The sequence below is a fragment of the Lissotriton vulgaris genome, chromosome 3_1 (assembly GCF_964263255.1).
Source record: "Lissotriton vulgaris chromosome 3_1, aLisVul1.2, whole genome shotgun sequence".
NCBI lineage: Eukaryota > Metazoa > Chordata > Amphibia > Caudata > Salamandridae > Lissotriton > Lissotriton vulgaris.
In genome coordinates, this window is record NC_141689.1 from 1,507,754,111 (window position 1) to 1,507,898,289 (window position 144,179).

Genomic DNA, 144,179 nt, shown 5'->3' on the forward strand with positions numbered 1-144,179 from the left:
CGTAATGCCTGCACCTATCTGGTTGATGTTAGTCATAGCCAATCTAGTTTGGGTGTTGCTCTCAGACTCAGAGATAAATGGTTGGGAATCAGTGGCTTGGCAGAGGTCATTAAGATCTAAATATGTAGGTACATCAGCAGCTCTTACCTCCAACACCCCATCCGGGGTGTTAATGTCAGTTGAGACCGGGATTGCAGTACTTGACTTCAAGGTTTGTGTGGCAAAATGTTTGCGCAATTTCATTTTACGTATGAAGCGATAAACATCAATACGTGTCGCTGCATAGTCAAACGGCTGGGCCGGGCAGAAGTTGAGTCCTAGAGATAAAAGTTGTTCTTCCGCTTTCTCCAGAACCACATTGGATAGATTAATAACTGCATTACTACTCCTCACTTCTTTCGTTGCCATGGCCCCTTGGTTTTCTTTTTTTGTTGTTGTCCTTTGTTTTCTTGCTTGTTTCCTTCGTTCTCGTCTTTTTTTGTTTTTTGTTTTATAACTTGCCCTTGACTGTCCAAGCGAGGGCGCAATGTTCTCAGTCTTTCTGCCACTAAAAAATCAAGTTCCTCACCCAAATCTAGAATAGGCGCTTGTTGCTGTTCCCTACTTAAATCCTCGCTGGAAACACTTGATGAAATATTGCTGCCAGTATCATCATTAAGCAGCACCTCACCCCGTTCAGGATGGTTACATGCAGCAGTGGGAGCAGGTTGTTGTTTAGCATTGCCACTGTATTGTTGGCGTTTTGCGGCGCTGTACTTCCGAGCAAAAGTAAAAATTTGTCCATGCGCATAGTCTGCTTGATCACGGGCAAACTTGCTGACCTTTCTAGCTTTGATCTTGTCTTCGTGTTTTTTAAGCCGGTCATTCATGGTTGTTTCCAAACTTTTTACAACTTCCACGCACTCCTTACATTTGCTGATCTCCTCATTAATTTTTTCGATATTCAACAGTATATATATTCACTGAAAAAACCATAGGTTTCACACCAGTTATAGTTAGGAATTAGCATTTAAAAAACCTATGAAATTCACTGAAAAAACCATAGGTTCCACACCAGTTATAGTTAGGAGTTAGCATTTAAAAAACCTATGAAATTCACAGAAAAAACAATAGGTTTCACACCAGTTATAGTTAGGAATTAGCATTTAAAAAACCTATTAAATTCACTGAAAAAACCATAGGTTTCTCACCAGTTATAGTTACCTGGAAATTTTACTGACATAAAACCATTGAAATTGCCACGTTATATTTAGTTGGACTCACTATAACTTGCGCGCCTGCAATGCACTGCTGATGATGTCACATATTACATCACTCATGACATGGTCAGTGACATCACTCATGACATCACTGATGACACCATCCTTGTGACAGAGTGACAGACCTCCTTTCAGTGTAATGTAACCCTTGAAACACATATTCAAAAATAGAAACTAACATTTTCAAAAACATGGAGATACCCATACCAGTTACAACAATCAATTCAGTAATTCCGCCATCTATATACACATCCACTCATTCACCAACAGTTCTATATAGTCACTCATACATATACTCACTCATCATATGTAGTGATACACCTATACATCCTGTTACACACCGACAGTCATCCAAAAGTTACTCACACACATACTCACACATGCAAATAAACTATTGAACATCCATTTATTTGCATATACAGCTATACACACACTACCACCTTACTTCTAAGGAAACTTACACATACTTACTCTCTTAAACAATCACTTATAGAAACACATACTTATTTAAACAGGAACTCTTACAATCTCTCACTCTCACATTTACTCACTTAAATACATCAATACTCCATATACTAGATTAAAACATATGTAGTTACTGATAAAGACACTAGTGAGACAGCCATTCACTCACTAACACACACATATACACACTCATCCACCCATACAGTCCTGCACATAAGCTGTCTTCAAAACACATACAAACAGTGAGTCAGTCATTGATGCATCTATGTGCTAAGTAATATCCCCACCAAACCATACAGACACTCTTACTGATACTAAAAAAAACATCTAATAACCCATATACACACACATGTAGCTACTCACCAACCCATGCAGCCACTTATACACAAAGTGAAACACTGATACAAACATTTAAATATTTAAACATTACTCGCTAATATATGTATTCACTAAGATACACTTAATAAGCCAGTTAATCAATCATTTTTTTTTTAAAACATCCATTTAGACACTTATTCTTCCATCCACCTTTACAAATACATATATAAAACATATTTATTTTTCAGAAAGACACACATTCACTGGATGGTGTCATCAGTGATGTCATGAGTGATGTCACTGACCATGTCATGAGTGATGTAATATGTGACATCATCAGCAGTGCATTGCAGGCGCGCAAGTTATAGTGAGTTCAACTAACTATAACATGGGAATTTCAATGGTTTTATGTCAGTAAAATTTCCAGGTAACTATAACTGGTGTGAAACCTATGGTTTTTTCAGTGAATATATATATATTAAAGAATCACAGGAAGGAAACATAGAGATGATGCACGGGCTAATTCTCAGTTCCCTGTTTTCCTCTATATATATATTTCATCAAGGTAGATAGATGGGGAGTGATATATAGTAAAACGTTGCTTACCTATAGAAACTCACCTTCACGTATTTAGTCCTCAATACTCTTGACACAATATTTTGTTCACACAACACTTTTTCTCCTAGATTTTGTCCGCACACCCAAATTGCTATTGCTAAAATCCAGAACTGTCAGAAAGTATCACACAAACATTTTCATCCATCATACTTGTGCTGTCTAAGTTAGTAATTCAAAGGCCGTGAGTATGCCCAGACATGAACATGCCTCGAGCTCTACTTTACTGGTGAAACCCAACAAGGCCAAACATGTCTTTCATTACTTATGTTCACGTGCAAAAAGGACACTGACTACAAGTTCTGCCCAGTTTCTTATTTTAGGGGTAAAATCAAGTCCCATTTTCAAACGTTTGACATCTTTGTGACATGGCAGAGATGAGCTAAAAATGATGGAAGTTAACAAGAGTAATTACCAGTAGTTCAGAATGATTCAAGCATTTACAATGCACGATTTCATTGTTGACATATTGCATGGGGTCACTTGGGAGCTATACTTCAACACTAACAGGACTATTTTGAGACCATTTCTGCTCGTTATCTTAACTTGCTCCGTTCAACACTCATATTGGTGTAAAGTTGTGTTCTCTTGTCTTCTCTTCCTGTCCCAGGCTTGCCTTTATCAACATTTTCTCTTTGTGCATCATGATTTCTCCCAGTCCACTCTTTACCAAGCGAATCCACTGTGTAAAGGAAGCCTTGATAAGCATCCCCAACATAGAAAAAACCAAGTCAAATGTGACAATCTTTGGGCTATCCTGCAGTGTCAAGTTGTTCATCTATGTACTCTGCTGTTTCAGAACTCCTCCCCCTTAAAAGAGATGTCACACGATTCCCCAACATTTGGTGCCCATTTCTACACACTGGTGGCATCAAAATATATTTGGACCGTCGAACACAAAGAATAACCTGTTGAAGGTACAATATACCGCCTCCTTGACCAACTGCCTTACCATAACATGCTGCTTGATGCCCAGACCCTTTTTAAGACTTTATCCATCTAAAACTGAGATACTGTTCACCCCAATCACCCCAACACCTCTCCTTCCATCCACAACACAGAGGGGCCTAAGGTTATACAATCTCTTCCTTCTTGCATCATAAATGTATGCTACTTAGATATCACTCTGGGATCAGATCTTAGATTTGAAGCATAGGTGATAAAAGTTTCTGGTATCTGGTACAGACAACTTAAGATTTTAAAGATACTTCTTCCATACATTGATAAGAACTGGCATGTGGCAAATGATCTGATACAATCTAGGCTGAATTATGCCAATGCCATCTATCTGGCTTCACTGGCAACAATTGGTACAAAACCCGGCTTCTCACAGACATCTCAAGAAGGGATAACATCAAACGGGTATTAAATTCCTTACCCTGGTTCCCCATTACCTCGATAATTGCAGATAAAGTCTTCACAAAACAGTGTATCACCACAGTCCCCAATTTCTGACATCCAAGATTCAGCTTTACAATCCCAAGACAGCCTTATACTCAGTTTCTGCTCGTGGGTTCCCTACAAGAACAGTCACCTGTGGAGACACATACTTTTTATCTGCACTTGGTAAACTGTGGAATTCTCTCCCTATTTGTATTTGTTTTGAACCTTCTCTTACTAAGTCCAGGAGAGCCATTAATGCTTGGCTCTTCTAATCTGTCCATCTTTTCCCCTTAGTTGTTATGGTCTGAGATTGCACACATTGCTGGACCTGAAATGTCACCCTACAAAACCACTAAAGGCTAAATGATGGAAATTCCTAATCCCATCCACTACTCTACATGATCATCATCTTGGGCCTCCTGGCTCCTCACTCCTCTCTGACAAAATCTCTGGGACTTTCTACCCCCTTTGTACCTACCAGTAAAAACTATAAAACCTAAAAGTCCCCCTTTACTTCCAGACAAACTGACCCCCCTTCATCAACCTAGCCCGATTTAACTTACTTTTCTTTTTCGTGAGTTACTGGTCCTCGATAGCCTGCTGGCTAAGATGCTTCTGCACTTAGTGAGTCTTTGTGCTCTGAAAGCAAGGCTCCACCATCCTGGACATGTTGGTCGATGTTTACTCTTTCTCGACCTACCAGTCCACAGAACCCTACCAGCCAGGCCCTATAGTCCATCGAATAGTACAAATGCACTGTATCAGATCAGTTTTGCTATCCCTCACAATCTAAAGCAACCGAAACTAACAACACTCACCTATAGCAACCACATAACCAACCTTTATTTGCTGGATAATTAGAAAGTGAACCACTAAATACTTAACAGAGGAAATGTCCAATACCCTCTATAATCCATAAAGAAAAATCATTAGAAGCTTGCCTCGGGCATCCATCTGAGTCATTCATCATAATTCCAACTAGGAGACCATTCTGCAGTTCGGTTCTCCCCCTTCTGATGACCCATAGAGATAGCACCTTTTCCGAGCAGCTGAAAATAGAGAGTGAACTCTGATTCTGGAAATGGAACTAGCACTGACAAATGCAGACCCGTATCTAGAGCAAATAAAAACTAATAACCTAAACAGTGTGAAAGACTTAGCTGTAGCTTACAAGTATTTGGCATGCAGCTAATATCAGGGTTTGTTTTGTCTCCCTTAAATAGTTCTATAAAACTAACCTTGGGCTGTACAACCTCTACTGTACTGCCACAAATGTGGGCAAATGGTTTAAATGACTGTCAAGTCCACCACCAGGGCAGGAGAAATAATTATTTGCAGTAGCCATCAAGCTCACACTGTTTCCAGAACCGTTCAGCTTCTCATCACTACATGTGAGAAAGTCAGCCCACTGCAACCTTAAGTTCCCACGACTCCTTCAAGAGGCTAGCAGATGCAACCCTGGTCCTTAGTCCATCAGAACAGCTCTTGCAGTTCTCTGCCATTAAAATGAGGAGTCCTCTTCTCTCTTCCCAAAGTTTAAACCAGGATGCCATTATAAAGGGTAAGCCTAGGAACCTACTGGAGGGTACCCCTTAAGTGGTGACCCAGTCTCTATCTGACTCCTATATGGCCCACATTCACTTACACTACAATGTGATGTAGTCTAGAGCCTGTGACACATGGTTTCTGGTGAAGAAATGCTCATAAGCCCTTTCCTGTCCCATCTAACATGCCAAAGGTCACTCATGAACAGCAACGCTGATCTCTGGGACAGCATCTTCATCCCTGTTCTTCAAAAACACTACAACCCTCCCAGGAGAACAGCAGGCAGTCCTTCAAACCCTTCCCCAGAGCTAGTGGAGCCAAAGAGTCCAGTACGAACTACAGTGGCCAAGGGCAGAGGCATTTGTGGACACTTCACACCTACCTGCAACCTGACACAACCCCATCTTTGCGGGGATTGGAGGTAGGAATGTCAAAAAAAACTCCTTCATCTTCACGCTGCAAAAGTGCTAGAATTGGCATCTGTCATAAGGCAGCACTTTGAGAAAGTATTTACTTAAAACATGTAGCTTTCTTTTTGCAGTCTACATGTTTTCCGTCCTTGTTTTTGCAGTTCATATTGTCGCATGTGCTACAGTTGAAAGGGTCCCATTTGAGATGCACCACAACTGGACACTTCTATTTGAATGCACTCATAGGTTTCGTTTCCTGGCACTTTGTTTTTGATGCACATAATTTGTCTTAGAAATTTGATGGTTTTCAACATGAATGTCAGGCGAGGCTAAACGTCCAATCTGTCACAAGTAGGTGCTGTTGGTTAACTGGGGAAGGTTATGTCAGATTCCTTAGGTGTGTTCTCTTTATAATGGAAAGTTATGACATAGCAATAAGGTATTTCTTACTTATTGTGAAAAACATGTGTTAAAGACAGTAGGCTTTTAAGGCTGGATTGTTATTGCGCTATTTTGTTAGAAAGTTTGCAATATCTTGTTCCAACCATCTGTGCCTATTTCAGTGTCCTGAGTCACATGAATGTGAAGGGCTCTGTTGTTAGGGTTTGTGTAATCCTTTCAGACAGTGACACAAAGGGGGCGTACGTGTGGACAGGATGTGGCATTCTGAAAGGATGACTGGGGAGGGGCTCTACCAAGCCCCACTTACACTCCAAAGTGATTTTCCTTCTTCACACACAAAGGATCCTCACACCAGGCCTGCCTTGACTTTTGTCACCACAGACAGTTTGGAGCCTTAACAAGGGAAGAACTTTCCAGAACCAGATAGTAGGACAGGGAGTGCTCCCACACAAAGGCTGGCACCAAGTACATATTGGACCTCTGGAGCCACTATTCAGAACACTCCTGAACGTGTGGAAGTTACAGAAGAAGGACTGCCATGAAGCCAGAGTATTTCCCTGTTGCTTGAAGGACTGTCTTGCTGTCTGAGAGGGCAGACTGGGTCTGCTTGACTTCATCCCAAAATACCCAGAGTGACTCCTAGGGTCTGGTGGGTGACCTTGTGTACGCTACAGGGATAGACCAAGCTTCCAGAGGCCTCTCTCCAACTGCTCAGGTGGGGAAACGGCCACTACAACGCGGCCGTTTCCACGAAAACCTTTACCACGCATGCATTACAACGCATGCGTGGTAACGAGAGGCTTTACCACGCTTACCTTTACTACGAAATACGTAGTAAAGGTATGTGTGGTAAATGGAAAAAAAAGGCGGGGGTTTGGGGGTATCCCCCCTAAAAATTAAAAAAAGTGGAATTAATAAAGGGGGTTGGGGGGGGCTCCCCCCCCAAAAAAAAGAACTAACCTGAAGTGCCGAAGATCAAGCAATCAGCATCGTTAAAGTGGAAACAGAATTAAACTTCTGCTTCCTCTTTACGACGTACGACCGACGTAACCAAGAAGATGGAGAGGAGACGAGTGAAAAAGGTAAGGGGAAATGTAATTTTAAAAAAAATTAAGGGTTAAGGGCAGGGGTAATTATAAGGAGTGGAGGCTGGGGACGTGTAAGGGGAGAGGTGTAACTTTTAACAAGAATATACCATCACCATGCATAAATTAACAACGAAAAACGTTGTTAATCTATGCGTGGTAAAGGAATATTAGTGGTAAAGGTTATGCATAGAAAACGAATTCCGTTGTAACGCATGCGTGGTAAAGGCATGCGTTGCAACGGAATTCGTGGTAACGACATATAACCGCTCAGGTGACCTGCTGCAACTGGACCAGCCTGGACCTGCAAGTGGACTTGCCTGACCCGAGCTGCTGGCCTCAGCTTAAGTCCGTCCTGATCCACAAAAGATGCCCCCCCCCCCATGTCCTGGACCCTTGGCGGTCATCAGAGAGAACTCCTCCTTGCCTAACTATAGGCTGCATCAAATCCAGTGCGAAGCGACGCGAAGCACCACTGTGCCTCACCACCCAGCTGAAAGCTTCGTCAGAACCAATGCAGAACGACATCTTGCAAAGCAATGCCACCCAGACCTCGCATCAAGGACATAAGGTACAACTCTCAGTGGGCTGAACTTGGTCATGTGCCCGGTCTTCGCTCCATCGCAATCGGCCTGAACATGCAAATTTGTCCCGATCAAGCATTACTAAATACCCACAGTTGGCTCTTTCTGCTTCATTTTTCCTAAAAACGTCTTATCCCCGGTACTACTGTTTGGATTTTTGTCATTCTATTATCATTTTATTTATAAAAATGTACTCTATTTTCTTATTTTGGTTTGGGATCTTTTTGTGTTGTTTTTTCACATTGTTGCTATTTGTGCGCTGCATAAATACTTTACACATTGCCTTTAAGTTATGCCTGACTGCTTTTGTGTCAAGCTACCACAGGGTTAAGCACAGGTTAATTTAGTGACTTGTGGTTCACCCTGACAAGGATTGTGGCTGTTGCCTGAGAGGGGTTTCCACCCCCCTCAAACAATAAATCGAATTCGTAACATTTTGAGAATGCTGTTGTCCATATAGTATCATTCTCTTACCATTCGAAGATGCCAACATGTTGTTTCTAAATGTGGTGGCCATCCTAGAACTTTAAAACCACGATAGGCAATTTACAATACTTTGGCAAAGGACGTCCGCTTCTATGTTTAGTTTTGTTATTGCAAGGACATACCCACCGGGTTTGGATAGTAGCATGTTTTCTTTTTTTCTACTTGTATTCTTTTCATTTATTTTGCATAACTTGTTGAGCTTGAACGTGTTTTATTGCACTGTGTCAGTGGGTAAATACAAGAATGAGTATGTGGATGGATGTAGGGGTGCATGAGCGCAAAAGTGAATGACAGAGTGTGTGTATGATTTATTTATCAGTGTCTAAGCACATCAATGACACAAAAGGCACTTTCATTCATGAACCAGAGCAATTAGCACTGCCAATGCTTGTTATTTTATCACTTCTATCTGTAACCATTAAGATGAATGAAATATTACCCGTAACACCACCTACCTTGCATCAAAAACCTATACTCGATTAACCCTGAAGAATGCTCACTCAGGGTCACGCACGTGACCGGCAGAGATCGCTGAGGTGATATGCAGAACCGATTCTAGATCTTTCCACATTTCGTTTGATCTATGAATTGAAATTCGACCATGCGTCTCAAATAATGGCGGCCTTCTTACCTGGAAACATCATGCTGCTGCTCGCGCCAGTCAGTCTGCTGACAAAAATGCCAATAACCTCAGGGCCGCTCTTGCCACTGGCCTGCTGCCAGGTTTTGTAATATTACATCAGATACAGTTTCTAAAGTGGTGTGATGCTTGGGTTGCAATGTTAGCTCTTGTGACACTGCGCGCATACTTTCTAAGAAAACCTGTAGCAGCTGTTCATTTAACATCTGGTAAAATACAAGTTTTACAAGTTATTTATTAGTTTCCTTTTATGAATAACAGCGTTCTTATACACTAAGGGGCTTATTTACTAGGATCTTTCGCCACTTTTGTGTCATTTTATACATGGGAGAAGTGACACAAGAGTGGTGCAAGGGGCTTGGAAATCTGCCCCTAAATATCCGCAAAAAACTTGCTAGAACCAAATAAGCAAAGACAGCTAACTTATATTTGCAAAACCATTTTTATTTTTGGGTGGGGACGGTGAAACAAAATGAAAGAACTGTGGGTCATATTATCAAGCAGGGCGTTAAAAATTATCGCCATTTTAGCAGCAGAAAACTCCCACTAAAGCGGCGATAATGGGCTTGATAATATGGCCTTTTGAATTCCAATAAAAAACCCATGTTCTGGTGTGAACATGGGCTTCTATTGACACTCTCCAGGGCATATTATCAAGCCCGTTTTCGCCGCTTTGGCCATAATTTTAACGCCCTGCTTGATACTATGCCACTGTGTTTTCAAAGTAGGCCCAGATTTCTCTCTACTCATTGCAGGTTTAATTTTTTTTGCTAGCTTATGTTTTTTTACTTATGGTGAAGTCTTCATGATAGAAGTTGACAGAACCCCTTTCATGAGGCAGGGGTTACTGGGCCCAACAGTGGGGGTTGAGGCCTTTTACCACATATGCTCTGGCGCGACCTAGCATGGATTCTAAGCAACTGAGCCAAGTACCCCTCCCAGGGCCGAACTGGCCATAGCGGGCACCGGGCAATCCCCCGGTGCACCGCACGGGTGGGGGCCGGTTTTGGGCCCCTGGGGGCCATTTTTGTTACAGGGCCGTTTTTGCAGCATAGCTGCAAAATGAGGCCTGTACCAAAACCGCCCGAAAACCGGCCCGGGGAAAGAGCTCGGCGGCACCTCCAACCTCCCCCGGGTGGGCCGGCCGAGCACTTTGCCATGGCCGGTTGTGGTTCCCAATCCGGCCCGACCCCTCCTGCACTCGAGTCTAAGGAGTAAGGTGGCCAAGCAGTCCAAGGCTCCCTTGGGAGTTGGAAGGTGTGGATGCAGGACAGTGAAAAGGGGCTCACAACTCAAAATGTGTGCAGCAGCAATCGATCATAGTCCAGTCAAATACTTACTTTAATGAAAAAAGAGAAGTATTTTATTTCTACCGCCTACCAGCACAAAGGAAATATGCGACATTCACAAACAATTACAACATTCCCATGAAGTCTGGGCTCTAGTATATCTTTGGTGATTCCCTGTCTCACTCCCTCCTCATGTTAGTGATAATGGTTATTCCCCATTTACTATTGGTCCCATCCAGGGTATGCCCCACTAGCAGCCCGAGTCTCAAGAGGCCACTATGACATAAAGCCAATAGTGTTCCAGCGCTACAGTGCTAATTAAGCAACAAATTCCCATGGGGCTGGCAGGCCTGAATCCTTTCTTACCTGCACTGGCAGGCTTGAAGCGCCTGAAGTTCCTGAGTGCACCCAGTATTCAGGGGCTCGCTGCAGCTAGATTCAGGTAAGTTGGCCGCATGTGGCCCAGGCAGTTACACTCAGCGGGTCTCCCACTCGCTGTCGCACTCCTGAAGCGACCGCAGGCTCTCTGCAGCTCCTCTTGCAGGGTACATTTCTAATTCCTTTCCCAGTGAGGGGTTGGTTGCAACGATCCTGTCTTGGGTCCAGTGGTGCTGGAAGAAAGATTAGAGTAGGGTTGCTGTCATCAAAGTTACATCACTAATGTCATAGGAATTCTGAAAAATCCAAGCGTTTCACAAAGAACAAATATGGCAAATAAGCCAAGCCCATTGAGCAGGAGAGTGGCAAAGGTGTACTATGTAGCCAGTGGTGCATTTTAAAATACACTGTTGCATATGACTAAAACATGGTGTAGTAGCACAGTGCCCTTTACAAAAACACATTAATGAAATGGCCACAAAATTCAGATTGACACATGGTTTTACTAATAAAACTATATAGCGCACACAATAATGTGTGGATTTCGGGTTCCAGCAAATATTTATCATTTGCACATCATGTAAAGTATCTAAATTTGCTTTGATCCTATTAAAATATGTGTTTCCATCACACTTTAGAATGTCAATGTGCTTCATTTATGCTTTCAAAACTGCTGCTGTACTGTTAAATATTTATGCAGTTCCTTTATAGGTATTTAAAATGTTGCAAGGGGTTTGGAAAGCAACTGACATCCTACAGCTTTTCCTTTCACTCCAGTAGTCCAGCAGGATTGTTAGAAAATTCACGTTACAAAACCCTTTCATTTTGTAATTGAGAAAGAGAAGTAAACAGCAATTTCCACATTAAAAGAAAAAGCAGCCATTTGTCAAAAGACATAGCCTGATATTTTACCTCTGCTTTGAACGCACCGCAAATGTGACAAAATTAAAAACAAAATTTAAAGGAATCTATATTACTCATGCATGTTCTGAAATCCAGGATAGTAATCTAGGGGGTGCTCCAGTTACCCCAGAACCCTATTTCCAGCGCCTGTGCTTGGGTCCCTCGCCTGGTTGATGGTGCACAAGTGCTTCAATGGCGTCTTCACTTCTCTGGTGGGAGTTGACAGATAAGGTTGCGGTTCTTGATGCTCCCAGTGACCTACTCTGGCATTGGGGATAATCATATCTCACAGCACACGGACTCCTGCCCGATTGGCACAATTAAATCCTTCACAGAGTCCTCTCCTGTCATACAGTGTCACTGACATGGTACAGGCTTCAGCCCAATCGGCGCAGTACGGCACACAGCGACCCTCTCCTGGCATACAGGGTTTAAGACTCGGTCCTGCACACGGTCAATGATCCATGCAGTGCAGCAGCCATCACCTCAAACCTCGCACAGAGAGTCCACTCAACAGGGGTCTCCACTGGACTTTGCTCTTTCCAACGCTCTCCTCTTCCTCACAGAGCACACTGACCTTGGCAACCAGCCGGGTGCTGGTGCTCCGGGGCAGGCGTTCTTGGATTCCCTGAGTGATGCTCCCTCACCAAGCAGGGAGACTAGTAGGCCTTGGCCTCAGTCCTGGCCACATGCATAAGTCTGGCAAAGCTTCCCCTCCTCCCGCAGTCTATTTGGCTGCTCGGCAGAGGACAGTTTTTGGGGTCTCAAACTCTGCTTCTTATAGTCCATTTTCTGACACCAGGTGTGATTTAGGGCCTGCATCTTTGAAGTTTTAAGTTGAGGTTCTGCTTCTTTTGAAGTGTCATCGCTCTGCTCTATCTTTCTCCTGAAAAGCAGTCTGACGCAGACAGAGTATATCCAAAGTTGTCCCGCAACAGAGGCCATGGGAGTGACGAGATTTCACACCTGGATGTCACCCACAGTGATGTGTGCATCAAAAGGTTAGCCTAGGGCCCCCAGCTCTACTCTTTATGATTTTCAGATCAGCCCTATCTACTTCCTGAAATGTGCCCAGACATCTTAGATGTGACCTCTCACTGATTCAAAGAGCCCTCTTTAAATTGTACAAGGGAAACCTGCCTATTCCCTCTCCAGTATGTTTCCCACCCAGCTTACAGGAATGCAGCATTACACAAAGCTGTCAGGGGAGATTTCACTTCCTCCTCTCCATATTTCACAAGGCAGGCCTGGGTCTCCCAAAATGGGATCCAGGGCCTTCCATGTATTATACCATCCATAGACACACATATACCCAGTGCATGTATATAGTATACACGCACAGCACAGTACTGTATCCTCCATGTACTGTATCACTCATAGTCATACATACATTCAGCATGTGCATTTATCCTGCGCACACTGCACAGCACTACATCATTCAGGTACTATACCCCTAACAGGCATATCAACTTCCAGCGGATGCATTTAAAATGCATGCACTCTACAGTACTGCATTTTCCCTGTATTGTACTGTACTCAGGCAAGGCATACATCCAATGCAGATGCACTACTTCTGCGCTGCACAGCAGTTCACATCAAACCGATGTAGGCCAAGTGTGAGTTAGGCACACAGCAACAGAACTTTAAAATGAGTGAGCCTGTAGGCCTCACTCCAGCGATACAGGTTAAAAACGACCTGTCCGCTACTATTGATAACTACACGATATGCTGCCACCACTGTGCTCGTACAGCTTAACTCCGAGTGAAAGAAGTAGCCTTCCACCACTATTAAGGTAGCACTTTGGGTCCCCTCTCAGTATAACAAGACTGCAATCCATATACAAGCCTATGTCATAGTGCACACACATGATACTTGTTTCCCTATGACAACAGAAATCAGCATTAGGGATCCAGATATCAGTATATTTGGATAGTCAGGGCAGGGGTGTACATCCATTACCATGCAGAGGACTTTTCCGCCCCATCAGCAGTGTGGCAACAATTTTTGATGCAGAGGACCAACTAAAACTTGTTCTGGTTGAGGTGCCACTGACATTCTGGTACCTGCTGTGCAGAGGGGTACAAGCGATTTGGATTGGTGCTCATTGTTGGGATGAGGACATATTTTTCATCATTACGCTTTGACTCACAACAAGAGCGAGAGAGAGAGAGAGACAGGCAGAAAGAAGGAGGAAGAGAAAGAAAAACCATGACAAAACTAAGGAGAAATCATGAACGAAAAAAGAACCTTAGAGAGTGAGATTGAGTCATGAAGTGTAGGGGGAAGAATAGAAAGGCATGAGGTGTGTTAGATCTGGGGGTCTCTAGTTGGCAGAGGTAGGTACCAATGCCCAAATAGGGACCCTTGCTTCTAGTCAGGGTAAGGGGGATACACTCTTTTGATAACCCCTGCTCACCCCCTTGGTAGCTTGGGACGAGCAAACAAGCTTATCAAAGGCAATGTGTAAAGTATTTGTACCAACACTCACAGTAACACAGTGAAAACACCACAAATGGACTCCACACCAGTTTAGAAAAATAAAGTATTTTTATCTATACTACACAAGACCAAATCGACAAAAATCCAATGTACACTGTTCCAAAATAAGACTTTAAAAGAGTTCAAGGGTTTGCACCAAAATAATCCACAGTTTCGCCACTTTTAGCCTAAAGTATCTGTAGATGTGACAAAAGTTCCAAGCGGCAGCTGCAGTGTCAGAAAACAAGCGATGCGTCACTCCTGAGACCCTGGGGAGGCGATGCGACAACCCCGCTGCATGCAGCGGGTGGGTTGCGTTAAATCCGGTCTGTATGGGGGGCTATGCAATACCGTGTATGGATTCCAGTTTGCAGGTTCTCTGGTGGAAGCGTCTCGCACAGGGACGATGCGACGATCTACGGGGAGTTGGTGCTGGGCTCTGCGATGATGTTCGCAGCGACAGGAATCTTCCCGCACCGGGGCGATGCGTTCTGCAAGCGAGCGACGCGTCGGGTCTTGCAGCGGCAACAGGCTCTGCGAGGATATTCACAGCAACAGGAATCTTTCCGCACCAGGGCGATGCACTCCGCAAGCGAACAACGCATTGGGTCTTGCAGCGGCAACAGGCTCTGCGAAGATATTCGAAGCAACAGGAATATTTCTGCCCCAGGGCGATGCGCTCCGCAAGCAAGCGACGCATCAGGTCTTGCAGCAGCAACAGGTGCTGCGGCAATGGGAATTTTCTCGCACTGTCGACAATGCGCTCCGCAAACCACTGATGCGCGCAAAATTGTAGATCTTCTTCTCTTCTTCCTTTCTAGCTCACTAAACAGCAAGAAACAACCTCCAGAGGCCCCACAACTGGATCAAGCACTCTAGGCCCTCAAAGCTCACACAGCAGAGTTCAAGGGGGAAGCTGGGGGTGAAGGCCTTTTGGTCCTGGGACTTCTTATCAGGAGGCCATCTCTCCTCAGGCCCTTGGATATCTCTTCAAGAAGGGGACACAGCAACAGCAAAGTCCTTCCCCTCTCCTTGGCAGAATAGTAACTGCAGGTCAGCCTATAAACACACAGCAGGACAGCCCTTCTTCTTCAGTCTTCCAGCTTTTCTCCTTGGCAGAGGTTCCCTCTTGATTCCAGGATGACCTAAATTCAGGGGATTGGGGTTCTGTAGTTATACCCCAAAAAGACTTTGATCCCTTGTGCAGGAGGGCTCTGATCCCGGTCAAAACCAGTTCTGGGTGCTTCCTGCCAGTGGACACCTTCTTCCTTTGAGAGGGAGGGACAGGGTCGTCAGCCGCCCAGCAGGAGGTGGAGCCAGCATTGTGGAAGGCAGGCACAGAGCTATTCAGGCCCAAGTGCTATACCCTCCCACCACACACATGCAGATGGAGCTTTTTAGCCTAGTGCTGACTCACCCAGCCTTCTGGAGCCACCCTAGCCCCTGTCACTCACAAACCAAAAAGTCAATTCACAAACAGGCAGAGGCACACAGAAAGGTCAGACAAGAAAACAGACACTTTGTAAAAGTGCTGTTTTCAAACACAGTATTTAGAAACCATCCGTGATAAAAGATGGGATATGAAATTCTGAGTTTAGGGATACCAGACTTCAATTTTCTATCCTGCTCCTATGGGAAGATATGCATGTAAACATTATACACAGCATTCCCCATTCTAGCCTATGGGCAAGATAGCCTTTCAATAGTGAAAAACAAAATTGCAGTATTTCATTATCAGAGCTTGTCACCCACACTAGTACATGCTCTACCTTTCACATACATTGCACCCTGCCCAGGGGGGTACCTTGGTCCTTCCATATGGTTGTCTAATGTGTACAGAAAGGGAAGGGTTAGGCCTGGGCAGTGGGGACACTGGTCGGGTCAGCATGGCAGTTAGCGCCTGCACACAGGCACTGCAGTGGTAGGCCTGAGACACCATTTTAGGGCTACTCATGTGGGTGGCACAATCAGTGCTGCAGGCCCACTAGTAGCATTTGAATCACCAGCCCTGGCACACTCAGTGCACTTTACTAAGGACCTATTTATGAAACAAATCTGCCAATCATGGATAACCAATCACAATAGTAATTTATATAGAGAGCATATGCACTTTTGCACTGATCAGCAGTGGTAAAGTGCCCAGAGTCCTATTGCCAACAACCACAGGGCAGGAAAAACAAGGGAGGAAAAAGCAAAAAGTTTGGGGCTAACCCTGCAAAAAGTGCCATGTCCAACAAGGTGGAATTCAAACTAGTTCACGTTGCTATTCAGTATCCCTAGCATTCAACTTTGCTGGTGGTGCACTCCTAAGAAAACGTTGGGCCATTGCAGTTATTTCTTTATTTTGTTTCATAAAGTTGGCACTGTGTGTCAGAAATGAAGTGGCAGACTTACATGTCTGTTCAGAGCATCAGCCGAACAGGTCAGACATTGTACATAGATGTCTGAGGGTTGAGCACTTCATCAATAGCAGAAGTAGGAACAGTGAGTATTGGCTTTTTTTCAAGATTAAGGTATCCTGTAAAAAATGTAAGTAACAGTTTTTTCTGAAGGAGAGCAAAGACTGGGATGGGCATGAGAGAGTGCAATTATAGCCCCCAGAAGAATTTTTAGGTATTCAGTTTCCCCATATTATCGGATGTCTTTACATTGATTATATCTGAGCAGGATGGGCTAAATACTTATTGATTTTCATGTCTGCACTCTCACATCAGAGGCATTGCCATTCCCATATGCATAACCGGTGACCAACCCGTTCTTCTCAGATTTCCCAGTCAGCAATGGATTGGCCGTACTGCCACTCTGGCATTTTCCCAGTAGGCGGCAGACCAGGGGGTGTTTCTATGGACTGATGGAATGGGTCCATTGAAACATCCTACCTATAACCTCCTGCAAGTGGGACTGGTTGGAAATTTTAGGTCAGGGCTGACTTTGATTTCCTTTCCAGTCCTGGTCCTAGTGTGGGCGCCAAACCCCCAAAAAAGTTAACCCCAATGTCTTCAGACAACTCAAGTTTTACCATGGTAACTCGGCGTCTACACACCATGATCTAACGGCCTAAGACACCACCATCTTTCCTCGATCCCATTAACTTAGCAGAGTCTAAACAATACAATCAAATCGTGACTGGGACCACTTAAAAATTGAGTTCTTGATCAGATATAAATTTAAGACATTTGTTACAGGAAATCACATGAGACATTACAGAAAATACACTGATAAATGTCAAAAAGAGAGATACAAAAATACAAAATCAGCATCGAAAATATTAATCCTAGTAAGCAACTGTTGCCTAAGTTAAAGCTTCATACTCATATACTCATAAAGAGCTCTGACAACATTTTATGAATAGAAAATCTCAATAAAATCAGACAGAGTTTCAGGAGCTTCTTAACCTTAAAAAACAGGGGTTTTATACACATTTTATGCGGAAAACAGTGTTTACAGCGCAGAAATAACTACGCAGAGCCATTGCAATGCAGGCACTACAACGAACACGTTGTTACCCCGCGCTCCATTGCAACACAAGTCCTTACAACAACTTGCTTTAGGTAACTCATTGTTGGATTTTAAATCTAACACCTTCCTTACTGTTGCACAGACTGGAGGTGTAATAGTAAAATATATATTCCAAACTCCAGCGCTTCCCTCAGGTAAGTCAATGTAACGACTTGCAACATAATGGAACGCGTGGTAATGATGCGTACGTTGAACTGCCCACGTTGTAAAGGCATGGGTTGTAAAAGCATGCATGAATACATCATACATACTTTTATGCATAAGCAATTAGCAAAAATGGAGATTCAGAATGGCATGACCATGGTTAGCTCACTTTAGGCAAACCAGAATAAACAGTGTCACAAATATTAATTCTTAGAACTAACCCATTTCTTAAGTAAGGTAAGGTAAATCTTCCCTTGATCCCTCAGCAACATTAACATGTAATGGGGTAACCCTTTAACCCTCAGAACCTGGGTGGGTAATGAAATAAGTAATAATGGTTCTGTCGGACCCAAATACACAGTAGTATAGTATTTCAATTGTGTTATTTACAAACATCCGTCCCTATATAGGGTATACAGACCGTGGTACATATACCAGTATAACCAAACACACTGACCACAAAGAAAATTGAAGTAAAGTTTTACTCGTATACTTTTATATTCTCTGTATTGTATTCAAGTGTTAGTTTTGCTGTCCAAAAACAAACATAAAACATAAAAACACAAATTCTGTGCAAGGCTGATACACATTAAAACAACATATAGAAATGTCAATTCACAATCTTATTGGCAGAGACAACTATATATGCAATCATTCACTAGGTACATCAATTAATTATTGGGTCCTAGGAGATTATGTACAGTTGGTTCATAAAAGAAGGAATTGCGTCGACGTTTCGACCCTGGGGGCGATGCGATGATTTTGCTCATCAAAGGCGGGTCTTCATCAGGACTGTGCAGTTGTAGGACAGCCTATTGGACATAATGAACATGTTTCAGGGGTGGGTCAGTGGTACTATGCATAAAAGGTGAGGACCTTGTCAATGCTCACCTTTGACGAACCTAAGCTCCTCTTGGAAACCAGGTCCTTAATATGTAGTGGCTGGTCAGCCGACTCTGCTACTATGGTGTACTACCTTAGATCTATAATTAAAGTTATGACGAATACTGTTAAACACTGCCTTGTTGTAAATTTGAGAACTCTGTACTAGCACGAGCTTCCCATTGGTAATACATACCTCTGTAAAGATTAGTTTTACAGGCGATGGGATGAAACAGGGCGTTTTTTCCTTGATCTGAAAAGGTGGATTGGAACCTAAGCTCCGCTTGGAAACCAGGTCCTTAATATGTAGTGGCTGGTCAGCCGACTCAGCTACTATGGTGTATTTCCTTAGATCTATAATTAAAGTTATGACGAATACTGTTAAACACTGCCTTGTTGTAAATTTGAAAAATCTGTACTAGCACGAGCTTCCCAATGGTAATACATACATGCGTTTCAGACTATCCGCATGACTAATGAAATTCTCCAATCCACCTTTTCAGATCAAGGAAACAACGCCCTGTTTCATCCCATCACCTGTAAAACTAATCTTTACAGAGGTATGTATTACCATTGGGAAGCTTATGCTAGTACCGATTTTTCAAATTTACAACAAGGCAGTGTTTAACAGTATTCGTCATAACTTTAATTATAGATATAAGGAAATACACCATAGTAGCTGAGTCGGCTGACCAGCCACTACATATTAAGGACCTGGTTTCCAAGAGGAGCTTAGGTTCGTCAAAGGTGAGCATTGACAAGGTCCTCACCTTTTATGCATAGTACCACTACCCACCCCTGAAACATGTTCATTATGTCCAATAGGCTGTCCTACAACTGCACAGTCCTGATGAAGACCCGCCTTTGATGCGCAAAATCATCGCATCGCCCCCAGGGTCGAAACGTCGACGCAATTCCTTCTTTTATGAACCAACTATACAAAATCCCCTAGGACCCAAGAATTAATTGATGTACCTAGTGGATTATTGCATATATAGTTGTCTCCGCCAATAAGTTTGTGAATTGACATTTCTATATGTTGTTTTAATGTGTATCAGCCTTGCACAGAATTTGTGTTTTTATGTTTTATGTTTGTTTTTGGACAGCAAAACTAACAATTGAATACAATACAGAGAATATAAAAGTATACGAGTAAAACTTTACTTGAATTTTCTTTGTGGTCAGTGTGTTTGGTTATACTGGTATATGTACGACGGTCTGTATACCCTATATAGGGACGGATGTTTGTAAATAACACAATTGAAATACTATACTACTGTGTATTTCGGTCCGACAGAACCATTATCCCTCAGCAACATTAGGCTGGAGATGCAGTAATACAATGTGAAACATTTCTAGACAAACGCCCATACAAAGCAATGTCATCGGCAGGCTTACATTGGAACCTCCAGCGAAAGACCTTTAAAATGATACATAGAGAACTCAAACAAAGTCTCATTCACAATACACGCTTTCTAACCAGTGGTACGATTGATGTCATACCTGCCATATCCGAGGAAAACTGTGAGGAGAGAAACACTCTCTGATCGTAAAGGGGAGTGAGCAGAAGCAGGCTAAACGAGAACAGAGAAAACCACATCCATTTCTATTAAAAATGGAGTCTCACTCGAAAATCGAAAAGTGACATGACTAATTCATGTTTAAAAATTCGTCTGAACTGCTTTTGTTTGTTGTTCGAAGCACAATATTCCCATTTCATCAATTACGACTAAATACAGCCTAAAAATTAGAGATTTGCACAGATAATTAGCAACGCAGATTTGCAGATTGAAAACCTTCTCCATTAGCACCCCTCTACCACATGCAATACACACATTTTATTGCATACAATTAAATGAAATCATATCTGAAAAATCAACAATAAAGTAGGCTAGCAGATAAAAAGTTGAACATTAATCACTTTTTATCAGTTTACCTTGTGACTGCCCCTTGCATTGCAGAAAGTTAAACAAACATGGTAGGCAAACTGCACAAGATAATGGAAGAAATGCTGCAATATTGTTCAGCAGCTCAACTCAGTTCTGAAATTATGTTTGTGTTCTCTGCTCCTATTGATAATACCCTTGCATCAGAAAATACGGTTTAAGAGCATTTGTCTTTTGGTTAGCATCCCCCGGCAGCAGCGCAGGAGATGCAAAGGTGGATTTTTCTTTCCATTGGGATTGTCTCCAATTATATGAATCAATCGCCAACTTGCTCCAGCCTGATAGAAATCCAAAGTGGAAACAATAAAAAATGCATGCAAATGATTTTCTACCTGACTAAGTTGTTCAGCATCTTTATTAAGGGCGATATGTATCAAACTCTGATTTAGCGATTCTCAAATTGCGTTTTTTTGTGAATCTCTATTTGAGAATCACAAAACGCTATGTATATAGGATTTGCAAATAATTTTGTGAATCCTACATATTCCTTAATTGCGAATTGCAAATTGAGATTCGCAATTAAGGAATACCTCCCCATTCATTCCTATGGGCCTAGAGGCCCATAGGAATGAATGGGAAGACATTCTCAATTTGCGATTCTCAATTAGAGAATCGCAAATTGAGAATGCAATTTCAAGGGTGCCAGGGTGTCAAAAGGACACCCTGTTGCACCCCTGAAATGTGCATGTGTGCACATGTGGCACACATACATGCCCTAAGGGCATGTATGTGCGCCACATGGCAGTGTGAAAAATGCTAAAAAGTGCATTTTTCAGAGAAATCGCAAATTGCGACCAACTTGAAGTTGGTGGTAATTTGCGATTCCTTAAGGCCAAATTACACTTTTTCTGTGTTTCTTACATTGCATTTAAGGAATAGCAATTTGCGATTCCTTAAATGCAATCGCAAAATAGGTAATCTCAAATTTTGCGAGCAGTTTTTCTTTCATACATAGCACTGAGCCCAATTGCGATTGCAAACCCCGAAATTCTGCAAATCTCGGCATTTGCGATCGCAATTTGGAAGGATACATAGGGCCCTAAAAAATGTTGCATTATTTGACAGCTATGAGAATCAATTAGCAGATCGCCATGCTTCATTCGCTTATATTCAGCCTGAAGCCCGAAAAGATAACAGCAGCTGTGATTTCATAAAGGCTTGAAAAGTTAACTTTTGGGCCTATGTTGGAGCAATGTGAAGAACCTCCATAGCCCAATAAAGATAGCTTGGTCCATGGGTTGCTTTTAGCTTTTTTCAGCCCTACAGGTGCGATTTAGGACTGCTTTCAAATAACCTTGAATGTCGCTTTTGATCTAATGAAAATATTTTCAAGACAGTTACTTTGTAGGCTAGGGCCCTTCTTTGGAGTTTGGCAGGCATTATTTAGAATTTGATGGATGAGAAACTCTATCATAATGTGGCGGATATACCACCGCCATATTACATGAGCTAAAGACTATAATGCACTTGTTATCAATCAATCAATCAGTATTTGTTAAGTGCAACTTCTCACCTACAAAGGTCTCAAGGCGCTGGAGGCTGGGGGAATGACTCTTTTGTTGACTGTGAGCCAGTGGACAAGACACCCGTCTCATTTGTGTCAGAGAAACCTGTCTGACAAACTCAAAATAAGGTCCTAGGAATTGACTACTCTCTGATATTCCAGGTGAATAGGTGACCTAATGGTGCTCTTTTTTGTAACAGAAATATTTTTCTAAGGGCTTGCACAGAAGCAGCTGCTACCGGACCTGGGTGGTGGGGCGGGGACAGGGAGGTCTGAATAAAGATTTTTACAAACAAATCACTTACCTGTGACGGCTGGCTGGCCACCGCCTCGCCTCCGTACACTTCCTTCTGACTCTGATCCCTTAGCAGGATGCAGGAAGCACCCGGCTCCCAACCTCCCGATAGCCAATCACAACGTTGCAATGCAGCATTGTGATTGGTCTGAGCGCCGTAGTCTGGCGTTCAGCCAGGGAATGGTAGCCTGGGCATGTTCTCCACGCAGGCTGTAATGCAGCCTGCATGGAGAAGATGTGATGTGCCGGACAAACAGTAATGTGCTCTTAGGAGTGAGTAAACCACTGCTCCCCTGATCTGTCGTTGGAGCAGCCCCACCCCAAACACAAAGCTTCAGCAGTAGGAAACATAAAATGATAGTAAGGCGAGTTATTATAATTTTATGTTTCTGTTGTGAAGCAGTAGGCCGACGCTCCTTCACCTCAGCGGAGGAGCCGCCACTGGGCTTGCACTGTAATAGATACAGTGGGGTAACCTTTGCAGGGTGAGCCTTGTGGCCTTAGGTCAGGGAGGGGATAGGTTTGAGCTTTATAACCTGTAGTGTGGCTTCCACAGAGGGGTGATATAAATTTGCGTATAACCTACACAAAGCAAACGTTATTGTAGCACCACTATTGTTTAGGTTATATCTTAGGGAACCCGTGCTGGAAATCCAAATGCCTAGATAGTTATAAACAGTAGTGTAGCTCAAGACTGAAGAACTCAAATGCTAAGTTTAGTTTGCTTTTTTTTATTCCTACCAAAAACCATGATCTTTGTTTCAAAATGGGTAACAATCAACTGGTTGGCTAAATTCTATCAGTTAATTAATTTACTGTCTGTTGCTTGCCTACTTTTAGTGGTAGCAACCTTGATTTTTGAAGAGCAGAACAAATATTGGTTTTGTAAAGATTGAACAGAAGGGGGTCCAGGACACATCCTTTCTTATGTCCCCTGTTGGTCTGGATATGTCTTGAGAGACTGGACTATTACCAACCTGTACTGTAACCCAAGTGTATATTCATTATATATAAAGTCAATTTACCCCCTTCCGTGCTCCCACTCCCTTCACAGTGCTGCGAACAGCCAACGGCCTTCGCAGCCCCGCCCACTCAATAGAACGCCCGCACCGGGGTGGAATTGCCGCCGCGGTTCAGGCGTTAAAATACTTAAAAAATAACAAAAACATATAACATATTTTATCTCACACTTTAAATAAAAGATACAAAATAAACAAAATTTAAAAACACACATATCTATCTATCTATATATTATATTTTGAAATTCGAAATTGTTGGAGGTTATATATATATATATATATATATATATATATATATATATATATATATATATATATATATATAGACAAAATCTTCAAACAGCACACTCCCGCTGTGGAAATGAAGACACGGACCCATAGGCTGCAGTGAAGGAGATTTATTTAAACCTCACAGGTTACGCGTTTCGAGCAACTTGTGCTCTTGGTCACATATACATATATGTATACATATATGTATGTATGTGTGTGTATATATATATATATATTTTTTTTTCGCGCTCTCTCCTCCTGCTAGTAGACGGAAGCACTCTCAGACGGGTGCGTGATGCGGTTACAGGACCCGCAATATATCTCGCTCAGGGTTTCCATCTCCACTCCGATAGAAACCACGCACTCTGGGGATAATTCTCCAATTTAAACTTTATTCAGTTCGCAACAGACGCGTTTCGGCGCTCCGCCTTCCTCAATGTTACAAAAAAGGTGAGGGGACGCCATGTTTTATTGCTCACATCCACGTAACTTTCACAGTGAAAACAAACAAGGGACTCAATTCTACCTCCATATTGGTTGTGTGCTCATATCGAGGTTACATTGAAGTCACTCATTCCATTTAAACACCTTAACAATATTTTGTTAAATGCGTTATAATCCGAAATATTGTCCTTCGCTTTAAAATAATTTTAGTTACATTATTTAGAGGTTTACAAAGTGCATAATACTGTTGTGTATCGGCTGTAATTAATGATAAAATGTTGCGAACTGAATAAAGTTTAAATTGGAGAATTATCCCCGGAGTCGGTGGTTTCTATCGGAGTGGAGGTGGAAACCCTGAGCGAGATATATATATATATATATTCACTCAAAACTGTAAACAGGTATATCACACTCTCAGGAGATTCAGCCAAAAACAGTTTATTCTGTAATGCGTTTCGACACACTAACTGTCTTGTTGTGTGCGATTATGGATTCCGCATGCATTTCTCGATCCATGCCCTTATATAGGCATTGAAATCCAGTCCTTATTTAGGCATAGTCCATGCTACCCAAATACAGGCATGGCTACTTCCATCCGTTCATCTACATCACAACGACTTCTTGGAAAACCAGACTCTTAAGCTGTTAGGGACTTCCCCTTGCTTGGATATTGATTTCTCCAATAACTCATTTATTATGCAAGAACATATATTCCTTAGGGGTTCATTCATGACGTTCATATGCCCGACATCAATACTGGCATTCCTAAACACCTTCAAGGTATAAATATACCTTCACTTGCTATGGCAAAGCACAGTGTGATTCGGTGCAGTTAGACTACCTACTTGCACGACGCAGCTCGCTACAGCAAGTGCCGGAGGAAGCCAATTCCCCAGCTGACGCACTGACTAGAAGCTGTCATGCTCCTGCTGAGAATCCAGCTCCAGTGTTTCTGACTCCCCTTGCGGAGTGTTGGGAGATCGAGTCCCGGGAAAGAAATACCATCCTCTCTCATTCTAAGGTATGGAGCTGATTAGAACCTAGAGAAACCTTTGGCAAGTCTTGGCAGAACTAAACTATAACTAAAGACAACACCTACTTCTTCCCTCTTACTAGACCTAGGTTAGGTACACTGGGGTAGGCGTATTTTAGAAGCACCAGTTGAGTATTTTAGCCTGTGTTATTTGTGTATGTATTTCTATATATGTCATAGCAACAGACAATGCTATTACAGTATTATTTTATATCACTCTTTACACTGTATGCATTATACTTCACATTCTGTCTAACGATTGTAGCAATTCACCTCTCTTGCATGAGAAAGAAGAATTTTCACTAAATGCTTTTATTGAAACGCCGTCTCTCTATTTCTGTGCAACTCTGTAGAAACGAAGCATGCACGATTGACTGAGTGAAATAGTTATCTATTGTTTCCACGACTCTGAAGATATTATTCCGGTTCTAGGGGAAACAAAGTTGCCTGTTTATGCGGTTGTCAGAGACTAATCCCTTCTTGTTTATTCGAGAACATTTCTAGTGACCTCTGAGTTAGCTGGCACACAGAATTAAGTTTAATATACTCGATAGAGACATACCGACCTCAGTCCTTTGTCAAATCTATAGTGTATATTATTTCAATGTGCAGAGCCTATTGGAATATAGGAACTACACTACAGTCTTGATCACACAGTGAACAATAAAGTAGGGAAGGCTTACATTGTCGATAATAGACACAAATGATGGACTCCACATCAATGCTGTCGTAGTTTTCAATTAAAAACATGGGGCCATTTTGGCAATGTCAACAAAGTCTCAGAAATCAATAATACTGCATGTTACAGAACTGGTAATGCAAGCAGGTTGAAGCAGTAGTTGTGCTGGCAGGTGAACCAAGAAGGCCACTGTCGCCACTGGCTTGCTTGGTTGATCCTGGTGCACTGCTAATGCTTGTCTTTGTAGGCAGCTAACAAGCAACTCTATGCATTTAGAATTAAAAGGCAAGCAATTTCACTTGCTTGCTTTTCAGTTCTTCACATATACATACACATATTCATACACATGTTATGTTTGCCAGCAAGCATGGTGATCTGTTAGCATGTTTTCCAGAGGCAGGTCCCGTAGAGAGAGCTTTTTGTACTTTATCTGTTCACAGGATATATGGAGAACAAGTAGCAGTGTAATATTTTCCTATATTGCCATCATAGAGTTTTAGTGACATCATAAACCATGAGACCGAAGACGGAGTGGTTTTCAAATGACTCCGGAACAGCAAGACGGCAATAAAGGACCTCATTACACTTGTTACACAATGTGTTTTAAATTACATGTTTATTACGGCAAAGTTGACATTAACCGGATCATTTTTCAAAAATGTGCATTGAACACAGTAGGTAAAATGCTGGCCCACATTGTTACGTTGTCTGTAATAAAAAGAAAAGAACAGCTTTGAATTATGTATTTACGAAGGTAGAACTTAGCTTTAAAAAAACACATTTAGCCTGGTGAAGTCAGAGACGTTTGAAAGCAAGGTTCAGTTAACACTGAGACATGACTGCAATTCGAAGGTTCAGGTTTCGTTTACCTTTCGCGTACAGGATGATAACAAAACCAAGTGCGATGGTGAGTCTCAGCACAGTGAATCATGTCTACTAACTAAACTCATTGCCATGCAGAGAGTAATTAGGTTGATAGATGGAAACCCTGTGGTGATAGAAATAACGAAGTCGGATCCAGTAATCGTTCGTTGTAGGTTTATTAGCTCTACTCTCGACAGCTTCCCAGCATCAACCGCCAACAGAAGAACGTAAAAGAAGTTTTGTGTGACAAGCTGGGAAAGATTGCAGGCTTTAAGCACCGGATTAAAATACAGAGTGGCGCCACGCCTCCAAAGCACAAGATGAGGAATGCTTGGATTACTGGAGGTAATCCCCATTACTCTTAGTCCTACTCGTCCTCGACCCAGTCATAACACATGAGGTATTCCACCCGACAGGAAACAAAACAGGAAACGCTTTTTAGACTCCACCCACCCTCCTGTCAGGTGCTATAACACACCTCACCACCAGAAGCAAATCCTGATGTACCAAGCACCAAAGGCCTGGAAAGGGAGGGCGAGCGGGTTGTATGACTGGGTCGAGGACGAGTAGGACTAAGAGTAATGGGGATTAACTCCAGTAATCCAAGCATTACCTCTACGTCCCTCGTCCTCGACCCAGTCATAACACATGAGGCATACCAAAGCAACCCCAAAAAGGCCTTTGGCACACCAGATACAGAAAACAGAACAGACACCAAGGAGTGCAGCAAGACAGAGTTTATTAATAAACAGAAACAAACAGAATCAAACAGGGGGGGGACCCCCACAGCTTGCGACACACCAGAACCAAAATTTGGGCGGCCAGACAGAGCACAATTCAAGCGATAATGTCGCACAAAAGTGGACTCGGACGCCCACGTCCCCGCCCTAAAAATCTCATCAAGGGGAACTCCACGGAAAGCAGCCCACGAAGCAGACACACCCCTGGTAGATCTCGCCTGAACACCAGACGGGCAAGGCAAACCAGAGCCCTGGTAAGCCAAAGAGATCACAGCCTTGATCCAACGACCCAAAGTAAGGCGAGAGGCAGCTTTACCCCTACCAGCCAAACCAAAGGTAACGAAGAGGGAGTCAGAAGACCGAAACCCAGCAGAACGTGCAACATAAACAGACAAAGCACGCCTCACATCCAAAGAATGGAGCAAGAAGTCAGAAGGCGAGGAAGGAGAAGGACAGAGAGAAGGAAGAATCAATTTCTGGGAGGAATGGAAACGTGAACAAATTTTAGGCAAAAACCCGGGGTCCAAAGAAAGGACCACCGCATCGTCCATAAACGTCAAGAAGGGGGGAGAACAGCGCAACGCCGTGAGCTCGCCCAACCTCCGAGCAGATGTAACAGCGACCAAAAAGGCCACCTTGAAAGATAGGAACTTCAAGGCCACGGACTCCAAAGGCTCAAAGGGAGGGGACTGCAAGGCACCCAAAACCAAAGAAAGATCCCAGGGAGGAACCGGGGAGCGAACCGAAGGAGCAGAAAGAGAGAAACTCTGAAACAGACGGGAAACCAACAACCCGTCCGAAGGCAGAAGAGAAGCCGGATCCCGGAAGGCCCGGATAGCAGCCCACTGACCCTTCAAAGTGGACAAAGCATAGTGTTTTTGAAAGCCATACAAAAAAAACTGAAGAATAGAAGAAACAGCACAGGAGGCAGGGGACAGGCCCAGGGAAGCACACCAAGAAGAAAAGGAAACCCAGTGCTTGGAATAGGAGGAAAGAGTGGACTTCCGACGGGAAGCCTGCATCACAGTGATGAGGTGGTCGGGCAAACCCCGGACACCAAGAGACAGCCGTTCAAACTCCAGACCGCCAAGGTGAGAGGAACCAACAGGGAGGTTGACGGGGAACTCAGAGGAGACGGGTAACGTGGCAGGATCCACGGAGGGCCCACCGCCAGACTCAGCAGCAGAGGAAACCAGGAGAGGCGAGGCCAATAAGGCAGAACAGCCACCACCTGAGCCCCCACCCGCTGAACCTTCAGCAAGAAGGCAGGGATCAGAGGAAAGGGGGGGAATGCATAGAGGAACCAAGGAGGCCAAAGGACAGCCAAGGCATCCACTCCCCAAGCCCCCGACTCCGGAGTCCTGGAGCAGAACAGGGGAAGCAGGGCATCTGTCCGCGAGGCAAACAGATCCAGCATCGGAGTCCCGAACCTCAGGCACAGCAACCGGAAAATCCGAGGGGACAGACATACTGTGAGAGAGGATGGGAACCGCCGACTCAAGGAATCTGCAACCACATTGTCCACACCCCGGATGTGCTGAGCAGAAAGGGCCACCAGATGACACTCGGCCCAACTCGCAATTGCACATGCCACCAAGTTCAGGGAAAGGCAGCGGGTACTGCCCTGGTGGTTGATGTAGGCCACGGTCACAGTGTTGTCCGACCTCACCAACACGTTGCACCCCAGAAGATGATCCTTGAAAAGGCGAAGAGCCCTCTCCACCGCAGACAGCTCCCTCCAATTCGATGAACGGTGTGACTCCGAAGGAAGCCAACGCGCCTGCACCGCCCAAGGGCCCAGAGTCGCACCCCAACCGGAAGCGCTGGCATCCGTCGTCAACACCAAGGGGGGCGGAGGATGGAACCACATGCCCCTTGCCAGATTTGAAGAATCCAGCCACCACTGGAGAGCAGACACCATCTCTGGAGACACAGGAACAGGAATCGAGAAGTCCTGGACAGGAAAGGGCACTCAATGCTGAATATGCCATAACAGAGGTCGAAGATGAACCCTGGCCCAGGGCACAGTGAACACAGTGGCAGACATGTGGCCCTGAACCACCAGCCACTGCAGGAGAGGAGCCGAAACCTTGGAAAGCAACCTCCTCAGCAAAGACTGAAGACGCAGAATCCGGGACTCCGGGAGAAAGACCTTGCCCAGCACAAAGTCGAACACTGCCCCAATGAAGGTCCTCCGAGTAGCAGGGTCCAGGTGACTCTTTGGCAGATTGACAAGGAAGCCATGATCCTCGAGCGTATGCATGGTCAAGGAAAGGTGGTGGGACATGGCCTCCAGAGACGGAGCCTGCAGCAGCCAATCGTCCAGGTACGGAAACACGGACACCCCCAGGAGATGGAGATGATCCACCAAAGGAGCAGCCACTTTGGTGAACACCCTGGGAGCGGACCGGAGACCGAAACGAAGGACGCAGAACTGCCAATGACCACCATCCAGGCAAAAGCGTAGGAACCTCTGATCATCCAACGCCATCGGAATATGCAGGTAGGCATCCTGGAGATCCAGCGACGTGAATACCCAACCTTCCTGGATCAGGGGAATCACCTTCTGCAACGTCTCCATCTTGAATGGGATTTTCTGAACAAATAAATTCAAGGCCCGAAGATTGATGACAACACGGAACCCCCCGTGATCTTCGGAACCACAAAAACAACGGAATAAGTCCCCAGTCCACGCTCCAGGGTGGGAACTGGGGCAATCGCCCGTTTGTCGTACAGCAACTGAACACCCTCCAGCAACGCTAGACGGCGAGCAGGGTCCGCAGGTAAAGAGGTCACCACCACACCTGAGGGAGGAGGATGAGACAGGAACTCCATCCGGTAACCCCGGGAAAGAACATCCAGCACCCACTGGTCCGAGGTCGTCAGCAGCCAAGCACGTAGGAACAGCCGCAGTCTCCCACCAACCGCGGGCTGACCACCAGCGAGAACGGGCACTGGAACGGAGTAGTCAGGAGCGAGGAGCACCAGACCCACCATCCGGCTGGGGCTTCTTCTGGAACCTCCGAGGAAAGGACCTACGAGCACCACGCTGGCCCTTAAACGAGGACTGCTGAAATCTGGAAGGCTGGCGAATGGACCTGGCATTCGAGAAGGAGGACCCCCTTTGAGAGGGAGTGTGACGGAAAGACAAGGAATGCTTCCTCTCCTTGAAGACCTTATGGAGCTTGGCCTCCAGGGCGTCCCCAAAAAGATGAGTACCAGAAAACGGCAACCTCAAGGCCATAGAACGCTGCGCAGCATATGTCTTCCAACCACGCAAAAGTAAGTTCCGACGGGCAGCAACAGAGGAACCACAAGACAGAGCTGAAGCCCTTACTGAGTCAAAGGCGATGTCCGAAAGGAACTCAGATTGACGCTCCATAGATTCCAGCAACTCCGAACAATTGACCCCCTCCTGCATAGCAGAAAACAAAGTCTTGAAGTCAGCTAGCAAAGACTGCGCAACATATGCACCATACACCCCTGACCTAAGCGCCAGGTGAGAGCCAGCATAGGACTTCTTCAGAGCAGAGTCAATCTTTTATCAACGCCATCCTTCAGGATATTATCATCAACCATGGAAGGCCGACCAACCAGAGAAGCAACCACAGAATCCACCTGCACCGAATCAGGCAGGGCAACCTCCATATCCTGTAAAGGATACAGCTTAGACATGAATTTGGGCATAGAAATATGGTCTGGGTCCTTCCACTCCTTAAGGAGGACATCCATGACAAAGGGGTGGATGGGCATAGAAGAGGGCGCAGGCTTCCGAAACTGCGGCAGAACAGCATCCTGGGAGGTACTGGGCACCGACTCCACAGGGAAACCCATATTTTCCCTAACATGGCAGAGCAGATCAGGCATCAGTTCCCTCGAAATGTACTTGCCCTGCAGATGCAGTGCACCCAAAGTAGACTCATCAGAGGAAGCGGAGGATGAAATATCCGAATATAGGGGGGCAGCCGCCTCAGAGCGACCCCCCGCACGCTTCTTGGAAGCCTTGAGACTGGACACTATCTCCAAAAGCAGGCGCTTCAGTCGCTTGGAGCCACCCAGACCAGCACTCCGACCAGCAGGCGCAGAATCATGACTGTCGGAGGAGGAGGAGGAGGAGGAGGAGGAGGAGGACGACCTAACAGGAGAGACATGCTTTCTCTTCCTGTGGTGTTTCCCCATTGTAAATACTACCACGAAACACAGGAAACAGCAAAAATGCACACGGAATGCACAGCAACACTACCAGCATCGCAGGAGAGAAACCGAACTCCCGCCATAAATAGGAGGAAAACACTCACCCCACAGCTGTAGCCCCGTTGATTGAAGAATGAGGGGCAGAAAACCAGCCTCCCAGGAGCGGCCGACGAAAGAAATCCCAGCAAAGTCACTCAGGCCGAAAGGAGACGATGACGTCATCGCCATGAGTCAGCCTGCCAATCAGGGGACGAAGGCAGGGGACCCGGAGCCCACCCGAGCGCCCGCCCAGGCAGAAATGAGGATCCGAAGCCGGGAACGGCTTCCTGCCGACTTCCGACATCTCCAGCCCCGGCAATCCGAAGAACCGGTGCCCGCTATCTAGGGGCAGACCCAGCTGAATGGAGGACGTCCCCGAATCCCCCGAGGCGAGCGCGGCCAGCCAACCAACACCGGCAAAGGCAGGACTCGTGGGGCCGCAGCAGGCCTCCGCGTAGCAGGGTGCCCAGAATCACAGGACGTTGAGCGTCCCCGACCCAGGAGCAGCCAGTCCACCGGAGCAAGCCCCCAAGTTGCAGAGAAACGGGCAGAAAGCTCCGGGGCGCTCCGCAGAAAGCAACCACGTCCAGCGCTCCTCCAGGAATCCAGGCCAAGAAAGAAATCCACGGGGGACCCGAGAAGCCCCGCAACCCAGGGCCCCCGCCAGGAGGAAAGTACAGGAAGCCCAGCAGCCTGACTTTACAAAAGGTCCCACGGAGGTCCACGAGCACCAGCAAGGCCCAGCCAAGGAGGAAACCACAGGACAGTCGTAGCAGGTAAGAGCCCGGCACTCACCCAAGCGTCACCCATCAGTAGTCCAACCGACAGGAAACAAAACAGGATTTGCTTCTGGTGGTGAGGTGTGTTATAGCACCTGACAGGAGGGTGGGTGGAGTCTAAAAAGTGTTTCCTGTTTTGTTTCCTGTCGGGTGGAATACCTCATGTGTTATGACTGGGTCGAGGACGAGGGACGTAGAGGTAATGTCCCTTTCAGCATACGAGAAGAGTTATCACAAATTCTTTAAAAAATGTGTGAAGATGGAGTCGTAGAGCCCATCGAGTCTTCCCTCTGGTTATCCCTTTTAGTTATAGCGAAGGAAAAAAAACGGCCAGCTCACGGTTTTGTGGACCTCAGAAGTTTGAATAAAGTCATTTGGGTGGACTCACATTCCCTACCACGCATTGACGACATTGTATCCACATTTGCAGGTGCCAAGGTTCCCCAACCTGGAATGCATCACATCACAACAAACCCTTTAGTATTTTCCTGTATTGCCATTAAGGGCTTCTGGTGACATTAAAGACAATGAGGCCTATCGGTTGTACATGTCACTCGCATCCCCAAATGGGAATATAAATTAATTTTATACATTATATATTTTTCTTCACTTGCATCAGCCGCTACCCGTGAGCGATCCACGGTCACGTTTTCGTCCCAGGAGGCGGGACAGCTCACCAGCCAGAACAAGGGGTGTATATTGTATGCCTCAGCATCAAGAGGAAATATGTTATCTCATAGGAGAAGAGAATATTCGGTAAATAGAGTAAGCATTTTCTTTGGCGGTGCCCAGTAAGCGTTGACGTGCCATTCACAATTTACGTATGCAAGGAAACAGCATGGGCGTCAATTCAACGAAATGTCAGGGGTAGCAGAAGTGACATCACACGCCCTTTGTCCATCAATTTCACTCACAGACACATACTTACACATATACTCAAATTCACACAAATACACTCTCTCACACATGCGTACACTCTCACTCGCAAGCATGCACACAAAGGGGCGAGAGGCAGAAACATAAAATGGAATTATAAATACCATTTTATTTAAGCAGAAGGCAGGGTTTGGTTAGGGGCGGGTGGGTGGGTGGTCAGTCCTGCTCCAGGCATGGGAGGAGTGGAGGAGTGGCTTGCCCACTGTTGTGGGCGCTGACTGTTTGGTCGGCCCCAGGGCAGACCAAACCAGTCATGCACACTCTCTGTGTTCTCCATGTAGGCTGCATGCAGCCTGCATGTAGAAAACGGCCTCCTCATAGACACCTGTACGGTGGGCCTCCCAGCCAATCACAATGCTGCCATTGCAGCATTGTGATTGGCTTAGGCGAGGAGATGGATTCTGCCTGCTTCCTGCAAGCAGAGAGAAGGACATGCAAAGTGGGACCCGAAGCGAAGGTAAGTTTTACGTTGAAAAAACAATTTCAATTACCCCCCACCCTCTCCACGCGCCCCCCAGCCCCCCACCCGCGAGTCATGTAGACCACTACTGTGCACACAACATATATTTAAGAGCATGTTTTACTTACCTCACCTGCCATGGAAAGGCATATTCCAGTTTATTGCACTATTAGTGAATAATATGGTTTATTTGTAATTGTAATTCTAAGCTTATAAAGCGCATGGTTACACTTACCAGTGTGTCCCCGCGCTAAATAAACCGTGGAGGAACCTGTCCTGGCCTGTTCCTGTGAGGCGACCAACTCCTGGGCACCCACCCGGTGAAGCCAGGCATCCTATTTGTTCCCTATTAGTGTAATAAAATATTGACAGAAAATAAAGAACGTGGAGCCCCAGTTGCCTCTCTGTTCCTGGCACTGAGTTTGCCACCTCTGAGGCCAAGGGGTCGCAAAGACCAGCAGCGGCCGGCACAGGTAAGCGCAGTGAGGCGGGGCAGGCTGCGGCAGGGGGTAATCTGACAGACAATGGAATAGATAATATTTATTTGCTTAATTATACCTATTCCGTTTTCTGTTGACTTCAAAGCCCCGCCCGCAACGCCCCACTGTGTTTACCTGTGCTGGCTACCACTGGGAAAGGCAGTGCTGGGGGTAGCAAAGGGCAAGCCACGGGACGCACCTGTGACTCCTGGCGACCCCTCAAGGACTAAACATAAATAAAACACCTCTTGAAACAGCTGTGTGACTTTGTTAAGAACATTACGGGGACAAGCACAGCATCTAAGGAGGAGATATGCATGCCAATTACATACTCTACTATTAGAAAATATCATTAAATTAGGACTTGACCATCCTACTATCATTCAGAGACTGCCACTCTTTCTTCAGTTTTTCTGTCAAATTCTGAAGTACACAGCCTGTTTGTATCAATATAATGCCATAAAATCTATATTGGAATAAAATTAGTTTGTGCAATAAAAACTTTGATAAGTATCGTACAGATCTAGCTGTTTTAACCTGGTTATAATATTTGAGACAATTACATTTTTTATGATTATTCTGATTGCCTTTTAATTCTTACATATTCATCACCATAAAACAGCTGGTACGGATATGTGCCAACCACCACCTTTACTGAGGGAAGCTGTGGTACCAGTGTTGCAGTGCAAGTAGTCAGTTAAATCGTTTGAGTCTTATTTAATTGCGACTGGGGGAGAAAAGATTACTGCAATTTGGAAACACCATATTTTATTGCATAATTTGGGGAAACAGCATTTACAATGCGTGCCGTTTCCAATCAAGCCGAACAACTCTTACCTTAACCATACATATGCCTTACCCATGCATATGCCAGGTTAAGGCAGTCAGCGCTCTAGATGCTGAGCGAAATGGCGGGCAGAGGAACAGGAAAGATCAAGATGCAGCTTGGTAAGTAGTGCTGGGGCTGGGGGCATAGGGGTAGAAGGGTCAGAGTTGTTTTTAGGTCAAGGAGCTGAGTTTTGGGGATTGGGCAGGGAAAGGGACCCTTTTCAGGGGCCAGTATTATGTTTCAGGGTGGGGAAGCTGGGGTAAGGGTCATTTTATGGTCTGGGTGTTAGGGCTCGGGGGTCAAAGACGTTTTTTCAGGCTGGGGCAGATAGATTGCAGGACTGGGGAACCGGTTTTAAGGCTCAGGGCAGGAGGGGCTGGATGTAATCTTTACCACTTATATACCTTTACCAAGTCATGTGGGGTAAAAATGCAGTCATTAACAACGTGGTTGTTAAAACTACGTTGTTCAGGAATGCGTAGTTTATGGAGTCATTGTTCCGTCATACAACCCATAATTTGGGGATATGTGGCCGTAAAATATATATATAATGATGCCAGAACCCATTGAGTTCTTAGAGGGGGTGTGGGGGAGTGGGTTAGATGTATATAAAGTTATATTCTTAAAACCTGAAGTCCAATTTGGAGATAATGTAAGCATAGTTCTAGAGAAACATAGATTCTTTTGAAGAATACAAGGTAAACAAGAGAGCGTTACAAACTATATCGCTGTTCTTCGTGGGTTGAGTAAAATATGTGATTGTGGGATATTAAATGAATAAACAATTCATGATCTGTTAATTCGTTGCACAAATAATGAAAGAATTCAAGAAAGATTATTAGCAAAAAATCCTGAGTAATGAGTCCATAAAAATTGCAAACTCGAAAGAGCCTTATGCATCAACTAAATTAATTCTCCATCTAAACAAGTGAGCAACGTGAGTGTAGGAAAATACAACAATGAAGTATGGAAGATAAAATCATTCCCAAAGAACCGAATGAACTTGACACCTTAAACAACTAACCCCCAATGTGACCAGCCAACAATATGAAATGTCAGGACAGGAGTGTTACTTGTAAATTGTATAATAAAAGAGGACATTTTGCAAGGGTTTGCTTAGTCAAAAAGAATGATCAAGTCAATTGTTCAGCTGGAGATAGCCTAGATGTTAGAAAAACTGTATTCTAAGTAAAAGGGAATGAGACCACTGACAAATCCATGACATATCCTGAATGTAACATGAGATTTAATGAGGAAACGGTGAAGATGTATGCATATTCCCGCTCAACATTTACCTTAATAAACCATTGTAAATTCATTAGCATCTCAAAAAACATACATGCCATTTTATAAATTCCAGACAATAATCCCAATGGGTATAAAAGGAATTACATTCCTTGGTTAGGATGCTCAAGGCTCACATTCAAATTACAGGCAGGTATAAACTGGGGAAGGTATTTGTGGTAGAGAAAGGGTCCAATCTTCTCGGTTGGCATCATCAAAAGGAATTGGGAATCACGTTATATCATAATAATCTAGAACAAGTTATGGTGGTAACTAAGCCAATAACTGGTGACCAAGCAGGCAATGAGTTCCCTGAGTTATTTAAGGATAGACTAGGCTTTCTGAAAAACTTCTAACATAAAATCAAACTAAAAGCTGAGGCTAGACCCGCCATAGATAAAGCACACAATTGATCCCATTTAATGAAAGAGCCTTTTCACAATCAGTTGAAATAACTCCCAAAACCGGGTATTTATTATCTAACCAATGGACTGCTTAGAGAGGTCCACACCACTTCTTTTGGTCAAGAAGGACCACAGAAATGACCTACGTCTTTGTATAGACTTGCAGAACCTACATAATACCATATTGATTGAAAGAAACCCATTGTCCCTCAGCACTATAAGACATGCAATGTGGTTAGTTTCATCGACATATGCATGGCCTAAAAACTAAACTAGGGAGTTTTTAAAACAGTCACCTTCCTGTCCAAACTCCAGCTGGAGAATCAGTTCTCTCCAGATCAAGCCTTTTGAGCTTTCAGAAAATGCTCCACACACTGCTAAAAAGATACAAATAGAGTATGCGATAGATGATACGCCTACTACCTGTCAACTGTCAGACTTCTCTCTGTTAACCTCTGAGAGAGTAAATGACCTACTGTTATCCAGCAAATCAGGTTTCCCATCAGACCCATGTCCTCCCTCAATACTTCACATGTCTTCAGAAAGGGTTAGTGCCCAATTGGCCCCACTTCTAGACAATAAACTGATATCAGGTTCCTTTCCCATTTCTTGGAAGAAAGCTTGCATAAGGTGTAGTGGGGCTTAGCCTTGCATTCGTACAGTGTTAATTTAGCATGAGCTTATTAGAAGTTTAAACGCCATTTTACCTTTTGCTTTCTTTTGCACACGGCACACACATTAGTTATTGTTTAGAGTTAGGCTGAGTGTTTTGCTTCACATGAGAATAAATTGTTTTTCTACATTGCTAGACTTGCTTTGTAAGCTGAGTCTGAACAGTGAGTGCCGAGGGCTTCAAGGTTATATCAACACTGTTTCTGTTGTTCGAACTGATCAGCGCATGTTCTAGACATAACATATATGCAGCTGTGGACAGCTCAGATACTGGCGCCTTTAATAATACACTGTGTAGGCATGATTGAACACACTTGGAGAACATTCGTATGCTGAGAATTCAATGTGATTCACTCCTGCTAATCCTTGAGGTATGGGGTCGCCTATGCAAGCCTAAGAGACCTTCTTTAGTTATAAAATAACCTACTAGCAAGGGAGGGTAAAATATAGGTATATATTTAACCTGTTTCTATTTAGCATTATAACATGCTTTCTCCCTTTGTATTTTATGGAATAGTAACTATGCTGACAATCTTATTTCTTATCATATGTCTGCTTGTATTAGCTAAGATGCTGCACCTGAGTTCACAGCATTAAAATAAACATTTTAAACTTGCTTGTGTCTCCCTTTACTCCCTGTTCTGGACTGGTATGAGAGTATAATGAAAAAGTGTTCATGTTTCCCACCTTACCTGATGTATCCTAAGTCGCATGTTCTTGGTTTTCTAATCATTGGTTACTTTGTTATAGGACGAAGAGCTATTGAGACACTGATGCTAGTTTGGTAGGGGATTTTGGGTACTAAGGTGAGTTTTTAGTACACCCTAATTCATTGAGGTCCTGAGTCTCTGTGCACAGTTGTCAGAGCCACTTACAGATATTGCGCAGGAACAGAGATGCCTTTTCCCCAAAACTCCCTCTGGGAATCACCAGCGCATCACTATAAAATAAGTGCGCTGAATATCTCCCTAAGGGGCGGTAGGGGGAGTGGATAAAATAACAAAAGAGAGAAGAGACTGCCAATGGTTATCTGCTTCTGCTCCAATCCTCCTTCAGCTGTTCTTGCTTCCATTGGAATGTTCAGGAAGCTAAAAAATAACAGCATTCATTATTTCGGTTTCCCAAATTATCTCTCACTTAGTCATCTCGAGTTATTTAAAACTATGGATACACACCAGTATGACCTTCAGCATGAGCCCCTACTCTATATTATTATCGGTGAATTTCTCCTTTCTGTCACAAATCAATATAACATGTTAGGAGCTGAATTATATTTCCTCAAAACTGATTTGCATATGGCCATGTCTGAACTGGGGTGGCAGAGTGGGCTAAAGAACGGTGATGGATTAAACCCAGATCAGTTGACCGGGGGTGAGTGTTTGTATTGTCAACGCTCCGTCCATCATTTCCTTTGGTTTTTCTTTGTTCGCCATAAGTTGGCAGGGTATGCTCAGACGTGAGTCCCTTGCTCACTTTGCCACTGGATTCAAGCAAGCCCGGCTGAAGACGGCTGTAATGCCAGAAACCGGTCCTGGGAAGCTTGATTCAGGTCCAGGGAAGACATGTCTTGGCAGTTCGGGCTGGACTGTTCCCATGAGGCACAGGGTCAGACTGATTTGCATATGGCCATGTCTGAACTGAGGTGGCGGAGTGAGCTAAAGAACGGTGATGGATTAAACCCAGATCAGTTGACTGGGGGTGAGTGCTTGTTTTGTCAACGCTCCGTCCATCATCCCCTTTGGTTTTTCTTTGTTCGCCCTAAGTTGGCAGGGTATGCTCAGACGTGAGTCCCTTGCTCACTTTGCCACTGGATTCAAGCAAGCCCGGCTGAAGACGGCTGTAATGCCAGAAACCGCTCCTGGGAAGCTCGATTCCGGTCTAGGGAAGACATGGCTTGGCAGTTCGGGCTGGACTGTTCCCATGAGGCACAGGGTCAGACTGATTTGCATATGGCCATGTCTGAACTGGGGTGGCGGAGTGAGCTAAAGAACGGTGATGGATTAAACCCAGATCACTTGACTGGGGGTGAGTGTTTGTATTGTCAACGCTCCATCCATCATCCCCTTTGGTTTTTCTTTGTTCGCCCTAAGTTGGCAGGGTATGCTCAGACGTGAGTCCCTTGCTCACTTTGCCACTGGATTCAAGCAAGCCCGGCTGAAGACGGCTGTAATGCCAGAAACCGGTCCTGGGAAGCTGGATTCCGGTCCAGGGAAGACATGGCTTGGCAGTTCGGGCTGGACTGTTCCCATGAGGCACAGGTTCAGACTGATTTGCATATGGCCATGTCTGAACTGGGGTGGCGGAGTGAGCTAAAGAACGGTGATGGATTAAACCCAGATCAGTTGACTGGGGGTGAGTGTTTGTATTGTCAACGCTCCGTCCATCATCCCCTTTGGTTTTTCTTTAGTCTTGAGAACAGTTCAGTGACTGAGCAGAATCCCTGCAACATGGCGCCCTAATAGTGGTGGTCTTATTTCATGATGCTTGAGTAGTGCTTATATCAGTCCTTAACCCCTTCACTATTGTTTCCGGTTAACAGTGGTGACGGATAAACCTACCTATAGATACATAGATCTTTTCAAGCTTGAATATTGAAAACGGTTTCCTTTTGAATTACTACCCAGTTGTGCTACATTGTTTTGCATTGTACTTATTCTATCTGTTTCGTTATGGGTGACATTGACATACCGCAGCATAGTCGCATTTCGGTCCGCAATCATTTGCAGGCTTATAACGTCACCTTGGAGGGCATGGCGGTTATTTAAGTGGTGAGTGCTGAGGAAGCTTACCCATTTGAGATTCATGGGAGACATTTCCTGCTGTGGATGCAGGGAGACATTCCCTGCTGTGGATGCAGCTACTCAGGTGTTTCACACTTACACTCACACAGCCATGCCCTGGTTTAATGGCGCCCTTCCCCACAGTTTAACGGGGATTAGGTTAGGTTCTTTGTCCATTTCAGGCGCTTCTTGGCCTGTTTTGGCTAGATTTACCCCACATCCTCGTGCGGAGGTAGTCCCCGCTGCTGAGTTGAGGTCCCTATGAACCTCCGCAATTGGAGTTATTAGGGCCTTGGTTCAATATATTGCCCGCAATTTCCAGGGCGGGCCCCGGGTGTTGCGGCGCTCCCAGCTGGACCAAGCAGAATGAAGCTTAGTCCCAACATGGTTAATGCGGTCATTGGCAAGCGTCCCCAGGATAAGGATTATATTCCTTTCTGACTTGCTGAGAAATTTGACCAGCTGGAAGCAGTTTTTCCTAATTTTAGTTCTGTAGAAAAACACAGGATTCTTACAATTAGTTTGCCCACGGACTTGGTGCCGGAAGCCGGTGACTGCGAGTCGTGGGGTAGAATCTTTGCGGCAGTGTACATGAGGTACTTCGGCACTCTGTCAATGGCTGTCCTACCCACAGACATTAAACGTGTTCAAGATGAAAACGGACCTGAGGCTGCGGTTTAATTGGGAATGAGACTCGTTGGCTCATTTGATGTAGTTTCCGATCTTGTCCTTTCTAATATAAAGGGGGATGCGGTAAACTTTCAAGTGTCTAATGCCTTGTGCAACGTCCCCGATGCCGACAAACCCCGCCAGTTACCGAGAATTATTACCGCTGCTTATAAGACCATAGCCCGTAATAGTTTAGGTGTCAAGCCCTTTTCTGCTAAAGATAAAAACAAACTCAGGGGTCGAAGTCTTAGAAAGACGATCAACCCAAATCTACAAAGCAAAATTGGAACAAAACAAAAAACAGGGAAAACAACAACAGAAACAGGAGTCCTGTCCCGCGTCACCTGTGCCTCCGTCTACTAAGCGCTCTTATGACTTGCGCGCCCGTGCTACGATTAAGGCACCTGATAGATTTCAGGTTCCTGATCAACGTTCTCCTCGTTCTTTACAGGACACATCGGCCTCATCGTTCGCTGGTGGAGGCGGCGGCAGAGGGCGGGGTGGCCAGCAGAGTCGCGACCAACCCCGCCCGAAAGACAGAAAAGGCAAGCAGGATGATTCTTCACAGAAAAGACCCCAGTTTCAGAAAAAGAAAGTTGCCACTTTAACATTGAGATATGCCACAGATAGTGAGAACGCAGTTTCGGAATCAGACTTGGGCGCTGATGCTGTTGGACAGCTCAGCAGAGATTACCATAGTGCGAGAGGCCCTGCGTCCCCTACTTAAGGTGACAGCGACTGTCAAGTTTGTTGTTGTTGAGGCGGCTAATACTAGAGTAGCTCCCCCTGATAGGTTATTTGAAATCGACCTTTCAATTGAAGGTGACACACAAGGTACCATAAAAACAGTATTTTGGGAATATCTTACAACCACGTATGACATTTTGTTAGCGGAGGCTGATTGGCCCCCACCTTTTGTTCTCGCAGCTCAGAAAGAGGAGGAGGTAATCCTCCCTAGTTTCGCGCACACAGTGTCGAAAGACCATGCGCTGAATTTTGCAGAAGAGTGGGCTAAGGCCCTTGCGCCTGCTTTGTACCGTACTCACTGTGTTTGAGATAAATTCTCCCCCAGACATGAGAGTCCCTTGCGGTCTATGCCACAGCCTCAACCCCAATATCCCATACGGCGTGAAGCGAAAGCTTCGGTTGCAGAAATTCAATTGGAATATCAAGGTGTGCTTGAAACTTGTGGGTCTCCTCTTTTTACTGTGACCAAGCCTGATGTTTTTTACCGTATTGGACTACCGGCATCTAAACTCGCATTGCCGTACCTGTGCCGTGCACAATACCCACGGCTCTGCCCTGGTGGATGGTCGTGTGCATAAAAGGTTTAAAACCACACTTGACATATCCAATGTTTTTTTTGCCCATAATCTTTCTGAATTAAGTAGTCAATGGACCGCATTCACCAGTGGTGGCACACAGAAAATTCAAACGTTTAGCAATGGGCTACAAGAATAGTCCAGGTGTGTTTGCTGCCCGTATAGTCTCTCTTTTAGAAGGAATCGAACCAGATGCGTGTTCATATGTGGATGACATTTATCTCACAGACGATGAGATATGGGCGCATCTGTGCCGCGTTGCCCGCATAATTTGTAATTTTGCTGACTTCGGTTACAAATTTAACTTTGCAAAGACTCAAATTGCAAAGTACACAGTATTGTTCCAGGGCAGTGAGCTCAACAATGATGGTTGAGGATTGGCCCCTCACTTCTTGGAGAAATGTGCACAACTGCGCGCTCCTACAACACTGAAAAAAATGCAATCCTTGCTGGGATTTTTGAATTTCGGCCGTACTTAAATTTCCGAATAAGCCCAGCATATCAAGCCCTTATATGCTCTGATACAACCACTTTTACCACATCGTGCCTTGGTGCCTGAACATTCAGCCATTTTGCAGTCTTTGCAGGCTGATCTTCTAGAATCTAAATTCTTACTGACTTGTGATAACCACACCAACCTGGTGATAAGAATTGTCCCTGGGGCGGTGGGTTTCACATACCTTACTTTTAAGGAAGGGGACAGAGGGCCTATCGCTTACAAGTCACATTTGTACACTTCGGCTGAAATGCGGTTTTCCACTGTGGAAAAAGTTTTGACAGCAGTGCAAATGGCGATTCTAAAGGAACGCGCACTGTCACAGGGAAAACAGATGTTGGTTGTTACCCCGTATCCTGCCTTGGAGGCAGTGATGAAAGCCAGCGTGCCTAATTCTAAAGCTTTGCACCCACGGTGGATACAATGGGCAACATCATTGACTTCTCCGGATGTCACATTCATTTTTGACGCCTCCTTACAGTCGCAGGAGTTCTTGCAGTATGAATTTGTTCATCCTGCCCCTTTGACTATGCGCCCTTTGGAGGATTTCTATTGTATCATTTACACTGACGGTTCCGCACAAGTCGCGCATGGGTCTAAGCACTCATACATCTCAGCTTGCGCTATTGTGGTTGGTACCATGGTGAATGGAGAATTCAAGTCTGATGTTGTGCATACACAGACATTAGGGGACTGTACCGCCCAGTTAGCGGAGCTCCGTGCTCTGATGCTTGCATTGGAGTACTCAGACCCTGGTATGACTACTCTTATTGTGAGTGACTCTTATTACTGTGTCCAGTCTTACAATGACAATCTGTTCATGTGCACTCAGAACGATTATCGTGACTCCATAGGTAGCACAATAAAAAATAAAATGATCTTGGTTCTTGTGGCTGAACTTAAAGCGCAACTGCCACTGGTGTATGTAATTCATACTCTTGGTCATCAGCATGTGGGAGTTCACACTGTTGGCAATAGTCTGGCGTATGAGGCTGCGAAGACAGCAGTTTCGACATATTTAGTTGCAGCAGTTACACGTTCCAAAAGTAAGATTAATGATGACATCTTGGCAGCAATTGCCACTACTGAGAAGGGAAGTAAATATCCTACTGGATTTCCTTCAAAGTATTCTTATCGCTTAAGTCCTGATAAAGTTCCTTATGTGAAAATTCCAGACGTTGGTGACAGATTCAGCCCACGAGGGTGTTGCATCTGCTCATGTGGGCGTTTCGGCCACTGTATCTTAGTTACAACAACGTTATTGGTGGCGGGGACTGTATAAACAGACTCATGATTATGTCCTTCAATGTGACATTTGTCAGCAGATCAAACCTTCGACTGCTATGCGTCCGTCCCAGACACAGTTGTACATTTCCAATCAACCACTTGGTTGTGTTTATTTGGATCACTGCAGCCCTTTTTCCTCTGATGCTGCGTATAAGTACATCTTAGTTACAGTTGATTCTTGCACACGCTTTGTATGGGTGTGGCCCCACTGAAGTGCTGATTCACAAACTGTTATAAGAGATTTGCGTGTCTTTGTGGAAATTTTTGCGTGTGGCACCTTCCATTCGGACCAGGGTCCATCGTTCGCCTCTAAGGCATACAGGGATGCTATGAGTTCATTGGGGGTCCAAGTCAAATTTTCGTCTCCATACAGACCGATTGGTATTAGTGTTTTGGAGCGGATGAACCGTGACTTAAAGCAATCATTGCCAGCTAGGGTTATAGGTACCGACAGAAACTGGCTGGCCCATCTGAATAGCGTACAGTGTGCACTTAATAATCTTCCTAGAAGGTCTCTGGGTGGGCAGATCCCATACGAGATGCTCTTTGGTATCAAAATGTTTGTCCCGGACCTTGAAGGTCTAGACCAGGTGGCGGCTGCTGCCCCCTTTGACGTAGATGAACATTGTAATGTATTACAGAATCTACAAGAGACGAGAGATAGTCTTGCAAAGGAACATTTGCCCTCCACGTTAGATGCTGCGTTGCAGATTCCAGTAGTTGGCTGGCTACCCCAAGTTGGAGTACTGGTTCGAGAGGAGATCGAGAACAAGAAAGAATTTGGTCCCTCATATCGAGCTCCAGTTCCTGTACTTGGCTTGCAGGGCACAAGAACAGTCATTTTACCTCCACTTCCAGGTCAAAAGGAAAAAAGGTACATCTCCATTGACAATGTCAAATTACACAGAGTGGCCGATTCTTCTTGGTATTACACCTGCGGCCTCTCGTCCATCAATACTGAGAAATTCTGTTTTGGCTCTGGCTCCTAACAACATGCCTGACGTTGCCTTCGAGATGCCTGCAGTTTCAAGTCCTTTATTGAATACCCCACCTGATGCTGAACTTGATGATGCTGAGTATACTTACCCCACAGACTTATCGATGCCCGATTTACAAACCTGTTTGGCAACTGAGTCCAGATTTTCATTTGACACTAACACTACCACATCAAAGTCCCCTTCAAAACTTTCTGTTTTTGAAACATGGCTTAAAAAACATTTTTTGATTCCTCCTTGGACTTACATTTGGTTGGTGCTTTTTTCAATTTTTTAGTTTATGTCAAATGGTTTTGTGGTGTATTTTGTTCCGTCTTGTGAATGGACACTACGTTGAAGAGAGGACTGCTATGCAACTAATTAATGGAACATTGACACCCCATTCATTATCACACAGATTAAAGAGGGACTTGACTTTTGTGAATATTACTGCTTGGCCCGTCTTAGATGGGATTGTATGGGATGCAGTTAAATTTTCGATTCATGGTCCTACAGAGGTTATTAATGTCCCAAACGTACTAAGAGTTTCTATGGTGGATGTGATTAAACAAAATATACGCTCTGATGATTGGGATGTCCAAGCCGTAGAGGCTTTGTTTTCAGATCTGAAATATTATGCTGCTTTTGATGCTGAGGATTTATATTTAGATTCAGCTAATTATGGTGATTTGTTTTGTTATCAACACTATGGCAATCACTACCTGCATAAAGCAAACACAAGGAGGAATATAGGGCCCGATGTAGGTGGCCATTTACCGGCCGGTAACGGCCGTTTTCGGCCGTTACCGACCGGGCAATGGGTTTTTGGGATGTAGGGGGCCAATTTTACTGATTCGGTAAATTTACCGAATCAGTAAATTTACCGAATCGGAAAAATACCGAATCGGTAAAATACCGAATCAGTATTTTTACCGATTCAGTAACTTCCAGATGTAGGTGGGACTCTTCTGAGTCCCAAAGGCCTTTCAGATTCGGTATTTTATTACCCAATCCAATTGGGTGGTAAAATACCGAATCCAGGTGTGCCTGTACATGTGTGCATGCACACCTATGCCATGTTACAGACAGACATGCCCTTAGGGCATGTCTGTGTGCCACATGGCACACATGCCTGTATTTGGGGTGCTAGAGGGTGTCAAAGTGACACCCCCTGCACCCTTGCTGGAATCGGTATTTACCGAATCGGTAAATACAGATTCAGTAATGCCCATTGATTCCTATGGCCTTCAATGCCCATAGGAATCAAGGGGAATTACCGAATCGGTATTTACAGAATCGGTAAATACCGAATCTTGGAGCTTGGTCATTACCATTTACCTATAGGATCCTGACTGAGGGTAAAGAAGTTTATTTGAAAGGTGAAGATTGCACAACAACACCTGATGACTCGTTGGTGTGTAGGAACATTCAGTTGCATGGCTCGTGTAATCAAAATGCACCTAATGTGGCCTGTGTCTTAAAAGGTACACCAACGCCTGCTATCACACCCACATTCCCATTACTAGCAAATGGTAGTTATTTACTTTTAAAGAATGAAAATTGTTGAGGGATGCTGGCAGGAATTCCTTACATCGTTATGGTCTCCCAACATGTAGTTTGTTGTAAAAACGTAATGTTTCCTCCTCCACATGGGAATCTGGATGTTTCCATCTGGCCATCGATTCCGACCTTGAAAGCAGAGTTCAACAAGATGAGTCGAATAAGAGCTCTTTTGTCCCAGAAAGAAGTCGCCCTTACTTCCGCCTGTGAAACATTTGTCCTTCACGTGGCAAACACCCGCACAGAAGTGCATGCCTTATTAAATACGGATCTACAACTGCATTTCTGGGAGTTAATTCACACTATCTTTAATGCCTCCTCAACCACAGCACCGGCTCACTTTTTTAAAGTTGTTAGTAGTGGCCTTGTGACTTCGTTCCAAACTATATTCGGTGTATTCCTGGCATTTTTTCATTCGATTTTCTCCAGCCTCTTTGGTGAATTTCCCTTGATGCCCTCTCTGGTTGCTGGAATGCTTTTACTGCTTTGTTTATTTCAAAATGGATGCACATCCTGTGCCACAAGACGATTTACCCCGGCTGTTGCTGCTCCGCAACCGAATGCTGAGTGCTGCCTCTGGTTACATTGAGTGCAGCTTATGGATTATCGTTTAGATTTTCCTTTTTCACATGCGTCCAGCCTGTCTTTCATTACCTGAGCTGCGATTTCGAATGGGCTCTGGATTTGTGTCTCTGCAGTAGGGAATCTCCCAACACAGATTATGATCAACTGATGAGCCCCTTAGTTGCCCATGAATTGCTTTGTTCTGGGGGCGGGATTATGGCCTTTGCAGCGATGCATCGAGTCCTGGGACGTTGGAATATTTTTCCAGCGGCGCATGATTTCTTGGCATGTGGTTATATTGAAGTAAATCCGAGTTGTCCTCTTATGGATCTAGAGGCTCTGGTTATTGAGGAACTTGTATGTTCATTCCCAAATTGGATGGCTGAAAAGTTTTCAGACGCGAACAATGACTTCCTGTTGGAGGCTGTTGCAAAGTACTTTGCATATACACTGTTGGGGTGCGGTGCATTTCCTTCTCTCTCTGTTTAACGACCGACGTCACATGTTGGACATCGGATTTTTTTCATTTTTTTTTTTTTGGCCTACTGGCTTTACTGTGCCCACAAGTGATTACTAATTTGAAGTATTTTTATAATTCAGAGTTTGCTCCCATTTTTTCATTATGGCAAATTTGAACTTTATTCTATCTGTCGAACTTGAACTCTGCGTTCTCGCTTTGCCCCTATTACTTGTCCCTGCTCCGACGAAGGGAGGGTGTAGTGGGGCTGAATCCTTGCATTCGTACAATGTTAAGTTAGCATGAGCTTATTAGAACTTTAAACGCCATTTTACCTTTTGCTTTCTTTTGTACACAGCATTGTTTAGAGTTAGGCTGAGTGTTTTGCTTCACATGAGAATAACTTGTTTTTCTACATTGCTAGACTTGCTCTGTAAGCTTAGTCTGAACAGTGAGTGCAAGGTTATATCAACACTGTTTCTGTTGTTCGAACTGATCAGCACACGTTCTAGACATAACATAAATGCTGCTGTGGACAGCTCAGATAATGGCGCCTTTATTAATACACTGTGTAGGCATGATTGAACACACTTGGAGAACATTCGTATGCTGAGAGCTTGTGCAGAACTCGAGGTGATTCACTCCTGCTAATCCTTGAGGTTTGGAGTCGCCTATGCAAGCCTAAGAGACCTTCTTAAGTTATAAAACAACCTACTAGCAAGGGAGGGTGAAATGTAGGTATATATTTAACCTGTTTCCATTTAGCATTATGACATGCTTTCTCCCTTTGTATTTTATAGACCAGTAACTATGCTGACAATCTTATTTCTTATCATATGTCTGCTTGTATTAGTTAAGATGCTGCACCTGAGATCACGGCATTAAAATAAACATTTTAAACTTGCTTTTGTCTCTCTTTACTCCCTGTTCTGGACTGGTTTGAGAGTATAACAAAAGAGTGTTCATTTTTCCCACCTTACCTGAGGTATCCTAAGTCGCATGTTCTGGGTTGTCTAATCATTGATTACTTTGCTATAGGACAAAGAGCTAATGAGACACTGATGCTAGTCTGGTAGGGGATTTTGGATACTAAGGTGAATTTTTGGTACACCCTAATTTACTGAGGTCCTGAGTCTCTGTGCACAGTTCTGTGACTGAGCAGTATCCCTGCAACAAAAGCCCAATTAAAAAAAACTTTAATTAGATCCCACAGCTGTCAAAAACTACTGGCCTATATCTTGCCTCCCCCTCGCAGCTAAGATGCATGGGTGAACAAACACTTTAAGTTTTACTTGTGGGGAATGCCATTTATTGTTCGGTCTGACCACAGACCACTGGTTCATGTGTTTTTAACTAGGAAAAATGACGAACTAACTCCTTGCTTTCAAAGGTGGGCTAAGGGATTGAGCAAGTTCAACTTTTAAGTGGAGTATATTTCGGGATAAAAACATTTGGTAGGAGACCATTTGTCTCGCCTTCCAGCTATTGGGGATTTGGACAGTGAATTGTCTGGATGGAAGTGTTAGGTTTTGTGCACAGCAAAGAGCATGTCACCTCTCATTGCACTAGTGGTTTCTGTAATGGCTTTCTTTAAACATACTACTGAAAGCCTTTCTTGTTATCTCAGACCCTCTCTACGACTTCTGTGTATGTTGCTCAATGTATTCACAAGTTTGGACATTGCTGTCTTGTTTGCACATTGGACCTTGCTATTACCAAGGCTTATTTAGAGCACTCCTCCCTAGGCCATGTGTTACTTCAACTCATTACCATAATAACTGGAGCTCTGCACACCTGCTTGTGAGAACCACACCCAGTTCTTCGAACCACACCCAGCTCTTCGAACCACACCCAGCCCTGTCTATAAAAGGTAGCCCCTGAGCCTCACCCAGTGCTTGTGCTCGTCTACCTCCCACTTACCTGAGAACAGATCCTTTGGCGCTGGCACTCCTGCTCTCTCCAGACCTTCATTGACTTCAACGGGCGCAGACATTGCGGCCCCAATAACCACCTTGTTGTGGAAAGGGCAACAATTTCTTTGGTCTGATGCGGCGGCTCACGCCTTTCAACTCCTGAAACAAAAGTTCACTTCAGCCCCAATTCTGAAACATCCTGATCCTGACTTGCCATTTTTTGTTGAAGTGGATGCTTTACAAGTAGCTTTAGGAGGAGTTCTCTCTCAACGAGATGCAGTAGATGGCCAATTACATCCTATAGCCTTCGATTCCAAAAAGTTAATACCAGCTGAACAAAATTACACTGTGGCTGAAAGAGAATTATTAGCGATCGAAGTAGCCTTTTCTGAATGGAGGCACCATTTAATGGGAGCCAAGTACCCTGTTACCATCTTTTCTGACCATAAGAACCTACAGTTCTTTGGATCACTAAAAGCATTAACTCCACGTCAGATGCGCTGGTTAAATTTTTTTAGTACATTTGACTTCGTTATAACCTATAGACCAGGTGCACAACAAATTCAATCTGATGTGTTATCTAGATACGGACATACCTCAGACATGAAACAAGACAATATAGGAGAACCAAAAACTCCTCCCCAAAAACTTTTGGCACCAGTACAACAGAAGGATTTCATCACAAATCTATATAATGCACTACTGCAAATAGCACCTCAAGATTGGTTAAAGGATTCCCACAACTCAATACAACAAGGTTTATTGTATCACGACAACATGCTGTTAGTGCCCACCACAGAATTACAAACACAGGTGATAATTTGGCATCACGCCTCACCGTTGGCAGGTCATCCTGGCTGGGTAAAAACCCTGGAAAATGTGCGAAAACACTTTTGGTGGGACAATATGAGTAAGGACATTCAGCAATTTATCACTACTTGTCCAGTTTGTGCAAGACATAAATCTTCTCATAAGGCCCCTGACGGTTTGTTAATACCAATGCCATCACCCAAACAACCTTGGCACACGGTGAGTGTAGACTTTATTGTAGGTTTACCACCAGTAAAATCCTCCACAACAGTATTAGTGATAGTGGATTTTTTGTCTAAAATGGCACATTTTGTACCATTACGGAAATTGCCAACTGCGGCAGAATTGGCCGATATTTTTATAAGAGAAATTGTGCGTTTACATGGTTTGCCAAGTAAAGTGGTGTCAGACCGAGGTAGCCAGTTCAACTCTAGATTTTTAAAAAAATTATGCGAAAAACTGAAAATAGATGTCACATTATCCACTGCTTTCCATCCAGAAACAGATGGACAAACTGAACGACTGAACCAAACCTTACTTCAAACGATACGTTGTTTATTGGCTGATTATTCTAGTGAAAGGTTGGAAGCTCTCCCTGTAGCGGAGTTTGTTCATAATAACACTGAGCATGCAGCTCTACTTTGCTCACCATTCTATTTCATGCAGGGGTATCATCGGAGAGCTATACCCATTTTATTAGAAGATTCCCTGTTGCCTATAGTAACAGATAGACTAACGAGATTAGGTGGCATACAAGACAAGGCCAGGAAACATTTATTAAAGTACAAAGAAAGCATGAAAATACAAGCAGACAAACACAGATCTGAGGCCCCAATGTATAAAATCGGTGACAAAGTATGGCTCTCCACAAAGAACCTAAATATAGAGGGATCCCGAAAGTTGCAACCACGTTTCATTGGACCCTTTAGTATAACTGCCATAGTAAAGCCGGTAACAGTAAAATTGGACTTACCAAAAGAATACCCAGTACATGCTACATTCAATGTGTCCGTGCTTAAGCCGCACAACCCAAATACCCGACCCGAACCACCACCTCCACCCATACCAATTAAGGGAAATCTAGAATATGAAGTGAAAAGCATAAAAGACGCAAAAAGAATCCATGGACGTCTGTTTTATTTAGTAGAATGGAAAGGATATGACGAAACTGAGAATTCATGGGAACCAGCGTCCTATGTACATGCCCCACGGTTGATTAGACAGTTTTATCTAAAAAATCCAGGGAAACCCTGTCCAGTAGGAGGGCCTTTGAGAGGGGCGACTGTTAGGGTTTGTGCACAGCAAAGAGCATGTCCCCTCTCATTGCACTAGTGGTCTCTGTAATAGCTCTCTTTAAACATACTACTGAAAGCCTTTCTTGTTATCTCAGCCCCTCTCTAAGACTTCTGTGCATGTTGCTCAATGTATTCACAAGTTTGGTCATTGCGGTCTTGTTTGCATATTTGGACCTTGCTTTTACCAAGGCTTATTTAGAGCACTCCTCCCTATGCCATGTGTTACTTCAACTCATTAGCATATTAACTGAAGCTCTGCACACCTGCTTGTGAGAACCACACCCAGTTCTTCGAACCACACCCAGCTCTTCGAACCACACCCAGCACTGTCTATAAAAGGCAGCCCCTGAGCCTCCCCCAGTGCTTGTGCTTGTGTTCGTCTACCTCCCACTTACCTGAGAACAGATCCTTCGGCGCTGGCACTCCTGCTCTCTCCAGACCTTCATTGACTCCAACGGGCGCGGCTTCTGGCTCTTCGTTCTTCTGGTTTCCGGCTACTTCTTGCCTCAGCCCCTCTTCTGTCTACTGCAATCGACCTGCAAAAGAGAAAGAGGTCATGGTTAGACTGATCAGTATCCCTTTTCAGCAACAAGTAAGTGCAAAACCTTTCATTACCTGAAAGAACTTTGTCGGCGATTTCTGGATTCATGTAAAGACAATTTGGAACAAGATATCTCCCATGAACTTTGTGGTTCAAACCCTTTGTTACAAGAATACTTTGTGGAACTTTGTGAAATAAACATTGTTTTACATGGAACTTTTTAAAGAATCGAACAGAGGAAACCATTGACAGCAAGGCAAACAGTAAATCAAGGACTTGCACAAATTACCTGCTGTATTTTGATGTAAAAGTACAGTATTTGTTTTATAAAAAGTCTGGAATTGTGTGAAAAGTGAGTATGCTATAAATAATTTAGGCTTTAGTTATATTAAGGTAAATGTTAGACGTTGGTAATTCTGATAATGATATTCCTTTGATTTTACAGAAGTTTTACAGTAATAGAAAGCACATCCCAGAACAGTAACACATTCCAAACCTGGAAGCTTGAGACCAGGATCCAAGAGGTACTTTTAGAAGAGAGTTCCTAATAAGATTAAGGTTCAGTCAGGAACACATTTAGGGATAGGTTGCACTTATCTGTTCTTTGTTTATGTTTCATTAGGCACCAGTTTCTACAGAAGTCAGAGAGGGCCGCTGATTTTAGCAGCTCTTCTACAGTGGAAACGCAAGAACGGTGTTGTCTCTCTTTTTTTATCCACTTCCCCCCTTCCATTGAGCTTCTGGTTCTTAGTGCACTGTTTTAAAACTAGTGTGCTGGAACAAGCAGTTTCAGGGTGGGGTCGGACTGTCTTCAACCTCCATCAGAACTGAACAGAAACTCAGGTGAGCTGGGCTTTGACAGGGAGGTAGAACAAACTCTTCTGATCAGTTGGATCAATGAAATTGCCCTGCAAGAGAGTGAATGGAAGTCTTCGAGAGAGGATGATAATGTTGCAGGTGAACTTAAGGAGTTTATTGTCAAAGGTTGGCCTGACTATAAGGTTCTTCCAGAGGAGTTGAGAGAGTGTGGGCATGTGAAACATGAACCCAGCTGGACGGGGGTGAGCTGTAGAGGGGCAAGAGAACAGTACTGCCCACAGGTAATAGAGAGAAGATAGTCAACCTGGCACACAGGGTCATTTGGGAAGAACTCTCACCAAGTCCAGGGTGAGGTAGTGGTATTGGTGTCTTGGCTTTGATAGCCAGGTGGAGAGGGTTGTTAAGGAATGTGATTCATGTGCAAGGAGTGATAAGAGCAACGTTGTTTCTAAGGCTCCACTATCTCCAGTGGAGATACCTGTGGAGCTGTAGAAAAAACAAGGATTAGACTTTGCTGGTCCTTTGTCATGTTATACCTCAGAATGAAAGTTATGTGATTCTTAAGGTGGATTATATGTCTAAGTGGGTTGTGGCAAAGTGTGTAAATACAATTGATACCAAAGTGGTAATCAACTGTTTGAAAGAGAATATTTCCTGCGGAGAATTCAACAAGAGATCATAACTGATAATGGTGTTCAGTTGACCTCCCATGAAATGCGTGAGCTTTTGAACAGTTTGTCCGTTACGCACCTCAAGACTGCCCTGTATTTTCCTCAGGTCAATGGTCTTTCAGAACGCATGAACGGGGTGGTCAAGTCTTGTGTGCCGAGCTGCTGAGTCAAGAAGACTGTTGTCTAGTGTGCTGGAACAAGCAGTTTCAGGGTGAGGTCGGACTGTCTTCAACCTCCATCCGAACTGAACAGAAACTCAGGTGAGCTGGGCTTTGACAGAAGCACAAGCCTTTAAAATATTCAGTCCTGTTGAACGATGAATGCTGGGGAAGAAACAGAGGGCATTGACACCACGGATATGGCGCAGGCCCTAAACGAGGACTTGGCCCATAATGAATCAGTGTCTGGCATCTTGCAACATATGCAAGAGGAAATAGAGAATTTAAAGTTGGAAAACACCTTTTTAAAACAGGATTTAAGCAGGTATAAACCTAGGGAATCTCAGTGGAACACAGCTTTTACGCTTTTGTTTAAAACCTCCTCAGAGACAGGGGCGCGAGCAAAACATGCAACTTTCCCTCCCCCAGTTGAGGTTACTGTTAATGTTCCTAATGCTGTGCCTTTAGCCCTAGCAGCACCTGAACGTTTTCATTGAGATAGTAACAAATTCAATGTTTTTATCAATCAATGTCAATTACACTTCGTTTGTAAACCACAACAGTTCCCTACTGATGCTGCGAAAGTGGCATTCGTCCTGTCTTATTTGGGCGGTACAGCAGCCAATTGGTCAATTCCTTTCGTGGATAGAGATGATACCATCCTCCATAATTGGAATCAATTTAAACGTACTATGACCAGCCTTTTTTTAAAACACACTTTTATGCAGGCAAGCGTTAATGAGCTTTTAAATCTTAAACAAGGTAACAAGGATTTATTGACCTATCTCACTAGTTTTAATCTTTTACTCACCGAGACACGTTGGCCAGAAGAAAAGCTTGTCTCCCTTTTTTATAAAGGCTTGAGAGACGAGTAAAAAGACGCGCTGGCTCATATCGTTGATTTGCCAGAAGACTATTCTGACTTTGTAGATTTAGTCGTGAAATTGGAACACAGACTAGGAAAAAGAAAGGGAGATAAATCCAAACTGGAATTGCGGTTAACTTTTATTAGACATGAGAAGAAAGATACAGATAATAAACTCCCTGAACCTGAGCCTATCCAAATAGGGACACTGAGAGGTCCACTCACGTCAGAGGAAATAGAAAGCAGGAGAAAACTTCTATTATGTTTATAATGTGGCAAGGCAGGACATTTTGCCAGAGAATGTCCAGTAAAACTTAAAACTTCATGAAAGGGTACTGTTTCCTCTATCTCCTCAACTGAGTCGGGAAACGATTAAGCTCAACAAGGGGGGAGGTTACTTGTTCTGAGAAAACATTTTAATCAAACCTCTAATTCTGCAGCCTTCATGGTACCACACATACCTAGACATTTCATAATTGAGATCTTTTTAATTGTTACCACCTAAGTTAGACATTCTCTCTCTGTTCTACTGGACTCAGGAGCAACAGGAAATTTTGTGGATAATAAGTTAGCTAACACATTAGGTCTTCCTATTTGCCTAAAGCCTTGTCCAGAAGCAGTATGTGCAATGGATGGGTCAGAATTGACCTCTGGATTAATCACAAAACAAACAAGTCCCCTTGTCATGGTCTGTCAAAACGGGCACACAGAGATGATTAGCTTTGATCTGATAGATACCCCTAATTTTGGCTTGATTCTCGGGGTACCCTGGTTAACAACTCATAACCCAAAAATTGATTGGGTGAACAGAACAGTTACTTTGGATTCCTCATTCTGTAGAACCAATTGCTATCAAGAAGCAGGTACAGAACAGAGCTCAGTAATACACTGCTAGTGTTACACAAGACGAACCAAGTCTCCCTCCTGAATATTCTGACTTTAAAGACGTTTTTGATCCAGAGAAGGCTAGTGTGTTACCCCAACATCGGTCATATGACTGCCGTATAGATCTTATCCCAGGGGCCCCTTTACCTAATAACAGAGTATATGCTTTGACTGACGAAGAGACAAAATATTCAAGACCCTACCTAGAAGACCTACTACAGTCTGGGTTCATCCGACATTCCACATCTCCGGTATCATCTCCACTTTTTTTTATCCCGAAGCCGGATAAATCTCTGCGAGCGTGTATCGACTATTGAGGAGTAAATAAGGCTACAATAAAAAATAAACATCCTCTTCCTCTAATACCTGTGTTGTTGGATCAATTAAGACATTCTACTGTATACACTAAACTAGATCTGCGGGGAGCTTACCACCTGGTCCGAATAAAAGAAGGGGATGAGTGGAAGACAGCTTTCAAGACAAAGTTTGGTCTATTTGAGTACACAGTAATGACCTTTGGGTTGTGTAATGCCCCTGCGGCCTTTCAATTCTTTATAAATTAGGTCCTACACGAATTCCTGGTCGTTTGTGTCATAGTATACATAGATGACATCCTCATTTACTCTAAGAACCCGGAAGAACATACCCAACATGCTCGTGCAGTATTATCAAAGTTAAAAGAAAATCATCTCTTTGCTAAATTAGAAAAATGTACTTTTAATGTCAGCAAAGTGGACTTTTTAGGATACTGCCTGTCACCTCAAGGAATAATTATGGATGAAAAGAAAATTAGTGCTATTACTGATTGGCCAGAACCATCATCTGTGAAGGATGTTCAAAAATTTCTGGGTTTCGCCAATTTTTATAGGAGGTTTATTTCTAATTTTGCAGACATTGCGGCCCCAATAACCACCTTGTTGCGGAAAGGGCAACATTTTTTTGGTCTGATGAGGCGGCTCACGCCTTTCAACTCCTGAAACAAAAGTTCACTTCAGCCCCAATTCTGAAACATCCTGATCCTGACTTGCCATTTTTTGTTGAAGCGGATGCTTTTCAAGGAGCTTTAGGAGGAGTTCTCTCTCAACGAGCTGCAGTAGATGGCCAATTACATCCTATAGCCTTCTATTCCAAAAAGTTATTACCAGCTGAACAAAATTACACTGTGGCTGAAAGAGAATTATTAGCTATCGAAGTAGCCTTTTCTGAATGGAGGCACCATTTAATGGGAGCCAAGTACCCTGTTACCATCTTTGCTGACCATAAGAACCTACAGTTCTTTGGATCACTAAAAGCATTAACTCCACGTCAGATGCGCTGGTTAAATTTTTTTAGTACATTTGACTTCGTTATAACCTATAGACCAGGTGCACAACAAATTCAATCTGATGTGTTATCTAGATACGGACATACCTCAGACGTGAAACAAGACAATATAGGAGAACCCATTATTCCTCCCCAAAAACTTTTGGCACCAGTACAACAGAAGGATTTCATCACAAATCTATATAATGCACACATGCAAATAGCACCTCAAGATTGGTTAAAGGATTCCCATAACTTAATACAACGAGGTTTATTGTATCACAACAACATGCTGTTAGTGCCGACCACAGAATTACAAACACAGGTGATAATTTGGCATCACGCCTCACCGTTAGCAGGTCATCCTGGCTGGGTAAAAACCCTGGAAAATGTGCGAAAACACTTTTGGTGGGACAATATGAGTAAGGACATTAAGCAATTTATAACTACTTATCCAGTTTGTGCAAGACATAAATCTTCTCATAAGGCCCCTGACGGTTTGTTAATACCAATGCCATCACCGGAACAACCTTGGCACACGGTGAGTGTAGACTTTATTGTAGGTTTACCACCAGTAAAATCCTTCACAACAGTATTAGTGATAGTGGATTTTTTGTCTAAAATGGCACATTTTATACCATTATGGAAATTGCCAACTGAGGCAGAATTTGCCGATATTTTTATAAGAGAAATTGTGCGTTTACATGGTTTGCCCAGTAAAGTGGTGTCAGACCGAGGTAGCCAGTTCAACTCTAGATTTTTTTTTAAATTATGCAAAAAACTGAAAATAGATGTGGCATTATCCACTGCTTTCCATCCAGAAACAGATGGACAAACTGAACGACTGAACCAAACCTTACTTCAAACGCTACATTGTTTATTGGCTGATTATTCTATTGAATGGTTGGAAGCTCTCCCTGTAGCGGAGTTTGTTTGCTCACCATTCTATTTCATGCAGGGGTATCATCCGAGAGTTATACCCATTTTATTAGAAGATTCCCTGTTGCCTACAGTAACAGATAGACTAACGAGATTAGGTGACATACAAGACAAGGCCAGGAAACATTTATTAAAGTACAAAGAAAGCATGAAAAGACAAGCAGACAAACACGGATCTGAGGCCCCAATGTATAAAATCGGTGACAAAGTATGGCTCTCCACAAAGAACCTAAATATAGAGGGATCCCGAAAGCTGCTACCACGTTTCATTGAACCCTTTAGTATAACTGCCATAGTAAAGCCGGTAACAGTAAAATTGGACTTACCAAAAGAATACCCAGTACATGCTACATTCAATGTGTCCTTGCTTAAGCCGCACAACCCAAATACCCGACCCGAACCACCACCTCCACCCATACCAGTTAAGGGAAATCTAGAATATGAAGTGAAAAGCATAAAAGACGCAAAAAGAATCCATGGACGTCTGTTTTATTTAGTAGAATGGAAAGAATATGACGAAACTGAGAATTCATAGGAACCAGCGTCCTATGTACATGCCCCATGGTTGTTTAGACAGTTTTATCTAAAAAATCCAGGGAAACCCCGTCCAGTAGGAGGGCCTTTGAGGGGGGCGACAGTTAGGGTTTGTGCACAGCAAAGAGCATGTCCCCTCTCATTGCACTAGTGGTCTCTGTTATAGCTCTCTTTAAACATACTACTGAAAGCCTTTCTTGTTATCACAGCCCCTCTCTAAGACTTCTGTGTATGTTGCTCAATGTATTCACAAGTTTGGACATTGCTGTCTTGTTTGCACATTGGACCTTGCTTTTACCAAGGCTTATTTAGAGCACTCCTCCCTAGGCCATGTGTTACTTCAACTCATTAGCATAATAACTGAAGCTCTGCACACCTGCTTGTGAGAACCACACCCAGTTCTTCGAACCACACCCAGCTCTTCAAACCACACCCAGCCCTGTCTATAAAAGGCAGCCCCTGAGCCTCACCCAGTGCTTGTGCTCGTCTACCTCCCACTTACCTGAGAACAGATCCTTTGGCGCTGGCACTCCGGCTCTCTCCAGACCTTCATTGACTTCAACGGGCGCGGCTTCTGGCTCTTCATTCTTCTGGTTTCTGGCTACTTCTTGCCTCAGCCCCTCTTCTGTCCACTGCGATCAACCTGCAAAAGAGAAAGAGGTCATGGTTAGACTGATCAGTATCCCTTTTGAGCAACAAGTAGGTGCAAAACCTTTTATTGCCTGAAAGAACTTTGTCGGCGATTTCTGGATTCATGTAACGACAATTTGGAACAAGATATCTCCCACGAACTTTGTGGTTCAAACCTTTTGTTACAAGAATACTTTGTGGAACTTTGTGAAATAAACATTGTTTTACATGGAACTTTTTTAAGAATCGAACAGAGGAAACCATTGACAGCAAGGCAAACAGTAAATCAAGGACTTGCGCAAATTACCTGCTGTATTTTGATGTAAAAGTATAGTATTTGTTTTATAAAAAGTCTGGAAATGTGTGAAAAGTGAGTTTGCTATTAAGAATTTAGGCTTTAGTTATGTTAAGGTGAATGTTAGACTTTGGTAATTCTGATAATGATATTCCTTTGATTTTACAGAAGTTTTACAGTAATAGAAAGCACATCCCAGAACAGTAACACATTCCAAACCTGGAAGCTTGAGACCAGGATCCAAGAGGTTCTTTTAGAAGAGAGTTCCTAATAAGATTAAGGTTCAGTCAGGAACACATTTAGGGATAGGTTGCACTTATCTGTTCTTTGTTTATGTTTCATTAGGCACCAGTTTCTACAGAAGTCATAGAGGGCCGCCGATTTTAGCAGCTCTTCTACAGTGGAAATGCAAGAACGGTGTTGTCTCTCTTTTTTTATCCACATCCCTCCTTCCCTTGAGCTTCTGGTTCTTAGTGCACTGTTTTAAAACTAGTGTGCTGGAACAAGCAGTTTCAGGGTGGGGTCGGACTGTCTTCAACCTCCATCAGAACTGAACAGAAACTCAGGTGAGCTGGGCTTTGACAGGAAGGTAGAACAAACTCTTCTGATCAGTTGGATCAATGAAAGTGCCCTGCAAGAGAGTGAATGGAAGTCTACGAGAGAGGATGATAATGTTGCAGGTGAACTTAAGGAGTTTATTGTCAAAGGTTGGCCTGACTATAAGGTTCTTCAAGAGGAGTTGAGAGAGTGTGGGCATGTGAAACATGAACTCAGCTGGACGGGGGTGAGCTGTAGAGGGGCAAGAGAACAGTACTGCCCACAGGTAATAGAGAGAAAATAGTCAACCTGGCACACAGGGTCATTTGGGAAGAACTCTCACCAAGTCCAGGGTGAGGGAGTGGTATTGGTGTCTTGGCTTTGATAGCCAGATGGAGAGGGTTGTCAAGGAATGTGATTCATGTGCAAGGAGTGATAAGAGCAGCGTTGTTTCTAAGGCTCCACTATCTCCAGTGGAGATACCTGTGGAGCTGTAGAAAAAACAAGGATTAGACTTTGCTGGTCCTTTGTCATGTTATACCTCAAAATGAAAGTTATGTGATTCTTAAGGTGGATTATATGTCTAAGTGGGTTGTGGCAAAGTGTGTAAATACAATTGATACCAAAGTGGTAATCAACTGTTTGAAAGAGAATATTTCCGGGGGAGAATTCAACAAGATATCATAACTGATAATGGTGTTCAGTTGACCTCCCATGAAACGCGTGAGCTTTTGAACAGTTTGTCCGTTACGCACCTCAAGACTGCCCTGTATTTTCCTCAGGTCAAATGTCTTTCAGAACCCCTGAACGGGGTGGTCAAGTCTTGTGTGCCGAGCTGCTGAGTCAAGAAGACTGTTGTCTGAGGTATTGAATGAGGTATGGTGTGCTCACAGGAATGCTCCCAGTCCTGTTATGTTCAAATCACTGTTTTTGTGGATGAGGGATCGAGTGAGCAATGACAACTTGAACCTGGCATGATTGTGTGGGAAGGAGTGAACGATGAAGCAGGTGAAAGGTGAGGAGATGAAGAAGAAAAAAAATAAAGGATGGTGGCTCAGAAGGGAGTATCAGGGAATATACAAACATTCTTAATTTTTATGATTTAAGAAATTGTACTAGAGACAAACAGTGGGAGGCTGGAGAGGAGGTCCTGGTTAAGAGGCTGGGTTTTGTGAAGAAAGGAGAATCAAACTACCTGAGTTCTTTCTTACTTGAGAAGGTTTAATAAATGTGGTCAAGTTGAACAATGGAGATATTTGGAGCACATCTTGTTTGTTGAAAAACTATGTTTGTAAATCCACGGTGAAGTCTAAACCAATTGGGGCCAATTCTGGCCGCAGTGGGCAAGATGACGGTGCAGTTGCTGGCTCAACAGCATGATGCACTGGAAGGAGTCATGCTAAACCTAGATGGTGGACTGATTATGTGGTATCAACAACGAGCACAGGATCCTAGATGTCTATGCTCTCCATAGCACAAACGCATACTGCGCACTGTGTGTCATAACAGCCTTGACCTTGGTTAAAGTACTAGCTGAGAATCTCACATCCCATACCCTGCTTGAGAAAAAACACCCCAGGTTTCTTCCTAAGATCACAGTACATACTACCATCCTCCAGAGTTAAGTTACATGTTTGGTGTTTTTTTTGTTTTCTTTATATAAGTTTTAGATTACTGAATATAGAAGGCATACCACAATCCCCCTTTTAGAATTATTATAGGCAACCATCATACTGGCACAACTATATACTGTTCATAAAACACACAGTCCTGTCACATAAAAGGTTGGGAATGAGGGAGAAGCAGTATCGAGTGAAATGAACACTACGATGGTTTTCCTAAGCAAAAATGTGTATTGTAGCTTGTATAATGTTAATAACCTGTTGGCTCGCATGTTAACATGACAAATGCCAATAAAAATATGCTTTAAAAAAAAAACAACGAGCACAGGATAATTTGCATATAATATTTTTCTGTTTCTTCTGTTTTTCCATGTAGAATTTCTGTCATTTTTATACCCTTGATTCTCCTCTGTTAGTGTAAAGTTACAGAATGTACTCCATGTTTCAAGATGACTACTGTACATAGTGTTTCATATGTTGTGTTTTTATTTGCTTGCACAGATTTATGTTTTGAGGAGGGATATGTGTTGGAATGTTAAGGGAGGTGGTTTCAGTCATCCTAGGTCATCTTGGAATGACCAGTAGTAATGGGCCTACAGAGTGTCAGTTGAAGATGGTGAGCTGAAAGTTAAGCTGCTCCCATGTTGGTGCCTAGCTGGAATAAAGATATTTCACAAACCCAGAGCTTTATTAAGATCAAAACTAGCATCTCTGCTCAAGCCTTACCCGTCCCCCCCCCTGCCCAGTGCCCCCTGCCACCTCAATACTCACACCTTAACCCAGACCCCCCCCCATCTCAAAGGTCAATTTTCTCTCACTTTTGCATAAAGTCTCCTCTGGTTCCCCTAGCGACTGTTGCCCCCCCTCGGCCCTTCGGGAAGCTTTCACTTCCTGTCCTGAACCCCCCCTAGCCCTTTTAACCCCTTGCATGCTGATGACAGAGCGGTTCCGTCATCAGCTACGGGTGAGCTGTGCTGATGACGGAACCGTTCCGTCATGACTCCGCCCGCGCAAGGCGGAGTCAGCATGGGCGGGGAATTCCCGCCGCACGCAAGGGGTTAAACAACTCTTTGACTATGGGGGAGGTCCCTGGATCTTTCAAACGGGCCGAGGTGGTTGCCATTCTGAAAAAACCCTCGGCAGACCCGTCCATCATGAGCAACTATCGCCCTATTTCCCTCCTCCCTTTTCTCAGTAAAGTCCTAGAGTCACATGTTACCCAAACCCTCAGCACTTTTGTGGAAGACTCGTGTGTCTTGGACCCCCAGCAGGCTGGGTTTAGACCTGCGCATTCCACAGAAGCAGTCATCCTTTCTGTGATGGACGAACTACGCAGGGGGGCCGACTCCAACACCTGTCAGGCTCTGGTCCTCCTGGACCTGTCGGCCGCCTTTGACACGGTTGACCATGACATTTTGGTCGACCGTGTCAGAGAGGCTGGTATCCAGGGCACCGCCCTGGACTGGGTTCGGTCTTTCCTGACTCAACGCCATCAAGCAGTCAGGCTGTCCCAGTTCTCCGCTACTCAAGTCGAGCTGACTTGCGGTGTCCCACAGGGCTCTTCTTTATCCCCCCTCCTTTTTAATTTATACCTGGCCCCGTTAATCCGTTCCCTCCGCAGATTTAATGTCTCCGCGTTCAATTACGCGGATGACATTCAACTGGTTTTCACCATCGACTCCTCTGATGAATCTATCACCACCTTTCAAAACACCCTTTGTTTCATCAGCAATTGGATGGGCTCAAACCACCTGAAGCTCAACCCCGACAAGACCGAGCTGGTTCTTGTCGGGGGACCCTCCAATCCCTGGCACCCTTCCTTTTGGCCTGCTAGCCTTGGCAGCCCCCCCCTGCCCTGTCAATTCAGCCAAAAATCTGGGAGTAGTCATAAGCAATGACCTCTCTATGATGCCCCAGATAAGCGCCGTAGTTTCCTCTAGCCACTTCCAACTCAGGAAAATACGCAAAATCTCTCGCCTACTTACCACCGATGCCCTTATTCTGGCCCTGCTTGCGTTAGTCATGTCTAGGCTTGACTACGCAAATGCACTATACGTAGGCATTCCTGCTTATCAACTTAGGAGACTCCAGTTGATCCAAAATCAGGCTGCTCGCCTGATTTACCACCAACCCAGAGATCAACATGTTCGCCCCCTTTTAAAAAGTCTCCATTGGCTTCCGGTACCTGCCCGCTGCCAATTCAAGCTTGGCTGCATTATTTCCAAATCTCTTGCAGGTCACAGCCCCCTTTTTATTTCTTCTCTCCTTCACCTGTATGTCCCTCTTCGAACCCTTCGGTCATCTCAGATGGCCCTGTTATCAGTGCCCAGATTCAAGAGGAAGAAACACGGTGGCCTTAGGTTTTCATTTTTAGCCCCGTCGTTTTGGAACTCCTTACCCCTATCTCTTAGGTTGTCCTCTCCTTACTCCAAGTTTAGATCCTCCCTTAAAACGTTCCTCTTCACTGAGTCTTATAATTAGCTGTCTTTTTTTGTCTCTCCTCCCTGCTCCCTCAGCAAAGCGCCAAGGAACCTAACGGTGTTAGTTGCGCTCAAAAAGTTCATTTAACATAACATAACATAACGTAACATTTAACATTTCTCATTGATGATCTGCAGATCTTAACAGATGGCCATCCAAATGTAGTGCTCTAAGAGAGGAATTGAAGGGGTAGTAGGAGGTCAAGGAAGAACTAAACATAATGGATGACTTAGTGTTGTGGAAGTATAAATGAATACCCCCAGTAGCATTACAGAATAAGTTACTGGAATGTGCACATAAAGGACATTTGGATAGAAGCAATTATTGGTTAGCCATAACAGGCACAAAGGTAGAGATGAAACTGAAGGATTTAAGTAGTTGTCCCTACAGTGATAGAACAAAAATAAACCTCTGTACACCACTTTCCCCAGTGTATGATCCTGGAAAAGCATGGAACAAGATACCACTGGATATTATTGGCCCAATAAGAAAAAAGAAGTTCTGAAACGATTCATGTTTATACTAATTGATTATCAATCACATTGGATTATGTTCAAATGTGTAAATGATACCACAACAGATACATTAGTTTAACTCTTTAATGCCTTTTCTTCAGAAGGAATTCCAGTGATATTGGTAATGGACAATGGGGTACAATTTATGTCTCAGGCCATTAAACAATTTTTGTCTAGCTTATCCATAGAGCACAAGAAAATTGCATTGGATTGTCCACGAGTCAATGACCATGTAGAACGAGCTAACAGGTTGATAAATGATTGTATCAAACTGGCTTGCGTGAATCGACAACTGGCTGACAACTAGCCGAAAAGGAGATTTCAGACATCTTGAGGGCACATCACACAACCCCAAACATGGTATCATATATATCGGCTTGTGTTTTGCTTAAGAACAGTCAGTCTTACTCAAAACTGATTCCAAGCTAGCTAGGCAGTGGGAGTCCCGCAAGTTAGATCTTCAGGTTATAAATAAAGAAGACAACATCAACAAAAATATTAGCAAAGGTATGATTTTAAACATGGTGATGACTTGGTGTTGATTCAAAGCCCAATGCAGGTGTGAGTGAGGAAAAACAAATGATCAGCCCAAATTATCAGCCCATGCAGATTGCCTAGATCACAGAATGAGTTCCTTTTGGAAAATGGTCAATGTTCCTATGAAAGCAAACAAGGAGGGACAGAAGCTCTATATGAATCTGATAGAGAACAAAACCCAAATAGGAATAAGAATGTTCCCTACTGGCAAAGGTACTACTTAATGAGATAAATGGACAATTTTGTTCCCTATTTTAAGGTTGGTTCAGTCCATGTCCCTTGCCCCTCCCACCCCCCAGCCACTGAATTCTACCACTGGTGAAACGTCAGACAGTTTAGAATGTTCATGTTGAAGTGCTTTCTCCTCAGTGAGAGAGAGCAAGGAGATAATGCATAAAGTTCAGTTCAACTTACTTGATGTATGGCAGAGTTTCTTCATTTTTTATAACTAGCACAGATGGCTAGGTGTGGCACCCCAGTCCCAGCCAACTATGCATCTCAAAAAGTACCTACATGCTGAACTAACAAGGTACATTTCACAGTCAAGACTGTAGACTATGAGTCTTACAAGCACCAGGATAGGTGTACTAAAGAAGTTACAGGTGCAATATTTTGACTATTTTTCTAGCATATAAAATCAACCCGGGTTAGTAAAAGAAAATTATACCATTAAGCATTTTCCCTTTGACTCCCCAAATTTGTTTCTCAAACTGATCTTGCTTCATTACACGATGGCTATTTCAGAATTGTTGTAAGTTACCAAGAACAACCTTGTATACCTTTTTTGTCTGCTAAATTTCATGTGTAGCATCCTCCCCAGCCCGAGAGCATGCAAATGAACATGCCACACAGGAAGCTCATGAAACGCTTTACGTCTCCATTAGCCTGAGGCCACTGAGGCGTGACACGGCAGAGGTGTATCCCACGCTGACAGAGGAAGATGTTAAATTCCGCCCCATGGAAAGGAGGCCAATTGTCGCTCTGGATCTCCAGGGGAAACCCAAAGGTGGCAAACACTTTTTTTTTTCAAGTCAAGTCAAAATGTATGTTTATTATGACCATAGTCTTTAAACAATGCAATGAACATAACACAAAATGGAGGACTAGGGCCACATGTGCGAAAGCGGTTGACACGACTGGTTCCACTATGGGATACTTAGAGAAGGCATCAATGAAGACGAGCGTGTGTTTCCCTCCGGCGAAACTCCCAAAATCCATGCTTACTTTCAATCACGGCATAGTGCAGGCCTCTTCAGTGATCACGGGGATTGGCCTCTCAGGAGCACTGGTTTTCGGGCATGCTTGGCACTGACGTACCAGATCTTCAACCATTGCCTCGAGCTCTGTAAACCAGACCTTTTCCCTCATCCTCACTTTCATCCTGGTCACGCCTTGATGGCCTCCGTGGGCCAACTGGGTTTCTTGGTGTCTCAGAGTCTTCTGTATCACCAACCTCGATCCTCTCAGGAGTATTCCATCGGCCATGGCACTCAGTTCACTCCTCACTCTCCAGATCTTCGTCAGCTCTTCTCAGTCTTCTGGCACCCATGTGTTAGCCAGTTGGAGGTAGTTCCTCCACGACCCTTCTTGGACTGCTTGAAGAGTCTGTGTATATATTGTGTCTTGTTTGGAGGCTTCTTTAATTTCTTTGAGCGTCCTCGCCTGTGGGCACGCTGCTGCTGAGATCAAGTTGATATGTTGTTCAGACCCTTCTGGGTTGTTTCCTTCTTCCTTTTGTGTTGGGTGTCGAGATAGAAAGTCCGCGGGGTTCTTTGCCCCAGGCCGATGCGCCACGTCCATCTGGTACGGCTGCAGTTGTACCGCCTATCGCTCAATCCTGGAAAGAGGGTGCCGGCAGTCCCCTTGAAAAGGGGGACCAGAGGCCGGTGGTTGGTGACTACGGTGAAAGGCTGGCCTGTCAGGTATAGGTGGAAGTGGTTCAGGCCCATTTTATCGCAAGCACCTCCCGCTCGATCTGGGCATACCTTGCTTCAGTGGGGGTCAGCGACTTGCTGGCAAACGATAGGGCAATCCACCGTCCTGGCTCTTGCTCCTGGACAAGCACCACCCCTGTCCTATGGGATCTGCGTCCGCCAAGAGTTCTATTCACTTGGCAGATCGAAATATGCGAGGGTAGAGTCTCCAAGTAGTGCAGGGGTACTCATAGTACGTCCCGCGGGCCAGTGGCGGCCCTGCAAGCCTTCCCTGGCGGCCCACGGACCTTGTACACATCATGCCAGTGTTTTTTTTTTTGTCTGCAAACTAAGTTACAGCAGCGGGACTCCGAGACTCTTCTGCTCTGTGGGGGCCGGTCGGGCCATTCCTGCCATAGTTAGAGTGGAGCTGCAGGGGCGCTAAGAGGTGAACACAGCCTCATTAACATTCTAATGGTCTTTTAAAGACCTGTTAATGCGCTCGGTGCAGCTATGTGTGTGTGTGTGCTCCGAAGATGTCTCAGCCTGGGCTGACACAGAGGCAGGGTGAGATGGCAGAGGGAGAGGAAAAGAAAGGGAGACAAAGTGAGGAAGGGAAAGGGAGACCGGGTGAGGGAGTAAGAGAAGGAAGGAGGGAAAGTCAGGGACGGAGGAAGGGAATGGGAGGGTGAGGGAGGGAAAGGGAGTAACAGTGAGGGAGTGAGGGACTTTGTGTACAGTTAGAATGCGTGTGTGGGTGGCTCGTGGCTGGCATCAGTACTGGGTGCAGTGACTGACTGGGTGGCATCAATCATGCATGTCATGTCAGGAGGACAAATAAACATAAACTGCAAAGTGCAAACTTAATTGATGATCGATCGAAATGACTTTTAAAATATTTTACGCGCACTGTGTTACTAGGCCTCGGCTCGGAGCCTAGGCGCTGGGCGGCATTGATTTGAAATGCGATGGGGAGGCTCAGGCGAGGCGGCGCGGTGGCAGGACTCCATCTGGTTAAGCGCACATGCCGTCATAAATAACATGTTGGAGGCGAGGCGCACAGTTAGGTGAAATACAAAAATACTTACTGCAGAACAGGTGCCGCCGCCGGCTGCAACATGCATCAAATGTCGATGCCCGTGATATAACCATAGCAATCAAATATGTCAAAGTTACTAAAGAAAAAGGGGCCCTACAGTGACATGATGTATGTTAAAAAGCACACCAACACGTAGCAACAAAGAGATGCAGGCTAGCGGGACCTTAAGTGACCTGTGTGGCGCAGTCAACGCTGTGCGATGAGCCACATGAACAGAGAGTGCAGTAGAACTGGAGTGAGGGCACTACAGGAAGAGATGGCAAACCGAGGGTGCACCGCGTGCAGCTGCATCGAAGGAAGAACATTTTTAGCATTTTTAACATTTAATTGAAACTTGAGCACGTTCAGGTCAGTGATTTAGTTCCTGTTTACATTGTATGTGTTAATATTGCATAGTTGCATTCACTAAAAGTGTTAGCTATTTTAAGGATTCTGTTCATGCATTATTTTTCATGTCTCGCATTACTCCTGTACAGTGCATACCTTGAACTGAGTGGCACCACTTGAGAGCGCTGGAGCTTAGGCTGAGGGCACTGCGAGTTTCTCACAGTGCCTGTCACATAGTGAAAAAGATGTTCAGAAATCTTGATGGACATCAAATCCTGGCCTCTCAGCACAGCGCACAGGGCAGTGGTCATGTGTTCCAGTTGCAATGTGATTGTGTGCATATGGGTTTGATGGAGGTATACTTTTTTCAAAATAGTGATGTAAAAGAACATTTAGTAAATGCTTGCTACTCGTAACAAGTCATCCTTAACTTTTACGCCCTGCCACTTTCAAATGTCACCAGCTGCCACTGTGAGGGAGGGAAAGTGAGATCGGGTGAAGGAGTGAAAGAGAAAAAGGGTAGGAGGGAAAGGGAGGGAGGAAGGGAAAGGGAGGGGGGAGTGAGGGAAAGGGAGTGACAGTGAGGGAGTGAGGGAGGGAAAGGGAGACCGGGTGAGGGAGTGAGAGAGGGAAAGGGAGACAGAGTGAGGGAGTGAGAGAAGGAAAGGGAGGGAGAGAAAGGAAGGGAGGGAAAGGGAGTGACAGAGTGAGGGAGTGAGAGAGGGAAAGGGAGGGAGGGAAAGGAAGGGAGGGAAAAGAAGTGACAGAGTGAGGGAGTAAGGGAGGGAAAGGGAGACAGAGTGAGGGAGGGAAAGGGAGACAGAGTGAGGGAGTGCAAGGGAAATGGATTCAGGGAAAGGGAGGGAGGGTAAGGGATGGAGGGAAAGGGAGGGAGAGAAAGGGAGTGACAGAGTGAGGGAGGGAAAGGGAGACAGAGTGAGGAGTGAGAGAGGGAAAGGGAGACAGAGTGAGGGAGTGAGAGAGGGAAAGGGAGACAGAGTAAGGAAGGGAGGGAAAGGGAGTGACAGAGTGAGGGAGTGAGAGTGGGAAAGGGAGACAGAGGGAGGGAGACAGAGGGAGGGGGACAGACTAAGGGAGAGTGAGAGAGGGAGGGAGAGTGAGGGAGGGAGACAGAGAGAGAAATAGAGCGAGAGAGAGATGTGTGTATGCCGGGTCTGGTGGCTCAATGGACGAAGGTGTCAGCTGCAGGGACCAGTGATCAACCTCATGGTCAGTTTTTTTTGTTGCTCTGGTCCCGCCCCCTCCCCCACTGACCCCACCCCCACTGGTGCGGCCCTCGGACACAAACCACAGTGTAAATTTGGCCCCCGAGAGAAAGTTTGTGAGTACCCATGCAGTAGTGCATTCTTGACGCTCTGAAAAGAATCTTCTTCCTTCGGTCCCCACTGCCATTTGACATCTGTTTTTTGTGAGTGCCCTCACAGCTCGGCGTTGGTGGCAAGGTCAGGGATAAACCCCTTTCAGTAAGTGGCCATGCCAAAGAAGCTCCTCACTTCCATAGGTGTGGTCGGGCCGGGGGCGCTCGGGATGGCTTGTGATTTCTTGGGGTCTACTTGGATGCCCTCCTGGCCGAACATGTACCCAAAGAACTCCAAGAATGGTTGGAAGAATTGACACTTCTGGTGTAGTGTTGCGCCATGTTCACTGAGGCGATGCAATGTGCTTTTCAGGTGCCGGTGACGGTCAGCTGCTGTGGCAGAGTGGATCAAAATGTCATCGCTGACGTTTATCACTCTGGGCAACCCAGACAGCATTTCTCGAATAGTGTTCTGGAATACCTCTGCCTCCAAGATATACCGAAGTTTAGTTGCTAGTACCGACGCTGCCCTAGGTGGGTAGTAAATGTTGTGATGTAGCGGCTTTCTTCTGCTAAAAGCAGTTGGTGGTACCCTGCGTTCAGGTCAATTTTAGAGAACCACCTTGACACAATGACATCTGCAATGATGTCATCCAGTGTTGGCGTGATACGGGTCTCCGTTTTAACGGCCCGGTTGGGCAACCTCATGTCGATAAAGATGCGTTTGGCACCTGGCTGCTTGGGCTTTTCCACTAGTACCATTGGGTTCGCCCATGGCATCGGTCCCGAGATCTTCTCAATTACTCTGTGCTTCTCGAGATGTTCTAGTTCCTTTTGCACCAAAGGCCTTAAGTGAAAGGGGACTCGCCGGTGGTGCAGTGCGAATGGTGTGATGGATTTTTTGATGTGTAGCTTGATAGGATCGCATTTGATTCACCCGAGCCCTTGAAAGAACTCCGGGAACTGGTTGAAGATCTCTTGGACCTGGTGTGCTTGGGTGCTCCTGGCGAAAGACACTAGGCCTAGGTCCTCCGTGGTGTGACTGCTGATTAGGGTGTCTGCTTCACGATCTATCACATGTATAGTGGTTGTGACTTCCTGGTCATTTAACTTGATTAGGACAGATATTTTGCCTTTCAGTGGCAGAGGGGTGTGGCTCCCTTAGGCAAATATACTGGTCTGCAATGGGGTGATCGGCGGTCGGGGTCAGAGGTGCCTATACTGCTGGAGGTCTATCACGTTTACCGACGCCCCAGTGTTGATAATTGCCTTCATTTCTGATCCTGCGATATGCACCACGCAGGTGGGCTGGGGTCTTCTGCTGCATTTGAGCTCTCGAGTGAATGAGATCAGGTATGTTTACACGTCATCCTCATTTGTGAACAGATCTTCCGCCCCTTGATATCTTCGGCTCGTCTTGGGTGGCTCTACCCTCTGTCCTGAGTCAGTTAGTGACAGTTCACGCACACCCCGGGTTGGCAGTTTCTGCCCTCGGGTGTTGCAGCCTTGATTTCTCTTCCTACAAACTGCTGCAAAATGATTGGGGATCCCACAATTGGCACAGGTCTTTCCTTGCGCGGGGCACTCTTTCTCTACATGTGGTTCATTCTCACAGTACCCACACCGCGCCTAGTACGTGTCAGGTTTTGGTTTCTTGGGCGTGTCACTCCTCGGTCTCGTTTGGAGGGCATCAACCTGCTCCGTTTTGATGGTTTCCTGTCATCCTTGGGGCTTTGTCAGGGCTTGGTCCATCTTGTTGGCCCTAGCTGCCGATAGAGCATGGGTCCTTGAAAGTATGAGTATGTCGTAAAGGGCGAACTTCGGCAGGCGCAGGATGAGGCCTCATAGCGTCTTGTCTCTGCACCCTTGGGTGAGCTGGGCTTTGATCTCCTTTGGATGATCATCCTCCGTGCACGTGTTGACCAGTTTACACAGTCGAGCGTAGAACGCATCAATCGACTCTCCTTCCTTCTGGCGGACTTGGCGTAACTAGAATTGTCCGAAATCCGGGTTGAGTTGGGGGTCGAAGTGCATGTCTAACACAGCCACCACGGCGTTGTAATCCTTGCCCAGGCCTGTGTTCGACAAGTGCTTGAACAACTTGAATATTTCGTCTCCAGCATATTGGAGGAGTAGTGACCTCTTCACTGCTCCATCGGTCTCCCTGGTGGCCATGAAATAGTTATTCAGGCTTTCTATCCATATCGTCCACCTCGGGTACGCTGTGGCCGGATCTTCAAGTTCACTGAAAGGTGGCAATACCCTGGCAAGTGCATGTTGAACTGCGAGTGCCTGTGGTGCAAGTGCTTGGTATGGGGAACAGCCATTACAACGCGGGTTTTACCAAGCATTGCTTTTACATCGCATGCATTACAACGCATGCGATGTTACAACGCGTGGTAAAACCACGCATACCATTACATCGCATGCGCTTTTATAACGCATGCGATGTAATGTGTAATGGCGGTGGTGGCGGTGGCGGGGGCGGCTATCCACGTCATTGTGAGGAAACAGGCTGTTTCCTCACAACGACGTGAAGCAAGCAGGAAGGAGGAAGCAGGATCCGACGGCGACGCTGGAGAGGAGAGAGGTAAGGGGGTTTGTGCAAGGGGGTAATTTTGTAGGGTTTAGGGTAGTTTAAAAGTAGTGAGGTAATGTTTGTGTTGTGTGTGTTTTTTAAAAACGTTTTAGTGTGTGTTGTGGTGTTTGTTTAGTGTAGTGTATTGGGGAGTGTAGTGTAGTGGTTATGTAGTGTAGTGATTTAGGTTTTAGGGTAGTGTAGTGTTGTAGTGTTTGTTTATTGTAGCGTATTAGGGTTCAGGGTAGTGTAGGGGTGGGGGTAGTGTGGGTAGCATAGTAGTGTTTTAGGGTTTAGGGTAGTGTAGGGTAGTGTAGGGGTAGTGTGGGTAGCGTAGTAGTGTTTTAAGGTTAAGGGTAGTGTAGGGGTGGGAGTAGCGTGGGTAGCGTAGTAGTGTTTTAGGGTTTACGGTAGTGTAGGGGTGGGAGTAGTGTGGGTAGTGTAGTAGTGTGGTAGTGTTTTTAGGTCGGGGTAGTGTAGGGGTGGGAGTAGTGTGGGTAGCATAGTAGTGTTTTAGGGTTTAGGGTAGTGTAGGGGTGGGAGTAGTGTCGGTAGCGTAGTAGTGTTTAAGGGTTTAGGGTAGTGTAGGAGTGGGAGTAGTGTGGGTAGTGTAGTAGTGTTTTAGGGTTTAGGCTAGTACAGGGGTGGGAGTAGTGTGGGTAGCGTAGTAGTGTTTTAGGGTTAAAGGTAGTGTAGGGGTGGGAGTAGTGTGGTTAGCATAGTAGTGTTTTAGGGTTTAGGGTAGTGTAGGGGTGGGAGTAGTGTGGTTAGCGTAGTAGTGTTTTAGGATTTAGGGTAGTGTAAGGGTGGGAGTAGTGTGGATAGCGTAGTAGTGTTTTAGGGTTTAGGGAAGTGTAAGGGTGGGAGTAGTGTGGTAAGCGTAGTAGTGTTTTAGGATTTAGGGTAGTGTAGGGGTGGGAGTAGTGTGGGTAGCGTAGTAGTGTTTTAGGGTTTAGGGTAGTGTAGGGGTGGGAGTAGTGTGGGTAGTGTAGTAGTGTGGTAGTGTTTTTGGGTTGGGGTAGTGTAGGGGCGGGAGTAGTGTTGGTAGCATAGTAGTGTTGTAGGGTTTAGGGTTGTGTAGGGATGGGAGTAGTGTGGGTAGTGTTTTTGGGTTGGGGTAGTGTAGGAGTGGGAGTAGTGTGGGTAGTGTAGTAGTGTTTTAGGATTTAGGGTAGTGTAGCGAGGGAGTAGTGTGGGTAGTGTAGTAGTGTGGTAGTGTTTTTGGGTTGGGGTAGTGTAGGGGTGGAGTAGTGTGGGTAGCGTAGTAGTGTTTTAGTGTTTAGGGTAATGTAGGGGTGGGAGTAGTGTGGGTAGTGTTTTTGGGTTGGGGTAGTGTAGGGGTGGGAGTAGTGTGGGTAGCGTAGTAGTGTGGTAGTGTTTTTGGGTTGGGGTAGTGTAGGGGTGGGAGTAGTGTGGGTAGTGTTTTGGGGTTGGGGTAGTGTAGGGGGTGGGAGTAGTGTGGGTAGTGTTTTGGGGTTGGGGTAGTGTAGGGGTGGAGTAGTGTGGGTAGTGTAGTAGTGTTTTAGGATTTAGGGTAGTGTAGGGTGGGAGTAGTGTGGGTAGTGTAGTAGTGTGGTCGTGTTTTTGGGTTGGGGTAGTGTAGGGGTGGGAGTAGTGTGGGTAGCGTAGTAGTGTTTTAGTGTTTAGGGTAGTGTAGGGGTGGGAGTAGTGTGGGTAGTGTTTTTGGGTTGGGGTAGTGTAGGGGTGGGAGTAGTGTGGGTAGTGTTTTGGGGTTGGGGTAGTGTAGGGGTGGGAGTAGTGTGGGTAGTGTTTTACGGTTTAGGGTAGTGTAGGGGTGGGAGTAGTGTGAGTAGTGTTTTGGGGTTGGGGTAGTGTAGGGGTGGGAGTAGTGTGGGTAGTGTAGTAGTGTGGTAGTGTTTTTGGGTTGGGGTAGTGTAGGGGTGGGAGTAGTCTGTTGTGTAGGCGTAGGGATAGGGATGTGACTTACCTTGCATAATTTTACCACAAGTATAGCTTTACCGCGCATGCCTGTGCGTTGTAATGGCATACTCGTGGTAAAAGTAAGCGATGTAATGGCCTGTCGTTGTCATTGACATCGCGTAGTAATACCCGCGTTGTAATGGCATGCGTGGTATTAGTATGCGATGTAATGACATACGTTCCTTGGTATCCATCACCCATGTTTCTAGGGGGTGGATGTCTTTATCCGTCTCTTCCGTTCTTGTCTCCCACGTATGTGCGTTGTGCACCAGGTGCATTGACTGTCCTCCTGCAGACTTGGTTCTCTTCGTTGGGCTCACCAGTGTAGTCAGTTTTCTCTTGGGGCCGTACCTTCTGTTTTTTTCCCACCGGTTTTCAGTGCTGTTTACTCCTTTTTTCCCCTCTGTCACTCCATTCACTTGTTTTCCCTTCCTGTCCACTGGGACACTGTGCACACTTCCTGGGCCCTGTCAAGCAGGGGGCAGGCTATTTGGTCTCAATCTCCCCTCGTGGCATGGGGATCACGCGTGCGGCCCGGCGGCCTGGAAACGCGCTCCTTACGTGCTTGCACTGATGCTGGGCCTTCCTTCGGGGCGAGGCTTGCTAGCCAGCTCACTTCAGCATGCCATCCCTGCGGAGACAAAGCACACTTCGTCCGCTGCGTGGCGGTAGGGCGGCTCGTTCAGCGAAGGCAGGGTGAAAGCTGCGACAAAACGGGAGCCTCCCTCTTGCAGCTGGACACCACCACAGGCAGCACTCACCGCAGGGTCGCGGACCACTCCGGTGACGATCCTGGTGCGTACAGGGGCGCGCACTGCTGCAGTCAGAGCACATGGAATGGCTTATCCAGGGCGAGTATTTTAGGAAGAAGGGGGCCCCTGCCTAATAGGATGAACCCTGGCAAGGAAACAACACTTGGGGTAAAAGGGGAGCAAATTTGCACCGGGTTATGTGCCTGTTTAAAAAGGAGAAAGAAAACTAACAAGCTAATGACTAGAAACACACGTTGATTGTGCTAATCTGTTATGATATTTTATTTTTATGACATCTTTTTTTTGTGGAAGTTATTTTTCTTAGTTAATTATAGTTATAATTTACTACATACAAAAATACAATACATATACAACAGGTGAAAAAATAAACAATAGAGTCAATTATTATAAAAAATACAGAAGTGCATACCCATTTCAACGCGTTTCGGCGTAAGCCTTCTTCAGGAAGTCTGTATTCATGCACCAATATCTTAACTTCTGGCAGATGGAGCGCGATCAAATTCTGGAGTCTGAAGTATGAACTGTGAATGAGTCCTCCGACTGAATTATAGGATACCGGGTATGTACTCTGGTGGGCGAGGGTCACATCCCACCCTTGGCGCCATTGTGCTGGCCTGATGTGGCCAAGTACAGGTAGGCCACAGGGGTCTTGGGGTACAGCAGGGAATAATTGGGACGCTTACACAGTAGTCTGGTTTGGGAGATGGCCCCCATGCGGGCTCACCGACATGTGTCCAGTTCCGGCTGGCGGACTAGACCGCCAGCTCTCTAAACATTACAGGCTTCATTATTATTTTGCAACACCCTGCCTAAATTCATGCTGCAGGCCCGCCGGCCCAACAGGGGCTACAGTTAAGAGGGAGTTAATGGGCCTCGTGGTGATGCCCATAGACCTTGCTGTTGCTGTGGAGACGAACGGTAGCTACCTTCCAGGCATTATTGTTAGCTGCTCCTTACAGCCTGATTCAAAGAGATCACTTACCGCACTCGATAAACGCCACTACCCGAGAGTGAGGTATTTACCAGATGTCGCAAAATACCTCCATTTATATGTCGATGCCATGGGAATGAGGCATAACATGCATATATATTTATCGCTCCGAAGACTGCATGTTTTGACTCTTTCCCGGGCACTAAGTACCCCCTCATCTTCTCCCCAAGCCAACCAACAATCCCCACCCTACATATATATATTTGGCTAGGGTTATCCTGCAACTCTTTCTGCCTCTGCAAAGGAACATACAGACAACATAAGTAAATAACACAATATATAGGGGAAAGGCAGCTGGATGCCTTAGTTTCTGCATGACATTCTTGCACAGGGCATATGTAAAAACATTGTTTGACTCAAAAAGAGGAGTCATCTTCTTCCCATATGAGGGGGAGGTGGGTCATCCGCATACCATTTGCTTTTTGGCACTCAGCTCTTTAAATTACCAACTCTTGCTTGCACCAAAAGTTAGGATTCCAGGGACTACTGCGATAAAAAGTATAACTTATGTTTATATGATGCAGCACACTGCATGCTTGCTATTTCCAAGAGCTCTAAGCTGCAGGTGTTAATATTTCCCAATTTAATGGTATTCAACTTAGCGACCGCGGAAGGACGAATTTGCATGTAAATGCACCTTTCCACATATTTCAGCTCGCTACGCCATTCTGTCAGCATTGCTGCAATGCTCGAGTTTACATCACAGCACTGACCATAATAGGGCTACTATCTTTGCTTTGCTTTCACAACAGCTCCCTTGATATTAGCACAACAAGGTGAAAACACATTTCAGTTCCTTCTGATGGTTTGCTTCCTGAGATATAATAATGAAGGGCGCACCAAGGACACCTGTGCGTTTCATCACAGCGGAAGTGAAGACGAGATTCCAGCCTTCATCCACACCTCTCTGAGGCACTGTTCCATGCTGCTGCTGCAAGTATCTGTACAATGATTCTTGAGATTTTTTATGGCCCTTGCGCCATTCATGCCGAACATATTGTATTCCTTACATTAAGGAGCTTTCCCTCACCCTTCCTTAGCCATGGACTTCCTTTGCACAGAAACCATCAACCATTGGCATGAGACATTGCCAATCACATCTTGGAACATCCCACATTAGTATTTTAGTTTCACAGTCCTGTTTAGGCTTGTCCTTTTTAGGTCGAGCCTGAGCCCGCGAGCATGCACTGCTCTGCTAAACTTGTTGTGGTGGAGTAGCGAATAGAAGCCCCGCCCACTCTCTGCCCGTATTTGCCATTGGCTTGCGTCATTGTCTGTCCTAAATGCTGTCTTCTGATTCGTCAATAGGCTTGTTAGTCCCTCCTTAGTACAGACTCCTCTTCATTTGTCACCTCCCATCGCAACTGGCCCCTTCACTTCGAGTGTTACAAGGTATGTGTTATTTAGATTGTGAGCACTATTTTCTTTAAGGAATTTCTCCTACTGCAGGCACTACTTGCTTTGGTGTCTTCTTTACTCCCCCCTCCCTCCTGTTGGTTATTTATTTATTTATATTCTTATATAGCGCAGGACTCGACTCCCTGAGGGGTATCAATATTTTAATATTTTAAAAGGCCGAAAATAAATATGTTTTTAGAGTCTTCCTAAAAGACTGAAGGTTGGTGATTTGTTTCAGAGTGGGGGCAGTGAGTTCCATAAGATGGGGCCTTAGTAAGAGAGAGCTCGACCTCCCTGCCTAGCTTTTCTAATCCGTGGAACCTGGAGCAGTTGCTGACTACTGGAGCGCAAAGTGCGCCCAGGACTGTAAGGGTTGAATTTTTCATTCAGATATTTGGGTCCAGTGCCAAACAGACACTTATGTATTGTGCAGCAAATGTTGAATTTTACACGTTGCCTAACCGGCAACCAGTAAAGTTTGTCCAGGAGGGGACGTGAAGCAGTCCTTGGCTAAGCATTGAGAACAAGTCTCGCTGCAGTATTCTGGACCACTTGTAAACTTTGTAGTTGTTCCTCATTGGCCGAGATGAACAGGCCATTACAGGAGTCCAGCCTACTGATTACCAACGTCTGGACAAGTATTTTTCTGTAGTTATCAGGTAGGAATGGAAAGACATGTCGTAGCAGTCCGATGACACGGAAACAAGATCCTGCGACTTGATTTGTATGTTCTTTAAACAAAAGTGCCTTATTGAGCCGCACACCGAGATTTTTTAACGGTCTGTTTGGGACTTGGTGCTGGTCCCAAATCCAGGGGCCACCATTCTGGAGACCACAGAAGCGTGGCCTCCCCGAACAGCATGACCCCCGTCTTGCCTACGTTGCACTGGAGGCAATGTAAGGCCATCCAGTCCGATATTGCCCTCATTCCAGCCGCAAAGGATTTTTGTATTGCGGGCGTTAGGGTCTGAAAGGGGAATAAAAGCTGAGTGTCGTCAGCAAACGACACCGGGGTGAACCCATGTGCTCTTACAATGTCTGCCAAGGGGGCCACATACACATTGAAGAGTGTGAAGCTTAGACATGAGCCCTGTGGCACTCCCTTGGTGAGCTCCCTTGAGATGGAATGATGGGAGCCCAATCTGACTCCTTGTAAGCGGCCCGAGAGAAAGCTCTCCAACCAGGACAGAGCCCCACCTCCTATGCCCACCTCCCTCAGGCGACCGAGAAGTATCTCATGTGACACCGTGTCAAAGGCAGCGGATAAATCTAACAGCACCAGAATCATGGAACCCCCATCATCCAGTGACATCCTGATGTTATCGGTCACTGAGAGGAGGGCAGACTCGGTGCTGTGATTGGGCCTAAACCCGGATTGAGAAAAGTCTAGACCCTCCGCTGCCTCGATGTACTTGGACAGATGGATGTTCACATGTCTCTCGGTCATTTTGCTAAGGTACGGCAGGAGGGAGATGGGTCGGAGGTTTGAAAGGTCTGTCCATGGAAGTGCCGCGTACTTTCGGATAGGGTTCACCACCGCTTTCTTCCACTCCGTGGGCATATGTCCTTCCCTGGGAGAATGGTTTATTACTGCTTGGATGTGAGGTCCAAGCAAAGTGCTCAGGGAGGCAACCATTTTGGCAGGCAAGAAATCATCGGGAGACCCCGATTTTATATGAGTAATGAGGGAGGGAAGATCTAAGTCACTGACTGCTGGAAATGTCATAAGTGAGATATCTCCGTGTATGGGCAGAGTAGAGGGGATAGAGATGTTGCTCTTTTGACTGCCTCTTACTTGTGGCACCTGGATTGAAATCCTCACGCTGCTTTGCTGAACATTGTCATTTGCCGGTTCTTGTTCCCCTCCCGCCGCCGCAGTCAGTCATCTCCATAGCGGCCGCAGAGCGGAGGGGGGCATTGTTGTGACGGAACTCCGTTTCCCGACTGCCCTAGCGGCGGGAATCCCGGACAGTGAACGCGCCAGGCTGCGCTTGAAAAGGGCATCACCCCAGCGTCGCGGGACGCGAGCGGGACACCGGGCGAAGCCCGGGCAAAGGGCGGGCCCTCTGTGGCCCTCAGTGGCCGAGGTAGGCCGGGCAGGGCCCTGTTATTTATATTTTATTTTTAAGTAAGACCTGTCTAAAGGAGTGTACATTGTGAAGGTCGGATTTCTGTTTCACTGGCCGAGCATTTACTGTTTCTTCTCGTGGATTCATTTTTTATTGACTATTTACGTATATAAACTCAAAAACATTAAAGCCTGTTGTGATTAGTCATCTTCCTACACAATATGACAGCAAAGAAACTACGCTCTGGAAGAATCCTAGGGGGGAGGTCATGTATAAAAACTCGATCTAACCCCTTGAGGAATAAATATGAAAATAGCGTACTACTTAAGGGACAGATGCAGTTATTGAAACTATGGGAAAAACCTGATAACAAATCTATCGCAGCTCCAATAATCACTGATGATGAGATGATAACATTGTCGGAAGCGCACTCTGAAGTAGTCAAAGATTCTAATCTCGAGCTAACACCGGATAAAAATTTGCCTTCCCGGACTCTGACTACTGATGTTAACCTCCCAGTATGCTCATCAAAGGGAGTCAACTCTGATACTATGAAAGCAAATTTGGAAGCCCCTCTGCTTAACATTCTCAAGGACACAGAAAATCAAGAGGAGGATACAAAAGAAGACTCTACTCCGTCCAGCATCGATCTTGAATTGTGTGGTCGCTACATGGACGAGAGAATTTTGAAACAGCCTGATCCTAGTAAAACTCCAAACGGAGCAACGCCATCAGGATTACTGCTATATAGTAGCACTCCTTCTATAACATCCCATGACATCCCCTCAATGCAGAGTGATTTGAAATCTCCGCAACTTAATCTGTCAGGCATCTGTTCTCTTACTGCTTCGGGACACCCAAAAAATGATAAACCGATTTCAGATTCCTTGCTACCTCTTGAACATTTACTGGCTTCCATACTGTTTTTACTTGGCAAATTTGTTGGGAGTTCTGATTGCATCTTGGACTCAGTTACTGAGATACTGAAACTATTAATGGCAAAAAATACTGAGAATGGTTCTACTCCCCCTATTGAGTCCGTTGTCCAGAATGTCTTAGACAGCAATAAACCATTGATAAAAAATTTACCAGTAGGGATGCCACTAAAGGTAGATATACATGAGCCCTCTAATACCCCCACCCCATTTGCCTTACAAAGCAGGAAAGAACCTGAACCATCTTTAAAGGAAGAAAGTTTGGTTGAGGTTAACCAAATCGCTGGAAATGAACTTTTTCCCATCTTCAATCAGGATAAAAAAGAACCCGATGGAACTCTAGTAATAAAAGGAATAGTAAAAGAAAAAAGTAGAAAGAACAAAGGGATAAATCGGAAACCTGTTCGCAAATATAAGAAGAAAAGACAGAGGCAAATTATTTTTCAAAAGCATACAAATACAGAAGCGCTTGATGTTATAGAAATTGCAGATAGCTTATTACTGGATACTTCTTCTAATAAGATTGGTTGTATTACTAACCCTGTAGTCGAAGATCCCCTTGATGACAGTGCTAGCATAGGGGGAGCTCCATGTTCTGAGGTTAATGAAATAGAGCCCCCAGCACGAGTGGGTGAAGTTACAAAAAATATGCCTACTGTAACAAGGGTACTCAATCCATCTGCACCTATTTTTCGGCCTCCGGCTGATGTGACCATGAATTTAACCATTGCACCTTTGAAAGTTCCTAACCCATGCGTGGACACCTTGACATTGGACTTTCTTCCCTTATTTGACTCTGATCTAAACTTGAACAGGTCATGGTTACTTAATTGTTTTAAGGATATCGAAAGCTTAAAACTTATTTTGTCAAGTGATATTGACTTGGTTTCAGTAATAAGGTTTAAAAATGGGCAACGAGCACAGGTAAAATTTTGTTCGAAAATAATTGCTAATCTTGTTCTTCAACAAGCGGAAGCATTCCAATGTAGAGGGATTGACGTGTTACCCTTTTTCAATAATGGAATGCGTGTTTTCTCCAGTGAAGGGGTACAAAGTCGGGTTTTAGGCAGGAAGACCTGTCCACTCACAATAAAGATCTAAAAATCTGGGTCTCTAGACGTAAACGCATGGTTTCTCAGGTACTTCCAATCCCCGAGAATTTGGTTATTCCATTACCAGAAGATAATCAGTTGTGGAATTGGTTGCCAGGAGTTTTATCTAATAATACATCTAACAATCCAAGACTGTTTTAACATCTTTAACAGACATTTAAAAGTCATATCCTGGAATGCAGCAGGACTATATAACTGCCCTGAGAAACTTGATTTTTTATTCTCTTTGAACGCAGATGTGATATGTATTCAGGAAACATGGTGTAAGAATATCCTATATGGGGGGAAAGATTACTTTGTTCTTGAGGCTGCAGCTACACCTTCGAAAAAAAGGTCATGCGAAAGGTGGAATTGCCTGTTTCTTATCTACCTCACTTCAATGGCAATTTTCCCATTACGTGGACAGTAGTAATCTTTTTCAATCAATAACTATCAATAATTTAGCGCCTGTAGGTAGACGGTCTTCTTTGGTAATTTTAAATGTATACATCCCACCTGAAGATACTTTTAACATTGTTTTGAAGCGAATGTTTTCCTATGTAAAACAATTATTAGAGCTTGATCACCCCCCATATATCTTACTTGTGGGTGACTTAAATAGCAAAGTGTCTAATTTATGCATAGATTTGTTTAGAAACAAATCTAAGGAAGAAGCATATAACATACCTCAAGCAATCTTTCCTAGTAAAATAAAAACTAATAAAAGAGGAAAGATATTGCTTGAAGAACTTAGCTATTTAGAGGGGCTAGTTGTAAATGGTAGGATGCCATCTGACATCCCCGCCCATTTTACACATAGGTCATTTAGGGGTCAATCCATTCTGGATTATGTAATTACGGACTATGATACGCTCTCTTTTATTCAAGACATAATGATCTCTCAATCTTCCTTGAGCGATCATAATGTGATTAATATAAATGTCTCACTACAACCACCTGATACTGACTCCTGGTCTTTAACCAATACATGAGTTTCTATTCATTGTAAGTCTGGAAGGTGCTTCTGGGACCCTACCACTATGAAGGATGTTCAAAATATTCTAGCACAAACTATACCACAATTAGAAGAATGGCAGGGTAGGGAATTCTTACACTTCGACATTTTTATGATGAAGCTTATTACGACAGCAAAGAAGTTAAGAAATCCTAAGAAGTTGCACTTTGCTCCTAGTATATTACTACCTTTAAATAAGGAAATAAATAAACTTGTGAGGCAACAGTTCCTTAGTAGATCTAGGGAAAATGAGCATAAGTTAGCCTAACTAAGAAGAAGGAGGACCAGACTGAGAATAAAATTAAAAAGAGAGAAAGAAGATTCCCTCTGGATTAGGTTAAGAGAGGCATCGGCATTTAATAAATCTAGAGAATTCTGGTCCATAATAGGGAAGGGATGTGGTTCAAGAACCACCCCCATCCCCATCTCTATTGCCGAAGATGTCTGGATATCATTCATATCTAGCTTGTACGCATCTAACGGTGTAGAGGGTGATAATTGTGACTTTGCCCCTATTAGTGAGCACAATATAGAGCCCCCGACCGAGAAATCCATAGCTTTAGTGATAAAGAGTATGCGTACTTCCGGTGCTATGGGTCCGGACAAGTTGCCCATGTCAATATTGAAGCAAGATGTCACTTCTTGGAGTAGGATTCTTCTCCCAGTGTTCCATGCATGCTTCCTATCTAGAACTGTCCCTAATTCTTGGAGGTGAAGTATATTAATTCCCATATTTAAAAAGGGAGAGCGCGATAATCCTACAAATTATCGTTTAATAGCTCTATTGGATTCAATAGGGAAAGTTTTTGCTAAATGTCTTTTAATATTAATTATTGAATGGGTAGAATTAAATGGCATTTACCCTTGGAACAAACTGGATTCCGTAAAGAGCATGGCACACTTGATAACTTAACAGCACTTCAGGTGCTTGTGGACAAATATGTACGTGTTCGTGGTGGTGGAATATACGCGGCATTTATAGACTTCTCCACAGCGTTTGATAAGGTGGACCGTCCAACGCTGTGGAGAAAGCTTGCTGCATTAGGCATGCCAAGGCAGTTACTTGAACTCGTAAAGTCCCTCCACTCGAACACGTGGTGTAAAGTACTACAAGGCGGAGAAAGGGGTCTTTCTCAATCTATCCCTTCTCCGAATGGGTTAAAACAAGGGTGTATATTGGCCCCTATATTATTTTCATTATATACGGCAGACTTACCCATTTCCATTGCAGCTTGTGGTGGGCTAGCCCCGATAATTGGAGGGTACTCTATTTCGGTTTTAATGTATGCAGATGACATTCTTATCTTAGATTTAACTCCGAAGGGCTTGTCTAATCGCCTCCATGCATTACTTCAATTTGCAGATGCACATTTTATGAGGATTAATACTGGGGTTATGTTCCTTGTACAATGCTACAGGGAAAAGACACTTTACATTATTTTTGGATGTATTTAGAGCAAAGATCCCAGCAACTCTACTGTACGGAATAGAATTAGTGGTGTTAAGACACTGGGGATTCTTGCAAATAACGGAAGGAAAGATACTAAGAAGAATTTCTTCCCTTAATTCAGCTTGCTCTGTATCTTCATGCAGGCTGGAATTTGGATTACAAAGTTGTTGGGTACAGGGATTGATTGCCCTCGTAAGGTGGGTACCCTGTTTGGCTAGAGGTAAAACGGGTTCCTTACGGGAAGCCATCAAAAATGAACTCCTGGGCAATTTTAACGAGTTTTCCATGTTAGTAAAAAACTTTAGAAAAGCAGTAAATTTGTTAGAGTTGGATGAAAGAACTTTGTTTCTACTTACTCCTTCTGAACTAAAGGTTAGATTAAAATGTGCATCCTGGGAACTCTGTTTTAAATTGGATATGGTCGCCCAACAAGGAAAAAAAGATAGCCTATTACTGTTAAACACATACTCACCAAAGCAGGCCCAACAATATCTTACTTGGAATATCCCCCATAGAGTCCGTAGGTTATGGTACCTTTTAAGACAAGATCTGCTCCCACTGAATCTCCTTTTTGCAAAGTGGTATGGATTATCTCCAATATGTAATCTCTGTTATAATGCTGTACAGGATCGCAATCATGTCTTGTTTGTTTGTCCAGCACTACGCCCATTACGCTATAAATGGTTAAAACATGTTTGTCTACAACTAGGAATTTCAAATGTAAAAACTTTTTTCCATGCACTTTATTGTCCACCAAATGAAATGTTTTGCTTCAGAATTTTTAACTTTTTTAAAGGGTTTTTAGATATTTATTAATGATACCTTGAGAAATGTTAGGTGACTGTTCGTCCAGTGGATATGAAGTGATTCCTTTATCTTTTGTTCCTTTTGACTTTGTTGTAATCAATGATGTATAATTATGTGTTTATTTTATGTGGCCCTCTTTTGAGAGACAAAAGATAATACATTTTGAACTTGAACTTGCTCTTTTGGCTGGGGGCCCTCATAATTTTATCATAAATCAAATTAATTTTATTTTCGAAAAACAAGGAAATTTCATCACATAAGGATTGGGAAAAATCATCTGGGCTTTCACATGCTACTGGTTTTACAAACGCCTGTAGTATTTTATATAGTTCCTTGGAGGAATTACCTGCCCTTGCGAGTTGCTGAGTAAGGCTGTTCTTCCGTGCCAATTTGATATTTTTATAGTAATTAGACTGGGCTTCATGATGTGCTTTCTTGTTTTCCTCTGTTCGCGTTTTCCTCCATATCTTTTCTATCTTCCTACACCCCTGCTTCTCTCTTCTGAGTGCTTCAGTATACCATGCTTCCTGCTTGGAGGTGGGGTATTGTTTATGAAGCTTCAAAGGGGCTAGTTTATCAATTGCCTCTGTGAGAGAGTTGTTGAATTTGGATAATGCGGACTCCACATTATCCTTTTCTATAAAGATAGGCGGCTTCCATACCTTCTGCAGTTCCTCCACCGTTACTTTGTGCCACTGTCGACGCCAAATTGGCAGGAGAGTGTTCTTATGAGAGGGTTTGTTCACTCCTAATAAAGAAAATTCCACTATAAAGTGGTCAGACCAATTTATTTGAGCAGTGGGTTGACACCGTATTTTAGAGCAATTGGAGAAGAGCAAGTCTAAGGGGTGGCCTCCTTTTTGTGTGGGTCCGCTGTTCTGCAAATCTAAACCAAGGGTGGATATGTCAGCAAGCAGAGATATGGTTTCTGGGTGCGCAGAAATGTTTGCATGAATATTAAAATCACAGAGAAGAATAAAATCTTCCTTTGCTTTAAAATGTGGAGCTAAAAGCTCCAAAAGAGAAAGAGAGAAGCCCAGGCTAGGTCCCGGTGGGCGATAGACTAAAGCTCCTTTCCAAAAGATTTTTGTGGCAGAATTAATTTTAAAAATCATCATTTCTAATTGTGGGCAGTACTTTTGTTCTAATATAGTAACCTTCAGGTGTTCTTTGTACATGATGGCTAGACCACCACCTATTTTTTCTGGGTGATCTAGATTTACGAACTTATATCCTAAGGGAACCCCTAGTGCTATAGCAGGGACGGTATGGGGTTTTAGCCAGGTTTCCGTTAGGAAACATAAGTCTGGTTGCAGTGTGTGTACCAGGTCCCATACTTCAAGTTGGTGTTTAGGCAGGGAACAGACGTTTAAGAGAAAACACTTTATCCCTTTTAATGGTACTGCTTTCGCTTAATTTTCCTCGATATTGGAGCTAGCGTGGGATGCTTGAAAATGACAGTTGATACATGAAAAAGGGCCCTCTGGGCATGGCCAGGAGTCTCTGGTACATCCTTTCAGTGGAATTGTCCTTAAGTTTAACAAAGTTTGGGCAGAATACCTGGTATTGGGTGTCCCTGCAGATGGTTTGTCCATATGTTTCGGGCCCATAGCCCTTAGCCCGTCCAGTCGCGGACGGGCGCAAGACGGGCAGCTCTTTGGCTGCTCTTTGGCGCGTCTTCGGCTGCGCGCGACCGCTGAGCGCCCGGTAGGGGGGGAGGGCTAATAGCCCCTGAAGTAAAACCACTAGAGCGCTACCTGCTCCAGTGATTGCCGGAAGTACCTGGCTCTCACCTGCCCACCCTCCGCACAACGGTACTAGTTACCCTGTCGGAACGGGGTGGACAGGAAGGAGAGTTGAGCCAAGGCTTCTTGCTGCCCTCAGGAAATAAAAGACTGCTTCCCCTCCTATTAGATCAGGTAGGGAGAATCGGCGCGATGGCGCTCTATATAAGTTGTGCCTTCTCCCCCCTGCCCTCCTTCCCGTTGTCTGCACCTTCTCCCCTCCCTCCCGTTGTCCTTGCCTTCTCCCCCCACTCCTGTTGTCTGTGATGACTATCATTTATAATGCAATAGGTCTTGTGTAAATGCAACACCTATTGCATTGCAAATGCTTGTCTTTAGTGCTCGACGTGCTTCTGGAGAAAGCGGTGGAAGGTGCCTGAACATGTCAAAGGGGAGCTGACAAATCTGTCTCCTAATCTCCTCCCTTATCACCTCCTGATGCAGCAGTATGGAGCAGAGACGAGCCGCTCTCTGCCAGCATATCCTTGTTGGGTTCTGCGTTCTGTCAGTCAAACACATCGCACTAGACGGGCTGCGAGATAAAAGCATCAGGAATACGGCCAGCGGAAGACAAACACGGATCACAAGTAGAACCTGTATCTACACGCAGATCCGAGCTCTTAGACGACTTAGTAGACGTATTGTTCAATCATGAAACGGCGTGAGTGTGAAGCAAGTGAATTTCTGACTCTGAGTCTTTGTGCAGAAGTTAAACACCTGGGGCCTCATTTATGAGGCTGTGCGTCACTTTTACGCCGCAGGTGCGCCACTTTTTGTGACGCACCAGTGGCATAAAAAATGCGCCTCGTTGCGCCATATTTACAAAGTGACGCATCTAGGTAGACGCGCCACTTTGTAAACCCCAGCGCCACTTTATACCTGCGCCAGGTATAATGTATGCAAGGGGGGCGTTTTGACGCAAGAAAGGGTCATGAAAGTGACGCAGTGAAATCTATATGATTTCACTGCGCCACTTCTAGGACGTAAATGCGTCAATTTCTTACGCCTGCCTCACAGCAGGAGTAAGACTGACGCAGGCCCTTTCACATGGAGCTTGCCCCATGTGAAAGGACACATTGCTGGAGTTGCGTCACTTTTGTGACACACTCCAGCAATGCGTCACTTTTGCGCCATACAGATACGTCAGAAATACTGACGTATCTGTAACTCCTTGCACAATGATGCGTCATACTGTAAATATGACGCATCATTGGTACCGCAAGGAGGGCGCAATGAAAATGACGCATCACTGTTTTCACGCAGCGATGCGTCACTTTTCATAAATGAGGCCCCTGAAAATGTACTTTACCAAAGTGCCTGTTACTTACCAGGCGCTTTTGATTATTGCTCCTTGTGGTCGGAGATAACGAGAGCAGGGTGAGAGACACTTAAAACCACTGAAATTTTACGATTCTAAATTTACCACAGGTGCCTCATAATCCTGGCTGCGTGATTTGCTAATGTCAGTAAAAAAGCATTGGTCTAGCATTTAAACGAGTTTAAGCTATTGACATTGTAAATGGCAATGCCTTTTATTTTTGTTTTCGTTTTTAAAACATAAACAAAATGCATTGTCATTTACAATGCCAATAGCTTAACCTTGCGTAAAAGTGAGACCTATTGCATTGCAAATGCTTGTTCCTACATTGAAATACTAGTGGGCCGTTTTACATCTGAAACCTGGCAGCGAGATGCCCAGTTGCATTTGGAGCAGATGCTGATAAAAGCATTTCAAATAGGAATGCTAAAGAAAAGAAGCATTTGCAATGCAATAGGTCTCACATTTGTGAAAGTTAGAGCTATGGACGTTATAAATGACAATGGGCCAGATGTAGGAAGCCTAATACCGGTCGGTAACGGCCGGAAAAAAACAATTAAGGCCGTTAACAACGTTTTTAGGCTTTTCAGATGTAGGGGCATAATTTAAGAATTCAGGGCCATATGTATCAAGCCAAATTGACTTCGCAAACGCCGGAATTCGCAGAATTTCGGCTATTGCGAAGGCAATTTGGACAAATGGTATGTATGAAGGAAATGTGCTTTAAAAATAAGGAAGCGCAAAATGTGCGATTCCTTATTTTGCGATTGCATTTAAGGAATCCCAAATTTAGCGATTCCTTAAATGCAATGTAAGAAGCCAAAAGAATTTGCAAATTGGCCTTAAGGAATCGCAAATTACCACCAACTTCTAGTTGGTGGTAAGTTGCGAATTCCTTTCAAAATGCATATTTTTTCATTTTTCAAAGTGCCATGTGACGTACATACATGCCCTTAGGGCATGTATGTGCGCCACATGTGCATCCATGCAGATTTCAGGGGTGCAACAGGGTGTCCTTTGGACACCCCTGCACCCTTGAAAATATTCTCAATTTGCGATTAGCAAATTGCGAATCGCAAATTTCTCCTTCATTCCTATGGGCCTCCTGGCCCATAGAAATGAATGGGAAATTATTCCTTAATTGCGATTAGTAATTTGCTAATCGCAATGAAGGAATTTTAAGGAATCGCAAAAAAGAAGCGATTTTCTACATAAATACCATTTTGCGATTTCTGAATAACGATTCCTTAAAAATCGCTATTTAGAAATCGCAAAACTGAATGTTGATACATATGGCCCTCAGTAATTTACTGAATCGGTAATTTAAGGAATCAGTAAATTACCGAATTCTTAAATACCGATCCGGTAAATGACTGAATCCTAAATGTAGGGGGCACTCAAATTAGTGCTTTTCCCATTTTAGGATTCGCTATTTACTACCAACTACAAGTTGGTGGTAAATATCGAAAACCCCAAAAGAAGCAATTTTTTGCATAATATTACAGTGCCATAATAATAACCCACATTTGTAAAGCGGACGATCACCCGTAAGGGTCTCTAGGCGCTATGGGCCGTCGGGAAGATTAAGCAAGCTATTGCCCAGAGTCACATGGTGCTGGGCTAATCTGCCGCCGGTGCCGGGGATCGAACTGTGTTCCCCAGATTCCGGAGTCAGTCGCCCTAGCCGTGGCGCCACACCTCTTCCCGAGTGGTACAAAAGGGGGTGGTAATGGACGGAGCATCTGAATCAATCAAACACTCACACCCAGTCAAAGGATCTGGGTTTAATCCATCACCTTTCTTTAGCCCACTCTGCCACCCCAGTTCAGAGATGGCTATATGCAAATCAGTCTGACCCTGTGCCTCATGGGAACAGTCCAGCCCGAACTGCCAAGCCATGTCTTCCCTGGACCGGAAACAAGCTTCCGAGGACCGGTTTCTGGCATTCCAGCCGTCTTCAGCTCGGCTTGCTTGAATCCAGTGGCAAAGTGAGCAAGGGACTCACGTCTGAGCATACCCTGCCACACTTATGGCGGCCAAAAGCGGTACAAAAGGGGGGTGGTGATGGACGGAGAATCTGAATCAATCAAACACTCACACCCAGTCAAAGGATCTGGGTTTAATCCATCACCACCTTTTGCACCGTTTTTTTAACACCTCTTCCCGAGGGCATGAATGTGTGCCACATGTGAACCCATACACTATTCAGGGGTGCAACAGGGTGTCAAAGTGACACCCTGCCACCCTTCAATGTGTTCCCCCTTTTACCAAATCGGTATTTACCGATTCGGTAATTCCCATTCATTCCTATAGGCCTCCAGGCCCATAGGAATGAATGGGTTACCGAATCGGTTAATACCGATTCGGTATTTACTGAATCTTACTGATTCGGTAATACTTACAGAATGAATACCTACATCCCATTTACCGATTCTAAAATACTGAATCAGTAAAATTCGGTATTTTAGAATCTGTACATCTGGATTACCTACATCTGTCCCAATGTCTTTTACCCCTGCATGTTGGTTTGGAGTGGATGTGTATGGAGTTGAATTATGTGGTTTAGATTGTAATTGTTAGTTGTGGAATTGTGTGTGGTGGAGTGGATTTGTGTAGTGGAATTATCTGGCAGGGTGTGCAGTAGCATTATGTTGATAGCAATTATGTGGTATTGAGTGTACTGGAATTATGTGGAGTGGGATTGTCTGTCATGGAGTGTAATTATGTGGAATGGTATTTTGTGTTGTAGAGTGGTATGCAGTGGAGTTTAATTATGTGGTGTGCTGGTGAATTTTGTGGCATAATATGGAATGATGTGGTGTGGATTGGATTATGTGTTGTGTTTTGTAATTGTGTTGTTGAGTCAAATTATGTGGTTTTTTGTCTAATCATGTGGTGTGGAGTCTAATTGTGTAGCCATGAACTGTGTGGCGTTGAGAAAAATGATGTTGAGTGGTATTATGTGGCATGGTGTGGAGTGTATTTATGTGGAGTCTTGCTACGTGGCATAAACTAAATTTATAAGTAGAGTGCAATTATTTTGAGTTAAATTATGTGGTGTTGAATGGTATTATGTGGAGTGTAATTATGTTGTGTGGTGAATTGTGTGCTGTGAAATTATGTGGCATTGTGTTGAATTATGTGGCATGGTGTGTTGTGGAATTGTGCGGATTAGAAATATGTGATATGTTGCAGAGTTGAATTTTATGAAGTGTAGTATGTGTTTTGCAGTTAAGTGGAAATATGTGGCGTGAAGTGTAATTATACAGGTTGAAGTGGAATTGAGTGTATATGAATTATTTGGAGATGAATTGTGTTGCGTGGAGTGAAATTATGTGGTTTAGAGTGGAGTGGTATTAAGTTACGTGGAGTGCTATTATATGAAGTGGAATTATGTGGCATGGAGTGAAGTGGAACATTGAGTTTCTTAATTTTTAGGATTGTAATTATGTGACATTGAATGTTGTGGAGTGGAATTATGTAAAGTTGAATTGTGTGGCATGGAAGTATGAGATGTTTAAATGGGATGTATTATGTTACAACGCATACATTCACAACGCATACCATTACAACAAAACTTTTACAACGCAGGATCCATTACAACGCATGCCATTACAACGCATGCCATTACAACGCCGCTGCTAATACAACGCATGCCATTACAACATAAGTATGGGTAAGCATTTTTTTTTATTAATGGGAATGTAATAGTAGTGTAAGTGTTGGATAGTGTAGGGGTTAAAATTACTATTTTAACTCCAGGGGGGTGTTATAGTAGGGTAAGTGTTGGATAGGGTAGGGGTTAAAATTACTATTCTAACTCGAGGGGGGCGTAATAGTAGGGTAAGTGTTGGATGGTGTAGGGGTTAAAATTTAATTAAATACTTACCCATACTTACGTTGTAATGGCATGCGTTTTAATAGCGGCTACGTTGTAATGGCATGCATTGTAATGGATCCTGCGTTGTAAAAGTTTAGTTGTAATGGTAGTGCGTTGTTTTAGTTGCGCTGTAATGGCTGTTTCCCGTTTAAATGTGCTGTGTGTGGTGCAATTACGTGGTGTGGATTTGTGTGTTGTGAGATTATGTGGCATTAAAAACGATCATAACATGCCCCTTGGTTGCATTTATGTAGTGAGTAGGGGAAAATGTTGTACATCATGAACACGCAGTCTACACACTTCTGCGAGGTATTAGCTGCTCGGCTCAGTTTTATACACATTTAACATATCTTTTTGATGATATGTGGTTCCAGTTGCAGGAGGACTTGAGGAACCTCACCCTACTGTTTCGAGTTGTGAAATATACACAAACCTTTTTAAACAGGCATACCATAAAGCAGTTGTTGTAATAAATTGAGCCTGCACGTTTTTTCCCTGCACCAAAGTGATGTCATCAATGTTGTTTCTATTTTCCACAGCTCTGTTTAATTCCGAAGACAGATCTGTAAAACGTTGTAAAATTGTACATGTGGGGCCTGCAAGCTGTCTCAATATTTCACAACAGAACCACCTTGGCCCATTCCTTTAAAACATCTCTGTGGGCCAGGTTCATCCATACCAGTAGTGAACATCAGCAAAGTACTCAGTGCTGGAAAGAATCGGAGTCATTTAGAGATCACGTGGACTTGCAACCCTGTGTCTTGTCTCTGTATGAACACAGTGGCGTAGCTGGGGGGGGTGGTGCGGCAGTCCGCCCCAGGCGGCACTATTTTGGGGAGGCGGCCGCACAGCACTGGTGGCCCATGGCTGCGGCCTTTATAATTTATTTGGGGACACTCAAGTGTCATTAGAGTAACTTCACTGTCCCCAAATAACTTATAACGGCCGCCAGTGCCACGCGGCCCCCACGTGAAAATCAAGCAGCACATCTACTAAGTTGTAAATGCTGCCTGCAGTGCACGTACGGTGCGCGACGTACCGCATTTGTGGGTCCCAGGGCCGTCAATCTTGTAGCGCGCAAAAGCGCTACCAATGACGGCCCTGGGCACAATGTTTGGCCAGCCCTCGCGCCTAAATCGAAGTGCCAAGGGAAGGGCAACGCAACTCTGTAGTCCCGGTACTGTGTATTCTCGAAAAAAACCGATGCCCAAGAGCCAGTGCTACACAGATGCACCCGTGATGAAACAACAAGGCCCCTGGCATCTGGCACAGAGAGAAAGGCCACTCAGAGTCAGTGGGTCCAGGAAGTAAAGCGTCCTGATCCGCAGCAGCAGAGAAGATGATGCTTGTCCTTCAGTGAACAACTCGCCTTGTGCTTCACATCAGTTGCATCCGAACCGGGGCAAGTCTTTCACTTCTCTTGTGTAGCAGGTACGCGACTCACTAGAACTTCATCAAAATGTTAATCATAAGTTTAAAATAAATACCAAAAATCGTGGCTTTTGCAATCAATGCACGTGTACCCTTACTTTCAAACCACAACCTACACTGAACCATTTCACAATATGAAAATATAAAAATATCAGAACAGTATCATTCAACTATCCTCGACAAAAGTCGGCAATCTTTCTTTCAAATTGAACTTCGGATACAGAGTTATCTGACAAAAAAACAAATATGAATAGTGCATCCAACTCTGCGTAGTTAGAACCCCCTGGCATTAAACTGGAGAGACGATTGAGAATACACAACGGAGTTACCCAGAGGTGACTTTGTTTCTGCTGTCAAGAGTGATAGCCTATTGCATGTGCACCAGGAAATCTGAATTCATGCTGGCAAATTTTACACTTATCAGAAGCAAACTACAGCAGGTGTGCTCACTGTAGTGTCCTGCAAGGCATATAAAGACACGGACACACGGTGTGAGTGGGAGCTTCTTTATTCTCTTCCTTCTTCGTCCTGGTACATCGGCTAGCTGCCGTCTCTGGTCCCTGGCTCCTTCCTTTCCGCCCACCCTCGTCCTCCCTCGGGTAGGTCCTAGTACCCCGTGTGTGTGTACATCATTACATCTCCCCCCTCTGTAAACAAAATAGAAAAAACACAGCAATCTATCTACACCCCTTGCTTTCACGTCACTGACGATCGCTGCTTAAAGTTCTTCAATGAGGCGAGACGGTTTTCTCATGGTCCGTCTGGGGCTCGACTAAGGATCAGGGATGTCTCGCTCGTGTTCATCAGTAATCTTCATCAATACCGACTGCGGCTGGGCGGTGTCTCTGGTTCCCTTTTCTCAGCTCGCGGTTCAGTCAGTAGTTCTTTGACATTAGGGCTGCACTTCTTAAAGTGCGTCACATTCCTGGTGACTCGTCTTCCGTCGGTTTCCACGGCAATCATAGTTCCTTTCTGTTGCATCACTTTCAGCGGAGTCTCATGATATTTGCAGTCAATCTTTCGGTGTTGCTCTTGCCACGCCAGCACCCAGTCTCCTTCCCGAATTTCAGCGTGAGAGGCATGTCGACGTTCATCCACATAAACCTTCATTTTTTCTTTCTTCAGCTTGTCTATGGCCGCGATCTCCTCATGGTCAGAATCGGGATACTGTTCACTTGCTGGGATGCTCATCATTGGTAATCTAGTGTGCATTGATCGGCCTAGCATGAGGGTGGCCGGCATTTGTCCGTGGTGGAGTGGGGCGTGTTTCGGTAGGCTCGTAGTACCTCATTGAGTGCTTTCTGGATGCTCATTCGAGTGAGCTCCGCCTGCTGAATGGCTTTCTTGACCGTGGCCATGAAGCGTTCAATCATTCAGTTCGCCTGAGGCCATAGTGGTGTGATCTTCCGGTGTTTGAAGTTTAGGTGTTGAGCAAACTCGGCGAAGTCGTGGCTGTTGAATGGGGACCCATTGTCAGATTTCACCACTTGAGGAATGCCCCACGTAGCAAAGACTTCCTCTAGAATTGGTATGGCGCTGGAGGCTTTTGTGGATGTGTACAGTTGTGCAATGGGGAATCTGTAATATTCGTCCATGATGACCAGGACATATTGGCCCGACTTGAATGGCCCAAAGAAATCAATGGCAACGTGTTGCCAAACACCCTCCGGCAGTGGAGACATTTGCAGCGGTGCAGGGGGATCTGGACGGCTCACTAGCTGACATTGTGGGCAATCCTTCAGTGTTGTTATCACCATTAGATCCAGTGTTGGAAACCAGACTCTCTCGCAGAGTGCTCTTTTCGTGGCTACTATGCCCCGGTGTCCTTCATGTGCTAGATTTATGACCCCTTATCCTAGTTGTCGAGGGATCACAATTCGAGTGTCTCTTAGGATGAGACCATTTGTCGCTATTGACAGTTCTTCGTGGACGTGTTTGAACGCTGCCATCTCTTGATCGTTTTGTCCATTTGTTTGTGAATGTCGCCAGCTATTGGTTTGTATCCGGCATTTCACTTCTTGCAGGGTGACGTCTGACTGGGTCGCCTCACTGATGGCTTCCAGCGGAACTGCAGGAGGTCTAGCCTGATCTACCACAAAGTGGATGTATTCGTCCGCAATCGATTGTTCGGATTTGCTGGTCCTGGTGGGGTGTCTAGACATGTAGTCGGCAGGGTTTGCAGCTTTCCCTGGCTTGTGTATAATGGTGTAGGTGTATTCATGTAGCCTGAGGCCCCATCTCTCTATTCGTGGTGGCATTTTTGCTCGAGGGTTTCCAAAAATTGTAATCAAAGCTTGATGATCAGTAACCAGGGTGAAGTGCTTTCCGAAGATGAATATGTGTAAATGTTCACAAGCCCATACGACAGCTAAACTTTCCTTTTCTGGCTGGGAGTATGCTCTCTCCGTGTCTAGACTCCTACTGGCATATGCTACAATGTGCCGTTGGTCCTCTTCTCTGTCATACTGTGCTAGGATGGCCCCTAGCCCTACGGGGCTGGCATCCACTGTTATTTCTGTCTTCTTTTTGGGATTGAAGTAAGCCATGTTTTTAGCTGACTCCACAGCTTCCATGATCTCTCTGAACGCCCGTTCACATTGGGTGGACCACTGAAACGGCTGCCCTTGTTTAGTGAGCGTTCTCAGGGGATGACTTATTGTGGCGTAGTCTGGTATATATCTGGAGCAGTAGCTGGCCATGCCCAGGAAAAAGCGTACGTCACCAACGTCATCTGGGCTCGGTGTGTCATTTAGCGCTGCTACCTTTTCGGGGTCCGGTTTCATGCCATTTCCAGAGAAGACGTGGCCAAAAAATGTCAGCGTTGGCTTATTAAATTCACACTTGTCCTGATTGAGTGTGAGGTTGGCTTCCGTCAGTGCATGACAGACCCGATCTAGCGCCCTGTCATGTTCTTGAGTGGTTGCTCCATAGACCAGGATGTCATCGCTATAGTTCAGTACCTGGGGAAAATGAACGGTAGAAGACAGGAGACATAGGTAAGGAAGAGGGAAGGCAAGAAATCGAGGGGAAGTCTGATTTGGCAGTTTTTCATCTTCCTGAGACCTTGGAAGAGCTTGGGGAACTTCTGAATGATGTCTGGTTTGTCATCCACTTTGTACAGTATGTCTATCAACTTTAGTCGTTCTGCGGTGGGCAGGCTTAGTAGGGAGTCTGCCTCAGGCCCCTCGATGACGTGAATGTAGGCTTGTATCGTGCGATCTTGATATGATAGATCGGTCGTGAACTTCCCAAGACAGGGGAGTGGTTTCTTTGACATCCACATATATCCGCCACAGGTAGGTAGTTTAGTGACGCCCCACTGTGCAGCACAAACTTGGTGTGATGAGAACCAACTCTGATGTCTAGCCGTGGACACTCTTTTAGACGATCAGGATCCGCTACAAAATATATATATTCGTCTCGGTCTTGTGAGATGGGTGATAGGGATCTTGATTCTTTTGATGACGATCGTCGAGATTGATATGTTCGGCAGGAGTGACAGCTGGATTGTGACGACCCTGTGGATGAGTCTCGTCTATCCTGTACTGCTCTGACATGGTGACGACTGCTTGAGGGACGATATGGTCGGGCATGTTCTCGTTGATCATTCTTGTGCGACGTTCCGCACATGCTTTCGAAATGGTTGTCTCTACCACACTTCCGACATTGTTGGCCTAGTGCTGGGCATGCGTCTGCATGTGGGAAATCGTAGCCGCATCTGTAGCTTTTCAGTAGTCTTTCTGATATTTTCTTGTTGCGACTTGCGCTTCTGCGTTGACGACTTGACGGGTGGTATTGTTTCTTGGATTTGGAGGAGCGCGCTTGAGGTGGGGACCGTCTGTGCACTTGTCGAGATTGCATCCTGAACGCATGTTCACGTTTTTCGCTTCTCCCGGCTTCCATCTTCTTCGCATGTTCGTCGGCTTGATCCTCGACTCTTGTCATTTCCTCAATCTCCTCTAGCGGGTAACTTTTCTTGAACAGTTTGCGTCTCAAGGGCTCTGAAAGACAGCCTTCTATGATTCTCAATCGTAGGGCATCCTCGGTGGAGAAATTATCAAAGTCACAATATCTTGCTAAACGTCTCAGACGTGTGACGAATACACCCATTTGCTCACCTTTCTCTTGTGAGGCCAGGTTGAAGGTATATCGCTCATAATCAACATTCTTTTTGTGCAAGAACTTGCGGTTGAGTGCTTCACAGACTTTATCTTATGAACCAGCGGACTCAGCAGGCAACTCTTTTATGATCTGTCTAACTTCTTTGTCTACAAGATTCTTGAGAGCAATCAATTGCTGTCCAACATCAGTTACCTGAGACCCTTTCATGAAGTCCTTGAAATCTTCTAGCCATTCTTGCCACCGCAGGCCCATACCCCCGCCAGATTCAAGAGTGAGGGGCTCTGGAGGGTGCAGGAACGAGACTCCCAACACACCCATGGGAACGGGGTCAGCCATCGCGCGATCCCGTTATCTTAAAACGTGCTGACAAAATCCTTTCTGTCAACTCTTTGATTGTATTTGCTATTCCTTGCACTTGCCAGTGCTTGTTTACTTGTTCATTGCACTCACCAGTGCTTGTTTATTTGTTTTGTTGCACTCGCCAGTGCTTGTTTGCTTCACGTCTGTGCATGGCATTGCTCCATAACCCTTTTGCTGAAAGTTGCTGGCTTGTGGCAGACGTTATGGGCATACAGCATGTCTGTACCCTGACTCCCCTGTGTAGATGTCCAGCTATACTTGCAATGGGCCCGTTTTTGCATCTTCTTCCCAATTGCACATGGATCCTGACTGTGATTTTCAATGTTCCTTGTTACAAATAAATGCGTGTGTAGTCGGGTATTCAGTCCACCCTGCATTTCTGTTTAAAGCCTGCAGCACTGCAAGCGTTGAAAGACCCTTAAATCCAACACTCCACCTTCAGATCCAGATACACGCAGGTAAGTGCAAAAGTAGTACCTGTCTGTGAACATGTGGCCTTGCGGCTGTTTGGAAAGAGCTCAAATAATAATAATAATAATAAAGGAGTTTGTAAAGCGCCTGGTGACGCCATCCCGGCGTATCCCCGCGCTGTGGAGAGAGTAGCAAGAGAGAGGGCGAAATTATAGGGTATACAGGTATGTTTTTAAGAGTTTCCTGAAAATTGTTTCTGTTCCAGCTAGTCTGATGTTCATGGGGAGGGAATTCCAGTTTTTTGCCGCCAACACACGAAAGGAACGTCCTCCCATCCTGGCCTTCCTTATACGAGGAATTTTGAGGAGACCGGTTCCCATAGAGCGAAGTGCTCTATTTGGCTCATAGGGTATGGCTAGGTCCTTGAGGTATTCAGGGGCTTTCATAGAGTTAATCCTGTAGCATATGAGCAGTGCTTTGAAGAGGATCCTTTTTTTTATAGGAAGCCAATAAAGAGCATCCAAGGTGGGTTTAGAAGGAGCTCTTTTGGGTAGCCTAAGGACTAACCATGCTGCCGTTTTTTGTAGGGCTTGTAGCTTTTTCATATTCTTTTCTGTTGTCCCTAGAAGTAGCACATTTCCGTAATCAATACGGGAGGTGACTAGTGCTTGGGTCAGGGTGCGTCTGGCCTCTAGAGGAAGGAGGTCCAGAGTTCGATTTAAGGTTTTTAGCACCCCAAAGCACTTCCCTACTACTTTGTGGACGTGGCTGTCAAAGGAGAGTTTGGGATCAACCCAGACCCCCAAATTCTTGGCTTCCTTGCCGGGGGTAGGTAAAGGTCCCAGACAAGGGGGCCACCAGTCCTGAGTCCAGCTGGTATCGCTACCACCTATCACAAGAACCTCTGTTTTGGAGCCATTGAGTTTCAGGCAGTGTTGGTTCAATAATGACCCAGGAGAGAAGAATCAGTAAACTCCATGCTGCTCTCTCTGTGCCACATGGGACCTGGGCCTAGACTATAACAGGGTGTGAGAGGCCCTAACACAAATCTCAATTGCCTCAGGCCTATACCATAAATTCATTAGAGTCAACTGACTCACGGACTCCGGCTGCACAGTGAGCATGTGCGTGATAGCATGATTGCTGGACAAGCCCAGGGAGAGCCTGTGAGACACACATAGCGGTCACAGTCAGGCAGGCTGACAAATATGTTTAAAAGTATTTTTTGAAAATCACACCAGTATAATTAAGTGAGTGGCCCTGGGGTGCTGTACGCAGCTCTCTACAACTGCGAGTTCAGATAGTTAACACTTGCTTGCACTAGTTAATAGACCATTGTAAAACTAGCATTCCAATGATACATGTGAGAAATATTTGTGCGCGAAATTTAACAGTGAGGCGAGATTCAAAATTCCTCACACAATCACAGGACTGGGGATGCCATGGGTGGCAATCTGAGGGATTGCCCCGGCGCCACAAGCTCTAGATACAGTATGCTTTCAAAGTTTGTCCTCAAACAAAAATGTACTCCAAGCAGGTTCTAATGCAATTTATTTCAGATAAAAGCAAACTTGGCAAATCACCTTAGGCCTCAGATGTTTTGGGCGAATATATGACGTTACAACGCATGTGTTTGCAAACCATGCCTTTACAACACAGTCAGTACAACAACGGTGTTGTTACCATGCATACCATTACAACGCAAGTCATTACAGTGACTTGCTGCAGGGGGGGGCACTGGCGTTTGGAACAGTATAATTTACTATTCCAACTCCTGTCTGTGCAACAGAAGGGAAGGTGTTGGATTTAAAATACAACACCTAAAGCCTCCTACAGCAAGTCATTGTAATGACTTGCGATGTAATGATATCCGTGGCACAGCGTTGTACCGACAGCATTGTAAACACTGTTTCCCGTTTTGGATTTCTCAGCCCCTTGTTCACAAGCCAGCATGACAGTTCAGCAAACACAGAGCATAATTATCAATTTAAATATAGTACCGCCCTCAAGTGGTCCTCCAGTGAGTTTTGAGTGTATACTGGTAATTGAAGTCCTGCACAATGAAATTTACCCCTTTCAGTGGGTTTTTCTCCATCACACACAAACATCCATTGCCCCAGTAGGCTCTCCAAAACCACCTTACCGAGCTTGCAGACCAATTTACACCACCTGTTGCTCCGTGCGTGACACCTGGGACACCCACCAAACAATACAATAAATAGGAGGCAAAAGGGGAGCCCCAGTCACCCAACAGCCCCAGTCAGCTACTCACAGCTCTTATGCATGTTCTCGACGGGTGACAGCAAAGTGTGTGTCTGTGCCGGCAGCATTTTTAAAGCTCCCACCGAACGAGAGCAAGTATTCCTTCCGTGCCTGCATTCCTGCAGGCAGGTAAGGCATGCCTGCTCCCACCCAGCAGGAGATTTAAAAATGCTCAAGCCAGGAGGCAACAAACATATGTTTCCCTACCTGCGTTAATGCGGGCAGAGAAACTACTATGTCTCCGGGGTGTGGGCTCCCCGTCACACAGTAATGGAGCTGGCCCTGGACGAAGTAGCCTCTGTGGACTCAACTGGCTAACGGAGGGCGCCAAGCAACCCCCTCCCCCTTTTTTGACATTCAGTCCCCGGGGCCCATTAAAGTTCAAGGAGATGGCTGCTTGGCCCCAGGCCCCATTAGTATGCCCTTTGACCCTGGAGGATGGGGTTCCTGGAGCCTTTTAAGGCTCAGGGGCCGTGTTCCCCCTCACCCGCTTGTTTTGCTATTTGGGCCAAACGGATAGGGTCCCTAGGGCCTATTTAGGCTCAGAGAGGGGGCATTTTGTTTATTGGTTTTTGTTTCAATCTCAAGGGATTTCTGGTTCATTTTTAGGTCTCGCCCTGGAATTCGCATCCGAAGGATGCGTCCAGGGTTGGAGACTTATAGTTATCTGACTCGGGGGAATGAGGACAAGAAACTGTTACGAGCTTTTGAAGGCAGATTTGGGTGCGCGAACGCACACGTTCCGTCCTGCGCCGCGCCGTGCACTTCCCTCCCATACTCCCAGCAAGTCAGCCTAACGCGCATGCATGCACACACACGCGCACACGCACTTACACTTACACAGACACGCAGGCACCCAGACAGGCAACCCCCCCCACAGTCACACACACACACGCACTCCAAGACACATACACACACACACGCACGCTCACACACATACACAGCCCGCCGCCGCACGCGCGCGCACACACACATGCCCCCCGCCCTCACAGCCCAGCAAGAAGGCGAAGCCCCACTCACCGGCTTCCTTGGTGCAGCGGCTCTCACCAGCAGCAGGACTCTTCCTCCCTTCTTCGGCACCGGGGCGCAGGGTAGGCTCCTGCCTGCTCCGGTGCTCCAAACAATCGCGGCTCTTCCGTGGGAGGCGGGGTAGGCTCCCGCCCTCCTACTTCCTGTTTCCGGTTGTCCCGCCCGGCCTGCCTGACTTCCTGGTCGCAGGCCGGCGGCGGACTGCAGCACGCGCTTAAGTTATGTCAACAATCACAGATCCTGCTGTCATGCTTGGCCCCGAGGTTAGTATCAGCCTCATATTTAAGGGCGTGTGGAGAAAATGTTGTGAATTATTAATAGAGGTTAAGAAATTTACATATTGGTGCCCGCAGGTTGGTAGTTTAACCTATTAAAGCTTCTCCGGAGGCGCCCCAAAATGTGAGAGTTGGAAGAATTAATTGTTCGTATGCATGGACAGCCGAGACTCAGTTTGAGGATGTTTCTAGATGACTGTGGATTGTATCTTATTAATGCGCTACGATATGCTTGTTTTAGAAGTCCACATGTTCTGCTTTTGAAGTACCTACTTTTTGCTGTCATGTTTGAGCTTGAGTTCTCATCCTGCTACAGAAACAAGAGCTTAGACACTTAAGCAGTGTAAACAGAATGTGGCTATGTTGTATATTATGTATAAACAAATGCAGTTGTAATAACCACTTGGAGGGAATTTCCAAGCTCTGACAACTGTGAGTGATGTTGCAACCCCAAGTTATGTCATTACTTTTATGTAAAATGCTGGGGCACCCCAGAAGGGGTCCCAGTGAAGAGCTAGATTGTCAAAGCTTTAAAAAAGGACAAGACTTCCCAAATTCTTCTCAGCAAAAAGACTGAGGGTTGGCCCAGGCACAGTGAAAGAGCACCCCCGTTCCCAACCTCAGATTAAATCTAAATGTAAGGTTTTTGTGGGAATAGGACATGGTGTGAGAGGTCGAATATCTGGTACTAGCCCAGTCTTGTTGCTGGTTGTCCTCAGCTGGTTCGAGCTCCCCACACTGAGACCCCCCTCACACATTTGTGGATGGAGTCACAGAGAGCCTGGGCGGTATCCATCTTGGCAGCAGGTGTGTTCAGGATCTCACACTGATTTCGTATTATTGCGCTCTCTGATACACTGAACATAATTTCACAAAAGTTCTTTAGAAAAGTTTAAGCTATTGCCATTATAAATTACAATAACTTTTATTTAAGTATTAGTTATTTAAAAAAATTAAACGCCATTGTTCTTTGTAATATCAATACATCTAAGTCATGTAAATACAAAACATATTGCATTACAAATGCTATAGGTATCACATTTGCGAAAGTTATAACTATTGGCATTGTAAATGACAAAGCTATTAATTTAGGTATTTAAAAAAACAAAAAACATAAATAAAAACTTTGCCATTTACAATACCAATAGCTCAAACTTTCCTAATGCGAGACCTATTGCATTGCAAATGCTTGTTATGTTTAGCCTATGAGGGGTCCCTATGGGACAACCCACAGGGGCTGCCTACTATGCCCTCTTATATTTATTTTATGAAAACTTGCACAACAGGGAAATACGTTCCCCAGTCCTGCAATAGCTGCCAGCAACATTTTCCCTCATGCTGCTGGCAGCCAATTAGAGTACAAAGCTCTCAGATGAAATATGGCCCAATGGAAAAGGGCCAGTCAGAACACTCTTTTTTTTTAAATAGGGATCGAGGGACTTGCGAGAACCACTCAAACTCAACTGTACAGATATACAAATATTTTTGATTGCAGAGTGCAGAATGCAGTACACATAGCAAGAGGAAGTAGCGAGGAAAAATAAATATATTTCTCCTTGTTTCACCTCTCCTGGGGAGGCGTATCTTTTTGGTGCATTCCCAGGTTTTCAAAGTGTTGTAAATCTGTGAATGCGTCAAAAATCATGGGAGTTGTGTGGGAACCCCCATGCAATGCCCATGGAATGTCTACCTAGGGCAGAGTAACGCAACACATTTCCACATTTCCATTGTGTTGCATTACTTCATATTTTTGGAGCCACACAAAGTGGCTTTGCATGGCTTAAAAAATATGACTTAAGGTTTGCATCGCTCTTGCACCATGTTGTGTGATGCAAGAGTGACACAAAACGGGTCAAAAATATGGCCCTAAGGGGCATGTTTACAAGAGAATGGCTGAGCGAGGCGTTAAGCCAAAATTGCTAAAACTGAAGTCCGCCATTCTGAAAATGCAGTGATACGCCATACTTCCAAAAATAGAGTGGTACCCCTTTGTTTCCCTCGCTCTGGCGCTAAATTTAGCTGCCTAGCGCCAATACTATGAAAACAATAGCACCATAGTGCAAGGGTGCCTATGTTCCGGGAAATTATTGTTCAAGTGCAGGAAGGTTCAACTCGTCATTTTTTTATTGTTTATGTGCAGAAGGGACACTTTCCTGCACATGAACAATCACCCGTGGCCATGTGCTGTTTCTATGTGTGCTGCAGAAAGCAGCACACATAGAAACTCTTGTAAACTATGTCCCTTAGTGTCTCAAAAACTTTTAACACATTTATAACAAATAACAAAATGCACTCTTTCTGTAACAAGATCTGGCTTTCTGCTAAATTTGGAGTAATTCCATTCATAAGTTTTTGCAGTAGTGCTTCTCAAAAAAGGCTATGGAAAATGCACTGAGATTTTGAATTTTGGGATCCCTCCTTTTTCTCGGCTCCAACTTGACAGATCATACCGTAACTTTCAATACAAAAACTAGGCAAAAAGTAGCATTTTTGGGAACGTTTTGTGGAGATTCATCAAATAGAGCCAAATGTTATTAGCATGAAATAAAAAGGAATTTCCCTTGAAAAAACTGACCAGACTATTACTACCAAGTTGCAACTGCCACTGGGTAATACATACAAATGCATATGTTCACTGAAAAAAATAAAGGTTACAGAGACGCTATAGTTAGGTTCAGGTTTCTCTCTTTCAAAACCAAGGAAATTTAGCAGTTATAGTTACTGAGCAAACTACAACTCATGCCCCACAATGCACTGCTTATAGCCTCACATATTACCTCAAACATGACATGGTCATGGCATCACTGAAGACATCTTAAATGGAATCCCTGATGACACCATCTAGTGAATGTGAGTGTTTAAAAAAGTTTATGAATGTTAAATATATACAAACCAGGGTGTAATGGTGAATCAGTGGGGGTATGATTACCTGTATGGATGATTCTGTGGGTTTGTGACTGACTGTATAAGTGAGTGATTAGGTGTCTTAGTGAATGTATGGGTGAGTGACTAATTGTGTCAATATCTGTATCAGTGTGTCAGTTGGTGTCTAAGTGGCTGTATGGGTGTGTAAGTGGGTGAATGAGTGGCTGTATGGGTGAGTCAATGGTTGTCTGGGTACCTGTTTGGGTGCCTCAGTATCTATGAGGATGGGTGTGTGTGAATGTCTGTATGGATGAGTGAGTTGGGTGTCAGTGGCTGTATGGGTTAGTGAGTGCATGTGAGGAGGGCTGTATGGGTGAGTGAGTGTGTGTTTAGCTGTGTCAGTGAGTGGATGTCTCAGTGGGATATTGGTGAGTAACTGTGTATGTGAAAGGCAGTATAGGTGAGTGTTGAGGGTATATGAGTGACTGTATGGGTGAGTGAGTGATTGTGAGAGTGGCTGTATGGGTGAGTGAGTGCTTGTGTCAGTGACTGTTTAGGTGAGTGAGTACATGTTAGTATATGTATGAGTATGTGAGTGGATGTGTGCTTAAGTGTATGGGTGAGTAAGTGGCTGTGTGATTGACTGTACAGGTGAGTGAGTAGGTGTGTGAGTAGCTCAATGAGTGACTGACTCAGTATGTGAGTGGCAGTATGGGTGTATGAGTGGATATGTCAGTGGCTGTATTAGTGAAGGGATAGTTGTGTGAGTATCTCTCTGGGTAGCTGTATTAGTGAGTGAGTGGGTGTATGAGAGGCTTTATGGGTGAGTGAGGGGATGTGTGTGTAGTCATTACAATCAAGAATTGGTTGTGTAAGTACTGGTATGGGTTTGAGAATGGTAGTGTGGAAGTTGAAGTGGGTGTATAAAAGGTTATATGGGGGTGTGAGTTGGTGTGTCAGAGATTCTGTGGATGATATCATCAGTGATGTAATTTGAGATGTCATCATTGATGTCACTGATCATGTCATGACTGATGTAATATGTGAGGTCATAAGCAGTGCATTGCAGAGAGCTCCGCTAACTATAACTGCTGAATATCTCTAGTTTTGTACGAGTAAAACCTGAGCCTAACTATAACATCTCTGTAACCTTTGTATTTTTCAGTGAATTTCTATGTTTTTCAAGTAGTAGTCACGTTTGCAGAGTGGTGGAGAAAGGGGGCGTGGCCTCTAAAGACCTCTTAGCAATCTCGCTGTGTAGGACTTACTGGTGATAACAGGAGGGGTAGTTGGCCCCCAAGGATGTCCTTGGGGCTCAATTACCCCTCCTATTACCTCCAGTAAATCCTACACAGCAGGATTGCTGAGACCTCCTAGGAGGCCTCATCCCCTTTCTCCACCACTATGCAAACGCGCCTCCTGGTGCACTACTATAGGGGAATGAAATCCCCTTGGCAATTAAGGCTCCTTCGGGGCCAACCCATCCAGTGGATTTGTTGAGAGGTTTTCGGTGGCCATGCCCCTTTCTCCATCACTGTGCAAACATGCCTTCTGGTGTACTACTAGTTGGGGGACAAAGACCCCTTAGGTCTTGACAGGTCCTTGGGAGCCAACTAGTCCTCCTGTTACCTCCAGTAAGACCCACACAGCTGGATTGCTGAGAGGTCATCAGAGGCCACGCCCCCTTTCTCCACCACTCAGCAGTCCCCTTGGCAATTAAGGGTCCTCGGGGGCCAACTACTCCACCTGTTACCTCTAGCAAGTCCCATCCAGTGGGTTTGTTGAGAGGTTTTCAGTGGCCATGCCCCCTTTCTCCACCGCTCTACAAACATGCCTCCTGGTGCACTACTAGTTGGGGGACGAAGTCTCCTTAGTTCTTGAGGGTCCTTGGGAGCCAACTAGTCCTCCTGTTACCTCCAGTAAGACCCACACAACTGGATTGCTGAAAGGTAGTCAGAGGCCACTCCCCCTTTCTCCACCACTCAGCAAACACTACTCCTGGTGGACCGCTGTTTAGGGGAAGAAGTCCATTTTAGTCCTGAGACCATCAGGAGGCAAGGGGACCTCATCCCCCCACCAGCAGTGCACCGAGAGGCGCATTTGCAGAGTGTTGGAGAAAGGGGGTGTGGCCTCCGACCACCTCTCAGCAATCCCACTTTTTGGGGCTTACTGGAGCTAACAGAAAATCTTGTTGGCCCTTCAGGACACTCAGCAGCCAAGGGGACTTCATCCCCCAACCAGCAGAGTGCCAGGAGGTGCATATGGAGAGCGGTGGAGAAAGGGGGTGGGTGTTTCTGCCACATACTTATGCCAAGTTTGAAGGCAGATATTCAGTTTGAGTGATAAGGAAAACAATAAAAAAGACATAAGAAGGCAGGGTAGGGATACCCTGACCCCCTAGGCCTGGTGGGACGGTCCCAGAGTGCTCCACTTGGGGCCAAAAATATTTTTTTTTAAATATTTTGACATGCATTTACAGAGCAACAATGAATTTGTGATACTTGCTAGAAAAAAGAGGGTGCAGGTCTGGGAGGATATTTTTTTACTGAGGGGAGGGGCGCTTGACCACCCCTCTCCAAGCCTCTAAGAGGGCCAGGGGACCTCATACCCTGAGACCAATATTTTTTTAAAGGGGAGGAGGGTGTACAGCTAGAGTTAAGTACCTCAGTGCTTCAGTTCTTGCCTCTGTTCATAAATCTGACAGTGTTGCACCACAAACCGTGATTCAGCCTGTGGTGCTGCCCACTTCTTCCTCGCGGCTGCAATACAACTCGGGCGGCTCCCTCTTTACTTCGGGCACGTTGTGGTGCTGCGTGGCAGCCCGCTGTTGTTGTTTTGGCATCGCAGGTGTGTCCTGTGGCTCTTGCTCTCTTTCTGTATCAGGCACACCGCATACCTACGTGGCGGACGGTTATCTGACAATTTGCATGACAGGAATGCCGCAGATCCGGTTTGGAACTGCGTCTTCCTATTTTCAAATGTTGGGGCACCATATTCTCACCTTCCTTTCACTGGATATATATTTCTCTCTTCATTTCTTCTTGGGGCCTTCTTGCCTTCCCATGATTCCATAGTCTTCTTCCCATAAGGCCTTGAAAAGTATCTGCTCTACCAATTCAAGATGGCTACCTTCCTATTCCGTCCACTATCCTTTTCCTTATCCAAGATGGTGGTTACATACTTCCTGTTTGGTCACTTCCTGTTCCTGTTTGGTCACTTCCTTTTCATGCGTATTTAAAGGGCTGGATCCTTCAATTCCTTGCGTTGCAACACTCTTTGCTCCTGCTGGTGTGTCCTCGCTCCTGTTGGTATCCTGTGCTCCTGCCTGGTATATTTGTGATTCCTGCTGGTGTTCCTTGTTCCTGATTATAGTCTTCTATTCCGGTTTGGATTCCTTGCCTTCTATTTCCTTCTTACTGATAGCTTCTTTCCTTCCATTTCATTCCTGGAGTCCCACTCTATCACAGGTTTTTCCCCACAGGGTTTTTTCCTTTTGGGACCCCTTTTGGAAGGCACGGTCTGCTTTGGCCTTTTTCCTTGTCTGCAGCACTGTGGCTACTAGAAGGGGTCACCCTTACCTCGGACAGATCAGACAACCCTCAAGAACCAAAGTCGAGAATCTCTCCATCACGCCTGTAAGAACACTACAAGTCATGACAGACAGATCATTGCTCATTATCAGGCCCTGCTATCTGCAACCTGATGATAATAAGGTAAAATTAACACAGTGTTCCCTTAACCTTAAAAGGAAAATGTAACACTGTACTTATTTAAAAATTATTTCAAGGCTGCGAGATACTCTAGAAGTGTCTGTGAGCTACTGGCAGCTCTACCTGCTCTAGGAGGTCGCCATTTCCCGGGGCTGATATTATAAAAAAGGGGAAGGTGGGCGTGTGGTTCCTCCTTCCCAAGCCTACAGGAGCCCTGGGGCCCCATCCCCTGGGTCCAAAACTTTTAAAATGGGGAGGGGAGCCATGCGGCCCTCCTCCCAGAGCCATTCAATAGCCCCCATTCCTTGGGGCCGGTCAGGCATGGTGTCCTGTGACACCTAACCCCTGGGAAACTGTCTATTTCCCTGCCCAAAGACAGGGGCTGGGAACGTGCAATGCTCTCTCACCCAACAGGAGCAGAAGGCAGCTCCTGCCAGGTGGGACAACAAAACCCTTGTGTCTGGCTTGGGGATGGCTCCAGGGCCTTGGCTCTGAGCAGCCAACTTTAAACCGCACATGGCCTTCTGCAGCACTAAAATATAAAAAGAGTGCCTATTGGCTTTATTAATTGGTTAACATATCAATATATATAAAGCAAATCTTTATTTTTTCTCTAAAAATCACCAATAATTTTATAGTGAAGCAGATATTAGAGGGGCTCACATTCCTGCTTAACCTCTTCTGCCTTTGAGGGATACTGTCTCCATGGAGGTATGAGTTAAGCTTGGTCGCATAGCACATGCCCTGGAGTTCATGAGTAGCATGTGAGTCAAACAAGTAACTGACAAGTGACAACGCATATATTCCTAATAATTTTGGAAAAGCCACTTAATTTGTCTTTCTATGTTCTAGGGCAAATTGGCTTTGGCATCAGTATCTCCAGACCTTCCTGTAACACAGTTGGAATTGCCTTCTGTACGTACCACTCTTTTGTAAGCTCTTGATTAGCCTGAAAGTACTTTTTCGCTTTGATCTTAAGGGAAGCTATCAGTTGTATGAAGGCCAGAACACCACCTGTCATATCATGGGTAGGGAACTCAGGGGTACCTTTCAAGCACTCTCTAACCCAAATCAATGGACCATGGACAGAATGCTCAATAAACACTCAAAATAGCTAAACCCGGCCCACTCCTGTGGGATTTCCCTGTTAGCGGACAAGTGACATGGTAACAGGAGGTCCCACTTCCTCTTAAGGCGTTTGGGCAGAGTTTCCATCATGGTCGTGATGGCCTTATTGAACCGATTCACCACTCGTTAGTTCTTGCGGTCATGGGGTGAGAAGGCCAACTAAAGTGTCTTCTCAGAGCTTGCCTATTACAATACTCTCCTTCATACCTAGCAGTGATCACAGTTTTCTCCTAGGGCTAACTTGCAGCCTGTGTCCTGACAAGCACAGCTGAAAATGTCCAAGACACATAGGCCTCCAACTCTAGCACTAGCCATGGAGTGATCAGGTCATTGCCCAGCAGGCACCCAGCAGTGTATTTCTCTTGTTCCTCTAAACAGACAATAGCAGGCCCATCTCTGTACCCCTAAACGGACCATAACCAATAGGTGATTATGGATTTCTGGGCTGCCACAACAAGCACAGCACATATGATATACACTCATCCCACTACACATACATAGGGTAAAGATGCATGTACCATCATGTCTCAAATGGATGGAGTGAATGACCATTTGCAGGTGACTGTCAGACAAATGTATACACAGAGGCCGGTATGCAAGTCTCCTTGTTCATGCAACATGTAAAATGACCCGATCTGCAGGTAGACTCAGTTGATGCCAGCAACCTCAGCATTCCACAGCCTAGTGAGTTGGTGGCAGTCAGGCTCCATAAAGGGAAGTGCACATGGTGTGCCCCTCTAGACAACAGAGCCCCATTCTTAGAACATTTTCTGACATAATGGGCCCTCGGCATACTTGCTTGACTGCTGAGATGGGGCCAGAAATGTACAAAATCACCAGTCTCACTGGAAGGACTTCAGAGCAGGAGTGCACGCTCTCCATGTAGGGTCCCGTTCCTTCCCAACAGCAGGTTAAAGCCATCAGTAGGCAGATTTTTATTGGCCATGAATGTGCCAGTAGCATTTTTCCTCCAGATGCAAGCCACAGATGATGGAGAGAAGTCAGAGGAGCCCAGGGAACATAATGTGCATATTGGGCCCCAACCGCTGGTCTTTATCTTCTGCATAATGCCAGATATGTTATGTTTACAATTTATTCTATAATTATTATATAATCTGTGTAGCATCTGTTTTTGTGATAGTGTGCCCATTTTCTATGCAAAGGTGTATATCAGTGATATAGTCCTGCATTGCAATTTTTAGTATAAAAGTATATGGTATATACGTACACAATGTCTACCGGTTAGTAAGTCCTATTTGTGGGCATATTTCGAGCATTAGTTTGCATGCTCTTTTTAGGTTTCGCCTAGCGATCCGCTGCGCAGCAGCGTTCGCGCAGGCGAAAACTTTTGTTTGCTGGTATGGGGCTTTGCACCGCCTCTCTGTTCCATTGGCTAGCTCCATAAATGGAGGCTAGCTATTGGAACAGAGAGGCGTCCGTCATTGTCCGAGGCGATTCGTGGGCGTTCCGGTGATTTTCCCCTCTCCGCCCCTTGTAGAACGTCATTGCGGCGGTGAGCGGTTCTTTTTTTTTTTTGTCTCTGCATGTTTTTGACTCTTTGTGGGTGGCTGCTGAATTCCTAGTCTCATAGGAGAGCCCTGTGGCACGGCCAGAGGGCCCCGAGGAGTCAAGGCGACACTCAGCACCGACTGAACCCTCCGCGGAAGACACGCACTGCAACAAGGTGAGTGAGTGGCGGAGGAGCCCTCGCGGGAAAGTGCTCCAACTAGGTTCAATGCACCTGCCCGATAGACCGACTCCTCACGAATCTCACCTAAGCACCCAAAAATGGCCTCTTCCTCTTGGTTCTTCCTGGAGTGAGGATGTGGTGTTACAGCTAGAGATGCCCACAGCCGACAGTTGGGCGCTGCTGGGGTGGGCGCATGTTGCAGGCCCCGCTCGGCGACTCTGCTTTAAAAAAATGCCCGGGGGTGGCGTGTGAGTATGGGGGCGGTTTCTATGGTGATCTTTGCATGGGGGCTCAGGCACCGTGCCTCCCTGGGGACCCCTATAACGATCGCTGCTCTGCACCCCGGGATCACGCAGTCCCGAGTGGTGCACGGAAGCATGCACAGGATGTGACGGGCAGGTCCAGTCAAGCCCACTTCGGTTGGATCCACCGAGTCCGCTGGGTCATCTGCAGGCCTCTAACTTTACCCTTCGGCTTCCCCCGGGGCTCCGAGGAGCAAGGAAGAGCCACGGAGCATACAGGCAGAAGAGCGCTGTGTCCGCCAGAAGCTCCCGGTGAGTGCGGGCGTCTTAGCAGCTTCAGGGGCATTTTGTTTTCAGAGCCCATGAGGCTCTTCTAAAGCGGAGGCATTTCTTTCGAGTCCCCCACGAGGGACTCCCACGACCGGAGGCATTCGTCTTCAGAGCCGCGGAGGCTCGTGGGGGCATATTTGTGCTAGAGCCCATCTCTCTCTTGATCTATCTCCCCTATCCTTCTCTCGTTCCATAGATCCTCTCTCTCACACTATACTAAACTGTCTCTTTTTCTCTCTCCCTGTCTTTTTATCTCTCCTCTCTCTACCCATCTCGTCTTTCTTATTTCTTCTCTTTGTGTAACTTAGTCTGCATTTCTTTTAAATAGCTCTCTTCTGTCTTTCACTGTTTCTCCTCGGTTTCTCTCTCGCATGCAGCTGCAACCTTCCGTTAGGCCTCGTGATCTTACTGGTCACCCCCACAGTCCTATATAGGGTGACCACTTCACTCCAGGTCATCACGGAAACTACATCACGTTTTCCCTGTGCCTCTGTTGCCTGCTGCTTGTTCTCCGGTTTTGCGTGTGCCTCTGTTGCCTGCTGCTTGTGCTCCAGTTTTGCGTCTGCCTCTGTTGCCTGCTGCTTGTGCTCCGGTTTTGCGTCTGCCTCTGTTGCCTGCTCCTTGTGCTCCGGCTTTGCGTCTGCCTCTGATGCCTGCTGCTTGTGCTCCGGTTTTGCTTCTGCCTCTGTTGCCTGCTGCTTGTTCATTAAGCATTTAAATTTGTTCACATTTTACTAAAAATTAGACTGGGTCTCATAATGCACCTATTCGACAATATTTTGTCATTTTCTAAAACTCAAACTCAAACAGATTACATCACCAGCACTATACCAAGGTAAAAAATTCTTAAGTACAAGATGGCCGCATAGTCTCCCGGCTCCCCTGACCTCCATCTTTCGCTCGAAGATCCTGTCATCTATCCTGATTTCCCGCCCCATATCCATGTATATGAACTAATCTGCAGTCCGATGGAGCGATCCCGAGACTTTTCTGACATTGTGGAGTGGAGTAATGTCGAGATTTGATTTGAGGCCTAACCCAGTCTGGAAGCCGGGGTCTCGAGTGCTGGCCTAGCCGGGTCCTAGTTGAACAACAGCGGACCGGTGAGGGCGGCAGGGTCCGGTCCATGGAACTTTCGACATCTTTTGGATTGCTTTGCTGCCGATCTGCTGCCTGGTACCGTATCGGAGGTGAGGAGACCAGTGACACCCGAGGCGGTGTGGCGGGGGTCCCTGACCCGGAGGCCTAGCGTTTGCATCGCCGGTGCCTTTGGGTTGGAGACTTGGCGTGCACTAACACATGTTGACGATCTGTCCCTCACGGTTCGTTCCTGCTCCGACTAATCTTAGCAAAAGGCGACTCTCCGTGGGGATCACTATGCCTGATGTTATGCGGAACCTGGCGGAGCAGGCTAAGTGCGGCCCGTCATTGCGGTCAGTGCTGGCAGCCCTCGAGGCACTTTTGGTGACTATGGAGGCCCAGGTCTGGAATCTGATGTCGGCAGCGAATGGAATTAAAGGGTCGGGACCGGACCCTGACTCGTTGCTCGGGACCCGGCGGCCAGCTCACCTCCCGGCAGACACCCCAGCGGTGCATTCAGACCCGGTGCTTGGAGCTGTGCCTGCCCCTACAGAAGTGGAACTGTTCGAACATGCTGGGATCAGCGTTTCAACTATATGGTCGGAATCTTTGGTTTCACAGCCGTCGGAACATTTAACTGCTTTTCCCATTCTGGAAACTTTTGGTCGGAACTGTGAACTGTGTTGGATTGTGTCGCACCCCCTTGGCAGCTGGTCCATCAAGAGTGCGGATGGGACAGTGCCTGGCCTTGGAGTCGGGGAGGGGCATCGTTGATACCGGCCGTCTACTTTGGGATTTGCCATCCTTTCTCCATCTAACAGACCATATTTCGGCAACTTCTGTGTGTATTTTGACAATTTAACGATGGGGCTCTACTTATCGGAGGGAATCAGCAAATTTGATCGACGGGGCCAAGGCTGAGACTGTTGTTTGGGGTTTCACACTATGGTTTCATTGATAACGGGATTGCTTTACTAGGTTAACGGAGACCAGGGCGGGGTTTCATAGTTTCCTCTGGTGTACTTTTCTATTGTGGTCTGCTCGATTGTGTCAGCTTTGTGGGGGATTCTTTGTTAAGGCGGTGGGGAGAGACCGGGAATGCGTATGATATAGCCCCCCTCCATTTCTACTTTTAGGGTAGGGGTTTAGTTCTTCTTTCTTTCTCTTTGTTCTTTCTATATTTCGGGTTTCAGTTCTTTGGGGCGACAGGCACGCTGCTAGGGGGGTAGGCCGTAGTCATCTGCAGGGGTGCAGGGTGATGGGTTCGGGGAGGGGAATTTTGTTTTTCCTTATTGTTTCTATGGCCTTTTTTCTCTTTCGTATCTTTCCTTGCCTTTTCTTTCGCTTCTTCCCTTTTCGGGTCAGTGTAGTGGGTCCATTCTTCTGTCAAATATTGACTTTTTTATCTGTGCCTATACTTTTCACGGTATCTCAGTATCATTGGGCGGGCGGTTAACTGGTGCGAACTGTGATTGTATGCTTGTTTATCCTGAATTGTATGCCTTAGCGCCACTGTCTTAAATGAGATCGATCTAATTGTGGAAATCCTACTATTTTGCCCGCCCATTATGCGACTTTGTGATATTGTATGGCACCTGATCCTTCTATTTTTTATATTGTAAAATGGAGCCTTTAGAATCCTGTCATTCGCATGGTATGTTCTATAGCCAGTTTTAATTGAAGTTGCAGTACATTCGCTTCCCGGGAGGCCGAGTCTCGTCCTAACTGACTTGCTGTGATGAAACTGATTAGTGGCCCTGGTGGTTGTAGGCCCATATTTGTAACTGGTTGTAGTATTAATAAAGGTTTTCCCCCAAAAAAAGAAAATTCTTAATTACAAATGTTACTCATAATGGCAGCATTTCATATATTTCCTTAGTTCAGGGACGTTTCTTATCAAATGTAGTATATCTCATGGGTAGAAAGTTTCTTTAAGAAGGTCAAGTCCTCTTTATGCATTCTTGAATTAGAATTCTTTGAAACAGAAATTAAATAATCTTGCCTATAATCAGTGTATAAGGGGCAAAACAGTATAAAGTGACTTGTGCTTTGTGTGGAAACTTGATCACAGTGACACAGGGGCAAGTCATGTTTCTAGAACTGTGTTGAGGAATAGCTACCCTATAGTGTATCTTACATAGCCCAAAACCCCTCGCTGTGCTTGCTTCCCTGCCCCCTCGCTGTGCTTGCTTCCCTGCCCCCGGAGTGTGTGTGTGGCTCTGGGTGGGTGTGTGTGGCTCTGGGTGGGTGTGTTTGGCTCTGGGTGGGTGTGTGTGGCTCTGGGTGGGTGTGTGTGTGGCTCTGGGTGTGTGTGTGTGTGGCTCTGGGTGGTTGTGTGTGGCTGGCTCTGGGTGTGTGTGTGTGGCTGGCTCTGGGTGTGTGTGGCTGGCTCTGGGTGTGTTTGTGTGGTAGTGATTGCTGTCTGCTGAGCTCGTCCGTAGGGTACAATAGGTCTCACATTTGCGAGAGATTAAGCTAATGGCAATGTAAATGAAAAATGCCATTTATTTATCTGTTTTCAAAACCAACACATAAATACAAATTTTGTCATTTACAATGACAATAGCTCAAACTTTTCCAAAGGCGAAACCATTGCATTGTAAATGCTTGTTTCACCATGTGAGCACCACTGCAAAAGGGTACTCTGCCTCGGGCATCAGACAGAGGGGATTTATCTATCCAGAGAGCAACATTTCCAAAGACCTATGGCATCTCCCCCACTCTTATCCTATTACAAAACTGGCTGTGCTCAGCCTTGGTTATGGTGTGTGCTTTGTGTATGTCATCTCTCACACTGGTATATTTCTAGATCCATCCAAATAAGGCTAGGCCATGTAGGGGATATACCTAAAACCAATAAAAGTTTCCATTTTGTCATACTGTATACTTTCGTTATGTGTACTATTACCAATATCACTGTGATTTTTAGCTCAATTTGGCTAAATATTTTCTGGCCTACGTGTGTGTGTATAATAGAAATCTTTAACTTACAAATCCTTATGTCATGTGAGGCCAATCTGGGGGATGAGCTGAGAGAAGACTACCATTAAACTGCTGAATAACTGGCAGGACTGATTGGGCTGCCCCTTTATGGGCCTTCATTGTAGAATGGTATTTGGGAAGAGCCATGGGGCTCTTTCCTAATACCATTGTAATTTTCTATGTTCTGCAATGAAAGCAGGTATGTCTTTGCAGCCAAGGGACCACGAGAAATTGACCTTATGTGACCAAAACCTCTGGCACACACCAGCAGTCAGCAGAGGATACACTGCAGTTCACCCCTAATATGGCTACCAGCCGACGTGCATGAGTCAGGGTGCAAGTGGGTCTCTGCTCTACTATCCAGTAATGGGTCCTGCCCCCGAATGGATCCCCAGCCACATGAATACTCTTGTTTCACCGGCATCAGACAAGCCTGGCATTAGCTGGATCTTAGGAGTGTTTAAGAGGGATAGACCTCACACAGGCTCACATCATTCTGTGCTGTCTTACTGATGGATAGTAGGGAAGGTGTTGGATAGTAAATTAAATCTATTCCCTATCCTAGAGCGCCCCCCAGCGCAATGCGTTGTAATGGTTTGCGTTGTAATGGTTGCTTCGTAATGGTAGTGCGTTGTAAAAGTTTCGTTGTAAAGGCTGTATACCTTGATTGTGCCTTGCTATGTCATGTGTGTCATTTATGGAAAATGACGTTCTGAATGTAGCATTCAGCAAATTAGTGCAAATCATTTTCTGAGTTGTGTATGATGTACGAATTATGGGTTTCGGGTCTCAATAAACAAGTGGAGGCACTGAGCACATGTGGGCCCACATCTGTAGAGGTGGAGTCGGTGATGCTGAGGTGGGAACCCTGATGCTTGTAGGAGCAAGTTGATGAATGAGGGGGGGGGGGAGAAAAGAAAGAACTGACACAAGTATTCTAAAAGTCCACATGTAAGGCTGAATAATAGTTGACACGAGAAAACACCAACCTTTGAGGAAGTAGTTTCAAGGGTGGAAAAGGAATGAGTGTTTTGGTTTTACCAATGTTTGAAAGATGGACTCAACACGCGTACAACAGAGGCAATTCGAGGAGCAAAGTCCAAAGAGGAACTGAACAGGGAACCCAGGTTTTGAGCAGAGAAAAAGTATGAAAATAGGAGAGAAAGAAAAAAGTGGAAGTAAAAGAATCTCACGACTGCCAAAGGTTGGCGCATGGGGCTGGGCTGGTGTGCTCTCCAGAAACTGATTCCTGAGGCCCGCATCTGACCTCAGAAAAATGGCCCATTATGGGGTAAGTTGTGTTGCTATTATGGCCTGTCGATTTCCCCCTGTAATGTTTTGCAATTCTGATGACTTGCCTTGCTGTATTGCTGTGCATGTACATCGATCAGTGTTGAATTGTGCTACCGGATATCTTGTCGCCAAACGTTTAATAAAGTTGGTTATAAAAAAAAAAAAAATGTGAAATCACCCAAGTCTCAATTTCAAGTAGGACGGTCCCTGAGGAAAAGCATGGAAAGCTGAAAAAGAAAAGAAAATGTTGGCATCATTGGCATAATAGTCAGATTCCAGACCATGAGAGAATAGAAGCAGACAAAGGACGTTTGTCCTTTGAGGGCATGAGCAGGGGATATTGTGGTGCGACGTAGAAAGCGGGGGAATCTCTAAATCATAAAACTCTGCAATACTGTCTTTATATTCCAACACCTTGAGTGAGAACAACTTTGGGTATGTTCTCTTCCAGAAAATCGTGAACAGAATATCAATTTCCCAAAAACATTGTGACCTAAGTAACGACAACAAAATTATTGAGAAGGTAAGGAAATATATGAAAGTATAGGCTTACTATACTTAACATCTAGCTGCATAGATGCGGAGTTACGTATAATAAACATATAATTACTCATATATACTAACCTTCACAATATTTTTGCAGTCGATACTAAGGCCATAACATTTTTGCAGAGCAATATTTTTCTTTAATATTTTGATATAAAAAGTAAGGGAATGGTACGTATATGTAGAACAAGATGTATACTTGGATACATCTGAACAGGGGTGTTTTTTAATTTACACACTGCAGATTGAGCGAAAGCCCTGGTTTCTACGGGAACGTTTGCACCTAGTACAAAATATTGATAATTCTATAATTACTGGATTTTCTAATGATCGAACTCCTGGGGTCATTGACAGCACTTGTTTTGAAAACAACCAAACGTGGCTGTTTTTGGAAAGCCCTACAATGCTCACGAGCAAGCCAAGTGGTTTTTGAACTAATAAGAGGTCTACAGTCAGTAAAGCATATTGTTTTTTGGGAATATGGTTCAAAGAACTACAGACCTTTATACCACCCATGATTACTCTAAGCATGCATGTGTTAAATAGCAAACCTTTTACTCCAACAACTAACAGGGACTGCAGACCGAAGTGAAGACACTGAAGGCATTTTAGATTTAGCCTAATACAACTTGGTCCATGTTCTATTTTGCCACTCCAAGACTACCTTGTAAAGTCAATTCTGATTGGAGTTTGGCTTGCTGGAGCAATTCTGGGAAACATCCTTTACCCCACATGTTTCACTCCGCATGCCATTACCCCACATATTTTACACCGCAAAATCTTTTACAACACCGGCTTTACACTGCAAACTATTACAACGCATTCCCTAAAGTAACGCCCCGTGGAGTTAGAATAGTAAATTGCGTTGTAATGGGGAATGCGTTGTAATGGATTGCGTTGTACAACCCTTTGTTGTAAAAGATTTTGTGGTGTAAAAACTGCAGGGTATTGGCACGCGGAGTAAAAGTGTGCGGTGTAAAGTGTCCTATTCAGCTATTCCTGTTCCAAAAGGCCCATTTTGTAAGGTACTACCATAAGGCTCAAGGGGTGGTGCCTGTGTTAAACCTGTCAGCTTTAAGGCGGTCTTCCCCCAAACCTTTTGCCCACTCCCCTCCTGTTTTGCTGAATTAGTTTTTGTTGACCGTAGAACTCTGTGAGCTTTAACAATGTTAACCAGTACTAAAGTGCTTTTGCTCACTCCCTAACAAATGGTAAATTTGACTTACACATGATTGGCATATTTAATTTACTTATACGTCCCTACTAAAATTTAATACCATACAAAGGGCTGGAATTAAATGGTAATAGACGGCCTGTAGCCCTTATTTTGCCATCCACTTGAGTAGTCCCATTAAACAAGTATCAGACCTGCCATTGCTGTCTGTTTGCAGTTTTAAACTGCCAATTTGATTTGGCAAAATAAACCTTTTGCCAAGCCTAGACCCTCATTTTTAATACGTATGTCACCCCCATGGTAGGCCCTAAACATGGTGTATTGTATTTAAAAATATGGATGTGTTCTTTTAAGTTTTTTATGGCCCAGCAGTGAAAAACAAATTCATTTTTCACTACTATGAGGCCTATCTTTCCTATAGAATAACATTGGGTTACCTTATTACATTGAATTAGAGATAACTTTTGTTTGGGAGCAGGTCAAAATACCATGTTTGGTGTCTAAGGAATTGTAATTTAATATAATTGTTAATGGAATAATCGATTTTAAGTCACAATTCTGCAATTGACACTTTTAAAAATATGGTATTTTGTTCTACTAACCATTGGCGTCTGCAGCCTGTTTCCTGGGTCACATGATTAGGTGCAGTTGGAAGATGGCTATTTGTGTATTCCTCCCAGACAGCCACACAATAGGAGGACTTTGTGTTGGCAGGATGGGGATGGAGCTGTGAACAACCCCACTTGCACTTCAAAGTAACTGCCTCAGCCCTCACCCACAGAAGTTCACACTAGCCTTTTATGCTCCCAGACATCCTGGGCCCAGGGTAGGGAGGCAGGTTATTCCAGGTCAGCCTTGTCTGACGAGTAGCTTGTGAGCTACTGGCAGCTTTCCAGCTGTCCACGCCCTGTAAGTAGCTGCTCTGTGTATAGCCCAACATACTCATTGAGAAGATTTTGCTTAGCTGAATTAGAATATATACATAGCAAAATTGAAAACGGATATTCAGGACGAATATGTGTGCATATTCAGAATTCATAAGCTGATATTTGGGAAAAATTGCAGCATAAAGCTGCTATTTCAATGACAAGGGCCAGGGATGAGCAGTGCAGCAATGGCTGTTTTGTATTACCCACATAAGGGCATTCCAACTAGACAAATCCTTTTTCATCTTACTGCTGAGACCCCTTCCTGGTGCACTGAGGTTGATGACTGCTGATAATCTTGCATAGTATGTCATTAATGGAATTATGCCTGATGTGGTAGCTATTACAACACTAATAATATTAGTAGTGCGGGATGATTTTATTTTAACATAAGTAGCTCTTAACACAGAAAAGGTTGGAGAAGTATGTTCTCTATGCTTCTGGAGGGTGGGACTCTAGAGGTTTCTTCACTTCAAAGCTGGCACCAGGTATAAAATCTGAGCCCTCAGACCCACTCTTCAGCTCGCTTCTAGACCTGCAGAGGACTCTCAGAGGACTTCCCTGCTACCTGTGGCCTGCTGTGTAGTTAAGAGAACTGCCATGTTGTACCAAGAGGACTGACCTGCTACCTGCCCGTCTTGTGCCCTCAGAGGACAGCCCTGCTGCTTGAGACCTATTTTTCTATTTGAACTCAGGACTTCCAGAGTGACTCCAAGGGCGAGTTGGCTGGCCACCTGATCAGTGCCATGTCCCAAGCACAGAAGAGGATCCAAATATCTTAAAGCCTGAGTGACTCCTGACCCTCCAAGTGGTGCCCATCCAGTCCTGTAAACCTTGGAACTGGCTCTATTGGTGCCCAGATAGCCCAAATCTTAAACTTGGGAATTCAAATATTTTCAGCCAATAAGTGCCCTGAAAACCGAGAAGAGATTGAGACCTACCTGCCTGCCAATTCACCCAAGGTGCATTTCTGGTTGACCTGACTTCACGATAGCTTCCTCTACGTTATTCTCTGCAGTAGCAAATCCTGTGCAGCAGTTCCTCGCAGAAGGGGTATCCGGCCTCTTGTAGCCATCATCGGCGATAGCCTGCAGCTTTGTCCCAATGAATATTTTCAATTTCCATAAAAGAGACTACATGGCATAATTACAAGGGAAGTGGTGGAGTGAGGCATTAGCCTACCTGGCTTAACGCCTCACTTCGCTACTTTAGGAATACAGGGCTGTACTATATTTGCAAGAAAATGGTGCAGCCCTGCATTTCACCCTGTGCTGGTGTTACACTTAGCAGCCTAGTGCCAACACAGGCTCGCTTGCAACATAGTTAATGGGTGTCTACATTCAGGGGAAGATTGTTCATATGCATATATCAGTACATTTGAAGAACTTAGGGCCTTATTTAGATCTTGGTGGATGGATTACTTCGGCACAATGGTGATGGATAACCCTTCAACCGAAATATGAATCCCATTATATCCTATGAGATTTATATATTGGAGTATGGATATCCATCACAGTTGTAAAGGAGTAACTCGTCCGCCAAGATCTAAATCAGGCCATTAGATCCACACGCTATGAGCCTGGCACAAACCAGCCAATTAATATATGCTTATCTTGTACCATGAGACAACGGTCATAATTTTCTTACTCAACGCGAATTCATGAGGAGCGTGTGATCGAAGACTGGGGGTAAGAAAATGTGCAGATTGTGTGCGTATGAGAGTGAGCCGGTGCTACACAATTTATGTATTTGTAAATATTTACAAATATTTACAAAAGGAAAGAGGGCATTATTTGAAACCTAACTGTTGCTTTCTGGGCACCTGCATATGTAAAGCGGCAGTAAAAACAAGCCTCAAGGATGAAAATGGTAAACTAATGGTGAGGTAGTTAAACATATAGATCTGGTAGGTGCCCGTTTGAAGTCTGTAACTTGTGAAGAACAATAGCAATTTTTATTTTTGAAGACCAGCTGTGACTAACAGTTACTCTTCTGTTCCAGAACCAACTTTCATTGTTTCTTTTATCCTGCATTTGGTAGTGTGCTTCAAAATGTTTTTTTTATTTTAAATAAACCACAAAATTATTTTAACCTAAAAAATGTATGTTTGTCCTATCTTTCAGGGACACATTTTGGCTCTACTCAATGGTGTCCATTGTCGCGTTAAACTGTTGCCCAATCCTTTATTTTAATTAAACCGATCTGAGAAGAACTTCTTTCTCCACATCTAACCATATTTTCCTGACTGGAGGGTACTCCACTATCAGAAGCCAAATACGCATGTGCACTAACTTGATACCTCCGGGTCCAGCAGGAGCTATGCAGAGGACAGTCTGACCACTCCCTATGTCGTTCTCCAATGAGGATAGACAATCCCTTCTCCCCCCACCAAAAGTGCGCCAAGGGGAATGGGGGTTAGGGCAAAATAATAATGACAGCTTACTGTGTGCAGTGATCCTCCCTCGCCATCTACTTGTGGGTTCTGTTCTGGGTGCGCCAGATGTACTTGTAAGGCTAGGCTGTATGGCTGTTAGATGCATGGACAGAAAGTGATGCACAACTTGAAATGCCTTCTGAACTTAAGTCCATAGAGGTCCTTGCCTAACGATCTCTATTGAAAGTTCTCCGTGCTTTTCATTAAGCCACATGTGGTTATGGAGCTTTCTGGTTAGTACTGCAAGGGTTATAAGCACAAGCACTAGACAACAATTCTAGGGTTATGAGCAACTTAGGGGTGACTAGGTTTGGGTATGGCAGAGAGTACCTCCGAGGTTAGTAGCACCTAAGAGTGAGATAAGGGGCCTTGCCGACGCTGACTTAGCTGAAGGGGGTTTTCCCCCGATGAATCCGGTTGCGGGTGGGTCTCTAGCCATGAGTAGGATGGTTATGTCTCGGTACGTTTTCTCGTCGTTTTCATTCCCTAAGGGTGTTTTCCTTTGATCATTATTTTGAATGGGTATTTACATATATTTAGTAATTGGTTTACCACAACAATAGTACATCTGCACCTGCAGATGTACTCCTGGAATGGGTACACATTTGCTACTTTTTAGAATCCTCAACAATGACAGTAGATGGTTTGGGAAGCTGCACCAGTCACAGGTTTTGCCACCTACTAGTGGTAATCAAGCACACAAAAGGTGATTGGGATGAATGCTTGCAAATAGTTCAACCAGTGGTAATTGCTCAGGGTAGCATTCCAATCCATCGTTTTCCTCCCATTGTGGCACTTTACACAGAGGTCCAAATCAAATCAATGCAAATCAGAACTGACTTAGTTCCTCGCTGAAACAGTCCGTCCTGAACCTTGATCATCTAACCCCTCACATGCCCACTGGTTCTTTAGTTGGAAAATGTGAGATTTAAACAAAGAAGACCCAGTAATCTCTATAGCAAGACTTGCCAGGCACAGATTGTGTTGAATGATTAAAAGAATGCCAAAAGGACAGCATTGTAATTAGTGGGATAAGCAGTAGTCATGCGATGTATTTTTAAAAGCAAGGATACTGCCTACTTCTGAACAAATACACCCATGAACAAGGACACGATTGGAAGTGCAATCAAGGCTGGTAATCTGAGCAGACACCACATACACAATTTTTAAAAATCCCAGGTTCCCCTTCCTCCTACTAGGCAAAAGGAAGCCAACATTTTGAACAGGTCAGTTCTTGACTTTTGCTGGTGTTTGCCAGTGCTAGGCACTTATTTCTTGGCACCTGCTCCTTTTTATTGGAGTCCCCCACAAGGTGACGCTGTGTGTCTATTTTAAAAAATAGGCATGAGCAAAGTGCTTAAAACTAGATATACAATAAAAATTAAAATATGGTGCTCATGCAATTCTTATAGCTTTGGATCACCCAATACAATCCAAAATGAGACATTTGTAGGACTGTAAAGGTAAGAAGGTGCCGCTGGGACTGGTGTTTGGCAGCACTGGCAGGGACAGTGCTCTGTTCACCCTAAGTTGGCAGGGTATGCCCAGATGTGGGTCCCTTGCTCACTTTGCCACTGGATTCAAGTTAGCCTGGCTGATGACAGCTGATTAGCCAGAAACCGGTCCCAGGATGCTTGTTTCCGGTCCAGTGAAGACATGGCTTGGCAGTTCAGGCTGGACTGTTCCCGTGAAGCACAGGGTCAGACTGATTTGCATATGGCCATGTCTGAACTGGGGTGGCAGAGTGAGCTAAAGAATGATGATGGATTAAACCCAGATCAGTTGACTGGGGGTGAATGCTCGCAATGTCCATCATCCCCTTTGGTTTTGCTTTGAGACAGAAGGTGGTGCAAGCTGCAGTGACCTCCTAAGAAATATCTTTGCCCCTGGCATTTAATATTTTACAAATGTATCATTGGAACAGGGCTCATGCACCAAACCCCTCTCAAATTCCAGAATGTTTCCAAAGACGGATTAAACACCAGATGGGCAATACCGAGTTGGTTTGTAGCTCAGACTCTAGCCAGACTGGCACACTGAGCATGCAAGGGTGAGAGACAAAGTGATTGGTTGGTTGCTGCAATGGCATCATGCCTGGATCATGTTAGCCTTCTGTCCTCACCCCTCCATGCAAGTATAATTCTGTGCTTGGATCACAGAGGCCTTGCTCTTTCAAGTTTACATAAGGAGGCATCCTCTTGACAGCTTAGAATGTTCTACCAGACAATTTTCACTTTCATGATTAGTAGTGCATGACTTTTCAAGGTAAAAATGAGACAATGTGGTTAAAGGAGACTTACTCTGCTTCAGTTGTTGTGGTAGGACAGGAGCATGGTGCAGAGTTGGCAGTTCTCCTTTTGGTTCAATTTCACTTGCGATCTTCTTTGACCTGTGAGCCTTGAGAAAAACACTTTTTTTCACAAGTTAACTTTCTTTCTGATCACCTCTGGTTAGGCCAATCCCATTCTCCCAATTCAACTAAATATTCAACTAAATTAACTGTGCTCTCACTACTAGCAAAAAGCATGTGATCCACCCAACACGTCATTTCCTGTACTAGACAACTCCTAAATCAACTACTCTGAATGCGGGCTGCAGCCAGCAGAGTGTGTTGGTTGAGGCTGCAGATACTGCAACTCAGACTGCCCTGGGAGAGCAGTGCTTTGTTCATCCCAGAACTCTGGCCCTGGACCCTGTAGACACATTTTAGGGGGAAATCAAACTACCAGTTAAGGCTGATTGCAATGTCTCGCTACCCTCATTAATTCCACTTTACAGACTCTTCAAATTGCATAGATATGGTTTACAATCTGCCTTTATTGACATTAGAAGATGACTTATGCTTAGCTCTGCCTGCCAGGAAAAATCAAACGTCCTCCTTCAAGGTTGAAGCTGGCCACCATGCCTCGGGCTAGCGCTGCTCAGAACTGGTCACTTGATCCCATGCTTGATCCTCAGTATTGCAGAGATGTCACCCCCAACCTGCTGTTCTTGAAATTAAAAGCTGACGCACAGTGATCCCTTCCCTGTGGTAACTTTGCACACCTCTAACTTTGACGGGAAACATCTTGGCATCTCGGGAGTCTGGTTGTTCATTTGTCGGGACTTTGCAGGTTAATCCCGCCTGTTTTGAGATGAGCCTTTTGGTCAGTTGTAGTGGTGTATTATATTTAAGGCTCCCAGTTTTCCATTTTTACTAATTTCTACAGATATATACAGACAGAAAACAATGTGTTTCCTGTCTGTATTCATTTTTAAAAGTGTAAACTTCAGGAAATTGTGCTTCTTGTGCCTGACTTCCCATGCAGTACTTCATGAATTCCAGACCGCCAACTGCTAAGCAGATATACAGCATGGGGAATTAAAGAACAGGGTGGGGTTTCTGTAAATATAGGCATATGCTAACATAGATGTGTATACAATGCTAATATTTACTTGTCTGTGTAGTATTTTGTTATATTTAGCTTCTTAATTTTCTCAAATGCAAAAAGCATCAAAGTATGAGTGCATGTTTCGCTGTTACATAAATATGGAAATATACCATTTTATGCCTCCATTTATTCTCAAAGCATAAAATAAATATGGATAAATACCAATAAGATAGGAAAAATATAAACATGAATAAATACAGTCAGAAATGTTAAAAAAATAATTACCATAAAACCGGGGGCCCTAATTGTATTATATGTTAGCGTTTGGTGTCACTTGCGACCCTTATGCGGGAGGTTGAAGTGCTTACCCACACGGACAGCACGCCACACCACGTGGGGTGTGTGGTTGGAAGGGTGTGGTGCTAGTATGAGTTATGCATAAATGTTCATTTGACTACATTTATATTTGAATTGTGGAGACGACTTGGGGCTTGTGTGTACTTTAAAGGCATGTGATTATGCTTTAGGCACTAAATGCTTTTGTACATTGCTAGGTACTTGGCCCAGGGGAGTGACAGCAGAGAGCCTTTTCACCACAGTGATAGCCTCGAGCACTGGAGCAGTGTGGCTCAGGACTGGGTTTCTCATGAGGATCTCTTTTATAAATTTATTTATTTATTTATAAAGCGCCAGAATCGACCCCCGAAGGGGTATCTCTGTGCTCTAGACGGGCCACGTGAGCGATAACCTAACAGCTAAGGATCGGAGGTAAACAGAAAGCTGTTTCCTGAAGTGGAGATGTTCCCTGCATTGTCTTAGTTGCACAGGGAGCTTGTTCCAGTGGCCGGGTGCCCAGATAAGAAAGGGCCTTCCCACCGTGTCTGGCTCGTTTGATTCTAGGCACTGTGAGAAGGTGTTTGGATTCTAAGCGGAGAAGCCGCCGTGGTGTGTAGGGGATACATTTATCTGTCAGGTAGCTAGGGCCGAAATTGGACAAGGCCTTGTGAATGGTACAGTATACCTTGAACTGTACTCCCTTCCGTATCGGGAGCCAATGGAGCTGGTAAAGCAGGGGCTGAGAGGCTGTCTTTGGTGGTGCGTTCAGAATCAGACGTGCCGCCGTGTTCTGGACAACCTGTAGTCTGTCAAGGGCAGCCTCGTTGGCAGACAGCAGAAGGCTATTGCAATAATCCAGGCGGCTTAATATAAGTGCCTGGGATATCGTCTTCCTAGATGAATCAGGGAGCAGAGGAAGGATACGACGCAGTAGACCCAACACATGAAAGCACAAGCCTACTGTCTGAGCAGCATGCTCTTTCATAGTGAGGATCTGTTCAAGGCGAACACCTAAGTTTTTCACGCAGAGGTTTTTGGGGCTGTGAGTGCCTAGGTCTGAGGGCCACCAATCGGGGGTCCACAGTAGTTGAGCTTCCCCGAAAAGCATGATTTCCGTCTTCCCCACATTGCACTGAAGAAAGTTACTCCTCATCCACTGAGAGATGTTTCTCATTCCCAAGGAGAAGGTGGCCTGCACTGATGGAGTAAACTTTGCAAATGGAAAAAGCAGTTGGGTATCGTCTGCATAAGAAACAGGGATGTACCCACTGTTCCTCAACAGATTGGCCAAGGGAGGCACATAGATGTTAAACAAAGTCGGACTCAAAAAGGAGCCCTGTGGAACTCTCTTGGACAGTTCTGTTGCGGCTGATCATTATAAGCCAAGGTTAACTGCCTGGGAGCGAGAAGAAAGAAAACTTGTCAACCACTGAAGGGCCAAATCTTTAAGTCCGATCTCCTCCAATCTCCTAAGTAAGATCTTATGGGAAACCGTGTTGAACGCAGCGGACAGATCCAGCAGCACCAGAATCGTGGAGTGGCCTTTATCTAGGGTCATCCTGATGTTATCCGTTACCTCTAGTAGAGCTGATTCTGTGCAGTGTTTAGGGCAAAAGCCTGATTGAGATGATTCAAGGCTGCCCGTCCGTTCAACATGGTTAGAAAGATGTGTATTTATATGTTTCTCCAGAAGCTTGCCCAGGAAATGGAGGAGAGAAATGGGACGAAGATTGAAAAACTCAATTAGCGGGCCTTTGTGTTCTTTCGGATAGGCATAACCTGTGGTGCTTTAGTACAATACACACCAAGCACAGGGGTTTGAGGCTATGAGATATTGCACCTATCCACTAGTGTCACTCGAATATCTGAGAATTTTAGGTGCTAAGGACAGGAGATCCAGACCCCTAGGTCTCCCAGAGACTAAAAAGTCTCAAACAATACAATCTGACACAATGTCCAGCACTCTACAAAAGTATGGAAATGATCTATTTCTTTATCGTATAGTAACAAAGGAAACAATAATTACGGAAAAACACCATATAATTGCAACATTTCATTCATTCCATCCAAGTAAGTTAGGAGTCTTCAATAGTTGAGTAGTCAGGTCTTTTATTCTGTTCAAAATGATATCTTCATAAAAACAATGTTGTAGCCAGTGCCTACGCGTTTCGTCCAACCGGACTTCTTCAGGGCTACAAATAACACATATATATATACATTATTTACAATTTTAGATTTTTTTTATACACATCATAACATATACAATTTTTACAAATTTTAAAACCTATTTTTACTATCTAGTCCTAAAGGTCACAAAGAAAACAACAACATTTCATTGCATATGTACACGGTATTCGTATGATTTGCTTTTATTTTAAAATCAGAAAGGACTCTATTGAAGACTACTTTCCTTGTGGAATTATAAGTTTGTTATGATTTGGGACTATGGAGATTATGTGTATCTTGTCATTGTGGACACATTCACTTGTCACAGTTTTTTTGGATACGGTGGGAAAAACAAAACCTGTTGTCAGAGCTGGAGTAATCAATAGAAATAGTATAACACACACTACGTTGGGCATTTACAAACTCCCTCAGAACAAGCGTCAGTTTCTTTGAGCAGAATAACACTTTTGCAAAATAAGCTTTTCATTTCCCTTAAAGAAGATTAGTCAAAGGTATATCTTGGTGATCACTATAACTGCACATATTATATTATAGATATCTCAACATACATTCATTTTCTATTTCTTAGAGACCATATAGATATTAACAGTATCTCTTACCAGGATAGTCACTGTTTTTTGGGTCTAGTCTGATGCTTCATCTAAGGAGTTTGTCTGTAAATTTCCTTCTCAGCGTGGTTGTACAAGCATTGAGGCAAATGTCTAGAGAAGAAAGGGTATATCCCTCCTTAGATTCAAAGACTATTTAATGTGTACAGGCTTAAGCACAGAAAGATATACATGCGGTGCTTATTACCAGGCAAGTAGTTATCAGCTATTGTGTAAAATGGTCACATACCTTATAAACAGTAAGTATGTTTTCTTAGTTGGGGGTCCCGTGGTTCAAAGAGATATTATCATGCTTTCTTTGATGAAATAATTTTGCTGAGCTGGAGCGTTGTGGGTCCAACTTACTAACAAGGGAAATAATATACATTTGCTTGTGTTTATATTGAGAGCCACCATTTGTGAGCATTTTTTTAAAAAATATGAAAAATATGCTTGATATTAAATAATGCAGAGTTGTATACTACACAACAGACTGCTTGAGCTTGGTGAATTTCTGTTTATTAAAGACAGCCATGTTCATTGTGGACTCTTTAGAAAATTCAGGCAGTCATTGATTGAAAAGTTAAAATCAATAGTTTTAAGGCTAGCATCGATTTTTTAAAGAAACATTTTGGCTCAAGTCTGAGTTGTTCATGAACATAGTTACAAGAACCCTGACTTTGTTCTTTTTAAATTACAAGCGTTAGTTTATCAAGTTAGCACAGTATTTCCTACACTTGCTTTGCTTAACAAACGTCCCAAATATGGTTCTAAGGCTAAGCATATAACGCACTGTTTCCCACACTTACTTGTTGACAGATGTAGAATCGAAGCATCATGGCATCATAACCGCATTCGTTTACAAATGGGTTTGTTTTCTTCCCCGTTTAAATACCCCGCTTGGACCTCTTAATTGGGCACAGCTGATCTCGTTCGTGGCTCTAAATGATTATCGCGGAAGGAAGACACTCCACGCATTGAAGCGTAGGCGCCATCTTGTAATGTGTTTAGTTGCCTCCTTGCTCAATAAGTGTATAGTGATTTTACTTAAAGCGAAATATTATTTAAAAGAAAACGCCATTGTTGTTTTGTGGCGTTTCATCCCCACTATATTTTTGGTATTTTTTCGCATTTCGGGCCATGGATATTATGTTAAGTTCGATGCACGAGATAGCGGACGCCATTTTGGAATGGGTTTATTTCGTGTAGAGAAAGGATAGAAGTTCTCCCTTGAAATTGCCCATAATATTGCATGAAATTGCATTTGAAATAATGAGGAGTTATTATTAGTAATTTACAGATCATTTTAAAATACCGAAGAATTTATGATACATCCATGAGTAGTATGCTGGGTTCGATGCAGGGGGTAATGCGCGCCATTTTGGGATGGGTTTGTTACGTGCAAAGAGAAGAGACAGAATCTCCCTTACAATTACCCGTATTTATACGTAAAATAGCATTTGAAATGAGGGAGAATTGTTGTTAATAATTTACAAAGTGTTCAGACGAATCGAAAAATTTATAAAACAGCCGGTGAAACACGGATGGTCCGTGCATGTATTAGTATTATTCGCCCGATTAGATATGACGCCATCTTTAAGAAGGGTACAAATAGATTGGCGTCAATGGCCAACAATCATTTTTTGTGTTTATTTCGAGGAAACAATATAAGCAAATTGTCATGTTATGCTCAAGGTCTTTTGTCAGGGAATATTCTCATAATTGTTCGGTATATTATCTATTTTATTTTTATAGTGACTTGTTTTATGTGCCTTACTGTTGGATTTGTGCTATTTTTATGAAAAGCACAATCGAATTAATGTATTTTGTTGGGAGTCTATATGATACTCCTTACCTTCTACCACCTCAAAATACGGTATATGCTGAAAGAATATCCTTTGTGTCAGGATATGTTGCCTAGAATTCTATATCACACTCCTACCAACCTGTTAGCTGTTGATTCAGTTTGAAACCAGGTGTATATTGGAGGAGTGCCCATAGTGTCTAGACATGTTTCTCTGGATTGGTACATTTCTGAAGTCTATATCTTAGGAGAGGGAGAATTTTTTTATAAGAAATGATGTAGCTCATTGTTGACATTGAGTCCCAAAGTTGTTGCCCGTAGGCGACAAATCCACCCTGCCTCTGCCTTTCTTAAGTTTACTTCCCTGTTACCTCCTCGTGGCGGACTCTTTATATGTTCCAAAGCATGGAACCAGATGTCACTTTTCTCAGGATGTTGTGTTTGGATGTGAGTGGCTACAGGATACTTGATGTCTTTATTTTTGATTGCTCGTACGTGCTCCTGTATCCTGATTTTTAGGTTTCTGGTGCTACTGCCCACATAGATTTTACCACAGGCACAGCCCAAAACATATACTGTATGGGTTGTGTTGCAATTTATAAAGGTTCGTATCGTGTAGCTTTTCTGAGTATTATATTTGAACTCAATCTTTTTATTAAGTCCAATCTTACAAACACTACAAGAGCCACAGATGTGGAATCCCGCCGGTCTACTTGGTAGCCAGTTTTTAGAGGAGGGTGTGCTATTGGTATTGGTTACATAACTTGGACATAATTTTTTCTTTAGTGTTTCTCCTCTCCTGTAAACAACTCTAGGTCTTTCAGAGATAGTTCCAACTGGCATTGGACCAGATTTAAGTAAATGCCAGTTTTTGCGTAAGATGTTATAGATGTGATCACTGTACGCGTTGTATTCTGTTATGAATAGCACTTCCTCATTTTTATTGGGGTTCTTTGTTTTGGGCTTTAGAGTTGACTTTCGATCTATTTGAATGGCCTTTGATTCAGCTTTTTTCAGACATTGCCTAGAGTATCCCCTCTCAGCGAAATTGTTTTGTATTATGTTGAGTTGTTTTAAAAAATTTGGGTTTTCACTACAATTTCTACGAGCCCTAATCATTTCTCCGTAAGGTATTGCATTGATAGTGCTCTTAGGATGAGCGCTCTCAGCATGCAGTACACTATTGCATGCTGTAGATTTTCTATGTATATCACTGTGTATTTTGTTGTCTTTTATATACAGCCTTAAATCCAGAAAATTAATTTCTTTATCAGAGCAATTCATAGTCAATCTTACATTGAACTTATTGTTATTAAGATATTCAAGGTAGCTCGTTAGATCTCGGTCACTTCCATTCCAAATTAGCAGAATATCATCTATGTATCTTCCATAGAATATTATGTTGTCACTCCATTTTTTGGATCCCGGTCCCCAGGCATGCTCCGCCTCAAACAGACCCATGAACAGGTTCGCATAAGACGGAGCAAACCGGGAACCCATAGCTGTCCCCTGCTTTTGCAAGAACCACGTGCCATCATGCAGAAAGGCATTCAGGTCTAAGATCATGCGAGCCATCTCTAATAGCATGATGGTGTGTCCTAGGTTGCTGGCATTCCGTTTGTAGAGGAAGTGTTTTAGGGCTCTTAAACCACATTCAGTTTCAATACAGGTGTACAAACTTTCCACATCAAGTGTGGCAAACAATAGATCTGGACTGTCCCAGGGGAAATCTTCTAATTTGCACAGAACATCACTGCTATCCTTCAGATAGGCTGGTAAGTTTTTTACAAAGGGCTGCAGATATTTATCGACATATTCGGCAAGGTTTTCTGTTGGTCCTCCATTCCCTGATATTATTGGCCTCCCGGGGGGAAACCCCCCCCCCTTGTGTATTTTTGGGAGTACATAGATACATGGAAATCGGGAGTCTTGTGCTTGTAAGTATCTATGTTCTGTATCGGACAGTAGTCCAGACTCATGCCAATCTGCTAGCCGCGAGTTAATGTTTTGCTCAATTTTTTTGATTGGATTTTCAGTCAACTTCATATAGCAACTTGTGTTTCCCAATTGTCTATCTATTTCTTTAAGATAGTCAGAGCGGTTCATGAGAATGATATTCCCACCCTTGTCAGCCTCTCGAATGACCAGGCTTTTATCGTCCTGTAGAGTGTTGATGATCTCTCTATCTTTTTTGGATATATTGTAAGTGTGTTTGCAGTGAGAGTTAATGCCATGCTTATCTTCTAGTTGATATAACTGTTGTAACCTGTGGTGCTTTACTTGCCTAAAATTTTTATCTTCCATTTTTTCTCAATTTTTGTCTTTTCAGTTTTAGAAAAAACACAGAAAATGACATGCAATTCTTACAAGTCGTCAGTATCAATGCATACAAATCAGTTGCCATAGAAAGGGATCTCACTGTACTAATGTATTCATTGTAGAGATGATAGTATACTCTGGAGGTAACAGGTTTACATCCTGGTGGGTTTCAGCCATCTTAGGTTGATCAAATGAGTACCAATGAGCTGAGTAACATCTGCTGTCAGTGACTAAACACAAGACAAACGGTAGATTGTGCTACTTAACAGTACTAATAATATATATATATTTTAAATCTTCAATTAACACATTTACAGTAATTATTCCATAGATATTCAAATATTTTAGTTGCTTTCTGCCTTTAGGAGGCAAGAACCATGCACCCTGTTCACTGTCCATAACCTATGTATTACATTTAAATAGTGTAGATATTTTACACGTGTATACAAGCTCTCAGCACAAGCAGAGCAGTCATTGTGGAACTAGGGGTGTGTAGAGCTGAAAAGCTTTTCCTTTAGGTCTTTATGTTTTTACCGCAAAATCTAAATGCATGGTGTTTGTGAAGATCTATGTGAGTTGGGCTTTCTTATTACAATCGAGAATTGTATAATGTTTTTAAATTTCATAGCCCCAACCCTTGATATTTTGTCCCTCAATAGTGGTCTAATAACTCTGATGGGGCAGATAACAGCAGTTAGAGGCCCTTTCTAAAGTATAAGATCAAGGGCCACATATAGGAAGCCAATTTGCTTCAGGGTTTGCGATCGCAAATTAGCAGTGTGCAATGTAGCACACAAAAATATCCTTGCAAAATAAGGAATCGCAAATTTTGCGATTGCATTTAAGGAATTGCAAATTGCGATTCCTTAAATGCAATGTAAGAAGCACAAAAGAAAGTGCTATTTGGCCTTAAGGAATCGCAAATTACCACCACCTTCAAATTGGTGGTAGTGTGCGATTTGCTTAAAAAAAGCACTTTTTTGCTTTTTTAAAAGTGCCATGTGGCACACATTCATGCCCTTAGAGCATGTATGTGCGCCACATGTACACACACATGCAAATTTCAAGGGTGCAACAGGGTGTCCCTCTGGAACCCTTGCACCCTTGAAAATACGTGCGCAATTCCTATTCATTCCTATGGGCCTCTAGGCACATAGGAATGAATGGAAAGGTATTCCTTGATTGTAAATCGCAATTTGCAATTCGCAATTAAGGAATATTAAGGAATCACAAAAAATATTGTGATTCTTACCTACATGGCATTTTGCGAGTCCTGAATAGCGTTTTCCAAAAAATTGCTATTAAGGACTCGCAAAACTGCTTTACCTACATCTGGCCCCTACTGTCGTTCCGCTGATCTGTTTATTTTCACATTGAGATTTTGGCTGCTGAATACAATTCTGTTTTTCGAATTTCCCTGTTAAATAATATCATTTTTTTCCTGGGAATAGTGAGCTAATTTCACAAGTCCTAAAGGGAAAAGTTTTGAATATAAATGTGTGATTGCTCAAAATCAAGAAGTAACAGTAATTTATTGTTATAACGACACCACTTCAGATGGAAACAATTCAAAATGTACTTCCTCATTACCATGTATTATTCAACATAAAAATAAATGATGCATGCATAGGTGATAAGCGTGGCTCAAATCCACCCGAGTGACTTACCGCACTCACCTATAGTAACTCTGTAGAAAGTCAGCCGGACAGTGGAGAAGAATAAACAACAAACTTTATTAGGCCACAAACTCCCATATGAGAGGGCCCTGTCCGACCTCACCCCTAAGAGTGCGTCGAGAGGACTGACTCACATCATCACAGCAATACATTATAATGCAATACAGTACATTGGGGTACGCCCCTTCTGGAAAATTACTGAAACCCAGAAAGAGGAACAATGTCCTCATACAGAAGGCATCTGCACCTGCAAGGGATACATCGCTATCTTTGCTCAAGGCCGCGGAGCTAAGCCTCAGCGTCTCTGTTGCATGAGAACATTACTGATAAGAGACTTGTTAGTTTCGGCCACAGTTAGCTGAGAAACGAAAACTGCTGTATTAGTGAAATTCTCTGTTCCTACGGGAGGGGTAGATGAGCGAGTGCGACTCGCAGGCTCGGGGTGGTACACAAAATGGAGGCACACGAGCTAAGCTAAGAAAACTAATATCATCATACATATATTTGAATAATCATGTAACAAGCAGGAGTAATGCAAAAACATGTATATATACGTACTTCATCAGTTAGTCACATGATGCTAACTCACGCAGGAAAATTAGAGATGGGTGTGGCATCGAAAAGTGAATTCTATCAGACCCTCCTTTTAGCATCATTGGCTAACTGTAGCGGAGCATTTATTTGCCAAAAGGTAGCGCCTTTACAACCATTCTAGGGCAAGGGCATCATACTTATTCAAAAATATCATCTTCAATGAGCATCATCCAACGAACATCAGGGAGTTCAGTAGCAATGGAGGCAGTATATTGACCAGACACCTTCTTTTGTGGTCGCAAATTCGTAGCACACATTGAGCAGCATGGGGGAAGGCAGTAGACACAGAGGCAACATGTCAGTAGTACGCTCACCACACCAACCAAACCCATCAATGTTTTCCAACCCCAGGAGGAGAAAACACCCCAGAGCCACCCTTTCAATGACCACGTCCCATTATCCTGATGAAGTTCAGTCGCTAATCTATGGAGTTTCTGCACTGCTAAATTGACTGTCGGAGCTGAGTCAGGAATATATACGCAACAAGACGTCCCGATGACGCGACAGGCCCCGCCCCTATCTGCCAGGATGACGTCAAGCACCATCCTATTCTGAATCGTAAACAATCTCATAGCCTGAATCTCAACGGACATGTTAGTCGCGATGTCTGCTTCAGTAAGTACCACCTTCTCCATCACCCTGGACAATCGTCGAATGGCCCTACTATTAAATATCGGACCCCAGAAAGGCAAGAGACCCTTAGAGAAATCAGTCCATTGTTGTAGAGAAGTGTCTGTCTGGTCAACGTCATCTACCTGAAGTTCCCTCCTTTTGCGTTGTTCTGGTGGACTGGGAAACCTACGATGAGTCTTGTGATAGTCGGAAGGTGCCACATATACGGTCGGAATCATATAAGCTAGGTAACATACCCCCCCCCCAACCCTCAGGCAACCATAAGTACCCATTATCTACACACACAAAGTAAATGCTGGGGGGAGTTACCAAAGATGGACTAAGGGGTAAACGTATTGAGGCTGTTACGTTACAAGAACTGTTGCCAACTTTAATGGGGCCCCTTCCCTCTATACAAAAAAATGGGGACGGACCCACCACAGCCAATGGAATTAAGGACTTGACAGTGCCGTTCCCTTTAGGTGGATATCTGTAGGACAGAGAGGAATTCAACCGTAAAAAACTTTCTCTAACCTTGTCGGTATCATTTGGAGTCAAAAAACGTCCCACCTTTTTCTCACACGTCTCTATAAATGTCTGATCAAAACGTCCGTCAGTATATAGCCGTCCAAGGGAAGAGGGGGGCCTAGGGCGAACTCGCATTGTCATTGTCGAACCTCTGTCTTGCAGTCGAGGAGTCAGAAAATCTGGCTGTTGAAAATATTTGACAAGACCTATTAGAGTATACCATCCCACGCAACTATTCACAGGTGTCAATGGAAGCGCTAAAAATCTATCCTTCTTGTAAGCAGCAGAAGGCAGAAGCCCGCAAACCCAACAGTCTGTTATGTTAGTGGTGGCATGGGCATGGTGCAAAGTCTTTATAAAAACATTTTCTTTGTAACCTCGTCTAAGCATTTGTTCACCATAATCTACCGTTATGTTCAGGAACAGCAGTAGGTGTGGGTGCAAACACATGTACAGGATAAGCTTTATCCAAGAAAAACAATATACCAAGAGTCACTAAAAAGGCAATAAGCACTATTATGAGGAGCACTAATTTTCCTCTCCGGGAAAGGGCCAACCAGGGGGAAGCAGGCAAAGGTCTCCGAGGAGCCGCAAAGGGCTGCTCCTCGTCGGGGATGGGACGACCAAAAGGATGCATATTTTTTTAAAATTCGCAAAAGTAAAAAATAATAAAATGGAAATATACACTAAAAAAATAGTCCCAGACAGTCCTAAAACCGGCCAGAGGGGTTCTTCAACCCTAAAGAGGGATCTTCTCCCTGTGTGCGTCAAAGCCTCACAGGCAGGCTTGTACCGTCCATACCTTAATCCCACGTCGCTTGACACACAGCAATTGTAACAGAGGAGCACTTAATCTGGGCCCCACACCACTCTATAGTCTCATAGAATAGAATCTTCGGCTAAACACCAGGGCTTTTACAAGTCCATCCCTATCACTAAATCTTCTTTTGCAACAGAATCTCCACTAAGCCCTTCTTCCAGTGTTCAGTCCAGTACACCTTCACCTTTTTCGGGGCCGCAGATTATAGCGAGTGCTCCCTCGCACTTCAGGGTCAGTGAACAAAACGGGTGTATCTGTAACATGAACTGGACCCTTTGATGCCTTATCACTAGTAGCAGCGGGAGTAATGGAGCTTGTTATTTTTTCTCTTCTTTGACTTGGTGCACTTTGTTCTGCATGTGACTTTTCATTCGTCTTTTCACCTTGCTCCTCTCCCCTCAGTGAGGCATCCGAGAAGGGGACGTAGCTGGGTAATTGCTCATGTTCCTCATCAGCAACGCCTTCCCTTACCCATTTGTCGTAGGGTAACGGCAGTGGGACCTTCTTGACATGCGATGCATGGTTCCACGCCTTCCTGCCCTCCACTCGAAGTGCGGTGCGTGTTGTCAATAAAACAAGGCGAGGCTCCGACCAACGGGGCTCCAGGCAATTCTTCCGCTGAAATTTCTTGACCACGACGAAATCTCCTGGCTGGATCCTATGGCCCGGCCCCTCCTGCAACGGCTTCAGGGTGTCTGCTACCTGTTGATGAATAGAACGAAGATCTTTAGTCAAGGCATACAAGTAGTCTATCAACAGTGGATGTTCAATGTGCGAAAAACACTTCGGTCGCGGTACCCCCCACACATTGGCCGGACGGCCGAAAACAACTTCATGGGGAGAAATTCCCGTCCTAGAATTGACGGTAACTCTGGTAGAAAGCAAAGCTAAAGGAAGGGCGTCTGGCCAGCGGAGTCCTGTACTCTCCTGTATTTTTGCCATCTTTAACTTAAGGGTACCATTAAATCGCTCCACTAGTCCCGCGGCTTGGGGATGTAAAGCCGCGTGAAACTTTTGTGAAATGTTTAACCCTTTACATATGTTTTTGATAAGTTCAGCATTAAAGGATGTACCGTTGTCACTCCAGATCACCCTAGGCAATCCGAAGCGCTAAAAGTACTCCTTTATCAACATTTTAGCTGTGGAAATGGCCGTGCAGTCCTTAGTAGCATATGCTTCCACCCATCTACTAAAAGTGCATACAACTACAAGAACATATTTTAGATTATTCACACGTTCCATTTCTATGTATACCATCTGTATCACCTCAAAAGGGAAAGAGGGTGGTGCAAAGTTCCCTGCTGGTACTGGCGTTCCCTTCCCTGGATTGTGTCTCAAACAGACCATGCACTGCTGGACCAGATGTGTCGCCATCTTAGAGATATTTTTATTGCTCCAGACCGGGTCCAGTAGTTTGCATATACCCTTGGCACTGATGTGTGCTGGACCATGTGCCATTGTCACTACGGGGGGAACGTATGCGCTCGGGAGTAACCATCGTCTTTTGTCAGTCACATCCATCCAGCACCCATCAGAGTCTAGTCTCCCCTCACCATCTTTCCAAGTCCTCAACTCTTGCTCAGTTGCCATCACCTGTATATTTTTTACACTCTGTACCGTGTTTGCAAACATATTAACATCTGGTACCCATCTAGCTGGACCTGCCACAAACATCCGTGGCAGTTTTGTCCGAGCAGTCTCTTTTGCCATTTGATCTGCAAAGGCATTGCCTCGTCCCACATCGTCCACTATTGTCTTGTGTGCACTGCACTTTATCACAGCCAGTCGCCTAGGTAACGTCAATACTGTTAACAATCGTAATATCAGCGGACCATGCTGTATACGTTGTTCATGTGAAGTCAAAAATCCCCGTTCTGCCCACAGTCGCCCATAAATATGAGCCACGCCAAAGGCGTATTGGCTGTCAGTATAAATGTTCACGTCCAGTCCCTCACTCAGTTCACATGCCCTCAGTAAGGCTATAATTTCTGCAGCCTGGGCCGAATTGTAAGGTATTCTAGAGGTCTCCACTACTGTCTGTAATGTCGTAATTGCATATGCTGCCGTCGATGTACCATCTGCAAGCTTGAAACAAGACCCGTCTACATACAATTCCCCATCCGGGTCATCTAAGGGCTTATCCGTCAGATCCACCCTCCCTTTCGTCTCCTCTTCTGTCCGAAACAAACAGTCATGTATGTCATCATCCTTTGCATCTGTTGGGATAGGTAACAACGTGGCAGGGTTCAGAGTGGCATACCTTTTTATCGTAACATGAGGTGCAAAGAGGGTCATCTCGTAGCTGGTAAGACGAGCACTAGTTAAATGCTGCGTCTGTGTTCTGTTTAGCAAAATGTCCACAGCATGCGGTACCATTACTGTGAGGTCTGAACCCAATACGAGCCCCGCCGATTGTCTTATGGAGACCGCAGCAGCCGCCGTGGCTCTCAAACAGCTCGGCAGCGCTCTTGCCACATTGTCGAGCATCGCAGAGAAGTAAGCACAGGGTCTCTGCTTCCCTCCGAAACACTGTGTTAGGACAGACAACGCGCAACCTTCCGCCTCGTGTACATAAAGCACAAAAGGCTTCTGGTAATCAGGTGTTCCCAGAACGGGTGCAGAACATAAAGCAGTTTTTAGTGACTCAACCGCTTCCTGGCATGCAGGGGTCCAGGGTAGGGGTTCGCGCACTTCTTTAGTAGTCAGATACAATAGGGGTTTTGTTAGTAATGCATAGTTAGGTATCCACTGGCGACAATACGATGTTATGCCCAAGAATGCGCGCACCTCTCGCTGCGTGTTAGGTATCTTCATATTAGTTATCGCTTTTATGCGCTCTGGCGTCAATCTTCTCCCCGCTTTCGAAAGGAGGTGATCTAGGTAGGTGACCTCCATTCGACAATATTGGAATTTCGGAAGGGACACCTTGTGCCCCCTTTTGGCCAAATGATGCAGCAATTTAATCGTAGCATCCCGACAACCCTCCTCATCGTCCGATGCTATCAAAATATCATCCACATACTGCAACATTACGTTGCCAGGTGGAAGTTCCAATTCGTCCAATTGTGTCTTCAGTGCTTGACTATATATACTCGGACTTTCCGTGTAACCTTGGGGAATTCTCTTAAACCTAAAGCTTCGGCCAGCCAATGAGAATCCGAAGAGATAACAGCTTTCCTCATGTACTGGAATACTGAAGAAAGCATTCTTCAAGTCCAGAACAGGAAAATATTTGGCAGAAGGGGAAATCATTGTCAATATCGTAGTGATGTCCGACACCACCGGATATTGAGGCTCCACTACTTTATTCACATAGCCGCCACCTCCTCGTCCCGGAGCAGCACCTCTCCCTCGACCCCTAGACACTTGCTGTAACAAAACCCTCGTCTTCAAATCCTTAGCCTTTTTTTCCTGCTTGTCCTTACTTTCATTCTCTCTGTGTTCGTAATACTGAGCCAAACTGAGAATACCGGAGGGAGAGGACGTCGTCCACGTACTCTCCGACGCTTGCAACCTTGCTGAGATCTCTGGCAATAAGTTCATTACAAACCTATTAACAAAGAGTCGCAACCCTCCGTCCTGTGACACATCCTGTCCACTAAAATCCATAAACGTCTCTTCAAACCTCGTAAAGAAATCCAAAACTGCCTCATCCTTTTTCTGCTTACAAGCAGTCAACTTGTCCCAATCCACCTTCTCCGGGGGAATGAGGGTGTGCATGTACTTAATTATTCGCCCCGGTAACGCCAGAATCTCAGCTTTTGGCTTTTCCCCTGGCTTACGTTCCTTGTCCCAATCCTGTAACTCTTGCCACGTACCACCCAATTCCTCTGAATGATCTGTACCCTTCACCTGCCGCCACACATCGACTGGGACCAAAAGCCCAAAAAACAGTTCAATATCAGCTAAAGTCATTACTGTGGAAGACGCGGCTTCTGTCAGCTCTTTATAATAAGCAGTTGGGTTCTTTCTAGAATCTGGCAACTGGGCCTTTAAGGCCAGTACCTCACTTCTCTTCCATGGCGTATATACCCATTGCTCCTGAAAATGTGCGTCAACCCTGTTCCTAGTGACAGTATTCGTGACCGGATCTACCATCTCAGGTATCTCTGGATGGTAGATAGGGTGCATTTCACGCATTGGATGTATACCTGGAAAATGGGGTACACCTGCAGAGGGCAATTCATTTCTATACTGTAATATGGCACGTAGACTGCGCATCACCTCCTTCACCCCAGTATTCGTTCTGTAGGCTCCACTTTGTATATTCCGTAAAGTCGCCGGAGCCACACCTCCGTACCCCTGCTCCCATAGCGATATTAGTACATTTGACATGTGCCACAAAGCATGCTGCTGCATCAAAGGCTCAAAATCTTTCATTGTGGACCAAATGTCTTCAAACGAATAAATGTTATTCCTAGCCCACTGACATGCCTGGTTGGCCACTACACTCTTCTCATCCAAACCAACCGTAGAACGCGTAAGCAACTTCCGTACCTGTGAGAGCAGTCCGCTACCTGCGCCTCTACTCGGCGTTGACATCTCCTGAGTAGGGGTGGTGCTAGCGGAAACAGTAGGGAGTGCTAGAGAAAATTGGGAGGGAGCGGGTGAACTGGCCGGGAGTAAAGAAACGAGGGGCGTCAAGGAGGAGGGGGAGGCAGAAATCGCTGCACCAGGCTGGTGCGGGGCACTTGCTTGTGAACCCGAAACCCCATTTGTAGAGTCGGGAGCTGGTAGGGTGGGATACAATGTCTGCGGAGCATAGGGAGGAGGGGGTCGAGTGTTCAAAATGTCTTCCATCTCATCCTGCTCATCCTCTCGTACCACGTAACTTTTATTTTCTTTCAATCTGCAAAGCCTATCTGCGCGCTCCAGACGTTGCTCATTCTCATTCTTTGTGTGTTCTTTCGCCTTTTGCGCCATTGTCTGTGCTGACCTTTTAATAGCCGCTCTCTCTTCTCTCAACTTACGTTCCCTGACTTCCTTCTGCCACACTCTTAAAGAATCGAACATGCTTTGACGGCTACGCTTAGCAAATAATTTATCTTGCAAGTAATCCAATTTAGCTGCCTCGAATGAACCTGTCAAGGGCCATTGCAAATCCACATTATCAGCGGTATATCGGTGCCATAAAGTGCCAAACAGGATCGGGGGCAATCCATGCTTGACATACATGTCAAAGTTTGGAGTGCCCTCTATGGGTGCAGGTGGCTCTCAGCCAGTCTGGAGTCTGATACACGACAACAACACCCAAAACATCGTAACTTACTGAAACACGGCATCTCTACTCTGGTGTAAAATAAAACACTTCTTCACAAAATTCGTTACCTTGAATCACTAGCTCGTTCATACACATATAATATACATTAGGGAACCATACACACACATACACATCCTACGCATATAAATCCTGCCAAACACGTGTTACCAAATGGGACAAGGCCCGTCGACCAAGTCCTGGGGAACCTGGACCCTACAGCAGACCGAACAGTACACTAACTGTTCTGAGGATGGAGAACACATCCACTCCCCGGGCGGCACTGCGGGTCACTGCGCACTTTACCACAGGAGTCTCAGGACTCACCTCCACTGAACCACCACTCTAGGAGTTCAGGGTAAGTTCCGGAGCCTACCCGTAATGAGCCACGCCTTCACTACAGTACCACCCGGTCGGATTACTACAAACAATATACCCAGATATTCTCTCAACCTCGTCAAGTCTGTCAGAGCGCCTGCTCACACTCTGAGTTCCCCGGAGCACACTAGCCCCAGGAGCACACCGGCTCCTCAAACCATTGGAGACACCCTAGTCTCCCGGAACACTCCAGCTCCTTAAACAATCACAGGTGGACCACTCACCTTCCGTATGCGGTACCGACCTCTACCGTTCTCCACCTCCAGCTGCCAGGACCAACACGGTCAGCTCCGAGTTCCGCCTTCTGGACCCCGGCATAAGATCCGAACCGGGACCTCTCCCGATCAGCAGGGTGGGGCAGCGCTGCAAGAACCAAGCTCGGCATCAGATGGGTACCCAGACCCACCGTGCCGACCAGCGGGTCCCCGGTCTTCTGCTACCCACCTACGGGTGAGAAAGATCTTTATCGCGGGGTACCTATTCGGGCGCCATCTGATAAGCGTGGCTCAAATCCACCCGAGTGACTTACCGCACTCACCTATAGTAACTCTGTAGAAAGTCAGCCGGACAGTGGAGAAGAATAAACAACAAACTTTATTAGGCCACAAACTCCCATATGAGAGGGCCCTGTCCGACCTCACCCCTAAGAGTGCGTCGAAAGGACTGACTCACATCATCACAGCAATACATTATAATGCGATACAGTACATTGGGGTACGCCCCTTCTGGAAAATTACTGAAACCCAGACAGAGGAACAATGTCCTCATACAGAAGGCATCTGCACCTGCAAGGGATACATCGCTATCTTTGCTCAAGGCCGCGGAGCTAAGCCTCAGCGTCTCTGTTGCATGAGAACATTACTGATAAGAGACTTGTTAGTTTCGGCCACAGTTAGCTGAGAAACGAAAACTGCTGTATTAGTGAAATTCTCTGTTCCTACGGGAGGGGTAGATGAGCGAGTGCGACTCGCAGGCTCGGGTGGTACACAAAATGGAGGCGCACGAGCTAAGCTAAGAAAACTAATATCATCACACATATATTTGAATAATCATGTAACAAGCAGGAGTAATGCAAAAACATGTATATATACGTACTTCATCAGTTAGTCACATGATGCTAACTCACGCAGGAAAATTAGAGATGGGTGTGGCATCGAAAAGTGAATTCTATCATAGGTCATGGAGCAGCTGAAGGAATCGAAAAATCATACCTGCGACATTCATAAAAAATAAATCTCATAGCTCACCAATTTGGTAAGTACTCTAAAACCTGATAAAATCCCTCAAAATGTGTTATCTCATGCACTAACAATGAATAGATACCGCAAAGTAAAGTAATCAGTTGCTTAACCAAGAATTTTGTGCAAAGTCACATGTCACCAAGGCCCGTGACACATGAAATGGGGTGGAAAGTGTTCATGTGCACAGGTCCCAACATCATACCTGTACACTTTATTGGTCATCCGGAATGTTCATATTTCCCTGGCTCAGCTCAGGATTAGAACCCAGGACTTTTGTCACACTGCTAGGCCAAGCTCATTACATTTCTCCCCAAAAGGGTGAACAAAGGCCTCACCGGACAAAAGCAGTAATTAAGCAGGGCTTCCCTCAGCTTCTGA